General features: G+C 41.9%; 3 protein-coding genes across 5 annotated transcripts in view; 2 read left to right on the top strand and 1 right to left on the bottom strand.

Annotated features, from left to right (window-relative positions):
* Positions 1-15,015, top strand: part of cdc20 (cell division cycle 20 homolog) — a 20,780-nt gene extending 5,765 nt beyond the window's left edge. The window contains exons 3-11 of the mRNA XM_063064569.1: positions 920-1,086; positions 2,253-2,349; positions 2,503-2,631; positions 2,779-2,975; positions 3,758-3,852; positions 3,987-4,218; positions 12,925-13,050; positions 13,713-13,830; positions 14,550-15,015. Of these exons, the coding sequence (XP_062920639.1) occupies positions 920-1,086; positions 2,253-2,349; positions 2,503-2,631; positions 2,779-2,975; positions 3,758-3,852; positions 3,987-4,218; positions 12,925-13,050; positions 13,713-13,830; positions 14,550-14,722 (1,334 nt within the window). The 3' untranslated portion in view covers positions 14,723-15,015. The remainder of the gene's footprint in view (positions 1-919; positions 1,087-2,252; positions 2,350-2,502; positions 2,632-2,778; positions 2,976-3,757; positions 3,853-3,986; positions 4,219-12,924; positions 13,051-13,712; positions 13,831-14,549) is intronic.
* Positions 15,016-23,489: 8,474 nt separating this feature from the next.
* On the top strand, positions 23,490-124,568 carry LOC134354979 (very long chain fatty acid elongase 1-like). 3 transcript variants are annotated; one of them, XM_063064566.1, is made up of 10 exons: positions 23,490-23,848; positions 63,761-63,833; positions 84,133-84,234; positions 86,280-86,367; positions 97,259-97,449; positions 98,997-99,077; positions 112,876-112,932; positions 115,072-115,177; positions 115,290-115,426; positions 122,756-124,568. In XM_063064566.1, exons 4-10 carry the CDS (start codon positions 86,310-86,312, stop codon positions 123,038-123,040), a joined length of 915 nt encoding a protein of 304 aa, XP_062920636.1. In that variant the 5' UTR covers positions 23,490-23,848; positions 63,761-63,833; positions 84,133-84,234; positions 86,280-86,309; the 3' UTR covers positions 123,041-124,568. The 3 variants fall into 3 exon arrangements, with proteins under 3 accessions (XP_062920636.1, XP_062920637.1, XP_062920638.1); XM_063064567.1 differs by lacking the exon at positions 63,761-63,833; XM_063064568.1 differs by lacking the exons at positions 23,490-23,848; positions 63,761-63,833 and adding an exon at positions 64,012-64,033.
* Positions 124,569-135,816: 11,248 nt separating this feature from the next.
* Positions 135,817-144,179, bottom strand: part of med8 (mediator complex subunit 8) — a 29,501-nt gene continuing 21,138 nt past the window's right edge. Inside the window, exon 8 of the mRNA XM_063064565.1 lies at positions 135,817-136,461. Within this exon, the coding sequence (XP_062920635.1) occupies positions 136,397-136,461 (65 nt within the window). The 3' untranslated portion in view covers positions 135,817-136,396. The remainder of the gene's footprint in view (positions 136,462-144,179) is intronic.

The following is a 144,179-nucleotide window of genomic DNA, read 5'->3' as shown; positions in this document are numbered from 1 at the left end:
GTAAGTCATGGGCATTATTTCCATTTGTTCTTTCTCCATACTTGGCCCACCCACCTCCTGACTGTATTTCTCTCAATTAAATGTACAACATTGATAATGGGAACATCTGAACACTTTTTCTAAGTTGTTTTACTAACATGCACCCAAAGTTTGAAGCTATGCCCAATGTTTGTTCACTTTAAACTTGCTAATTAATTTAATGTGCAGAAGCCACACTAGGCCAGTCACTATGGTGTTGGATTTTATTTTATTTAGTGATCATGCAGAGTAAGCCCTTCCAGGCCTGAGAACTCTTGATTAACCTAATCATGGGACAATGTACAATGACCCCTTAACCTACCTGGTATGCCTTTTGGCTGTGGGAGGAAACCGGATTACTTGGGGTGGGTACCCATGCATTCCACAGGGAGGATGTACAGAGACTACTTACAGATGGTGCTGGAATTGAATTCTGACATCCTGAGCTATGATAGCCTCCAGCAAACTGCTTGCTACTGTAGAGCCTTAATCTAATCTAAAATTGGATGCTGCTTGTTTTTTTTTTTACTTTAAACATCAAACTAATTCAAAAGGAAGACTTGGGAGACTGAAATAAGAGTCTAACTTCATATTTACTTTAGTGAGGTGCACAAGTATCACGTGCTAGTGTGATGTATGTTGATAACCTTAATGAATTAAACTACAAAGAATTCTTTATCAAATAGAATATTTCCAATATTATTCAAATATTACTGAAATATTAAATGCACAACACCATGAAACGGTGTACCACTATAACAATCCTAATGTGTGCTCCTTCTAGATTAGAGTTGGCATTACTTTCATATGGATTTGCCAAAATTCCTCTTCTTGGAAGAACAAAACTTTTTGGGCACATGACACAGAGAAGGAATTTTAATTATTTTTGTTTTGCCTTCAGGCAGGACAAAAACCCCTAGATCTTCTAAATGTTCCCGAGTGCAGGGGACACCATCAAAAGCAGGCGCTGATCGTTATATTCCAACCCGCAATGCAGTACAAATGGATGTAGCACATTTCTTGATTAACAAAGAGAATGAACAAGAAAATGAATCTCCAACCAAGAAGGTAAGTATCAAAAATTCACTGATGAATAAATGTGCTTATTTGTATAGTATGTATAACTGTCAAATCTGTTCTTGGATTCAGTGGGCCATTGTAGATTTTACCCCTGATTATACAATGGCGTCCTTGTTTAGAATTTGGAAACTAATGCCTTGTTTTTGCATGGGGTGAAGAGTTACAGGCATTTTCATCTTAGAGTCTTTATTTCCTCTAAGTAAATTGACATCCCAAAACATGGGGAAGTGCACATTTTCGTTTGAAGTGAGTATCTGGTAAATTGTGTATTTAAGTATCTTAGTGGTATATTTTATAAAAGGCGTATTCAAATGTATAAGAGCTGTAAGTGATGAATAGAATGTTAGCAGTTTGCTAACTAACTGTTGGGGGAAAATGTGAATGTTTTTGGCAAAAGCATTTAACAAAATTGGGTGCCTGAAAGAGCTAGGTGAGTGAATGCAAGTCAACAAACATAAAATGCTAGAGGAACTCAGCAGGCCTAGGCAGCATCTATGGAAAAGCATACAGTTGACCTTTCAGTCCAAGACCCTTCATCAGGACTGGAGAAGAAAAAACTCAGGGTGAGAAGTTGGGCAGAGGGGAGGAAGAAACATGTTGGGTGATGTGTGAAACTGGGGTAGGTGTGGTGGGGGAGGTTGGGACAGAAGAGAAAGGAGAGGACCTTCCGAGGAGGTGATGGGCAGATAAGAGATGAGGGGAATAGTGAAGGTGGGGTTGCTCCTCCAGCCTGACATAGATTGGAAGACGGCTTTGCTGAGCACCTACACTCCATCTGCCAAAAAAAGTGGGTTCTCCCAGTGGCCATCCATTTTAATTCCAATTCCTGTTCCCGTTCCGAAATGTCAACCCATGGCCTCCTCCACTGTTGCAATGAGGATACACTCAGGTTAGAGGAACAATATCTATTCTGTCTGGGTAGACTCCCAATTCCTCATTTCCCTCTCACCTTATCTCCTTATCTGTCATCACCTCCCTCTGGTGCTCATCCCCTTTTCTTTCTTCCTTGGTGGTCTGTCCTCTCTTATCAGATTTACCCCTTCTCCAGCCCTTTTCTATGGGGGGGGCAGTTCTCATTTGTGATAAGTCAACAAAAATGCTTTGTGCTAAATTGAATGTTTGCTCTCATCATAAGTTGCAATATTTCTCTTCAGGAACAGCAGAAATCCTGGTCCTTAAACTTGAATGGTTATGATGTTGAGCAGGCTAAAATTCTACGACTGAGTGGGAAACCTCTTTGTGCACCTGAAGGTATTTTAACTTGCACTCTTTAAAGCAAGGTTAATTGAATATTGATTTTTCTATTTTGGTGGTGGTTAATTCTTGCTTCCGCTCTGGTTTTGTCAGTTGGAATCCCATCCTGAAGGTAGCCTGTGGAATCATGCTCTCTCATTTCTTTCCTAGGTTACCAGAACAACCTGAAAGTTCTGTACAGTCAGTCAACAACACCAAGTTCCACAAAGAAGCCCACCCGATACATCCCCTCTATGCCAGAAAGAATTCTGGATGCTCCAGAGATCAGAAATGATTATTGTAAGTTGTGACACTTGTACTTTTAGCTTAAAACTTTGGAAATGGCTGATATAATGATTACACCTACAGCTGAGAACAACAAATGTAATCATTTGGTCACTTCTAAGTAGCTTACTCCATCTGTTTTCTTTTGTTCCCATACTTCAGATCTAAATTTGATTGATTGGAGTTCCTTGAACTACTTGGCTGTGGGACTTGCAAATAATGTGTATCTCTGGCATGCTGAGTCTGGTGATATCCTGCCTCTTGTACAGCTTGAGGGTCAGGAAGATTACATCGCCTCTGTGTCCTGGATAAAAGAAGGCAATTATTTAGCAGTTGGGACTAGAAATGGTGAAGTACAGGTAAGAGCAGAGTGCGGGGCTTCTGATTTCAACTTTGTAGACAGCTGGTACTTCCTGGTCATCTACAAAGTATGAGCAGCAAGTTTAATCATAATCAAATGGCCATGATATTCTATCCTATATGCACGGACTCAATTCCCTACAGCGAACAGCTTGAGGCCTTGGGGAAAAATCCTTAATTCACTGGAAGGATAAGTGAGCCACTGTCCAGTGTTGTGGCCCAAGTTGCATTTGGTCAAACCACTTCATTGGCATGCAGTCTCCTACAAAATACGCAATCTAAGGAACATAGGAAAAGTTCAAGGGATGGCCTCAATGCTGCCTTGGGTGAGGAGTGTGGTTCTTTTTTTTTTAAAAAAAAACAACAACAAACCCACAGGCTTCTTATAATTCCTGATTCATCATAGATGAGAAAAGGCTCACCAGGGAAGTTATAGAGCATCTTGAGTACACACTGGCATCATCATTTGCCTTCTATCTACAAAACCAGAGTGGCTTTAAGTCATCCTTGCTCCCTGGAATTGACCCCAGTGAAGTACCCTTTTTTTGATTTGTAAAGGTAGGCATTAATAGATCATGATTTACTTTGTTTCATCAAACAAAAGAAAATAACTGGCTGTGTTTGTGGAAACTAATTTATTGTTTGTTCATTAATAAGACAATTGCTCTATGGCCAGCGAAGGAATTACAAAATGTTTTGCTCTCCTAAAACTCTGGCCTTTTACAGAAAATGTATCTTGCTTGGACATGTTTGGACTTTTACGGTAAATATTTGTTTTGAGGTTTGGGATGTGGAACGCCAGAAACGTCTGAGGAATATGGTGAGTCACACGGTACGAGTTGGGTCACTCAGTTGGAACAGTTACATCTTGTCCAGGTAATAAATCATGCTCATTAAGATGCTGTTTGAATGTTCTTCCTCAAGCATAGTGAAATAAGCATTCATCAAACTCTTCTGGAAATGCTAAGGCAAAAGAAAGGCCTAACCTCTCTATTTTCCCTTAAATTTAGTGGCTCCAGAATAGGTGAAATCCACCATCATGATGTCCGCATCGCACAACACCATGTAGCTACCTTGACAGGACATACACAAGAAGTCTGCGGCTTGAAGTGGTCACCTGATGGCAGGTGTCTTGCTAGTGGTGGCAATGACAACATTCTGAATATCTGGCCAAGCATTACTGGGAATGATGCAGCATGCCAACCATTACATACGTTCACACAGCATCAGGGTGCTGTTAAGGTAAGTAACTATTTTCAGATAAGGGCCCTGTCTAAATTTGCAATTTGCTTTGCAGAATTGAATAGTGACATAATTTGGTGTAACACAAATTTAGCAACAGAATTATTGGCCAGTATCTGAATTGCTAGCATTGATAAACAGAACTGAAATTTGGAATCTGAATATACAGAAAGCAGACATCCCACCCTGCAAAAGCTCATTTCAGGGAGGTAGCACCCCCGCCCCCCCCCCCCCGCAACACCATATTCTCCTCCCCCCCCCCGACCTCCAAGGGTGTATGTAATACTTTGTTTACTAATTTTGTCTAATCTGTAAACCAAGTTGGGTATATGCAGCAAATGTGACATTAAAATATGTACTTATATTATCATGTTTATTCTATTACAACTTTAAGCAAGTCTACAGGGAGTTTGGCCTCATCACGTAGGACATCAATAGCGTAGCTCCTTAGCACCTAGCCAGCTAGTTTAAATAACGTTAGCTATGCTGTAATGACACCTGTTAAACTCACCTCAACATGTCTTTTGCATTTTAACCCACCATGGGCAATAGAAAAGTCACTGTTGCAAACGAGCAACACTGTCATTATTTTTGAGGTCGACTGTAAAGCCCGCCCACAGAGAAAACTGATAGGTCTACTTAGCAGGGGTCCCCAACATTTTTTGCACCACAGACCGGTTTAATATTGACAATATTCTCGTGGACCGGGGTGGTGGTGGGGGGGGGGGGGGGTTAATCACGACCGAAATATAGGTGATAAGTCAATAGCATCATAACATTTTAAGTAACGTTTGGATATTAAACACACAGCACATATTTTCTCCGTATAAACATATAAAATCACTGCAACACACCAATATCACTGAATCAGTGGGAGCCCTGGGCTTGTTTTCCTGCAACAAGACGGTGCCATCGAGGGGTGAATGGAGACAGCGATACTTGAAGGGGGTTCCAGTCTATTCCGCAATTTAGTTTTCGTTGTATTCATTGCAGAAAACTCTGCTTCGCAGCGATATGATGTTGGAAATGGAAGCAACGTTTTCAGTGCTTTCGTGGCTGTCTCAGGATATTCAGCCTTGACTTTGATCCAGAATGCCGGCAGAGATGTTATGTCAAACATACTTTTCAGCCCGCCATCATTTGCAAGCTCGAGGAGTTGATCTTTTTCCCACGCTGACATGGACGATGCGCGCGTAGTGACCTCGCGTGCGTTCAAGTTCAACAGTGCGTGACAGGGAATGAGGAAAGGTGCAAATGACTCATATCGTTTCATATCACCATATCATATTGTTTCCTCACAGCCCGGTGGTTGGGGGCCCCTCTTAGCACAAAGAGAGACCAATCAGGATGCTCGCTCTCCCTCTCAAAAAAATCTATTTCCGGGATATTGTACATAATTTCCGGACGTCAGGGAGCCACTATCGATATGCGGGAGACTCCCGGATCTTCCGGGAGAGGTGGGATGTCTGAGAAAGCTGTCTGCTGATCAGTGTTCTACCTAGATTGTAGTAGTGGTTAGAGTTCAACCCTGTGTTTCAAAAGGTTAACAGTATTTCTGCTCCCTGATCCCTCTTGTTGCCAGAGTTTCTTTTCAATTCTTTGTCTAGCTTTAACAATAGTCCATAATTATAAGAGAACCTAACTCCAAATGTCACTTCTACAACTAGGCCTTCATTTTTCAAGTTCATCCTGCAGCTTGGATAGGTCAATGAGCCAAGTGGCTTAATTCTGCTTTTATGCAATGTGGTTTTAATTTTGACACCGGACAAGTGAATGTCATATTTCCAGGGTGATTTTTTTTTTTTGCTATTTATTTCTTGTTGCTTTGCTGTATCCTTTCAAACATTGAATATTCCTTTTAATGGCAGTTTTTTTTACTGCTGCTTTTTCTAACTTAATCCTGAGCTAGAAAAGTAATTGAGAGCAAATTCCATATCTCAGTATTTTTAAAAAAAAAACAGATGTCTTGCATTGCTCCCTTTATTTTATATTAAAGTTGATTGCAAATATTGGCTTGGTTTGAATTTTGGTACAAAAAATCTAAACTCTGCACTTTGCTAGGTTTTTTTTTAACCTACCAATAGAACCATAAATTGGCTGCCCTAGTCTGAGGAGCTTCACATACTTGCTGGAGTCTCAACAAACCAAATGAAAAGTGAGATTTGCTGGATGAATAGTGCTGCTTTCTTTCTTTTTAAATCTTTTTATTGAATAAGTATACCAAAAGGTAAGCCATATAAACATTAATACAATGTTAAAATATAATAAAATTACAGAAGGTATCAATACCAAAAAAAAACTACAAACAATGTAATTTAAACATAAGAAACCAAGATAACATAATAGTATACTAAATTTTATATATATCAATAGATAAAAAGAAAAAAAAAAACCCAAAAAAACCCACCATGCAACTAACTAAAAGCAAAGCAAAGCAATGGGCTAACTTGAAACCAAACAGAGTTAAACTTAAAATCACATCCTCAATCCCGACCTCCATTAAAAACAGTGAAAAAAAACAAGAAGGGTATATATTACATTAAGTGAAAATATCGAATAAAAGATCCCCAAATCTGTTCAAATTTAAATGAAGAATCATAAAGGTTACTTCTAATTTTCTCCAGATTCAAACATAATATCGTCTGGGAGAACCAAAAAAAGGTAGTTGGAGCATTAAGCTCTTTCCAATGTTGTAAAATACATCTTTTCGCCATTAAAGTAAGAAATGCAATCATTCTACGGGCTGAAGGGGAAAGATTACTAGAAATTTTAGGTAGTCCAAAGATAGCAGTAATAGGGTGAGGAGAGATATCTATATTTAATACCTTAGAAATAATATTAAAAATGTCTCTCCAAAAAGTTTCCAAAGTAGGGCAAGACCAAAACATATGAGTTAAAGAGGCTATCTGCCCCGAACATCTATCACAAAAAGGATTAATATACAAGTAAAAACGCGCTAACTTATCTTTGGACATATGTGCTCTATGAACAACTTTAAATTGAATTAGGGAATGTTTAGCGCAAATAGAGGAAGTATTAACTAATTGTAAAATCTGCCCCCAATCATCCACAGAAATGGTAAGCCCCAATTCCTGTTCCCAATCTACCCTAATCTTATCAAATGGAGCTTTCCTAAGTTTCATAATAATATTATAAATCATAGCCGATGCACCTTTCTGACATGGATTAAGGTTAATTATCGAATCTAAAATATATGTAGGAGGAAGCATTGGAAAGGAAGAAAGTATAGTACTTAGGAAATTTCTAACTTGCAAATATCTAAAAAAATGTATTCTTGATAAATTATATTTATTAGATAGTTGTTCAAAAGACATAAGGGAACCATCTAAAAATAAATCCAAAAACCGTAAAATACCCTTAGTCTTCCAAGTTTGAAAAGCGCGATCCGTAAAAGAGGGAGGAAAAAATATGTTACCTAAAATAGGAATCGCTAACCCGAATTGATTAAGATCAAAAAATTTTCTGAATTGAAACCAAATACGCAAAGCATATTTAATTATCGGGTTAGACACCTGCTTAAGGCGTTTCGAATCAAAAGGGAGAGAGGAACCTAAAATAGAGCCAAGTGTATAACCCTGAACAGATTGTAGTTCCAATGCTACCCATTTAGGAATAGATAGTATATCCTGGTCAAGTAACCAAAATTTCATATGTCGAATATTAATTGCCCAATAATAGAATCTAAAGTTAGGTAATGCTAAACCTCCATCTCTCTTAGCTTTCTGTAAATGTATTTTACCCAGTCTCGGATTTTTATTCTGCCAAATAAATGAAGAAATTTTAGAGTCAACTTTATCAAAGAAAGATTTTGGAACAAAAATTGGTAATGCCTGAAACACATATAAAAATTTTGGCAAAAAAAAATCTTAACTGCATTAATACGACCAATCAAAGTTAAATATAAAGGAAACCATTTAGATGAAAGTTGAGTAATATGGTCTATTAATGGTAGAAAGTTAATCTTAAATAAATCTTTATATTTACAAGTAATTTTAATCCCAAGATAAGAAAAATAGTTATCAATCAATTTAAATGGAAATTTATAATATAAGGGAAGATGTTTATTAATCGGAAAGAGTTCACTCTTACTAAGATTTAATTTATAACCTGAAAAAAAGCCAAATTGTGCTAATAACTCTAAAACAGCAGGAATGGATTTCTCAGGATTAGAAATATATAAAAGTAAATCATCAGCACAGAGTGATAATTTATGGGACTTTAATCCCCGAGTTATCCCAGTAATATTTGATGATTCTCGAATGGCAATTGCAAGAGGTTCTAATGCAATATCAAATAATAGGGGACTAAGAGGACAGCCTTGTCGAGTACCTCGAAAAAGAGGAAAAAAAGGTGAGTTTAAAGAGTTAGTACGGACCGAGGCTACAGGGGAATGATATAACAGTTTAATCCAGGATATAAATTTCAAGCTAAAGTTAAACATTTCAAGCACCTTAAATAAATAAGGCCATTCTACTCTATCAAAAGCTTTCTTGGCGTCTAAAGAAATAACACACTCAGGAACATTTTGTGAGGGAGTATAAACGATATTTAACAATGTACGAATATTATAAAAAGAGTAACGACCTTTAATAAAACCCATTTGGTCTTCCAAAATAATAGAAGGAAGTACTTTTTCTAGTCTATTTGCTAATAACTTAGAAAAAACTTTAGAATCAACATTTAATAGAGATATTGGTCTATAAGATGCACATTGAGCAGGGTCTTTATCCTTCTTTAATATTAAAGAAATTGATGCTCTATTAAAAGATTCAGGAAGTTTACCAAGTTTCAGAGAAGCCTCAAAAACCCTACAGAGCCAAGGGATCAATAAAGAAGCAAAACATTTATAAAATTCAACGGTAAACCCATCCGGGCCAGGAGCTTTCCCCAAATTCATAGAAAGAATAACATTCTTAATCTCATCCATAGTAATGGAAGTATCTAATATAGAAGACATATCCTGTGAAATCTGAGGGAAGTCTAAATTATCTAAAAAATCATTCATATGTTTAGAATCTCGAGGAGACTCTGATTGATATAAAGAAGAATAAAAATCACAAAAGGTTTGATTAATCCCCACATGATCCAGTATCAATCGATCATTTTGGTTATAAATCTGATTGATTTGAGATTTAACATAATTAGATTTCAATTGATTAGCCAGCAGCTTGCCAATTTTGTCACTGAACATAAAATTCACTTCTTGTTTTCTTTAATTGGTTTACAATCGAGGACGAGAGTAGTAAACTGTGTTCCATTTGAAGTTCAGTTCTTTGTTTGTATAACTCCTCAGAAGGAGCCATAACATATTTCTTATCAATTTCTTTAATCTTGTCCACAATTACCATCTCCTCCTGCTTCTGCTTCTTCCTCAAAGCAGCAGAATACGAGATAATCTGACCACGAATATAGGCTTTAAAAGTGTCCCAAAGAGTGTTAACCGAAATATCCTCTGTATGGTTAATTGTAAAAAAAAAAGCTCAATCTGTTCATTCATAAAGTTAACAAAGTCCGAGTCCTGAAGCAACAGCGAATTAAAACGCCATTGTCTATTATTTTGTATATTGGCCATAATTTTAATAGAAAGCTTAAGTGGAGCATGATCCGAAATGGTTATAGAATCATAATCACATTTAATCACTGAAGAAATAAGACGAGAATCAATAAAAAAATAATCAATTCTTGAATAGGAATGATGAACATGTGAAAAGAAAGAAAAATCTTTTTCCTGAGGATGCAGAAAACGCCAAATGTCCGTCGACCCAGAATCAGAAAGGAAAGAGTTAATCAAAGTTGCAGATTTATTAGGTAAAGTCCGTAAAGGAGCCGAACGGTCCAAAGCTGGAGACAAACGGGTATTAAGATCTCCGCCCCAGATCAATGAAAACTCGTTCAAATTCGGAAACTGATTAAATAATGATTTATAAAATTCCGGACAGTCCATATTAGGAGCATAAACATTAACCAAAACTACTTTTTTATTAAATAGTAAACCACTAACCAATAAAAATCTACCATTCGGATCAGAAAAAATATCCTGTTGTATAAAAGTAACTGAGGAATCTATAAAAATAGAGACGCCTCGACTCTTAGCATTGGAGTTCGAATGAAATTGTTGTTCCTTCCAGAATTTGAAAAAACGTAGTCTGTCCCCCCTCCGTACATGGGTCTCTTGTAAAAATAAAATTTGTGCTTTAAGTCTCCGGAACACTTTAAAAACTTTTTTCCTTTTAATAGGATGATTAAGACCGTTAGTATTCCAGGAGACAAAATTAATAATAGACTCCATAAATCCTAAAGTCAACCCACAGCGAGGATTGACGATAGGGTCGACCCACGAACCCGGAGAGGAAACAGAACATACAAAAGATACCGGGAAAAAGGACGCAACCAGTACTTCAATAATGTATATAGCCCAAAGAGAAAAAAACTAAAACGTGAAGCCCCTCCCACCACCCCCCACCCCAAGACCCCAAGGCAAAATCTAAAGCAGACCCGCCCGAAAGAAGCAAGCGCTAAAACTACCCCCATGACTTCCGGTATACGCTCCCTAAAAAAAAGGTATAAATATGAAAAAGATCAGCTAATTGTAAAACAGTAAAAAAGTAGAAAAAAAGGTAACTCAATTAAAATACACACACAACAGAACAAAAGCCAGAAAATATATATTAAAAAAAACCACAATACACCCCAAACCCATGAATAAACAAAACAACAACAAGAAAAAATAAGATTATTACCATAAACTAGTTATAAAAAGCAAAACAAAATAAAATTTAAAAAAACTACAAAATTTAAGGGCACACAGGAAATACGTAAAATGACAATAAGGAAGTAACCACCCAGAATCCCCTGGGAAAAGAAAGAAATGACGCAGTTAAAAAGAAAGTTCAGCAACCATATTAAGAAATCAAAAATAAACTTTTCTGCCCAAATAGGGCACGAAAAAGTTAAAACCAACCAATTCACAGCCTCCGATCAACGGAGATAGTTAAAAAAAATAACAATTAAGATGTTGAAGGTGAAAATTGATCCAGATAACTCTGGGCATCCGATGGAGAATCAAAAAAACGAAGGACTCCATCTGACATGCGTATCCTTAGACGTGCAGGGTACAGCAGCGCTGGTCTTAAATCGATCTTATAGAATTCCGACATCACAGATCTGTAGCGAACCCGTTGGTCCCAGATTGGTTTACTGAAATCTTCCACGAATCGGAACTTAAGATCCGAAAAATCAATGAAACCTTTAGATCGAGCGAATCGAAACAGTCTCTCCTTGTCTTGAAAGTAATGAAAACGTAAGATAACATGTCTAGGTCTATCTGACCTAGACGAGTATGATGGGACTCTGTGAACACGATCCAGTAGCGGTGGTTGGTCAGGAAATACAGTAGGGAATGCATCTTTTAAAAGTTGAGAAAAATACTTCATGGGGTTGTTAGATTCAACAGCTTCATGCACCCCAATCATTCGTAAATTCTGCCGTCGCATTCTAGATTCTAAGTCAGAGTTTTTAAAAGTCAGAAAGTCAAGTTTCTTCTTCATTACATTAATTGTTTCTTCGATTTTCCCCATCTTAAGCTCACTTTGTTGCGCGGATTTTTGAAGATCAGTTATAGCCGACTGATGTTCCGCAATAGATGTTTGCATCTTATCAGTTGAATCGGCAATTTTCTGGAGATTAATTGAGATTTCCGTATGAATCAGGTCCTTAACAGAGACAGCGATTTCCGTACGAATCATCTCCGTAACAGAGGTTGAAATTTCCCTCTGAATTAACTCCGATATAGCTTTCAAAGTCACCGGTGATTCAGTCGGAGGAAAATCCATACCTTTCGGTTTAACCAGAGGTTTACCATCCTTGCCGTTTTTCCCGTTCTTAGACATAGCAGATCTAAGACGCATCCAGTTATCGGAGAGTTCAATTTAATTCAAAGTATTGTAAGAGTTGATACCTTAATGGTTAATTAAAGTATAGCTGATCATAGAGAAAAAAACTCAGAGGTAATGGAGCGAGTCAAGAACGCGACTTCACTCCATGAGCGCTACCGGAAGTCCCCTGGATGAATAGTGCTTTAAATAAAAGAATTTCTTACAGACGATTTTTAAAAAGAACACACTGCATGGGAAAATGTCAGCCCACCATGTCTGCTGACCATAAACTAAGGTCAGATTCCTCTATTCTTGGGGGTCCAAACTTACTGCTGTGGACCAAACCATTTAGCAAGGGGTCTGTGGACACCAGGCTGGGAATATTTATTGCGGTCTTATCTGCTCTGTCACTTCCCTCTGCAGCATGTACTGCACTTATCACATTCTACATATTTGGTTTTTAAGCTTGCCTGGTAAATCTCCCTAAACTTCCACCCTCACCTATGCCCTCTTGTCTTTCGATACCTATAACAATTGGAAGGATGGAGGGAAAAGACCATCTAACCTTTTATTTCTTGGGTTGCAGCTCCCAGCCTCACTCCAGAGAAATATGATCCAATTTTGTCCAAGCTCTCTTTGTCTTAATACATTCCAATCTAGTCTGTGGTAGCTTTTCAGTGAGGTTGGGTGGCTTTTTCTGCTCTTGAATAGTGCAGTTAAAGCAACATCTTTTTTTCCAGAGCTGCTGCCTTTGTGAGATTTTCCACTTGTGCAGCCTAATAGTGTACAATTTGTCATTCTTTTTCTGCAGGCAGTTGCCTGGTGCCCTTGGCAAGCAAATATTCTTGCAAGTGGTGGTGGCACCAGTGACCGATTTATCCGTGTTTGGAATGTTAATTCTGGGTCGTGTTTGAATGCTGTGGATACTCGTTCTCAGGTTGGTTCTATATGATTCATACTAGTGAATGTTAATAGCAATGAAACAAGCCTGTGTTACTGGTTATCAAACAAGAAAGCTGGATCTTGTTCCATTCTGGGAGGATACGGTGTAGGAATGACATTGATTTGGCTCATGACTCTCAATTTGCAATCTATGTTACTGAGTTTGTTTCTCACAGTTCCTAAAATAATTTGTGCTGTTTGCCCATTATCTGGGCAAGCAGGAATTGTGCAAGGTGTTGGGGTTAATTCTTCTGCAGGTTGAAGAATAAATTGGAGATTTGTTGTGAAATTAGAGTTAAGAATACTTCTCTGGGATGTAATGTGAAGATCTTTCAAGCTGTGCTAAAATTTCAAGGATCTGCTGAATAAGAGTGAATAGTGGTGTACCTGTCAAAGTTTGCGGGTGACAATGCATGGATTAAATTAAATGGCAAAGAAGTGTAATTTTAAGTGAGGTCATCCCATAGTTTTTATAAAGTTAAAATAATTACTGATAACCATGCAGTGAATGTTGAAGGACATTACCAGCCTAAGTGACTTGAGATATATTAGTTAATCTAACACAATCTGGGTTATGTTGCACACTTGATATTTCTGTCATTTCTCTTTTGCAAGTTTTGGATTTAAATTTCTGTTATGTATTTTCCACCTCACCAGGTCTGTTCAATAGTCTGGTCAACAGAATACAAAGAAATGGTGTCAGGACATGGATTTTCACAGAATCAGTTGGTAATCTGGAAATATCCAAACTTGACCAAAGTTGCTGAGCTGAAAGGTATGTACTTAAAATATGTGAAGTAAAGTTGTATAAGATATTTTAAACATATCTGATCAAATTTGCTTTTGGAAGGCATTTTTCTTGTGTCCTATTAGAACAATTTAAATTTATATTGTCAAAAACATTCATTTAAAAACTGAGGGAAGCTCTGCTCACAACTGGGTTTGGTTGTGGAATGCACTGCTGAGGGGCAGATTGTGGCAGAATTCACATCGTGGCAGAAGTGAATTAGATAGGTTTCTGAAAGCAAAGAGTTGTGTGAAGTGAGGTAAGCTTAATTGCTGTTGTTGAGAACTGATAGAAACTAATCTGAACAGCTTTGTGTAACTACTCGAGGGTTATTGAAACTAATAGTCTTGTGGAAATGTTATATAATGAAAGCAGCAGGTGTTTACAATACATCAACTTTAAACTTTAGTTCCATTATCACTATAGATTAAACATGTTATAATGCTATAAAACCTGAGGTAAGAGAGACAAAGTATTTCTTGCCTTTCTAAACTACTCCTGAAGTATGGCTCAAATAATTAAGCACCTAATTATTGGTTGGGTAAGACTCACCCTGTAACAAGATGTGTGATGGTCTGAGCACAATTGAAATAGGATTTTTTTTTCGGTACGGGTCTTGTGTATAATGATACTGCTCCTGTTTGTATTTGAATTAAGATATTACAAAATAGTTATGTTGAATAAAAGATATCCTGTTTCTAACACAGGACATCAGGCTCGTGTGCTGAATCTGACTTTAAGTCCAGATGGAACTACAGTGTGCTCTGTGGCTGCAGATGAGACTATCCGCATCTGGAAGTGTTTTGCTGTAGACCCAGCAAAGAAGAAGAAAATGGCAGTGGCCAGTCAGTCCAGTGTGCTTCACCATGGAATTCGCTAGAACACTATGATGAAGGCATGTGCCACAAATGGGACATGAGGCTTCACTTTTAATGTAACATTGAATAAATGCACAACTAATTTTTGCAATGGGGGGAAGCTAGTGTATTATCCCTTTTGTGCTCCAATTTGGAAATTTTTGAATGATACTGACTTTTTAATTTCCACAAGTATTGTTATTTCTTGTACATATGTTTTTAAATTGCTGTTTTATTTGTGCTGTTAGACATTTAATCTTTTAAGTAAATTGTATATTGTGTTTAATATTTCAATAAAATTGAATGGTGTATTCAAGGTGCTTGCAGTGTAGGTGTGTATAGTGCCATCTAGTGACATTTTACTGGTTAGAGTAATGCTCGGATTGCACTTGTTACCAGAGCAGAATGATCATTTGCAATATTCACGAGCTAGTCTAGACCTATATTATTTAAACGAGTATTTAGTATTGGGGCAAAGCTCAATCACTTGAACAAATACGCATCTATTTGCTATTTGTTCTCGGTACAAATGGGTGCAATATGCATTACTTTATAATTGCTGATTGTCTATATCTTTGATTTCCACTCCACACCTTTTATTCTAAGAAATAGTAAGGTTAATTGGAAGCTGAAGTGCAATAGAGGATACAAAGTCTGATTGTTAATGTCATTGCTGTTGACAATCAACCATTACATTTTAAAACATACTATGGTCTCTGAAATCTGTATTGAATAAAGTTTTAATCTATTAAAACTGAATACTTCAATTAAGCAAATTATTCTCTCTTCCTTTTTGTGAGCATTGGCAGGAGATAATTGAGCATTTTAGTATCACAACTGCAGTGCTTGCCTCTAACTCTTAAACCTGATTTGATCCTTTCATTATAAACTGAGTACAACATTGCAACATGTCACTTTCACCTAAGTATAGATGAAGGGCAGGAAGAAGGGACATTATGTATTTTGTAAGTTGCTTGTTAAAGTTCAAAAGTAAAATAGTGACTGTAATATGTCATGAATTCATTGCTTGATCTTCAACTAAAGGAATTTTGGCTAATAATTATCTCCAAATTTAGGCTCAACAAATAGTTCGTTGCACTAATTTCAACAAGTCTATTACCATATCAGCACATGGGCTGAAATCCTACAATGTTGGGAGGCATACAGAATAATAAACTGACGTTTCAGTTTAATACCAAGTGGTCAATATACACAGCCTGCAGCCTTGTGTGTCCTTGCTGTCACAGTATCACCTGTGATACCAGAACAGTATCTTAAGCAATGATTAGGTGCTTAATTATTTGAGTCATATTTCATTATTAATTTAGAAAGGCAAGATGTACTTTGTAATAGGGTTGGTTTTAAACTAAGTGAGCCAATCTTTGGGAATGTATGAAGATCAATATTGCTTTCAATCCATTGTTGGGGTGTGGTAGTAGTTGGCTATTTGATTACACAATAAGTGGGTTCCCTTTTAAAGACAAATGAGACATTGCACCTGAGTAAGAAATAAGATGGAAGAAAAATGATAATTCAAATGTTGAAGGGTTAATTGAAATGGGGGGCTGGTGAGGACTTGATTACAAAGTAAATACTGCATACATTCCTTGTGCAAGGAACTCATTTACCATCAACCAACTATTCCATTTCCTACTCACTTGTCCATTTTGTCCATCCTTATTATCCAAGAGACCCAGATGTTGCTCCTAGTAAATTGCTGAACACCCAATATTTTGTCCTAGAAGTTTAATTATTTAAAAAAAATCCCCATCAAGGTTGCTTTCAACACTCCCTTTTACTACCTGATCAGTAATCTTTTTGTTATGTCTTTGGGAAAGTCCATATTTATGCTATAATGTTTTAAATGTTAACATTGTCATTAGTGAAATGTGTTGTTTATGTCAAATCAAATCATTGCAGATTGTGCTGAGTAGCCCACAAGAGTTGCTATTGCTTCTGCCACTATAAAATAACATGCCCATGGCTTACTGTACATCTTTGGAATGTGGGAGGAAACCAAAGCACCCAGAGGAAAACTACTTACAGATAATTGAATCCCAGTATTATATCTGGTGCTGTAAAGAGTTGCACTAACAGCAGTGCCACTGGGATCTAATAAAGTAAACATTATTTTAGTGGAAAATGCTTTGAAGACTATTTGAAGTAATAATTACAATTGGCCATGTTGATGACATTCTATAAAAGGTCATTGCCCTACCTACTCTTAATGCTGGACCTTCCCCCCCCCCCCCCACAAACCTGAGTACTTCCAGTATGTTTGGTTTAATTTTAACTTCCTTGTACTCACTTTTCAATAACTAATCCGAGGCCTTTAGTTCCTACAAAGTGAAATCTAACACTATGAATGGCTGTGATGCTGTACTCCAGGATGAGCTCCTGCCTTCTATGCATGCTTTGAATGGGAAAATAAAACTACACCTGTTTGAATCTCTGCAGCATATGGTGACCCTGTGATCTCTGAATCAGAGGATAACCTCAACATCTTTCAACAGGGTGAACCTTTGCAAGGTGCCGGGCCCTGATAGTGTAACTGGTGAGGTTCTGAAAACCTGTGCCAACCAACTGGCAGGAGTGTTCAAAGATACCTTCAACCTCGCACTACTGCGGTTGGTGGTTCCCACCTACTTCAAAAGGGCAACAATCATACCAGTGTCCAAGAAGAGCAGGCTGTGCTGCCCCAGTAATATCACCCAGTGGCACTTATGTCTACTGTGATGAAGTGTTTTGAGAGGTTGGTCATAGCAAGAATCAACTGCCTAAGTAAGGACCTGATCCCACTTGCCTATTGCCACAGTATGTCAACAGCGGATGCAACCTCACTGGCTCTCCACTTGACCCTGGACCACCTGGACAATAGCGTTACCTACATCAGGCTGACAACAGCCTAGCATTCAACACAATCATACCCTTAGTTCTAAACAACAAACTCCAAAACCTAGGCCTCTGTACCTCCTTCTGAAGCTGGATCCAGGCCTTCCTCACTGGTAGACCACAGTCTGCGGAATGGAAATAACATCTCACTGACAATCAACACTGGTGCACCTCAAGGATGTGTGCTTAGCTCACTGCTCTACTCTCTCTACACCCATGATTGCGTGGATAGGCACAGCTCAAGCACTACCTATTACCTTGCCGACAACACTACTATTGTTGGCACAACCTTGCACTCAGCGTCAGTAAGACCAAGGAATTGATTCTGGACATCAGGGAGGGGAAGTCGAGGGAACACACACACCAGACCTCATCGAGGGATCAGAAGTGGAATAGGTAAGCAATTTCAAGTTCCTGAGAATCTATCCTGGACCCAAAATATTGATGCAATTACAAAGAAGGCACGACAGCAGCTATATTTCATGAGGATTTAAAGGAGAATTGATATGTCACCAAAAACACTTGCAAATTTCTATAGATATGCTATGGAGAGCATTATAACTGGTTTCATCACCACCTGCCACTGGACGGGATCAGAAAAAGCTGTGGAAACTTGTAAACTGTCAGCTTCATCATGGGCACCAGCGTCCCCAGCATCCCGGACACCTTCAAAAGGCAATGCCTCAAAAAGGCAGCATCAATCCTTAAGGACCCCAATCAACCAGGGCACGCCCTCTTCTCATGCCAGCATCGAGGAGGAGCCTGAACTCAACATTTCAGGAATAGCTACTTTCCCCCACCCACTACCAGATTTCTGAAAGGACAATGAACATTTCTTATGTATTTTCCCCTCTTGTTTTGCAATTTTAATTTAATTTTTTTATATATGTATACTTCATATTGTAATTCATAGTTATTCTTATGTATTACAATGTACTGCTGCTGCAAAAAATAAATTTCATAAATCAAGTGATATTAAACCTGATTTTGATTCTGTACACGTCTGAAATAGAGGTTCTGTTAATGCACATAAATAGCAGTTTTTTTTACAGCTGGCTAAATAATCTGATCATAGTAACCACATCACAGGTACCACAGAGCAACAGGCATGCATAATTTTAGCTGTAAGATTACGCTCAAAGTTTGGTCTTAGACCTTTAAATGTACAGGATCATGAATAGTTTAGATAAGGTAAGTAAAATGTTCCAGTCAGTGAATTGTTCAAGAATGATAAGATATCGATTTTAGAATGAGTAAAAACACAGCAGGAAGTAGTCATGATCTGAAATATACTGTAAGTTATTATTTTGTGATTGTTGATTTGAAGACTTTCAAATAATAAATATGATTTGTCAAGTGAAGATTCTGGATCAATGTGGGAAAGACTGGTCAAGCAGCACGTGAAAAGAGGAACATTCACATTTCAGACTGATTATCGTACATCAAAGCCAGGAAAAGTTAAAGGACAAACATTTTTTAAATGGGAGAGGTGAAGAGAATAGAGGGAGTGTCTGAGGTGGGGTGGAGACGGGCAGAAACTGAATAGCAAGTGGTGCATGAGTTGGGAGACAAGATGTGGAGGCATTAATAGTAGCCTATGTGTCTATGAGAGATAAAGGCTGAAGAATAACTCCCCTTGCTCAATCTATTCACCAGGTCAAGCAGCAAATGTGGACAGAAGAAATTCAGAGGTAATGGTATTAACTATGAAAAATGAACTTTGAAAAAAAATGGGAGCATCTGGAACCCAATAGGAAGATGTCAATGAATGCTGTCAAAAGAAAACAGAATTGCAGACCTATAAAGAAAGGGGGGGAACTGAGGGTAGTTTTCCCAATAAGGCAGCGCAAACACAATGAGCTTAATATTCACTAATTGTTATAATCGTATTAGCAGATACATGCTTACATGCTTACAAGGATCTACAACAGTGTTCACAATTAGGCCCAGCTTGTAGAGCTCCAGGATCCCATGTTCCATCCTGACCTTCAGGGCTGTCTGTGTGGAGTTTGCAGTGTGCCGATGTAGTTAACTGCCCTTTGTAAATTGGAGGCAGAATCTGAGGTTCATTGACGGGAATGTACAATAAATAGAATAAAATGGAATCAGTGTAGGGGGTCATATAACCTGGTGGTTGATCGTGACTGAAGGGGCTGTTTCTGTGCTGTGGGATCCTGAGCGTATGATTCTCCCGCTTAGTCTGAGGTTTGTTGGTCCAGGTCATACTGCAGAGTGTCCAGCACAACAATCCAGCCAGCATTCGTTCCATACAGATGGAGTGCTGTATTGCTCCCTGAGTCAGTATCTATGAAAAGGAATAGATCATTGATGTTTCAGCACTAGACCCTTCATCAGGACTGGAAAGGAATGGGTAAAAAGCCAAAATAAGAAGGTTGGGGGAGGGGAAGGCATACAGGCTGGAAGGTGATATAGTGAGAGGGAAGATGGCTTCATAAGTGTGAAGATCTCACTGTTTGTTGGAGTTTGCTTTACAGAACCTAACCATAGTGTTTCCTACCTGACAACAGTTGCTGAACATCAAAGTTTTTGACTATGAAGCTTTTCTCTGAACACGCTCCATGTAGATATGCTCAATGGTGGGGAGGGCTTTACCTGTGATGGACTGGGCCATATCCAGTAACTTCTGCAGGATTTTCCATTCAAAGGCATTGGTGATTCAATAACAGACTATGATGCAGCCAGTCAATATGCTCTCCAACACATATCTAATAGAAATTTGTCAAAGTCTGATAGCCTATCTCTTCAATTATTTCACTTTTTCTATGCCTTCTGATTCTTCTTTTTGTCTTGATTGAGTTTTGGAGATTGTTGGAGCCTGTGGCGTGCAGCTTGGAATTCGACTGAGTGATTTGGCACTCTGACTCAATGCCTACCCAAACAGTATGACTCTTTCGTAGGAGGTAGAAGTGAACAGTATGGGGTAAGGAAACTATAAATTTGAGGGCAGTGGTTGGGAGTTCTCCAGACTAGATGAGGTCAGTGATAGTTTCAGAGACAGATCTTTGAGGGTGTGGAGTGGGGTCCTCCTTGAGGGGTAGGTATAAGGAGGTGTCTGAGAATTGTTGCTTGGCTAGGGAGTCTAAGGTCAGGATTCATGATCTGAAAATAAAGGACGTGTATTGAGTTCAATCAACTTTATTTCTTACATCCTTCACATACACGAGGAATAAAAACCTTTGTGTTACGTCTCTATTTAAATGCAAAATGTGCAATCATAGTAATTTATAATAAAATTATAATAAATAGAACAGTCAACATAATATAGAGTACCCTCAAACCAGCGTGAATTCATCAGTCTGATGGCCTGGTGGAAGAAGCTGTCCTGGAGCCTGTTGGTCTTGGCTTTTATGCTACGGTACCGTTTCCCGGATGGTAGCAGCTGGAACAGTTTGTGGTTGGGATGGCTCGGGTCCCCAATGATCCTTCAGGCCCTTTTTACACACCTGTCTTTGTAAGTGTCCTGAATCACAGGAAGTTCACAACTACACGTGCAAAGTCCTGCGATTAGATTTTAGATTATGAGAACATTCAGTCCTCTTTTTATTGTCATTTAGAAATGCATACATGCACTAAGAAATGACATAATGTTTCTCTGGAGTGATATCACAGAAAACAGGACAAACCAAAGACTAACACTGACAGAACCACATAATTATAATATATAGTTACAGCAGTGCAAAGCAATTACCAATAATTTGATGAAGAACAAAGCATGGGCACAGTAAATAAGGTTTCAAAAGTCCCCGAGTCGATCGACTCCCGAGTCCCCGATAGCAGGCGGCAAAAGGGAGAAACTCCCTGTGATTAGGGAGGTACAGTTCCCATACTAGACAGTGATGCAGCCAAAATGGAAATGAGAAGAGATTTCTTCACTTGTGCAGTAGCAATTCCTTGGAATTGGACTGTTTATTATCTAAAGATGGAAGCTTGTCATACTGAAAGATGCAAGGAAATTAGAGTGGACTGTGTGGTGTCAAAACAAAGTGGAAGTAATTGATGGAGAAAAAGTAATGGGCGAAAGGCTGCCATGGTTAACATGGAACAATGTTAACCGAGAGACATGAGGAGAAGTGAAATGTCCTGAGTTTTGATTTTGGAACCTCTCTCAATATAGACTTTTCATAGATGCACGACATTGTATTGATCACCATCAAAGTGAGGCATTTCTTTAAGCAACACACATCAAAGTTGCTGGTGAACGCAGCAGGCCAAGCAGCATCTGTAGGAAGAGGCGCAGTCGACGTTCCAGCCGAGACCCTTCAGTCAGCTGTAGTTGTATTGTCCTGACGAAGGGTCTCGGCCTGAAACGTCGACTGTGCCTCTTCCTATAGATGCTGCTTGGCCTGCTGCGTTCACCAGCAACTTTGATGTGTGTTGCTAGCATTTCCAGCATCTGCAGAATTCCTGTTTTTGCACTTCTTTAGAATGTTTTTCTCATGACCTTTGGATAAGTTACAGTTGGATAAGTTGGGTAACTTATTATCTGGGTTGAGCATAAACTATTTGATCACAATGAATTGCTCTTAGAATGTAGAGAGTGGTATATTCTTGAGGAAGTTGATGAGGATCTGCGGAGAGTAGTTTGCATAGACAGAGAGTGGGAATGAGATTACTGAAGCAAAATGGCTTCCTTCCAAGTCCTAGGGAAACTTGATGCATGACGTTTTCTGAAGGAGAATATTTCAAACGGGAAACAAGAACCAATCACAGTATAAAGAATATTTTTGGTCTCATCCTGTTATTTGCCACTTCATAACTGAACACCTTTTGTTGTTACGTCTACCGAGTTACGGTATGATTGAAATAACATTTGACTTGTTTGTTTCCATTTATTACCTTCACTGTGGCTTTTTTTTATTGCCTGTCTGATATTTCTTGTCTCGGAGTAATATAATGGATGCATACTAGGGACATGTGGTTAAAATTACAATTTCCTATTTTAATTGCTGTTTTATATGCCTTCATAATCAATGCTGACACTTTGCCCATCTCTTTCAGCAACTGTACCTCTTGAGTCTATGGATTTCCCTTCATCTAGAATGTAGGACAGTAGTGAGTACAGCACGATAGGTATTTCAGCCCACAACTTATTCGACCAGTACGTAAAAGCCTAACTAAACTCGTTCCTCTTCCTGCGCATATCCTTCCTTACCCTGCATATTCACGTTCCCATCTAACTACTTCTTAAAACGCTTCTCCGATATTTGCCGCCTCTGACTCTCCCCAATGCCGATGCATTCCAGATATCCACCACCATTTAAAAATAACTTGCTCCCTACATCTCCACAGCTTACATCCTCTCACCTTCAATTCATATGCCTTCTAATATTAAACATTTCGACCTTGGGGGGAAAAAAGATACCAGCTCCTACTCTGTCGATGCCTCTGAAAATCGTATACACTTCACCCTCCACTACAGAGCAAGTCTGTCCAACATCTTCTCATAGCACACACTGCCCTGATGAAAGGTCTCGGCCCGAAACGTCGACTCTTTTATTTTATCTATAGATGCTGCCCGACCTGCTGAGTTCCTCCAGCATTTTGTGTGTAACCAGGCAGCATCGGGATAAACCTCTTACACCCTCTCCTGAGCTTCCATATCCTTCCCACAATGGGGCGACCAGAATTGAATGCACATTTGTATCGCCGCCCTATTGTTTCTGAAGGAGGTTATGTTTATTATAAAGTTAGTGACTGTGACCTTGAATTATCCCATTTGGATATTCGTCGCTTACCGACACCTAGATACTTTTCTACACAATGAACCTTTGCCGCACGATGAAAGACCAAGCGGCACCGGGGTCAGCGCGGAAGTGCCGCAAAGTTCACGGAAATGTGGGTTTGAACGCGCAATCGCCTATCCCGGAAAGTGGAAAAGGTTAAACCCCGTTCCGAACTCTGCTCAGCACTAAGGTTTGCCTTTGACGAGAAAGGGAGCTCTCCGCCTCTTTGCCAATCTACTTCTCGAGTCAAATTCAGTCACAAGTTGCCAATTACGCCGTTGTTTTGAGGTGGTCCTTCAGACAACATTTTCTCCACCTTCCGCCTTAACAAATGACTGCTCAGATTGCCATCACTCCTCACCACTGATCTCATCTCTCTATCCAACCGGCGCTGATCTGCCTTGAGTTTAGGGGCTGTCGCTCCATCAGCTGATCCGCGGGTTGGGCGAGGAGAAGTTAACTTTGTGACTGTCTTCTTTTTTGTACAAACTCCAACAACTCTCAGAGTCTCGGGTGAGTAATGGTCGAAAGGGGGGAAAGTACTCCTCCCTCCCCTCTCTTCCTTTCCCCCCGAGTCTCAGCCTTCGTGCGGGGCGAGAATGGGGAGTGAATTACTACTCGGTTCCACTCTCTCGGGTGGACCACATAGCATGATGGGCGCGGGTTCACAACTTCTAAACTTGTGCGTGTGTGTAACTCATGCTAAATAGGACTGCGAAACTCGGAATAAACCTGTCTCATAGTTTAGCCCCGTGAAAATAACTTGAAAATTTACTTAGTTGCGTTTTCTGTGAACAGGCTTTTTTTTTGCCTCTACTTCTGTAAACAAGGTTCGACCGGACGCATGAGTTAGATGTCAGAAATTTTTTCCATAATGGCTGAAGGAGCTTTCGAGTTTTTTTCACCAAAAAATGCATTTCCGGCTTTACTGCTTGAAAAATCTAATTTTGAAGTCATTCATTTCAAAGTGCCCCCCTTGGATGTCACAGCACCAAGCTTCAGGGCTATTACTAAACTTTAATGGGGCGTTAATCTTTTCTCATTTGGGATGGGGCGGGGAGTTGCATCCTTTATAGTCTGGCTTTTACAAAAGATGCACGCAAATGTTGTTGATATTGCTCGAATTAAAAACCTGTCGAGTTAGGATTTGAATCGATGTTCTTGGTGGCCAATTGGTCTTGGAACAGCATAACTTAGGGTTGGGTCCTTTGACCCACTGTCTCTACCTACCACGGTGTCACATCACTCTACTCCTTCTGTTTGCACGCTATCTATAATCCCTCCAACCTTGCCTGTTCACGTGCCATCCTGAATGCCTCTGAAACACTGCCATTGTATTTGTTTACATATTTCCTATTGGCAGCATATTTTGGCACCTATCACCCTTTTTCTCCAAAATAAATCTTTCTATGTAAATCTCCTTCAGATTTTTCCCCTTTACCTTGAAGCTATGCCTTCTAATACTTCACATTGCCATTTGCCACCCCTGGAAAAGGACTCTGCCCATCTACCCTATCGTTGCCTCTCATTGGATGTACTGACTGATTCTCCTCTGTGATTGGATACTGGAGTATGTGAAGAACATGTGACTTGCAGATCTTTTTAATTAATTTGTCATTTAAGAACTTTAAACAGAATCTTCATTTTAGGTCACAATTGGGTTAGCACTAATTATCTGAACTGTAAGTTAACTAGCAACTTTGAGCAGTGTGGCTTAGAACTGTGGAATTTCAGTCAGGAAATATAGGCCATTTTTCCCATGGACATGGCACCTCAGAAAGGTGGAAGTTCCTGGCTGGTGCTGCATCCCTATAGATCCAGAAAGTTGAAGTCATAGAATGTTTGTGTACAAATGTCCCTGCCTTTATTGTAATTGCAGCTGCACTGAATGGAGAATGAGGCTTCAGTGTGAGGAACCTGATTAGTCCTGGTTTGGTTATTTTATCTGAGTAGTTGGCGGAGGTAAAGTTGGTTTGTGTGTATGCTATTTTTTTTGGGGGGGGGAGAGAGTTTGGGGGCAGGGAGGGAGGGAATGCTGTTGAAATGCTCTGAACTTCAAAGTTCTGGATCATGAGTTGGAAAATGATAATAATTCTTGAACTAGGATTGATGCAACAGACCAATTTGGATCTTCTGTACAATGTTTTCCTGAAGAGTTAGATTAATAACATAGTGTGAAGTACCAGTTGTTCAGGTGTGAAATTGTAGCACAAGAAGGCTTGTTAACTTGCAATAGGGAGATAAACCATAAAAAGGGCATTGTGCACTCTCCCCAGCCTGCCTCTTGTGTTTCCTTGCATTTGGGATACATACGTTCAAAGTTTGAGATTTGTCATTAAACGTAATTCGGGGTTTTCTGCGACAGAGTATGATCTGCTGTTAACTTTGTGATATCAATGTTAACACGTTTAACTGTGTTATTAATCTAAGGAGCTGTCTGTAAGGAGTTTGTATGTTTTCCCCGTGACTGTGTGGGTTTCCTCTGGGTGCTCTGGTTTCCACCCACTGACCAAAGATGTACCAGTTGATAGGTTAATTGGTCATTGTAAAAATTTCCCATAATTAGGCTAGGCGTCATGACTCAAAGGGTCTAATCCATGATGTATCTCAGTAAATACTGAATTATTAATGCAAGGGCAACGTTGTTGGTTGAATTAGTACCTTGCAGTATGATGAATATTCATTGTAGAGCCAGTGTCCAGCTGCGTAATGCTGACTCCGGCTGCTGATTATCCATCACCTCTTTGGTGCTGTCTGGAAGCCTTGTCGGGTATGTTTTAAAGCAAGAAGTTGTAAAGCCAGTCTGGTGATCGGCAGTTAAAAGTAAACTGGATGGATCAAGCTTAATTTCATTTTTGTATTTTTAAATGATTTCCTCCTTTTTTTGCTAGTACATATCCGAGATATGGGGTTTGCAACATTTCTTTAAAGAGTTCAGGCTTAATGCTTGACCCGAGGTGAATGATGTTTTTTTTTGTCAATTGCCTGAATGCCCTTCTCTTTGACTACTATCTGCTTATTCCTGATTAGTCTATTTGTGTTCTCTGTTCATTCCTCCTCTTTCATTCAAAGTTTAATAGTTGCTTAACAGGTTCACGTGTGGAAGAATTATGACTCCAAGGCTATGAGCAATATTTGGCATGAATGTAAAACATTACTGCTCAATGCCTGTAAAGACCTGAAGATGTTAAATACTTGTAAGGAATTTAATGTTGGATGGCACTTTTTCTTTCTGTTGTACTGATGAAGAATTTTAAACTTCCAACCACAGATGTGATCTTTCTATGTAAATACCACATTACCACATACAGAAATCCTGATTTCCTCCAATTTCTTAGATGTTGTAACACAATATTTTTAAAATTGATTTTCTTGTGAGCAGGCACCTTTGTATTGTACAAAGGGTGCTACACTGTTGGAGATATCATCGTTCAGAATGAGAATATAAAGGACTTGTATTATGAGATGATAAAGGATTTGTATGATAAACACAGGAGAGTCTGCAGATACTAGATTCCCTGATAAAGGGTCTTGCCTGAAACGACTCTTTATTCCTTTCCATAGATGCTGCCTGACCTGTTGGGTTCCTCCAGCATTTTGTGTGTGTTACTTTGTACTTGTATGAAGTGCTTTTGCATGCAATAGTTAAGTAGCAAACATCACTGCCAGTTCTGTGTACATTCTCAGAAAAGACCTTTGGGATAAATAATAAGGCCTTTTTTAATCATATTGCAATTAGATTGAAGCACATTACAAATCGAGTTTGGGTTAATGAAAGATACTGATGGCTTAAAAAGCAGATTAAAAAGGCCAGCAAAATTATGAAAGGCTTTTGGTTGACTTGAAGGAAGTAACTTTTTATTTTATGAGGCATTAGAAATGGGATTCATAAGGGGTGTAAAAGGAGATCTTGTGGCTGTAGGAAAAGATGAATAATTTGCCATGAGTTTGCTCGACCACAGTTATATACACGTGATGGAAGAGCTGGTTGGGTAATAGTGAAGTAACTGGAAAAAGAACTGAAATGTGTGAAAATACCACATGATTTAAATGTTAGGATATTAAGGAAGAAATAGCAGAAGCTCTGACTGTAACATTTTGGCTGTTGAAATTGCACCAGTTGAGCAGCTGTTTGACTCTTAACTTCTCTGTTCGTGGAATCTGTAAACTACCTAACAAACCATGGTGGCAAATAAAATAAGAACTTAAATTTAAAAAAACCATGATCAACTTGTTGTAAACAGCAATTACTATTAGCTTTTGTGGTAATAATATACTGATAATGCATTGGATATTACCAGTTTAGATTTTTTTAAATTCTCATGAGGTTTGTTGATAATTATAAAGAGCTTGTAGAATAAAGGACTAGCTTTCAATGTAAATATGATGATGGTTGCTTTGGTTCAAAGGCTTGTCAAAATTGGTTATTTTCAGGGACACAGTTAATCCAGTGTCCTGCACTTGGCATAAATTCCAAATTTTCAGATGGTGTTATTTCTTATTAAATTAAGTGAGCAATTTTGATTACTCACAGATATCAAATGATGTTTATAAGATGCACCAACAATTTGTCTGCAGTAAAGTTAAATAAGTATTTTTGTGTAGTTCTTTAAAGAGATTAAGGAAAGTTATGAAAAGTTAAATTATTTTTTAACTCTAAAAAGAAGATGCTATGCACTTGATTTCTTTCAGAATAATGAATGGCTGTAAGATTCTTTAATTCTTCCAAGGAGATTGTTGCCATTTTAAATTCACTTCTTGCACATTCCAGTTTTAAATGAGCAGGATAAATATAATTTATTTCAAAGTGTGCATGATAAAATTTAAACTGTATAAATGTATTCATCCCCATATTTCTGCTGCTGTAAAATTGAAGATTAACCAAATAATCCAACAGATTTTAACAGGAAGGATGTATTGTGAAACTCATTTCACCACAGCTATTAATGACAGGGCAGTGGGGCTTGATTAGAGAGTTTGAAAAGTTCAAACCTAATCTTTCCCCATAACAATTCCGATTGGCACTTGTACTTTACCCATAGATAGCACAGGAAGTTCCGCTTCTGAGCTGCGACCTTCAGAAGATGCTGTATGGTTCAGTGTCTTATTTTATTGTACCTACAAGGGTCACGTTCTGGACCTGTCCAATTCTTTCAGCCTGAAGTAGGGTGGTGGGGCTCAGTGGCATATTCTTGAGGTGGAAGAAACCACGACAGAGTTTTACCCTATCTTCGCTTAACACTGATGACTTCCTCAACACGTGATTCTGCAGGTGCTGGAAATCGGCCTGGAGCATTGACACTTTACTCCTTTCTATAAATGCTGCCTGCTGAACTCCTTCAGCATTTTGTGTGTGTTACTATTTCTTATTTTTCAGCTGTGGGAATCTTGGTTACTGATTTATTCCCTTCCTATTTATTTTCCACTTTTTTTTTAACCAGAGGCTACTAGCCACCCTTGAGGTAAAGTTCATATTTAATTGAGCTGTCCACATTGTCCACATTATGGATGACTAATGGAAGAGCTGAAAAGCCAGCCCTTCCCTCTTATGTTACAGCTATCAACAGTTTAGTCATCGCTGGTGAAATTGATTGTCTAGATGTTAGTAGAGGGTAGTTCATTAAAGGTCTGGCATTGTCACTTGCCAGTTATGCCCAGTTAATGCAGCAGCATGAGAACCCTTGGTTTCTAGGCAGGTGCCAGCTATGTGTATGGTGGGTTTTGAGTAAGAAGTGTTTTGAGGGTGGAAGCAAGTACTGATGAATCTTTACCTGGCTGTCATTTGCCAGGCGAATCTAAATTTACCTTAATCTCACCTATTTTGCTGTTCTCTTCCCAGCACACTTGTGACTTTTGTTTAGACAAGTATGGATTTTTAGGTAGTATTCCAATTTTAAAATCTGCGATTCTGTTGGGGGGGGGGTTAAAACTCTTAATGATTAATTTAACTGGTTAAATCAATCATTAAAAGTATTTTTAAAAAACCCACAGAAGTAGGTGACAGGCAGTTGTGTGACCTGCCTGTTTTGTTCCAGTTACCTAAAGCACTTTATCAAGGTGTATTAGAATTAGTCAGCACAGAGGGAGTGGAAGGACCATTATTAAATTGGGAGTGATGTAAAGGGAGGCAGAATAGATTAGATACCACTCCTTTTAAGTCTTGTAAAATCTCATTCCTTTGAATGAGTCACTTCTCAGTGACATTTTTTTTTAATTTTATGATTCATGTTGGATGATTTCTTTATCAGTTGAATAGATTGGCACAACTGGACAAGTATTTGATAACTTGTTCCATTTATCAACAATTTAAAATTTTAAAAAAATCTAAATCAACCTGTGGTAACATATGTGAGAACTGTATCAAAAACTTGCTATGTGAGAGTTTTGTGGAAAATTTGCCAAGTCTACTTGAATACAGAGTGTGTTGTTTTTTTTTAGAAGCATGAAATTTCTATTTGCCAAGTTAATGGAAAGGGATGAGGGAGGGGCACTAAGTACAAATGCCGTGTTCTTTCATGTGCTCTCTGAGAAAATAGACATTTCTCAATTCAGTTAAGAACTTGTTAAACCATCTAGAGGTGGCTGATAGTTGAGTTTGAGTGGGTTTGAGAGACGTTGCAGATAAGTTTATATCCACAAGTTGTCCTGGTGATGAATGGAGATACGCAGGCCATGATAACAAGCATCTAGTTCTTTTGAAGTTACTGAGGGTAATAAAAAGGACCAAACAATGAGAGATGCATTGCTGTGAGTGTGATGCATTTGGAACATATTGGGTTTAGAATGAGGGGATATAGTTACTTAGCATTGTCTTTGATCTAGTCGGCCAGTTGGAAGTCCACGTCGAAGCGCAAAGGTTGATCGAAGCCCGATGGCTGGAACCCCAAGTCTGTGACTCTCTGCGAGTCCATTGGGGAAGTCAAAGGGTCCAATGTCTGCGGTTCCGCAAGCCTGCTGGTGTTAGAGGACTGCATTAGTGTGGGTGGGAAACAGGGAGGAGAGGGGCTTGTTTTGCTGCTGCTTTGTTGCTTGGTATGTTCTATTGTGGGAATGCTATGTTGGTGCCAGAATGTGCAGCGACACTTGCGGGCTGCCCCCAGCCCACCCTCGGGTGTGTTGGTTGTTCTCACAAGTTGCATATTTCACTGTATGTTTCTATAGTCATGTGATAAATAGATGTGAATCTGGCTCATAATGTACACATGTGATTTGACTCATTGTTCTTTGGCATATGGCATAGTATGCCAGTAGCAACCCAAACATTTTGGATGCTGTTTGACCTGTGCCTAGGAAGTGAAATGCTGAAAACCCTTGCCCCATTGGGGAGGATGTATGCTACCCAGCTGCATCTGCAATGGCACAGCTAACACCAAAGCAATTGCTTTTGTACTAATGCTAAACTTGGTGTTGTACAGACTGTCATTGGATGGTTTCAGTTTTGGAACAATATGTTTTGAGACAACGTGGTGCAGAAGCTCTTACATTTAATGTTACTGGGCTAGTTCACAATTCTACAGTGTAGAACCGGAGGAACAATGTTAAATTGAAGTGCTTCACGTTAGCGCTGCAGTTGTAGGGCAACCTGACATTGTGTCCGTTTTGTACTTCTATTGTAGTGGTGGCAAGACACCGCAGTCCAGTGTGTATGTAAATGTTTGGAGCACTTTCACTGATCCGTACAGACTTTGGCATTGTTTCATCACAGATCACAAGGTTGTGATGTGCATCATGAGACTTTCAATTAAATGTTAGAGCAGGAATGTGGAAAATTTTAAAAGCAGGATACTGTTTAAGTTGCTTTCACATTTAAGTTATATTTGAGTTAGCTTTGCTGATTAACATTCCGATTTAAATGAAGGTTGGGTTCTGACTCTCACACTCAAAGTGGATGGGTTTTACCCTTCACTTTCATCACCTTCAATCGTACAATTTTATTTCAAAAATATACTTTATTCAGAATGAAAAGTATACCAAGGAAGAAACGGGGCAAAAAATGATCTATGTTCGTGGTAGTTACTGTTGTGTGTTTAATATTTCAATAATATTTGAGTAATCTTCTAAATTTGAGTAAGCATTCTTTGTGTAAATAATTCATTACAGGATTATGTAAAAATAAGTGAATTGCATTCACTTTGAGGCCACCACATGATACGTGCACACCTTGTTTAAAGTAAAAACCAAAGTTAGACGCTCGTTCCTGGCTCCATCTTTTCCTTGCAATTAGGTTTATATTTTGGCCTTACAAAACGTAACAGTTACAATCAGAAGTGTAGACATTTTAAAAAGCCAAATAAGCTTAGCATGATGCCACTCCTGTGACCCCTGGGGTAATACATTGTTTGAGGCTCCCTCCCACCCCATCACCCCCGCACTAACTCTGCCTCTCCATGTGCTGTATGAGAAGGTGCCTGTAATGTGGTCCTTCTCCACAGAAACTTAGCATTGGCTGCACCAAGCTTCAGGCTCTGTATGTACTCCTGTGACTTTGGAGCACTTCTCCCACCATCTCCATTCCTAATTAATTTCACTATTTTCTGCCCAAACCACAGGCAACCATTTTTCAAAGTTGCTAATAATATCTGGTCTGTGCCCAACAGTAACACTTTTGCTCTGTGTTCATTGTACAGATCTGTGGCTAATATATCTCTGCACTAGATTTTCCAAGTGAGCTCCAGCCCTGACTCCCATTTATTGTCATTATCTATAAGTGTGGAAATCAGTGTATTTCCTTTCCTGTCCTCACCTATTACCTGTAAATAGCACTAAATCCCAAATTGTTAATATGTCAATATTGTCCCTAACTTTGAGATCATAATATCCAATCTAAAAAGTGACCAAATCCAGCTGCTTCTCTCTCTCAGATTAATTTTGGTTAATCTGGTAACTGGTACCAGGAATAACCTCTCAACAAGAACACCTGATTGGAGATCCATCCACAATTTGCATGCCACATCTCCCCCCCACCCCCACCCCACAGAATCTAGTGAAATCGAATTAAGAAAAGTACTGGGTGATGCCACAGCTGTATCCATGCTGAACACCATGAGCCATTGCCCCAGAGGGCAAACTGGTGTTCGTGCCGACCTTTGTCCCATTGGCTGGAAAGCAAGGGAAGACCTTGTTGTTCAGAGAAAGTGTGAAAGTGATGAAAGCAATGGTTCAGCTGCAACAGTTGGTGCAAGTAATAGATCTGAGAATGCCTCTGATATGTTAATCAGGCCTAGTGTGGTTTTGTTTAAAACTGGATGAGAGATAAAGGAGTTTAAGGAAAGTTGCAAGCACTCGTCTTTTGTGAGTATAAAGAAACAAAATCTACTGTGTGCATTAAGGTTATTGCAGGAACTTTAAGTGGGAGACAAAAAGCTGCTTGTCAAACTAGACATAAAGACTAAATCCCAGCTAGATGAATGGAAGGCTGAAAAGAAAAGAGACAAGAGATACAAACAGAAAATTCGAATAGTCACATGTTGTGGACGAGGAAACCAAGAGGAGAGTTCAGATCATAAACGGAGCAATAGAACGATTAATAATAGAATACTCCAGTGAGCTAAATGCATCTTTCCAAGGTCAAGATGCACAAACTAAAAGAAGAGGAAAGGTGTCCAGAGCTGTCAGAACAAATCCCTGCAGCCTCAGAGCCATCTCCTACAAACACCATGGAGGAGGCCCTAGAACTTGTGGTTGTTTTCACAGCAACAAGTCTCATCTGCCAAACAGAGAGATCATCACCCATGTAATGAAAGGCATTATTCCAAAAAAGTAAGAAATCCTACACAGCAATTAAGTTTTTAGGCCTGAAACGGAAAATTTAAAATTTACTAATGTGAATGTCTGTATATAGTAGTTTTGTTGATAATATGCTCTGTAAATAGGTGAGATGCATTCTACATTGAGTTGGAGCTTGTAGCTAAGCAGGGAGGAGTGTTGTCCTTTGGTGCTCCTCCCCCTTCCTTTCCTTCCATGGTCTTGTACTCCCTCCTATCAGGTTCCCCCCTTTCCAGTCCTTCATCTCTTTCACCAATCAGCTTCCTTTTCTTTGCCCCTCCCCATCCCAGTTACACCTATCACCTACCACCTTGTACTTCCTCCACCCCTCCCCCCCACCTTCTTGCTCTAACTTCTCAACTTTTTTTTCCAGTTTTGATGAGGAACCTTGGCCTGAAACATCAACTGTAAACTCAGTCAAACCTGGACTCCTGTGTCTTCTTTTGAACTAGTTTAATGGTTTGATGTTGCAAAACACAACAGACCCCCTTTCACTTCTGTCCTAGATGCAACTTCTGTTGATGTTCTATGGTTAACCTTGATTATCTCTGTGGCCTGGCAATCAATTATAAATGGTGAGCAGTGAACACTCTTGAGCTGAGAGGAATGCAGCCCATTTCAAAAAGTGCAGTTGGTTTTTTGGCTTGAAGCATTTGGTGCTGTGGATGAAAGTGCAGTTTTACCAGTAGTGGCCATGCGAAGCAAATGAAAGCAGCATTGTCATGGCAAATATAGTCAACTTAATCAGAAACAAGATTAATTGCTGTTTGCTATAGCAAGATGACTAACCACAGAACTGCATTTACAGTGGATTGGTACATACCAGATCCAGAACATTTTGGCCCAATTCACTGCCCCAATTGGCCAAAGGTTCGTGGCAGTTGTTATAAAGGTATAAAAGTTATATATATAAACTACTGTTTAACTGAGTAACAAATTATGCATTTAAATGAAATGCAGAACAAATTAGAACACTACCAATACAGTACAATAAAACTACTGTATCTCCCAGTGGCCACACATTTTAATTCCACATCCCATTCCCATTCTGATATGTCTATCCATGGCCTCCCCTACTGTAAAGATGAAGACACACTCAGGTTGGAGGAACAACACCTTATATTCCGTCTGGGTAGCCTCCAACCTGATGGCATGAACATTGACTTCTCAAACTTCTGCTAATGCCCCACCTTCCCCTCGTACCCCATCTGTTATTTATTTATATACACACATTCTTTTTCTCTCTCTCCTTTTTCTCCCTCTGTCCCTCTCACTATACCCCTTGCCCATCCTCTGGGTTCCCCCCCTTTCTTTCTCCCTGGGCCTCCTGTCCCATGATCCTCTCATATCCCCTTTGCCAATCAACAGTCCAGCTCTTGGCTCCATCACTCCCCCTCCCACTTTCAAATCTCTTACAAGCTCTTCTTTCAGTTAATCCTGACGAAGGGTCTTGGCCCGAAACGTCAACTGTACCTCTTCCTAGAGATGCTGCCTGGCCTGCTGCGTTCACCAGCAACTTTTATGTGTGTTGCTACAATAAAACTGTATTAGTTTCTAATAATTTTGACTCAGTTCTCATCTGTGGCTTCAAGTAGCTACTTGCATGCAACAGTGACCACGAGCTGGTACACCACTTTGACACACGGGCTAAATCGAGTGAGGGTAGCTTGCAGGCCTCATACCCTGGTGAGAAAGGGACATGCCTGTCGTAGCGTGAAGTTAACTGTGGTGGACTGGGTGTGCAAATCCAGCGATTTACACACCCAGGTGGTTATGGAAGATGGTTTTGCAATGCTTCATGGAGAACGAAGGGCATGACAAGGCCCAAAAGAAGTCATGGTCATCTACAGTTACCAAGAAAGTCCTTGGTCTTTGGTTCTTGATGCAAACAACACATTTTACTGTATGTTTTGATGTACGTATGAGAAGGCATTGGACTAGCGACCTGAAGGTTGTGAGTTCGAGCCCCAGCCGAGGCAACGTGTTGTGTCCTTGAGCAAGGCACTTAATCACACATTGCTCTGCGACGACAATGGTGCCAAGCTGTATGGGTCCTAATGCCCTTCCCTTGGACAACATCGGTGGCGTGGAGAGGGGAGACTTGCAGCATGGGCAACTGCCTGTCTTCCTTACAACCTTGCCCAGGCCTGTGCCCTGGAGAGTGAAGACTTTCCAGGCGCAGATCCATGGTCTCACAAGACTAACGGATACCTTTAACATATGACAAATAAAGCCAATCTTAATCTCCAATGTCAGATCTGTGCTTTTTAAATTTTGGGTCTGGCTGAAATATGTTTAAATGGAGTTATCATCTACTGTGCAGAGTTTTGATAAGTCTCATTTCCTGGAAGGTTCACATTGCCTCAACTCTGTTCTCTCATACTCTCGCCAACACTCAAAGCTTGCTTCATGATTTCTCATTGTAAAATTATTCCTATTTCTTGTTGGCCTCTTTTAGGTTTTCTTAAAGTCCTTGCTCCGGGCTTCGTGTCTGTGGACTCACTTTTGTTCTAAATGCTATTTGCTTGCTTTTATTGTTTGCATGATTTGCTTTTTTTCCCCTCTCTCTGCACATTGAGTGTTTGACAGTCTTTATGGTGTCTTTTGGGTTTCTGTGATTTGTGGCTGCCTGTAAAGAGACAAACCTCAAAGTTGTATAATGGATGCATATTTTGATAATAAATGTACTTTGAAGCTATTACATATTTTGTACTTGTAATGTAGCTGTAACATCCATTCCAACTGTGGTGTAAACAACCATGATCATGCTGGATTGGGTAATTTGCTGCTTTGATCATTTTTTGTGCTGCTGATTGAGCTTAATGAGATTTCTGTCGAATCAGAGCATTTCATCATATAGCAAAGGATGTGGATGTTTGGCCCATCGTGTCAGTGATGTTTGCTTGAAAGTGTTGTCTAGATATTTTGTGCTGCAACACTATAATTTTTGCCAGCACCCCATTCAGTTTTCATTATGTAAGCCACTAGATCTGTTTGCATCACACTTTCCGACAGGTGTTGATGGTTTTCGTATACATTCTTAAAGTTTCCTAAGTTTTATGAGGAAACTGCAACTGGGGCCAACCCATGCACATTGATTTTGCTACCAGGTTTATTTGCTTCAGCTCATAACAACGAAGACTGGGCCTGGCTCTATTCTGTTCTGTCAGAATGCTGCTTATTCTGTTACATGGACAATGCCCTAATTGTTGTCGTAACCCAGCTGCCCGAGTTATTAAAAATACAGGACATGGGCTGAGGTAATAACTAACTATAGAAATGGATACCTTTTGGCATAGCTTTTCAGCAGGTTTTTTTAAAAAAAAGCTTTCTGATCTCACTGGTGCCTGTCATGGAGTATGTCTCCTGATTAGTGTCCAATGGCAACGATTGGCCTTGACAAACTCATGAGCAAGTTGACTATTAACCCTGATGGGAGGTGGGAGACTGTCTCTGGCTGATGATCTCCAAACTGAAATCATTAAAACATTGTCCGTCTAAGCCATCCTCCTTCTGGTGCCCCTCCTTCCCTTTCTCCTGTGATCCAAACTCTTCTGTCAGATTCCTTCAGCCATCTATCAACTCTAAGTTTCTTACTTCATCCACCCTTCCCTACCCACCCACCTGCCCCTTCACCTGACTTCACCCATTATCTTCACGCTTGTACTCCTCCTCCTCCCCCCCTCCCCCCCTTTCTTATTCTGGTTTCTTACCCCTTCCTGTCTGAATGGTCTGAGTTTGAAATGTTGACGTTTATTCCCCTTCATAGATGCTCTCTAAATTGTTGAGTTTCTCCTGCATTTTGTGTCTGTACGCTTGTGCGTGGAGGGAGGGAGGGAGAAATATTGTACTGCAAGGAGTTTTTTAGATTAGATTATGAGAACACTCAGTCCTCTTTTATTGTCATTTAGAAATGCATACATGCATTAAGAAATGATACAATGTTTCTCCGGAGTGATATCACAGAAAACAGGACAGACCAAAGACCAACACTGACAGAACCACATAATTATAACATGTAGTTACAGCAGCGCAATGCAATACCATAATTTGATGAAGAACAGACCATGGGCACAGTAAAAAAAAAAGTCTCAAAGTCCCGAGTCCCCGATAGCAGGCGGCAAAAGGAAGAAACTCCCTGCCATAAACCTCCAGGCACCATCACTTGCCGATACCTTGGAAGCAGTCGACCACAGCCGACACTGAGTCCATCCGTCCGAAAACTTTGAGTTACCGAACAGCCTCTCCGATACAGCCTCCTGAGGGCCTTTGACCTCTCCCCGGCCGCTGAAACACGCAAAGCCGAGGATTTCAGGGCCTTCAGCTCCGGAGATTCTGGTTACCACACAGTAGCAGCGGCAGCAAAGCGGCAATTCAGAAGTTTTCCAGATGTTCCTCTGTGCTGTCACGTCTGTCTCCATCAAATCAGAATTGTGCACGGTCCCCTACTTGACAGATAACAGATATTCATCGCCGGAGAGGCCGTGCGCGCTGCAGTCGCGCCACCATCTTCTCCCCCCTCCTGGGAGCAATTTGGCCTCATTTGGCCTACGGATTTCACAATGACCATTAAGATGCATTTATCGTAATTTCATTTTTGTTGCCCCACGCCCCACTCGCCTGCACACTGGAAGCAATTTTTAGTGGTCAATTAACCAACCAACTCAAGCATGTGGAAGGAAAGCCGAGCGCCTGGAGCAAACCGGCCTAGTCACAGGGAGGAGATGCAGACTCCAGACAGGACCAGCAGACGTTAGGACTGAACTCGGGTTGTTGCTGCTTCCTTCAGGCAGCAGTTCTGTGAACTGTCTATTTGTTGCCTCTGATTAATCTTTCACTTGGGGAAAATTCGATGTCATTGGTGAAGCTGAAATGTATTGTCCACTTTTGTGATGGGTCCAGCTCAGTGGGCCGCCGGTCAGTGTGGCGAAATTCCTCTGGACGAGGAGATGCAGAATTTTGGTCCGACGTTGGAAAAAGCAGCAACATATTTCTGGAAGAGGTTTGACTCTGGATGCAGCATTGCCCTCGTTTTACTGAATTAGAGGTGCTGCTGGAACAGCTTTGGATATCTGCAGCGGTTGGAAACCCCTTGAAGTTGTGGTGGAGGCAGTGGATGTATGAGATGATGTTTGTCAGTCTGGTTGGCACAGAGATTAACATAGGGCATCCACCCTAGACCAGGCCAATGGAGGAAATTCACATTCCTGAGTTGTGCCCCGTGATGTCGTGGGACTGGTTTATGCTCTGGTTTGGGAATTTGCTAGAATGTTTTATCTCCTCTTGCTGAATGTAGTTGCTTCAGTTTCTTGTTTCACATGCTGGCTCCTGTTATCATTGAGAATATGTTGTTGTTGTTGTTGTTCGTCCATCGTTGGCGTCGATGAGGACCTCGACACCATAATGATGGTGTCGAGACTAGCGCGTGATTTGGATTTAAGTGAGGGAGAGTTGCGCAGCGTCAGCCTCACTCTCTCTTCCCAATTCCCATCTGGATCCAGTGGCAAGACAGAGTCTAGACGGCTGGAGATGGGACTAGATGCAGTGGATGACCAGGACGTCTTCTGTGTCTTGTCCTGCTCTACCCGTTCCACGACGCTTGCAGAGACCGCCTTCTTGACTGTTGGACCATCCATTGGTCTCGTCCGCTCAATCCGCCGGAGTCTGTCTTCACATGCTGGGATAGACAACTCTCTATCTCACCGAGGGTTTGAGACCCGTTGGCTACCCTCACCTGGTTTAGCCGGCTTGTCGAAGCCGTTGCCCGGGGTGTGGCCGCTGTCGCATGCAAACAGCTACGGGGAGCCACAGGTGAGAGCTGAGTGCCAGGTGGGGACCAAAGGTGGACTAACCGCCCTGAAAAGGACGCGACATGTTCCCCCACCAGAGGTGCTACCCCTCCCTGACACCCCATACACCCCATTGAGAATAAGGGAGTTGTTGAAGACTGCACCCTCTCCATTTGCTGTCTGATTGTCCACCACTATTCATTGCTAGATATTGCGGAAACACACAAAAAACTGGAAGAACATTGGATCAGGCAGCATCTGTGATGGAAAATGGTCACGTGATGTTCAGGTTGAGACCCTTTATCACAGATGATGGCTGACCTGCTGAGTTCCTTCAGCTTTTTGTGCGTTACTCCAGACTCCAACATCAGTGGTTTCCATTTGATATTGCAGGCCTGGAGAGCTTTGATCTCCATTGCCTGTGAGATATTCAATTCTCTCTCTTGCATGCTGACTTGTTTTGCAGCTTCAGAAGACTGGCACCTCATTTTTAAAGCATGCCTGCTGCTGCTCAGTGCAATCTTCTGTGTCCCTCACTGAACCGAAGTTAATCACCTGGCTTGTTGCTATGATGGACGAAGGGACACACCGGGCTGTGAGGAAAGACTGTTGGGTTGTATACTTGTGTTACTGCTGATGGTTCACAGTAGTTCATGGATGTGATGTGCACTTTTCAACCGTCAATCAACGTCAATCACATTTCACCTGAGTTTAGTGCCACTTGATGTAAATATCAATGTCATAGTGATTCTAGACATAGCATGGAAGTGGGGCCCTTGGCTCACCAACCATCAGCTGCCTATTTATACTAATATTAAATTCCACTCCCCTCCCTCACCATTTCTTTAACTCCTCCCAACTTAGGCTACTCACCTGCACGCACTTGGGGACCAATTAACCTGCCCTACTGCTGGTCTTTGGGATATGCAGAGAAGATGTGCAAACTGCGCATAGACCAAGACCAGGATTTGAACCCGAGGATCTGGCACTGGGAAGCGGCAGCGTTACTGGTTGTGCCACCCTTACCAGTGCGTAATGAATATCGGGGATGAGTGGTTGTGAAGGAGTTCCCCGAGGGTCAGGGTATCTGTCCACTGAGAGAAGATGTCAAGTAAACTGATGATTTGTCTGGATTTGGTCCTGGTGTGAAGGCAGTGGTGTGGGCTGCAGTGGAATCAAGAATCTGCATTGTAGAGAAAAGCATGGGAGGAATAAATTCTGCATTGTTCGGAAGATTTAAAGGAAACAGCAAACTTGTATTTTTATGTCAAATATGTGGAAAAATAAATTATTTATAGTTGAAAGCTTTGGCAGCTTGAAGGCCGAAGGCACTTGCCAAAAGCTGTCCTCTAAAAGCAGGAAGAAGTCAGCAAGTCAGGCAAATCTATGGTGGGATAAACAGTTGGCATTTCAGAGCTGGGACCCTTCATTGGGACGTGTATGGTTTCAACATTTTGGTGGAAGGTCCTGTAACAGTTCTGGCACTTTTCAGCTCTGCTTTGGGACTTGCAATTCTCTTGTCAGTAAATTTCCAGAATTTCAAATTTTACATTTAAAAATCTAACTTTGTATCTGTACCCTCAAAAGTGTTAGCAATGCAAATAGCTTGCACAGCACTCTGCTATTGGCAGAAAAAGCATTTAGAGAGGGAGAAGCATCTGCCCCGCTCCATGGAGTGGGATTAATGATTGGAAGAACTGCTGGACTTTTGAACTTTCCCAGATGCTTTGGTGATGGGTATAGCGTGTGGCGAGGGAGCCTAACCTTGATTCAAACCCACGTTTGTACTCCGACAAGATTGGTACTTTGGTGGTGTCTGGAAATGGGGCTGGGAACTTAACTATACTCTTTTATGAGGGACAAAATAGTGTTGTCATTTCTTCATTTTTGGGAGATGGTAAGATTAATCCTGAATCCAGTGCCTGGAATTGATGGAATGAAGCTGATGTGGCCTGACCACTCTCTGAGGGCGTGTGGCCTTTATTACTGAGGTGACATCTGCAGGAGGTTTTCACGTAGAACATAATTAGAACATTGTGAACAAGTTCAGAGGAAGGCTGTCCCCTTTTGCCCGGCTGGCATGCTGGCTGTGGATTGGAGTGCGGGCAAACACTGTGTGCCTTCTATCGCATTCCACACTCCATCCAGCTTTCTAATTTAAAGTGAAATTGAACAGGCTGCATTCGCAGATTCAGTAAGCACCTGGGCTCACTCGTTGACGGGCAGTGGTTTAGCACAGTGGAAGTGAATTAACACTGGTTCTACTCAGGTGCTCTTTTATTTTTCTGACTAACAGACCCCAATCAGTTTAAGTTAGACAATCTCCCCTCCTCCACTCTCACCCTGAACACCGGCGTGCCTCAAGGCTGTGTGCTGAGCCCTCTTCTGTACTCCCTTTTCACCTATGACTGCTTTCCTGTACATGGTTCTAACTCCATAATCAAGTTCGCAGACTGCACCGCGGTGGTTGGCCTGATCAGAGGGGATGACAAGGCGGCCGACACGGACGAGGTCCAGCACCTGGCCACGTGGTGTGCCGACAAGAACCTGGCCCTTAACACCCAGAAGACCAAGGAAATCATTGTGGACTTCAGGCATGCCAGGAGCCACACTCACGTCCCCATCTACATCAACGGGGCTGTAGTGGAGCGTGTATCAAGCTTCAAATTCCTTGGTGTCCACATTTCCGAGGATCTCACCTGGTCCCTGAACTCCTCCATCCTGATCAAAAAGGCACAACAGCGCCTTTATTTCCTGTGGAGCATCAACAAGGCTCACCTCTGTCCCAGGACATTGATGGGCTTTCACTGCTGTGCCATTGAGAGCGTACTCACCAACTGCATCTCAGTGTGATATGGCAATTGTCCCGTATCAGACCGCAAAGCACTCCAGTGGGTGGTGAAATCTGCCCAACGGATTATTGGCACCCAATTGCCCACTATTTAGAACATCTACCATAAATGCTGCCTGGGCAGGGTGAAAAGCATTATCAACGATGCATCTCACCCTAACCATGGAATTTTACTCTCCTCCCATCCGGTAGGTGCTACAGGAGCCTCTGCTCCCGAACCAGCAGGCACAAGAAAAACTTCTTCCCTGAGGCTGTGAACCTGCTGAACCTCACATCACAGCGCTAAGCAGTATTGCACCCATATCGTACTGTCTCAGTACTTTTATATTTGTGTGCTGTAGCACTTACTTTTTATTCACAGTTATTTTATAGATAACAATCTTCTTTGCATTTCTGGTCAATCAGATGCTAACTGCATTTCATTGGCTTTGTATCTGTACTCAGCACAATGACAATAAAGTTGAATCTAATCTAATCTTGTTTTTGTGGGAGATGCATTGCTAGGTTACATAGACTTTACAGGGTTACTTGGCCTGAATATTGGGCACATGATAAAACAGTGCTCGGCCTTCAGAAGCTGGGTTGATCTTTATGGTGAACAATTTAATTGTATTTTATATAGTTATTTTTAGAGATACAGCACAGTAACAGGCCCTTCTGGACCTTGAGTCCACGCCGCCCAATTACACTCATGCAACTAATTAACCTATTAGCCCATACGTCTTTGGAATGTGGAAGGAAGCTGGAACACCTGGAAAAAATCCAAGCAGTCAAAGGAAAAATGTACAAACTCCTTGCAGACAATGACGGGAGTTGAACCAGGGTTGCTGGCTACGCTACCAAGCCACCCATTTTCTTAAGGGGCTATTAATGTTTTGGTGTGCTAATTTGTGTAAATGCATGATAAACATACAGCCTTGTTGGTGTTCAATAACCCAATTGTGTATGTTCTAGCAGGTGTTAACAGTTTTTCCAGGATCAGGACATCACTGGGAAGGTCTACACTCTTTTCCCATTTCTAATTGTCATTGAACAACTGGAATGCCAGGCGATTTCAGAGGGCATTTTAAGAGTGAACCACATTGGTTGTATGAGGGCCAATTGCTTTCTTAAAGAGCATGAGTAAGCCAGGTTTGTTTTTGACAGTCTCATGCTTTTTGTGGCAGTTGCTGCTAATGACTAGTCCTTTAAATTCTACTGTTGCGAGGTTGGGATCTGAACTTTGGACTACGAATTATTAGTCTGTGAGCCTCCTGAAAATTAGTCCAGTAACTTAACTGCTGTACCTGTGAACAAAAGGGAAAGTCAGAGGAAGGCCAAGCATTACTGAAGCCAGTGTAAACAGTGGGTGTCTGTCTCTGTTTCTCTGTACACACTGATTGCTCAGGTTCTTGTTAAGGGATGCGTGCAGGTGCACATAATTGCGCATTGGCAGTGAGGCGAAAGATCAATAAGCCGTTAAATTTGTAAGAATGAGTTCATTGAGTGAGTCTAGAAATCTTCAATCTAATGCCTGTGCAAGATTAAATCTAAATGTGTAGCAAATGTGGAATTCTGTCAAGTAGCAACGGGGTGTAAAGGTTCGATAAAACTGGAAGGAGATTGACGTCAAGGTGGACATGAGCATCGATATGCCAGTTTATTGCTCAGTTTTAAGCAAGGGCACGTTCAATTCCTTTCTCCCAATATCATTTATGAAAAGTACTGTGAACCTGGAAGTATTCAAACAAAGTCATAGAAGAGAACAGCACAGAAACAGGCTCTTCGGCCCTTCTAGTCCCTGCCAAGCCATTTAAACTACGTCCTCCCATAGACCTGCACTAGGACCATAGCCTTCCCTACCCCTACCACCCATGTAGTTATCCAAACTTTTCTTAAAAAAGATGTTGAAATTGAGCTTGCATGCACCATTTGCGCTGGCAGTTCGTTCCACACACTCATGACTATCTGAATGAAGAAGCTTTCCTGCATATTCCCCTAAGTTTTTCACCTTTCACCCTTGACCCATGACCTCTGGTTGTAGTCTTACCCTACCTTAGCGGAGAAAGCTTGCTTGCCTTTACCCTATCTCTGCTCGTACTGAAGGCTTCAGGCGAGATGAAATATAATATACTGTATCTCAAAGGCCAGTAAATGGAACTACTGGTAGTTTAGCTGACTATACTTATTGACCAGTAGAGATGGGCAACCCAGGGAGAGCTGCTGCCTTGTAGCTCCAGCAAACCAAGTTCGTTCCTGACCTCCAGTGCTGTCTTTGTAGAGTTGACACATCCTCTGTGACCAGGAACATTTCCTCCCACATCCCAAAGATGTGGGAATTGCTGGATTATGTGGCCAGTGTAATTTGTCCCTTGTGAGTAGGTGAGTGGTCGAAACCTGGAGAGTTAATGGGAATGTGGAGAGAATTTTTTTTTAAAAGGACTTCGGACCAAAGGGCCTCTTTCTTTATGACTCTGTGATAGGTAAAGGTTACTCAGAACATTGAACCTAGTTTGTAAAAAGGTGTTTGGCATGGATCCTTGGAGGTCACACATGGATTATCATTAGTAAAGTATGTAGAAATATTCAAGGTTACCGCTTTTCATTACTACCATTGGGGAAGAGATGCAGGAGCCTGAATGCCCACACTCAATCACTCAAACAACGGCTTCTCTTCTGCCATTAAATTTCTGAACAGTTCATGAGCAATACCTCATTATTCCTTTTTTGTGTTCATGGGTTCAATGTCCATTTAGGAATCGGATGGCAGAGTGAAGGAGCTGTTCCTGAATCGCTGACTGTGTGTCTTCAGGCTTCTGTATCTGCTACCTGATGGTAACAGTGAGAAAAGGGCATGTCCTGGATGCTGGAGGTCCTTAATAATGGACGCTGCCTTTCTGAGACACCGCCCCTTGAAGATGTCCTGGGTACTTTGTAGGCTAGTACTCAAGACAGAGCTAACTAGATTTACGACCCTCTGCAGCTTCTTTCGGTTTCTTGCTGCAACTCTTGGCCTTTCTGAAGTGCTTTAAGCAATTAAATGGTGAAAGATAATAAAAAAGGATGGAAATAATTCTAGCAAAGACGTGTTAGAGCGTATGTGCTACACAAAGTTTCATAATTTATAAAGTGGATGACACTCTGTGGTAACTGCATGATCACAGCAAATAAAACAACATGAAATGTGTGGTGGAAACAACAGTGAGGTTTGTTAAGAAGTGGTATTAAAAAACAAATATTACAGCAGGGCACTCAAATTTACCAATGAAATTTGGATTGGGAAATGTGAGGGCATCAGCAACTGCGATGTGGACTTAGCTGACGTCTCACAGGATGTGATGGCCCAGGAAATTTGGGCCGTCTAATTTTATCGCAATGGACTATGGGAGGAAGTGCCATGGCTTACACAGAGGGATGGTAAGCCATGGCTAATGAATGGCAAAGTATATAAAGGAGCTTGTGGTAGGGGTGATTTCCCCCCACCCCCACATTTCAAACAATAATTTCTTAAAGAGATTGACTTTATTTGTCATATGTACATCGAATTCTGCAATCAAATGAGTCATTTTGCATCAGATCAAATCAGTGAGGATTGTGCAAGTGTTGCCACGCTTCTGGCACCAACATGAATGCCCAGCACTCACTAATCTTAACTATACATCTTTTTTTAAATTTGGGAGGAAACCAGAGGACTTGGAGGAAATCCATGGGAAGAACAAACTCCTTACAGGCAGGAATTGAACCCAGATGGGTGAAAGCTAGTGCTGTAAAGTGTTATGCTACCCTCCCCCCCCACCATGCCACCCCATGCACAAATAGTATGAAATAAAGGGGTGGGGTGTGCAAGAAATACCAGGACTTTGAAGAAGAGGAAGAAAGGGAGGTTGGATTTGGAGTACTATTTGTAGGGTTAAATATTTGAGATCATGTTGATTCCAATCTTGGGGAAAGTAAATTAGTATTAGAAAGTGATCACATCTTGAATCTGCTTTGAATTTTGTATTTGGAGTTCATGCTAAAGTTGGACATGAGGTGGTTCTGTTTATATAAAAGCAGACAATAAACCGTCAAAAGTACATTCAGCCAGAGACTCATTCCACCGAGATGCAGCACAGAGCGACATAGGAAGTCATTCCTGCCTGTGGCCATCAAACTTTACAACTCCTCCCTTGGAGGGTCAGACACCCTGAGCAAATAGGCTGGTCCTGGACTTATTTCCTGGCATAATTTACTTATTACTATTTAATTATTTATGGTGCAACTGTAATGAAAATCAATTTTCCCCGGGACTATAACTAAAAGATTTGGCAAGATGAGTGTATTTTGTTTAAACAGGTGAATGAAAGAGTAGGTAAGAACACATGATCAATACTCCTCGGAAGTGAAATTTGGCTAGGTACTGCTTTACCTTCCAATAAGCTCTCAAGTTATGAATGGCAGTGTTAAAACGGAGAGCTGGGCTGCCTAACCTCATCATCAGAAATGTTTGAAGCTCTGGAAAAGCCGTTGCATTGCACTTGGTAGTAGCCTGCTGTTGGTGTTGAGTTGGCATTGACCTCTGCTAAGATACATTCCTGGATGCATCTGAGTTGGTTAAAGTAAATCTTATAATTAAAAGCCATCTATGGCATACTCTTAAGAAATCAGTGAGTGCAAAGCTGTTTCCACCTCTTCCCTTCTCTGGCGCTCACTAACTACTGTTGTTCAACACAATAGAAAAGCATACTTGACATTCTTGGCTTGACATTTTAAGTTTCTCTTGCACAAGCAGGCTACTCGAGCAGAGCAGAATAATTTCAGCTGATCCCTAATCATTGGTTAACTAGTACAATACATTCCATGGAATGTATTCCATGTATTCGCCTGTAGGAATGTCATTCAACCATGATCATACATTTGAGCTCTGGGCTTGGAAAAGGATCTGTATAATTTTTGGGATACACCAGGGAGGAATAGGTTAACCAGTTTAATCAGTGCCAGCAGTCTGTTGAGCAAACTACTAACTGTGGATTTAACACCCAAGGCTGCCTGGAGAAGGTAATGTTTTATCTGTTGTCTAACCTCTACAAATATTGAGCATGACAATGGTTGATAATATGTGGTTACACTGAACTTGTACAGGCTCGATCCATTTGCTTCAGCCCTGTGAAGGTTCTTTGTGCTTTTTTGTTCTGCAGAATAATGGGCTGAATTTTCGAAATGTAGCAACAAATTTTTTTCAAACTCGGGATTTTTAAGCACTCATCTTTTGAGCCTTGTGGACCAGCACCCTGTCAGTCAAGGCACTCATGTTGTATACCATATGACTATTAAGGCCTGGGAGCAGAATTAGGCCATTCGGCCCATTGGGACTGCTCCACCATTTGATCCTAGCTGATTGATTTTCCATCTTAACCCCATTTTCCTGCCTTCTCCCCGTAATCTTTGACGCCCTTGCCAAACAAGAATCTACCCACCTCTGCTTTAAATCTACCCGTCTATGGAGGAAAATGGTCAGCCACCATTTTAGAAATATAGAAAACCTACAGCACAATACAGGCCCTTCGGCCCACAGAGTTGTGCCGAACATGTCCCTACCTTAGAAATTACTAGACTTACCCATAGCCCTCTATTTTACTAAGCTCCATGTACCTATCCAAAAGTCTCTTAAAAGACCCTATTGTATCCGCCTTCACACCGTTGCCAGCAGCCCATTCCGCGCACTCACCACTCTGAGGAGAAAAACTTACCCCGACATCTCCTCTGTACCTACTCCCCAGCACCTTAAACCTGTGTCCTCTTGTGGCAACCATTTCAGCCCTGGGAAAAGCCCCTGACTATCCACACAATCATGGTTTTGGGCCGAGACCTGTCATCTGGATTTAAGGATGGGTCTGTCGACTGTCAACTTACCTGATTTAAATGTCTTTACATTTAAGTTTCGAGATGCAGCATGGAAACAGGCCCTTCTAGTCCATGCTGCTCAATTGTACCCATGTGACCAACGAACCTACTAACCCATATGTCTTCGGAATATGGGAGAAGAAGTCAGAGCACCCCGAGGAAACCCACGCAGTCTCGGAATTGAATCCCCAGATGCTGGTGCTATAATACTGCTATTATTTCCTGTGCTGCTTCTATTTTCAATCAATCTCCTGACTATTTTGTTCTCCTCCTTAACCCCAAGATTATAGATCAATGGGTCAGTCTGACATTGCACTTATTTTCTATCACTTTAAATGTTCATTAATTCTTGCATCCCCATTCATTCTAGCGAGGAATGACGCCTCGGTGCCTTCCCTGATTCCCCATACAAAACAGTACATTATCTCAGTACCTATTCATATACAGGCCACCTCCAGGTTATAAAGCCTTAACTCGTACAGGCTCTATCCATTTGCTTCAGCCTTATGAAGGTTCCTTGTGCATTTTTGTTCCTTGTAAATCTCCACTGCACCCACTCCAAAATTCCCACATTCTACCTACAATGAGTTGACCAGAACTGAACACAGTACTCTAATCTAAGTTTTATAGGGCTGCTGCTTATTCAGAGATGTCTGATTATTGACATTGGCAATGGAATTTTCTCCATTTGCCACCCTCTTTTTATTCCTCAGCTGAAGATTCAGCGCTCTCCGCGTTGAGCCGTGCTGGAAGAAAAACGAATGCAGGTTTTCTTTGGGAGGGTCACTTCAGCCTCCATCACCGAGAGCTCGGAAGCACTACTGTTTGTCAAACTCTGAAGGAGGTAACACAAGATTGTGCCTGTAGCAAATAGTGAGTGAACCAACATGCCCTTGCCGGTCTCTGTGGTGGATGAATCCGGCCATGAAACATAGAAACATAGAAAATAGGTGCAGGAGTAGGCCATTCGGCCCTTCGAGCCTGCACCGCCATTTATTATGATCATGGCTGATCATCCAACTCAGAACCCCGCCCCAGCCTTCCCTCCATACCCCCTAACCCCTGTAGCCACAAGGGCCATATCTAACTCCCTCTTAAATATAGCCAATGAACTGGCCTCAACAGTTTGCTGTGGCAGAGAATTCCACAGATTCACCACTCTCTGTGTGAAGAAGTTTTTCCTAATCTCGGTCCTAAAAGGCTTCCCCTCTATCCTCAAACTGTGACCCCTCGTTCTGGACTTCCCCAACATCGGGAACAATCTTCCTGCATCTAGCCTGTCCAATCCCTTTAGGATCTTATACGTTTCAATCAGATCCCCCCTCAATCTTCTAAATTCCAACGAGTACAAGCCCAGTTCATCCAGTCTTTCTTCATATGAAAGTCCTGCCATCCCAGGAATCAATCTGGTGAACCTTCTTTGTACTCCCTCTATGGCAAAGATGTCTTTCCTCAGATTAGGGGACCAAAACTGCACACAATACTCCAGGTGTGGTCTCACCAAGGCCTTGTACAACTGCAGTAGTACCTCCCTGCTCCTGTACTCGAATCCTCTCGCTATAAATGCCAGCATACCATTCGCCTTTTTCACCGCCTGCTGTACCTGCATGCCCACTTTCAATGACTGGTGTATAATGACACCCAGGTCTCGTTGCACCTCCCCTTTTCCTAATTGGCCACCATTCAGATAATAATCTGTTTTCCTATTTTTGCCACCAAAGTGGATAACTTCACATTTATCCACATTAAATTGCATCTGCCATGAGTTTGCCCACTCACCCAACCTATCCAAGTCACCCTGCATCCTCTTAGCATCCTCCTCACTGCTAACACTGCCGCCCAGCTTCGTGTCATCCGCAAACTTGGAGATGCTGCATTTAATTCCCTCATCCAAGTCATTAATATATATTGTAAACAACTGGGGTCCCAGCACTGAGCCTTGCGGTACCCCACTAGTCACCGCCTGCCATTCTGAAAAGGTCCCGTTTATTCCCACTCTTTGCTTCCTGTCTGCTAACCAATTCTCCACCCACACCAATACCTTACCCCCAATACCGTGAGCTTTAAGTTTGCACACTAATCTCCTGTGTGGGACCTTGTCAAAAGCCTTTTGAAAATCCAAATATACCACATCCACTGGTTCTCCCCTATCCACTCTACTAGTTACATCCTCAAAAAATTCTATGAGATTCGTCAGACATGATTTTCCTTTCACAAATCCATGCTGACTTTGTCCGATCATTTCTCCGCTTTCCAAATGTGCTGTTATCACATCCTTGATAACTGACTCCAGCAGTTTCCCCACCGCCGACGTTAGGCTAACCGGTCTATAATTACCCGGTTTCTCTCTCCCTCCATTTTTAAAAATTGGGGTTACATTAGCCACCCTCCAATCCTCAGGAACTAGTCCAGAATCTAACGAGTTTTGAAAAATTATCACTAATGCATCCACTATTTCTTGGGCTACTTCCTTAAGCACTCTGGGATGCAGACCATCTGGTCCTGGGGATTTATCTGCCTTCAATCCCTTCAATTTACCTAACACCACTTCCCTACTAACATGTATTTCACTCAGTTCCTCCATCTCACTGGACCCTCTGTCCCTTACTATTTCTGGAAGATTATTTATGTCCTCTTTAGTGAAGACAGAACCAAAGTAATTATTCAATTTGTCTGCCATGTCCTTGCTCCCCATAAGCAATTCACCTGTTTCTGGCTGCAGGGGACCTACATTTGTCTTTACCAGTCTTTTCCTTTTTACATAACTATAAAAGCTTTTACAGTCCGTTTTTATGTTCTCTGCCAGTTTTCTCTCATAATCTTTTTCCCCCTTCCTAATTAAGCCCTTTGTCCTCCTCTGCTGAACTCTGAATTTCTCCCAGTCCTCAGGTGAGCCACTTTCTCTGGCTAATTTGTATGCTACTTCTTTGGAATTGATACTATCCCTAATTTCTCTTGTCAGCCACGGGTGCACTACCTTCCTTGATTTATTCTTTTGCCAAACTGGGATGAACAATTGTTGTAGTTCATCCATGCAACCTATAAATGCTTGCCATTGCATATCCACCGTCAATCCTTTAAGTGTCATTTGCCAGTCTATCTTAGCTGATTCACGTCTCATACCTTCAAAGTTACCCCTCTTTAAGTTCAGAACCTTTGTTTGTTTTGTTATAGCCAATGAACTGGCCTCAACAGTTTCCTGTGGCAGAGAATTCCACAGATTCACCACTCTCTGTGTGAAGAAGTTTTTCCTAATCTCGGTCCTAAAAGGCTTCCCCTCTATCCTCAAACTGTGACCTCTCGTTCTGGACTTCCCCAACATCGGGAACAATCTTCCTGCATCTAGCCTGTCCAATCCCTTTAGGATCTTATATGTTTCAATCAGATCCCTCCTCAATCTTCTAAATTCCAACGAGTACAAGCCCAATTCATCCAGTCTTTCTTCATATGAAAGTCCTGCCATCCCAGGAATCAATCTGGTATTGACAGAGAACCAAGCAACATCCCATACACTATCAACCTTCAGGGGACACCCTTCAGAGACTTGTGCTAATATTATTTTTGTGACTATGTGCTATTGTAATGCTGTGTCTGACTGTAGGTACTGTGTTTTGCGCCTTGGCCTCAGAGGAATGCTGTTTCGTTTAACTATATACATGTGTATGGTTCAATGACATTTGAACTTGAGGTAGCCCTGCATCAATCCACTATTCCATAAGGATGTCATAACGTAGCTGAAGGCTTGATTTGGGACTCTTTCTAAAAGAATGATTCTGGCAAAATTTCTGCAAATCTGAATGGAAGGGATTATGGGGCGATTACACTCAGCTTTAAAACCAAAGTTTAATTCTGTCGCATGAGCTCTTGTGGACCAAATGGCGTTGGAATTTGTTCATTATTGTCACATGTACTGAGATCCATTAAGAAGCTCATTCCTGCATAACGTTCATACGGATCAAAACGTTACACAGTGCTTGAGGAGGAATATTGTAAACAAGAACAGTGTGCAGAATGAAGTGCAACAGCTACAGAGAAAGTGCAGGTTAACGAGGTGCAAGAAACAGAAAGATTGAGGTCAAGAGTTCGCCTGTCATACTGGGCAACCATTCAATAATCTTACAGCAGTGGGATGGAAGCTGTCCTTGAGCCTGATGGTACATGCTTTCAGGTGCTTGTATATTCTGCCCTGTGGAAGAGGGGAGAAGAGAGAATGTCTGGGGTTGGGTCTTTGATTATGCTGGCTGTTTTACTGAGGAGTGGGCACGTGGCCAAGTGGTTAAGGCATTCGACTAGCAACCTGAAGGTAGTGAGTTCGAGGCAGCGTGTTGTGTCCTTGAGCAAGGCACTTAACCACACATTGCTCTGCGACGACACTGGTGCCAAGCTATATCGGCCCTAGTGCCCTTCCCTTGGACAACATCGGTGTCGTGGAGAGGGGAGACTTGCAGCATGGGCAACTGCTGGTCTTCCATACAACCTTGCCCAGGCCTGTGCCCTGGAGAGTGAAGACTTTCCAGGCGCAGATCCATGGTCTTGCAAGACTAATGGATGCCTATACATTTACTGAGGCAGCAAGGAGGGTAGGCAGAGTCCAAGGAGGAGAGGCTGGTTCCCGTGATGTGCTAAGCTGTGACCGCAGTTCTAGTAGTCACCTGCAGAGTAATTGTCATACTAAACTGTGGTGTATTTAATATTACAGTAATATTTGAGTAATCTTGTAAAGATATTTAAGTGTTTATATCATTCATTATAGTTACATGTAAAATACATCATTGCATACATCATGATGCTACCACGTGATGTGTGCATGCTTTGCTTTAAGTACAAGATCTTTTGTTTTCCTTTGGAATTAAATTAATGTTTTGAAGTTTCAAAACACAACACAAACTGTGCATTGCTACAAGTTGGTAAGGGTCAAAGGGGACAGGCCAAGTCTCGTCAGCCTCCTGAAGAATTAGAGGCTTGGTGAGCTGTCTTGCCTGGTGCTTAGGGATTCATTTACTAGTCTGGTAACAGTGGGATTGTAGCTGCACTTCAGTCAGGTGGTACGTGCTTTCGGGCTTTTGTACCATTTGCATGATGGGAGAAGGGAGAAGAGGAAATGTCCAGTGCAAACGGGGTCTCTGATTATGCTGGGAGCTTTACTGAGACAGTGAGAAGTGTAGACAGGGTCCAGGGAGGGGAGGCTGGTTCCTGCAATGGACTGCGCTGCATTCATAACGTGTGGTCATGAGCAGGGCAGTTGCCAAACCAAGCAGTATGCATCCAGACAAAAATTTGTGAGGGTCAAAGGGGACACGCTGAATTTCTTCAGCCTCCTGAGGAAGTTGAGGCACCAGTGAGAGTTCTTGGCTGCAGTGCCAATATGGTTAGACCAGGTTAGGCATTTGATTTCACTCCTAAAACCTTGAAGCTCTCAACCCTCTCAATCTCTGATGTAAACAGAAACATTTACACCACCCCCTTCCTGAAACCAATGACCAGCTCTGATTTTGCTTACAATGAGGGAAAGGTTGTTGTCATATTCATAATCATAGTCATACTTTATGGATCCTGGGGGAAATTGGTTTTCGTTACAGTTGCACCATAAATAATAAATAGTAATAGAACCATAAATAGTTAAATAGTAATATGTAAATTATGCCAGTAAATTATGAAATGTCCAGGACCAGCCTATTGGCTCGGGGTGTCTGACCCTCCAAGGGAGGAGTTGTAAAGTTTGATGGCCACAGGCAGGAATGACTTCCTGTGATACTCTGTGTTGCATCTCGGTGGAATGAGTCTCTGGCTGAATGTACTCCTGTGCCCACCCAGTACATTATGTAGTGGATGGGAGACATTGACCAAGATGGCATGCAACTTGGACAGCATCCTCTTTTCAGACACCACCGCCAGAGAGTTCAGTTCCATCCCCACAACATCACTGGCTTTACGAATAAGTTTGCTGATTCTATTGGTTTCTGCTACCCTCAGCCTGCTGCCTCAGCACACAACAGCAAACATGATAGCACTGGCCACCACAGACTCGTAGATCATCCTCAGCATCGTCTGGCAGATGTTAAAGGACCTCAGTCTCCTCAGGAAATAGAGACGGCTCTGACGCTTCTTGTAGACAGCCTCAGTGTTCTTTGATCAGTCCAGTTTATTGTCAATTCGTATCCCCAGGTATTTGTAATCCTCCACCATGTCCACACTGACCCCCTGGATGGAAACAGGGGTCACCGGAGCCTTGGCCCTCCTCAGGTCTACCACCAGCTCCTTAGTCTTTTTCACATTAAGCTGCAGATAATTCTGCTCACACCATGTGACAAAGTTTCCTACCGTAGCCCTGTACTCAGCCTCATCTCCCTTGCTGATGCATCCAACTATGGCAGAGTCATCGGAAAACTTCTGAAGATGACAAGACTATGTGCAGTAGTTGAAGTCCGAGGTGTAAATGGTGAAGAGAAAGGGAGTCATGACGTCATGTCAGGTCTCCATCTCTCTGACTCTTTTCTGAACTCTGATTCATTGTTATTTTAGAAAGAGCCCACTAGTCGTATCATCTGCATGGTGTTAGGTCAGAATCTAGCCATGCATTTATGAGTGTATAGGGATTAGAGTAGGGGACTGAGGACGAAGGCTTGTGGGGAACCACTGCTGAGAGTCATTGTTTAACATTTTTCATTTTCTTAACCTGAAGGCTTATTGAATTCAAAGTTCTACGTCTCTTTGTCATCAGCATTAAAGATCAAATTTTTTGCTCTGATTGAACTTCATTCAAATGCCCAACCCTGTTCAAAGAAGGCTGCTTAGTAACTTTTTGAATCTCTCCTCAGTAGATTGGGATGGGTGTTGTGCTGCAGGTGCCTACAGGAAGCCAGGTTTGCAGGTCAACTTGTACATTAACCTGCTCTGGCTTGCAATGCCAAAGTAAGATGCTATTAATTGGTCCTTCTAGGGATGTTCCAATGATATTTATGGAAAGCACCCATCAAGATGTCGAAGAGTCTCTTCCATTGCCTCCTGAAAGCCTTCTGCGGTTCATGAAAGACTTGTTCTTAACTTTTGCATGGAAACATCAGCAGTGAAATGTTGGTCAACTTCTAAGCCTGGTATCATCTTGATTTGAAGTTGTACCTGATGCGTGCTATTCCTCATACTGCTCAAGATGGCAATTAGGAATGCAAATACTGGCTGACCCCTCCTTCCTATAATGACTATATCATTTGCAAAGCCTTGTGTCACCCAACTGGATATGTTTAAGTAACTTGGCATTGATCAGGGTTCCAGCCTCTTAGCTTAAACAAAATTTTCCCATTGAAGTTTCATATCCATTTATGGACAGAACCTTCTGAACAAACCGATTTAGTTTGGATGGATTATTTTTAAACACTCTGGAATTTGGTAGTTCAAGTATATTACAATTCGAATAATAATCCTCTTCCTCCTTCTAACCAATGGCTTTGCTATTGCTCCTAAAGCCATCGTTGCATTTGCCATACCTATGGCAGTAATTCACTACAGGGCTGAAGGGCCTGTACTGTGCTGCTCTATGCTCTATGTAGAAGGCAGAGATTGAAAAGTGAGAGGGGAGAGATTTAAAAGGGTCCCGAGTGGCAACTTCTTCATGCAATCGGTGGTCAGTATGGAACCACTGCAAAAGGAGTAGCAGAGGCAGGTACAATAATGACATTCAGACCATAACACTTCGGAGCAGAATCAGACCATTTGGCCCATTGAGTCTGCTCCACCAATGTGGCTGATTTATTTTCTTTCTCAACCTAGTTTTTCTGCCTTTTCCCCGTAACCTTTGACACCCTTGCTAATCAAGAATGCATCCAGCCAATAACAAGGTCTCCACAGCCATCTATGGCAATGAATTCCACAGATTCACCAGCCACTGGCTGAAGAAATTCTTCCTCATCTCTGTTCTAAAGGGGCATCCTATTTTGAGGCTGTGCCCTCTGCTCCTAGACTCTTCCACTATTAGAAATATCCTCTTTGTTTCCAATCTATCCAGACCTTTCAATTTAAAAGAAATTTGGACAGGCGCATGGATAGGAAGAGGGGAAAAATATAGGCCAAACACAGGGAAATTAGTTTAGCTCAGATGAGAATCTCAGCTATGGAAAAACTGCACGTTAATGTGAGTCAATATGCATTGTCAGTGTGATTTCTGAGTTATGCCCGCTGTGTCACTGTAGACCACTCCTAAACCATTTACATTGGACTTGCTTCTTGATTTCACTAAGGTCTGCTTTAGGGTCTCCTGTTTCATTGCATATTATCTGTTTCTTCACAAAGCCCAGTTGATTTTCTAAATAAAGAGCATGAATGTTGGAATAAATTTTAGGATGATTGCATTTTCGAAATTGAAGCAGTTTTCTAAACCTGGATATGAGATGGATTGAACTTCATGTGGACTGTGGACAGGGATGAGATGTGAACTGTTTCTCTGGAATGCAAACCATAATGGAGAATATTTAAACTGAAGAGATTCTGTCTTTAAATGTGACAGTTGAAACCAAGGCCCAGTCTACAGTTTGGGCTGGACAATGGATATCATGGAACTCTTTAGGAAAAGTGGCAGTTATTTCATTTCTAGTGGATATATATTCCCTTCTCTGATATTTGATCTTTAACATGTTACTGTTTGTGGAATCTTTCTGTGTAGTAATTGGTTGCTGCATTTCCAACAATATATACAAAACTGTACTTCAAAGCAAAAGGACTTATTGTCTGCAAAATATTCTCCATGAGATAAATTTGCAGCTCTATAGAACCCTGGTTACCATATTTGGAATATTGTGTTCAGTTCTGGTTGCCTCATTATAGGAAGGATGTAGAAGCTTTAGAGAGGTTGTAGAGGAGGTTGTGTGGGCACGTGGCTAAGTGGTTAAGGCATTCAACTAGCAATCTGAAGGTCGTGAGTTTGAGTCCCAGCCGAAGGAACGTGTTGTGTCCTTGAGCAAGGCACTTAATCACACAGTGCTCTGTGACGACACTGGTGCCAAGCTGTATGGGTCCTAATGCCCCTCCCTTGGACAACATTGGTGTCGTGGAGAGGGGAGACTTGCAGCATGGGCAACTGCTGGTCTTCCATACAACCTTGCCCAGGCCTGCGCCCTGGAGAGTGAAGACTTCCCAGGTGCAGATCCATGGTCTCACAAGACTAACAGATGCCTTTAGAGGAGGTTTACCTGGATTAGGGAGGATGTCTTATGAAGATGGGTTGAGTGAGCTAAGCTTTTCTTTTTCTCAAAGGAGGATGAGAGGTGACTTGATAGATGTGTACAAGATGAGAAGTGGCATAGATCGAATGGATAGCCAGAGACTTTTCCCCATTGTGGAAATAGCTAATAGATGGGGGCATAATTTTATGTTGATTGGAGGAAAGTATGGGAGGAATGACGAGGTAAGTTCTTTACACAGATTGGTAAGCACAGGGAATGCTTTGCCAGGATTGATGGTAGAAGCAGATACATGAGGGCCATTTAAGAAACTCTTAGGCTGACTGGCAGGAGGCAAAGAGTTGGGGGGGGCATGGTGGGGGAAGGGGGCCTTTTCTGGTTAGCTGTTAGTGACTAGTTCTGGTCCTCTGTAAGGAATAATATATTAGGGCAGGGACTCTTAATTTTTTTTAAGCCACGGACCCCTTTGGCAGTCCCATGAAGCCTATAGACCCCTTCTTAGAATAATATATTTAAATATTTAAAACATGATCACGAAAGAAGGCAATTATATTGAAATACAGTTATCACAATATTAAAAGAAAAATTGATTTACATTAGTAGCTCAGGCACCAGGGCTGATTTGGAATTTGTCTGTCGTTGCGCATGGAGTCGCGTGGTATTACAGAAGGCTTTGCGGCCTTGCTGAGAGTTAAGGATTCACATATGAACTGTACCGATTTGCAAAATTTTAACAAATAATAAGAATAACTTACCTCCTGTGCATTGATCAAGTAGTTGTAGATAGGGAACAATGGAGACCAACGTAGGTGTCCGAGTCACAAATGTGTAAACACGCAACTCCACTATTTGGTGGCTGAATGACTTCTAGGTGCAGGGCTGCCTGAGATTTGGCCAGTTACGTTGCACGAGTGTCTGCAGACACGAAGATTATGATCATTCAATTTAGTGGCTGCTCTAGTAACTATCATAATTTCGAAGTAGTGATGAGCATGCTACAAATGATATATTTTGAGATAATGGGACACGGAAGTATCGGTGATTTCTATTGGTGACAAAGTCACAGGTACTGTTAATACTACGGTGGTTTGTTGCCTACGTTCATAATTGAAGGAAATGCTAAATTTCAGTGAGAGGTTAGTGAAATAAAGTAGTAAAGTTTTTCCCATCCAAGTTCATGGACACCCTGGAATCCACGGTCTGTGGACCCCACGCTAAGAACCCCTGTATTAGGCCAAATACATTAGAAACATTTAAGAAACTCTTAGGCACATGCAGGATAAAACAAAATGGAGAGCGGCTATTTAGGAGGGAAGGGCTATACTGATCTTGGAGTAGGTTAAAAGGTCAGCACAACAGTGTGAACTAAAGGGCCTGTACTGTGCTGTAACGTTCTGCTTTTTTTTCTGTCTGAAAGAAAACTTAGCATTGTAAAAGTATGGCTATCTGTTCAAGTCCATGAATTGGTGTGTAAATGTTCTGAGATTGAGATTTCAATGGAAGGAATGGTATTTCGCTCCAGAGTGTATAACACTCGCTTCTTGTGTGATGAATATCTTAATTAAATTTTCACAAGGTACATTCTGCACACTAATGGTCAATATGTCTGCTTGTGATGATTCTGGGGTTCTTCTGCAAAGCTCCTGCTTTTGTAGCCAATTAATAAATAGCTTTCATTAGGAAGCTGCAGTCAAAAGCACTGTTCTTATTTGACTGACATTCTGATGTCAGCCTGCATACAGTTACGTTGGCTACAGTGACTTGAGTTCAGTCCTAAACTCCATGCTGGCTGTGTGGAGTTTGTTCATTCACCTCAAACTGTTTGTTCTTCCAGTACGGTGGTTTCATCCTGCATGCTAAAGACGTGGGTTGGTAGGTTATTATTATCATTAGGTTCTCCTTAGTGTGTGGGTGAGTGGTAGAATATGAGGGGAGAATAAAGATGCTAACTGTCAGCTCAGTGGGCTGAAGGGGCTTTTCTGTGTCACATGCCTCTATGATTAGGGTGAAAGGTGAACCTTTTGAGGGGAACCTACTTCACTCAAGTAGTGTGAGTGTGGAACAAACTGCCAGTGGAAGTGGTAGATATGGGTTCAGTTGTGATGGTTAAGAGAAGTTTGGATACGTACTTGGATGTGAGAGGTGTAAAAGGCTATGGTCCAGGTGCAGGTAAATGGGAACAGCAGAAACCAGGATGGCATGGACTAGATGGGCAGAAGGGCCTGTTACTGCGCTGTAGTAGTTTGACTGCTAAAACACTATCTTTTGCATGGAATCTTGTTGGGAAGCTTCTTTCAATTTCCTTGCCTTTTATCTCTTTGGCAACACGGGTGGAACAAGTTCCACTTGTTGGTGGAGTATTGCTAAATAAAACTTGTTATAATGACCAAGCTTACTGTTCACATGGAAAGTCGCCATAGGTGTGGTGTATTTTAAAATGTTCTTATTGATAAATTGATATTTGCAATCATCTTGGCTTGTAGGCTACTTGCTTTAAAGGTTAGTGTTTTTTTTAAGTTGACTTTCTTCCTCCCCATACTGCTACAGTTGTAGAAATGTGTTTTATGTATGAGTAATTGGCTTCAGGCTGTTTTTTTTTGCCTGTACTGTACAAGAGTCTTGCAGTTCCGATCAGTGACTCAGAAGTGACTAGCGCATGTGCAAGGGGGGGCCCATGCCATTTACAGATTTAATATAATCCAGTATTTGGATTCCAGATCACTTCATAGAAGGGAACGTTCTGAAACTATTAAGGTTCTACTCTTTGAGTGTCATCCCACTCCCCATACCCCTCACTCAAAGCCAGCCAATAGCATAAACGACAGGGAGAAAGAGAGCACAATGTCACTTGGGGATTTATGGCTTGTAAAGATTGGTATTGAGATTAGGAATTTATCGGTCATGGAATGACCTTCAGAGTACACAGGAGCTCCAGCACAGAGCTATTTCAGTTGTAAAATACTTGAATTACACCTGTTGTTACTCATGTGTGATTGTCATCTGAGATATTATCATAATCAATATTACAATTAGAAGCTTTCCAAATACTTAGTGGAGATGTTTATCTCAAGGGTATAAATATTACACTTGTTTAAAGCCTTGCAGTGATATTCAAAGTTCAAAGTAAATGTATTAACAAAGTACACTTACGTCACCTTATAGAACCCTGAGATTAATTTTCTTGCAGGCATACACAATAAATCCATAGTAGAATCAATGAAAGGCTACACCAACTTGGGCATTCAACCAGCATGCAAAAGACAGCAAACTGCAAATACAAAAAGAAAGAAATAATAAATAAGCAATAAATATCAAAAAAATGAAATGAACAGTCCTTGAAAGTGAGTCCATAGGTTGTGGAAACATTTCAATGATGGGGCACGTGAAGTTGAGTGTAGTTATCTCCTTTGGTTCAAGAGCTTGATGATTGTGGGGTAATAACTGTTCCTCAACCTGGTGGTGGTGTGTGTTCAAAGGCTCCTGTACCACTTTCCTGATGGCAGCAGTGAGAAGACGGCATGATCTGGACGGTGGGAATCCCTGATGATGGATGCTGCTTTCCTGTGACAATGCTAGTAACAATCTGCTCCTATTGCTAGTAACAATTCTATGGCTGTTGTGTCCACCAGAACTACCCTGTTGTATCTGTCCTCTTCAAGCTCCAGAGATAAAATAGGTTGTGCAAAAGGCCATCTGTTAATTGATCATTCATGGTTCTCTCCTGTCTTGGAGCAAGCTCTTGATAAATGACCTATTGTTGAAACGTTTTTCGTATCGGTCAAACTTGTTTGTTTGGATCAGTAGTCATTGTTTTGTATAATAGCTGTGTGTGCGATGGGTGATGGGACTGCTCGTCTGATCTCGCTCTTCATTTGTATGGCTGGCTAGAGGAGGTTAGAGCAATATATGCAGGGCCATGCAAATAATGGTTGGGCCTGAAACTGGAGAGGTAAAAGGCTGGGAAGAGGAGCATTGCAGAGGTTGACTGGTAACTAATGGATGGAATGAGAGTACTGTTAACAAAAGTGTGCTCAACAACAGGGGAGAGGAGATTATCACGAGGTGAAAAGGGAACATTTTGGCTGCTAACTAGATGGTCTTTGCCTTATGGAAATGGTGGATCTGGGGCATTATCAGAACACAGTGGTTAAGAAGATGATCAGCTGGGTGGGGGGCGGGGGGAAGGTGAAGAGAAGTTTCTCATTTCAGGAACATCCCGTGACTAGAGGTCGGCAGGCTTAACTGTCCTGCCACATTCACCGGTGGCTGAATAACTAAGCCAGCTGTACATCATTTGTCCTTAAACCTGCATCTTCTGTCATCACCAGTTGCTGGATACCTTGGATGTGATGAAATATTATTTTAAGTTGTCTTCTGACTTGTACTCATAACCATTGAATCTAAACTGGCCCTCGGAGCAATTCTATCAATCCTAACTCCACTCACTCCCCCATTTCTCTGTAACTATTCTCTCTCAGTACCCATTCTCTCTTGTCACCAAACAATATTGACGTAATTTGCAATAACCAATAAACATGAAGAAGAAAGCCCTTAACTCCAAGTGGAGTCATGACGGCATTTTTTTTAGCAGGCTTTCTTATTTTTACGAAGCCAAGTTGCTAGCTCAACGCTCAACCCAGCACGGATGGAAAGTGTGCAAGGGAGCCGGCTGGATTCGAACTCTGGAGCCAGCGCTCTGAAATCCAGTGCTGATGCCACTACGCCACCAGCCGGCTTATCAATAAACATACTAATCTGTATATCTTTGGGATGTGAGGGGAAACTGGAAGATCTGGGAGAATGCCATGGATTCATAGTGAGAATTCATAAACTCAACATGTGGGTGTAAGAGTGAATCTTGTTTATTTAGGACCATTATAGGACATTTATCAAGAGGGACAATGAGGAACTAGGGTGAGAACACATGGGGGAGATAAACAGTTAGAGATGACGGAAGAGGGTGACCAAGGCGAGGTTGCTGTCTGGAGTGTGAGTTTAAAAAAGATGTAGGCATGTGGACACAGGTAATACATGCAGAAAAGAGAAAGATTAGGACAGCTACCTTGGTTATGAACTGAAGGTGAGAATGAGCATTGAATCCAAAGTTAAGGGTCCTATCATCAGAAGGTTGAATGATTTAAGTTCATTTGAAACTTCTGCTTGGAAAGCTTGACTTTGAAATCTTTGTGAATTAACTCTGGTGAGCTGATCCTTTGAAAGAATTATTTAAAAGGCTGAGATCGAAAGAATCCACTTGATCCTCCATTAGTATAAAAAAACTACTTAGTTTACTGCTAAACAAGAGATTCTGCAAATCCAGAGCAACACATACGAAATGCTGGAGGAACTCCACAGGTCAGGTAGCATCTATGGAAGATGAACAGTCAATGTTTCAGCCAAGACCCTTCATCAGGACTTGGAAGGAAAGGGGAAGGCGCCAGAAAAAAAAACAAGGTGGAGGGAGGGGAAGCAGGTCAAGCTGGAAGGTGATGGTGAAGCTAGGTGGGTGAGGGAGGATGTGGGGTGAAGGAAGAAGTTAGGAGGTGATTGGAAAAGGTAAAGGGCTGGAGAAGAAAGAATCTGATAGAGACGGGAGTGGACCATTGGTGGGGGAGGAAAGGCACTAAGAGGAAGTGATAGATGAAGAGAAGAAGGCGGCTTGAGTGGGGAATTGAAGGGGGGAGAGGGAATAATTACCAGTAGCTGGAGAAATTGATATTCATACCATCAGGATGGAGGCTACTCATAGAATTTGAGGTGTTGCTCCACTAACCTGAGAGTGGCCTCATCATGGCCGTAGAGGAGGTTATGGAACAACATGTCGGAATGGTAATCGGGATTGGAATTAAAATGGTTGGCAATTGGGAAATCCTGCCTTTTGTGGATGGAGCACAAGTGCTGCTACTACCTGTTGTTCAGTCCATGGTCTTGTAGGTTAGAATCCTTCAATTGTTAATCCAGGTACTTATATAAATATTTAATCGAGAAGTTGTTTTGAAACTAATGTAGTAAAATAGACAGCTTTAATGTAAGCAACAGACACACAAAATGTTCGAGGAACTCAGCAGGCCAGGCAACATCTATGGAAGAGTATAGTCAACGTTTCGGGTCAAGACCCTTGTATCGGCATGAAACGTTGACTATACTCTTTTCTCTAGATGCTGCGTTCCTCCAGCATTTTGTGTGTGTTGCTTGGATTTCCAGCATCTGCAGATTTTCTTGTGTTTGTGATTAGGCTTTAATGTAATTTCTCTTTCTCAATCAGAAAGAACTTTAGATGCAATATTATACCAGTTTCATTGCTCTGGAATTGGTCCTAGTCAGACTACTATGCTTCCAAAGGTTTTGGCATAGTTGAAGGTAATGAACCCTGGCTTCATTCTGGGCCTCCTTCTCTGGGGAAGGACGGGATCAAGCAGGAAGCCGAGATGTGTATTTTGTATGCTTGTTTGGATGCAACTTCCAGATTCAGCAGAGGAATGTTGGGGTGGGGGGATGGGAACAGCTGGAAGTAGTTCAGGGTTACCTCTGCCAGCAATGGAGTTGCATCTATTTATAGTGCTGCTGTTGCATGCAACAGGGCGGTAATGTGAAAAGGGCAGTTAGCCAGCTGTGTCAGAGGCTGATGACTGCCTGCGTGCTGATCAGATGAGTGAGAGGTCTCCGCAGAGACGATTCACAAGTTTAACCTATCTGACTTGAGCGAGTAGGGGTGGCCTGGCCCTGTTGGCGTGGCGGGGGTTAACTGCAATTCGTTGACTGGGAGGGGAGGGAGTTCAAAAGGATGAATTGTTTGTTTATGCGAAAAGTGGATTTGTCCAGAGCAATGTGGGGCGGGACCTCCACTGTGAGCTGGGGCTGTTTGTTTAAGAAATTTGCCACTGAATGGATGATTCATACAGGGGTGGGGCCTTGGCACTGTGCTGTACCAGGCTCTCTAATTTTTTTTTTCCCTTTTTATCCCCTCCCCCTCCAACACTTGCAGCTTCTTGGCAGGTGGCTACGGGCACCACAGGGTCAGTTAGTGCATCAAAGCACCAGAGGACTTCTGAAATCAGGTGAGCACTCTCCTCCCTCTGACTTTCAGGAACTAATTGACGGCGAAGCTGTGGTGGGGAGGTGTGTGGGGAATAGGGAAACTCTGCCGGCTTCAGTGTACAGGCAAGAAAGTCTGTTGCTCAGGAGAAAGGATAAAAAAACAAGAACAGCCTGCAATGGAGCAGCGACGCGGTGGAGGGAGCAGTTTAAGTTTTCCCAAGTAGGTGATTATCGCTACAATGATCCTGCAGTCCATTGTAACATTCCAGAGTCGGGATTGTTTGCTTCCCCATTTTCAAAAGATTATGTTTGGCCATATTTGTGGTGAAGGCTCGGTTAGCTGAGATTTTAACGGCAAAGTTGTTCGGAGTCATAAACTTGTGGCTTCGGTGAGAAGCCTAGTGGACTATTTCATTATGTGGATACTGTTATCTTCAACTTCGGTTATATATCAGATTCTTTTGTTCCCTTTATAGAGATGGTTGATAGCTGTCTTGACCTTATCGAACACTTTTTGACTTCGGGAAGTTCCACATTTTTTTCCCCAGGCAATTGGGTACTTTGACTAGCAAATGTTGTAGCAAGCTGGCCAAGCAGCAGTGTAATGATCAGCAGTTAATGTGCTTCAGTTGAAGCTGATTGTTGATTATGATGTGTGGAGAAGACCATAAGATATGGGAGAAGAATTAGGCCGTTTGGCCCATTGATTCTGCTCTTTCATTCGATCATGGCTGAATTATTATCCCTCTCAACCCTATTCTCCTGTCTTCTCATTGTAACCTTTGTCACCCTTACTAATCTGAAGCCCAGCAACCTTGGCTTTAAATATACCCAAAGACTTGGCCTCCACAGCCACTTGAGACAATGAATTCCATAGATCCACCACCCTCAGGCTATAGAAATTCCTCCTCATCTCTGTTCTACAGGGATGTCCTTGTATTCTGAGGCTCTGCACTCTCCTAGACTCTCCCTCGGGGAAGGGGGAAAAGTCTTGCTCTTGTGAAGTGTTTTTCTGGAGTCTACTCATCCCAGCTGACAGGGCAGAAAGATCTTTTTGAAAGTCAGCAACCTTCCAGCAGTTCACCTACTTCTCTTTGGTGTCAGCCTGGTTGCAACCTCTGGCCATGGGGGATCGAGCCTACCTTGTTGAATGTACAATCACCATCCTCCCTTTCATCCATTGGTAGTTCAATGAGTGGCTACACATGGAACTTTGTATAGTAAGGTGATGTAACAGTCTATTTAGGGAAATATTGTGCTCTACTTAACTCTACCCATGTATGCAAACAGAAAGCGGGTTGCTTAAAGAATACCTAGGTTAGGTAGTTGTAGTTGGGAGAGTACACCTGCCTGTGCTCGGGTTCATTCTGGTAGAGTGAGTGTAAGGTGTGACTGATCACACCAAACCTGTTTATCTACATTTTGGACATACCTTGCACGTTGAGGTGTGTCAGACTGGCCTCTAGTGACAGAGTGACAGGTTGACAGCCTAACCTGGGCCCAAGTTGCTAGATGATGCTGGAGAGGTTTGTGTTCATCTCGTACGATGTGTTTCTATAACCGGTGTGTTGTCAGAACTGTTCCACGTAAACTCGGTTCTATGTCACAGGCTGTTTATGGTTTGATTGGCGACCAAGCAGGTGTGCGTGGTTACGTTTGACAGATATGGCTGCGAGAGGGCTGGGCTGCCTTTGTAATTCTACCGTGTGGCCTACTTTAAATCATTGTCTGACTCCTTGTTGACTTAAAGTAGGCATGCATAGAAAAACTGCCTGCAATTTGACTCTTCAGGCTTCAAGGGATATTGATGTAAGAAAAGGTCTTATAACTGCTGTGTTCAGGATCTGCTGGAACAATTTGTGGGGTTTCTCTCTTGGAAAAACTAGTACTAGGGTAATGGTTTCTCCACAATTGTACTTGATGTACCTGTTTGATCTGCCACTTCAGACAGGTGTGACCACTATTTCCCATTCTCGCTCGGGGTGGTGGAAAGTGAAGGTACATGGTTTGATTTGTTCCGAATAAACAGTTTGTAGTTGCTTTACTTCACCTTCAAACTATTTCTGTAATGAGCTACCTGTGGTAGGCTGCTTCCTGGTGAAAATGTTTTAACCACAAATGCCTCCCTGGGAATCGCTGCTGGAAATGTTTGTGCTCTGTTGTCACTACCAGTTCTTTTGTATCGTGCTTTGAAATGTCACATGGCTTCCTGATCCCAGTAAGGTTTGAAAGATAAGTGGATCCAACGTGCACTGGATGCTCCCCAAAGGAGGGAGTAGCGATTGTTCTATTGATCTTATGTTACGTCAGTGGTATGTTATGAGGCCTGTTCAGTTGCACATGATCTCAGCATGGTCTAACACTGGCTGGTTTATCTTGGAGCAGGTGTAGCACAGCAACAGCAGGGAACAATGGACAATTTTCATCCCCCCCCCGCCCCGGATAAATTGGGATAAGGGGAATGCAGTCGGCTAAGGGAATTAGACTCTCCATTGGTTAGATCAGTATAGTTGGAAGAATCTTTGTGGTTATGTATGACATGAGATTGGAAAAAGATATCAGGAATGCTTTGAGTGTCTTCTGGATTCCATTTGTTCCAGCATGAAATGCGGTACGTTTCTCTTGTAGTTCAGAAAAGCCAACATTAACTGTTTGGGAGGAGTCGAGCTGCCTTGCATCCAAAGGCATGTGCATGAGGTGCTAAGGTTTTCTTAAAACCATCTCTTTGTGGCTGAAGAACTTTAAACTTTGGACAGAAAGGAAGCAAAAGTTACTTGAGTCCTTCCAATAACTAGGCTTAAAAATGTTGTGACTGTAAGGTTCGCTTGCAGACTTTAAAGTCATTTGGATAAGTACATGGATAGATAGGAGTTTAGAAGGAAGTGGGCAAGTGGGACTAGCTTGGTGGGACCATGGTTAGCATGGATGAGTTGGGCTGAAGGGCTGGTCCATGCTGTTTTACACTGACATGTGTATTTGCTTGCTAATTTGTGGAAAATATCTCCCAAGCAGATGAGAGCAGGATGTGATGGTTGTGGATTGACTAAATCACCAGCACGGAGCTTTGGAATTTAAATTTGCTTAATAACTCAGGCATTGCTGATGAAAATTTGGTTTTGCAACAAGTTTTCAAAATTCAAAGTGTATTATCAAAGTACATGTATATCACCATACATTACTTTTTGAGTTTCATTTTCTTGCAGGCATTCATAGTAGAACAGAAAAAAAAATTGTAGCATCAATGAAAAGCTACACACAAGCTAACAATCAATGTGCGGAATAAGATAAACTGAGCAAATACAAAAAAGTACACCAAAAAACACCAAGAACATGATTTGTGGAGTCTTTGAACTGATTCCACAATCTAAGACTCATTTTCAGAGTTGAGGTGAGTGAAGTTATCCACGCTGGTTCAGGAGCCTGATGGTTGAAGGGTAATAACTGTTCCTGAACCTGGTGGTGTGGGACCCAAGGCTCCTGTACCTCCTTCCTGATGGCAGAAGGTAGCATGGCCTAAATGGTAGGGGTCCTTGAAGGAATCCTTCAAGGCTGGAAATCTGCCGCCTAAACCTGGTTTGGTTTGTTTATGTCTCTGGACTCACTGCGGTTGACTCTTAAATATCCTGTGAAATGGCCAGTGTCACTCTGTTCAGGCTACTATGGTTGGACTGTAAATGCTACTGGTGTGATAGATTTCCAGTAATTAATGAGTATGAGAAAGGGTAGAGGGAATGAACAAATGGGGAGGTGGGAGTGCAGGGCTGTAAGGGTAAAGCTGTAAGGGTATATGTAACATCATCACAGCTGCACAGTGGAAGACAGGAGAAGATCTGAAATTATACAGGAAGGCTGTGAAATGCATAACTGAAAAAAAGTTAGTGTAGTGTTATGGCAGTTCAATTCTGCCGCTGTCTGTCAGGAGTTTCTACATTCTCCCTGTGTCCGCTTGGGTTTCATTCAGGTGCTTTGGTCTTGTCCCCATCCCATAATCGAAAGACTAGCAGGTTAATTGGTCACGTGGGTGTAATTGGACAACACAAGCTCATTGGGCTGGAAGGGCCTGTTACTGTGCTTTATCTCTAAATAAATAAAATAAAAACTTAAGCTCTATTTGGAATATTGAAGAAGGTAGACAGGAATGGTATAGAGGCTTCATTTAATATGAGGTGAATATTCATTCAGTGTTGCAGATTGTAGTTTCTTAAAATTAAGTGAGTTCCTATCACTTTCAAGTACTGGAATTTTTTTTTGGAGTAAACATGTCTCCTTGCAAGATCATTTATTGTACCTGTGCCGTTTTGGTGGTAGTCCCCTCTGTACCAATTGCAGCTGCATCGCCTGAGTGAGGACACCTTTCCAACATCCTTCTGCTACTGTTGCTGCCACTGGAGCTTGGCACTTGCTGCAGTTATACCACTTCGGAAGGATGTCACATTGAGGCTTTATAAACCACTGGTGAGGCCTCACTTGGTATTGAGAGCAGTTTTGGGCCCTTTATCTTGGAAAGGATGTGCTGAAACTGGAGAGTGTTCAAAAGAGGTTCATGAAAATGATTCCAGGATTGAAAGGCTTGTCATATGAAGAGCGTTTGATGGCTTCAGGCATGTATTCACTAGATTTCAGAAAAATGAGGGGTGACCTATCGATTGGTGAAAGGCTTTAATAGAGTGGATGTGTAGAGAATGTTTCCTGTGGTGGGAGAGTCTAAGACCAGCCTTAGAATAGAGGGCGTCCATTTAGAACGGAGATGAGGAGAAATTTCTTTAGCCAGAGAGTGGTGAATCTGTGGAATTCTTTGCCACAGGCAGCTGTGGAGGTCCTATCTTTATGTATATTTAAGGCAGAGGTTGATAGATTCTTGATTGGTCAGGGCACAAAGGGATATGGGGAGAAGGCAGGAAATTAGGGCTGAGAGGAAAATTGGATCAGCCATGATGAAATGGTGCCGTAGACTCAATGGACCAAATGGCCTAATTCTGCTCCTATATCTAATGGGCTTATGGAAGTTTGCTGTTAAGGGCAAGTCCAATCTTCTTGTTTTGCCTAGCTTTGAATCAGGGAATTTTCTTTCAAAATGTATTCATTTTAATCAATTTTTAATAACTATTTCTTGACATAAAATCATTTTGTCATTACCCTGGTGGACAACAATTAGTTTCATGGAGAGGGATTGAATTCATTGACATCTTTTGTCCTAGTTTTTATCTATAAATTGAGAGTACCTTTGAAGGCTGATAAGTAATTAAAACTACCTGTAGTTGCAACCAATTTTGTGGGGAATTCCACTTCACAGCATTCTTCTCAACTAACACAAGAATGGAAATTTCTTCTGTATGCAGTACACACCAGAAGCTTCAGCAAGGTTCGTTTATTATCAAAGAATGTATGAATTATACAACCTTGAGACTTGCTCACAGGTAGCCACAAAGCAAGAAACCCAGAAGATCCCAGTTAAGAAAAAAAGCAATAAAAATAGAAGACTAACACTCAATGCACAAAAGGGGGTGGGGGGAACCACAAGCCATGCAAACTACTGAACTGTTCTGCGGCATTCTGAACCAAAAGGGAATCATTTATCCCTTTTGTACTAGCTAGTTAATTCTATATCGAATGTTGAGCATAGACCAGGCCTACATGTATGAAACTGACTAATTTTATTTCCTTTTCATTCTGCAGTACAGAAAGCACCAGTAAAATGTAACTTTGAATCAACTGGCCTTAATTTTTATTTATTATGGAGTTGAATATTTTCATTCCATCCACTTCCCTGATGAGTGATGAACTGTTTCGGCCTTTTGATCTTCCCACATTAAAGGTGCTTAAAAATGTTCTAAAAAAAATAAAACCGATAATCAAATGCTTTACTTTTTAATTTAAAATTCCTGTTTGGTTTTTAATTTACTGTGCAAGAACCATGCAAATGATGAGTTGACAATTTAATTCTGTGTGATGCATGGGAAATGTACGTATTTACCGGTCGTTTCTTAACTGAGGGAACACACATCAAAGTTGCTGGTGAACGCAGCAGGCCAGGCAGCATCTCTAGGAAGAGGTACAGTCAACGTTTCGGGCCGAGACCCTTTGTCAGGACTAACTGAGAGAAGAGCTAGTAAGAGATTAGAATGAGGGGTTCATTTTTGAAGTTAAATTCTAGTACTTTTTTTTCTTCTGATACTAGTAGAATTTAAGAGTTTTGGCAAGTGTGGTGGAAAGTATAGCAGTGTCTCTGCTTTCTTAGAATCTTGTGTAGGTTCGGCACATCATCTAAAACTTTGTCAAACTTCTATAGACACGCAGTAGAGAGTGTACTGGCTGGTTGCCTCATGAGCTGGTATGAGAATGCCAATGCACTTGAACGGAAAAACCTACAAAATGTAGTGGGTACAGCTCAGTCTGTCACAGGTAAAGCCCAGCCCACCATTGAGCACATTTACAAGGAGTGCTGTTGCAGGAAAGCGTCATCCATCAGCAAGAACCTCCATCGTCTAAGGTCATGCTCTCTTCTCGCTGCCGCCATCGGGAAGGAGGTACAGCAGCGTCGAGTACCACTTCACCAGATTCAAGAACATTTATTACCCCTCAACCATAAGCTCTTGTACCAGAGGGGATAACTTCACTCTCCCCAACACTGAGAAGACTCTCTCTTATAGAATCTACAACTCCTGTTCTCAATATTTGTTTATTTATTGTTATTACTCTTTGTATTTGCACTGTTTATTTTTACACATTGATTGCTCGTCCATCTTTGTCGTGTGGTTTTCCATTCATTCTATTGTTTTTTATGTTCTGTGAATGCCTGCAAGAGAATGAAACTCAGGATAATAAATGGTGACATATGTACTTTGTTAATACATTATTTTTGAACTTTGAAGTGAAGGTAGCAATTAGTTGCAATCTGGACTTGTATTTGTCCTGACGAAGGGTCTCGGCCTGAAACGTCGACTGCACCTCTTCCTAGAGATGCTGCCTGGCCTGCTGCGTTAACCAGCAACTTTTATGTATGTTATTTGCTCCCTTCACATTGTTTGAATTTTATTAGTCAGCAGACTGGATAAAGTAAACCCCTCTGTCTTCTCTTACACCAACCCGCTACATTCCTGCTTCATATTTAAAGTAAACGTTTAAAATGCCTGATTTCTGTACTTTTCCACTGTTTTATACTCTGATTCATTTCTTCATAGGATAATTGAGAATTATAGGTTGAATAACTTTTATTACTTGAGTGAGAAGGGCCCTCTTGACTGGTCTTCATTGTTATTGGCTGGTACTTTGAGTTTTCAACAAACTCTCCCTGGAAATTTTGTTTGTGATTCGGTGGTAAAAAATATACAAAATAGAATCCTTAGCTCTATATGTTTATTTTTGCTTTTCCGTGGCCCAAAAGAAACGCTTTTTTTTTGCCCATGTTTGGAATCTGATGTCCATCCACCCTGACCTTGGGTCCTCTGTGTTTGTGTTTGCATTTGGAGAGACTAATGACAAAACAGAAGAAGCAGGTTCATTTCGAAATAACTGAAAAGGACCCTGTCTCTTCAGAAGACAGGCACAGGAAGATTCTACAGAGAATGGTGCATACAGCCCAGTCCATCACAGGCAAAGCCCTCCCCACCAATGAGCACATTTACAAGAAGCGCTGCCACAAGAAAGCAGCATCCATCATCATGGACCCCCACCATCCAGGCTGTAAATCCCTTCTTGCTACTACCATCAGTCAGGAGGTATTAATCAGAGCACCACCAGGTTCAGTAAAGTTGTCATTCTACCACCATCAGGCTCCTGAACTAGCATAATTAACTCAACTATCAACTGATTCCACAGCCTAAGACTCAGTACTATTTGCTTATTTTTATTTGCAAAATTTGTCTTTGCTCATGGGTTGTTTGCCAGTCTTTGTTGATGTATCATCTTTCATAAATACACTTGTATTTCTTTAATTTCCTGTAAAGGCTGCAAGAAAATGAATTTAAATGGAGTATGTGGTAACATATGTATACTTTGATAATTTACTTTCACTTTGAAAATGAAATGATCTTTTGAGTCAGCTGATAGGGCTGAGAGGATGTGAAATTTAAATAATTGCCTGTTGCTGTCAATTAATACATTAGTAGTCATTCCTGCCTGGACAAATATGACATGGGAAACTTGAATTTGTAATCGTGTCGTTACTAGGTTTCAACAGCATATCCTAGCAATGGATTACCAGTATTCTACAACTTCCTTTTCCAAGGTAAACCTTTCCCACACAAAGCTGTCTCCTTGGGTCCATGGTGTACACTGCCCCACTCTAGTAATTTTTATTTGGATTGTCTGGCGAGTAAGAATGTGGAGATTCATCTGCGTTCAAGAGTTTGCTTTTAGTTTGAACTAGGAAGGTTTGTGAGTTGATGGTGAACTGTGAAAACTGGTCTGGTTCGACTGACATGCCACATTATCGAAGAGTTGCTAACAACTTAACCCTTTTAAACTTTCAAGAGCCCTTCCTCTTGACTCACCAAATACTTCCTGTTTCCTCTCCTGATGCACAGGAATGGGTGGTTCTGTAAGATTTATCTCCCTGCTATCCTTTGATAAACTGATAATTGTTTCATACTCACTTAACATTTCTCTTGCATAACATTCGACATTGCAGAGAGAACTCCAAAGGAAGAAAACTTATAAACATGAGTCAAAATTGAGAGGAAATTCAGAGTGAACTAACGAATTTGTTTAGAATGTGGAACTGCAGGTTTCAGCAAAAACGTACAGATGTGTGTAAGGGGAACTGGGAAGGAATCGAATGTGCCAGAAGTGTTAGATGAATTAAGGTAGGATGCTGCTTGTGTGGAACTGGATTAAATGGGTAAACAAACACATGGTTTTGACAATGCTTGAAATCCAGAGTAACACATGGAACTCAGCAGGTCAGGCAGCATCTGTGAAAAGCGCTAATGAGTTGACAGTTCAGGCCAAGGGCCAAGACACAAAACATCGACTCTTTTTCCTCTCCATAGAGCAACCTGACCTGCTGAGTTCCTCCAGCATTTTGAGTGTTTTACATTGGATTAAATGGGTATTTTTCAACTGTACTTTTTTTAATGGTGTACATCCTTGTGTTGCATCTTTTTTTTTTCTTAAAAAAAAACTAAACCCAGTCACTTTAACCATAGTGGTGAGAACTTATTTAAAAACCCCAAGGACAAAATTAACATGTGCTTGCACATATATGAATTGATCATAGAAAGCCAACATGGGTTTGTTAAAGGGAAATCATGTTTGACTACCTTTTTTTTTCCCTCTCAGGGAATAGAGAGCCATAGAGGGGAAATGCATATGGATTTACATTTGATGAAGTGCAGCATAATAAGCCTGTCGTCCGAAATTAAGCCCATGTAATGAAAGGTATGGTGGCCGCATAGATAGAAAACTGACTGGAAGCTCACTAGAATAATACAATTTCCAAATTTGTGGATGGCACAAATTTTGAAGCACCACGAACTGAGAGCACAGGTGCTATGTTAAAAAAGTATATAGATGTAAATATTAGGTAGAAAAGAATATCTAAGACATTACTCAACTAAACAGCTCAATTAAGAATGAAGTTCTGGCGGTAAGAGATTTGGGTTATATGTGTACAGGTAAACGAAAATTGAAGGATGTGTTGAGAAAGTATGCAAGTTCCTGGCTTGAGAAATAATGGTGAAGAACAAAGTCAAAATAAACCTTTATGAAATATAGATTGGTCATGAATGGATTGTGTCCATTTCTGGGGAGAGGTTTTGGAGAAGCTGCAGAAAAGATTTGCCAAAGTGATTCTGAACCTGAGTGACTTTAATCATGTGGATATATTGGAGAATTTGGGGCTTCTGTGCTTGGGATAGAGGGGATTGTGAAGGGACCTGATTGCTTCCTTATCTATACATTGTTGTGTAATGAGAGTAAAGCCTCTATTATTCTGTAATTCTGGCCAGTTGAGTCACTGACTTCTCTTGAAGCAATCCCATCTATTCTGGCATTCCTCCCAGGTCCTCCTGCTCCCACCTACACCAGGGGTATTTTTTCAGGAGCCAAATTAATCTGCCAACTTGCACAGCTTTGTGATGTGCTAGGAAACCAGGTAATCAAAGTGCAAAATACATTTTTATCAAAGTATGTTTTCCATGTACAACCTTGCAATTAATCTTCTTGCAGGCAGCCTCAAAGCAAAGAAACAACAGAATCCACAAAAACCGCCGCACGATAAAGACCATCAAACACTCAATGTGAGAAAAAGAACAAAATTGTGCAAAATATAAATAAAAAAAGTAAACAAATAACACACAGAACATTAACCGAGAGTCCCCGAAAGTGAATCCACAGTTAGTCAGGTCACCGCTCAGGCAAATGTTGATGGCTGCAGGCCACAGCTGCAAAGTCAGTTCATTGCTGAGGTGAATAAAGCCTGAAGGAGTAGTGATCTGAGCACCGGTTTGTCCTTTGTCTTTTGCCTTGATGCCTTAATCTTTTAAGCTGCCTCTGTGCTTAAATCAGCTAAACATCAGTTTGTTTTCCCCTCTCAGGCCTGGTCCCTGCCACTTCAGTGTGGCCTAAAGTCTGTTCCAGCAGTGGCCGCATTCTCGTACCTACAATCATGAAACCTGTATGGTCACAGGGAAGACATTCAGACTCTCCACGAGAGTTCAGATCCCAGTACACCAGAGCTATGAATGAGTAGCACTGCTGTGTCAGTGCTGCCAAAAGGGTGATTAGCCAAACATTCTTTAATTGATGGTGGTCAATACTCAACCAACACCAATACGTGATACAATAATGCATCGAAAGCAATATTACTAAGTCTGCATAGCTCCTTAAGGTGCACACTTTCATATTTCATTGCTGACTTTTAAAGTAACAAACACATATGAACCTTCAACTTTCAACAAAAATTAAACCGGCAGTTCACTATTTGCTTATATGAAACTATGCAATGAACTAATTATTTAGACTTGCATATATTAGACATAGAAACATAGAAAACCAACAGCACAATACAGGCCCCTCGGCCCCACAGAGTTGTGCTGAACATGTCCCTACCTTAGAAATTACCAGGCTTATCCATAGCCCTCTATTTTACTAAGCTCCATGTACCTATCCAAAAGTCTTGTAAAAGACCCTATCGTATCCACCTCCACCACCGTTGCCGGCAGCCCATTCCACGCACTCACCACTCTCTGAGTAAAAAGCTTAACCCTGACATCTCCTCTGTTCCTACTCCCCAGCACCTTAAACCTGTGTCCTCTTGTGGCAACCATTTCAGCCCTGGGAAAAAGCCTCTGACTATCCACACGATCAATGCTTCTCGTCGTCTTATACGCCTCTATCAGGTCACCTCTCATCCTCCGTCGCTCCAAGGAGAGAAGGCCGAGATCACTCAACCTATTCTCATTAGGCATGCTCCCCAATCTAGGCAACATCCCTGTAAATCTCCTCTGCACCCTTCCTATGGCTTCCACATCCTTCCTGTAGTGAGGCGACCAGAACTGAGCACAGTACTCCAAGTGGGGTCTGACCAGGGTCTTACATAGCTGCAACATTACCTCTCGGCTCCTAAATTCAATTCCATGATTAATGAAGGCCAATGCACCGTACACTGCCTTAACCACAGAGTCGAGCTGCGCAGCTGCTTTGAGTGTCCTATGGACTCTGACCCCAAGATCCCTCTGATCCTCCACACTGCCAAGAGTCTTACCATTATTACTATATTCTGCCATCATATTTGACCTACCAAAATGAACCACTTCACACCTATCTGGGTTGAACTCCATCTGCCACTTCTCAGCCTAGTTTTGCATCCTATCAATGTCCCAGTGTAAACTCTGACAGCCCTCCACACTATCTACAACACCTCCAACCTTTGTGTTATCAGCAAACTTACTAACCCCATCCCTCCACTTCCACATCCAGGTCATCTATAAACATCACGAAGAGTAAGGGTCCCAGAACAGATTCCTGAGGCACTCCAGTGGTGACTGATCTCCATGCAGAGTATGACCCGTCTACAACCACTCTTTGCCTTCTGTGGGCAAGCCAGTTCTGGATCCACAAAGCAATGTCCCCTTGGATCCCATGCCTCCTTACTTTCTCAAAAAGCCTTGGCATGGGGTACCTTATCAAATGCCTTGCTGAAATCCATATACACTACATCTACTGCTCTTCCTTCATCAATGTGTGTAGTTACATCCTCAAAAAAATTCAATCAGGTTCGTAAGGCATGACCTGCCCTTGACAAAGCCATGCTGACTACTCCTAATCATATTATATCTCTCCAAATGTTCATAAATCCTGCCTCTCAGGATCTTCTCCAACAACTTACCAACTACTGAGGTAAGCCTCACTGGTCTGTAATTTACTGGGCTATCTCTACTCCCTTTCTTGAATAAAGGAACAACATCCGCAACCCTCCAATCCTCTGGAACCTAAATATTCTGATATTCTAAAAGTAACCACATTTATTTTTGATCTCTCCCACGGTACACCATACTAGTGTAATTTTAACGTCACTATGTTATCCGTTTCAGGTACAGATACTTCCAAAGATCATTTCCATAAATAAATTGCGTACCTAATCCTTCTCCACATACTGTTGTTGCAGTAATTGAGCCTAACCATAGATGCAGTGTTTCATATTTTCTAACCTATTGTAATGCAGGCTATTAACATACTGTTAGTTATAGAATGTATTGGTTGGGAATGCTGTTCGCTTTAATTGTTTGCATGATTTGCAGTGTTTTTTCTTTCTCTTGTGCATTGAGTGGTCTTTTTTCTTTAATTGGGTTTTTTTGGGTTTCTGGCTCTGTGGTTACCAGTGAGCAAGCAAATCTCAAGGTCTATAATTTATACATTCCTTGATAACAAAGGTATGTGAAATGTGTTAAATTTATAATTAAATGCTGATTTCAATTGTATTTTCTACGTTAATTTCCCCAATCTTTGTCTTTGCTTACACATTGCCTTGATTTCAGAATCAGTTTTATTATCTCGGTATGATATGAAATTAGTTGTTTTGTGGGAGCAATATAGTTGAGGCATAAAAAATTACTCTAAGTTCCAAAACTAGAGCAAAGGAGGAAGAACCAGATACTGTTCATGGGCTATTCAGAAAGCTGATGACAGAAAGAAACTGAATTATTGAGTGTGGGTCTTCAGACTGCTGTCCTTCCTCCCCGATGGTAGTAATGAGAAGAAGGCCTGTACCAGATGGTAATGGTCCTTAATGATGGATGCTGCATTCTTGAGGCACCTATTGAAGATGTCCTCAGTGGTGGTGAGGGTTGTTCACATGATGAATTGGCTGAGTTTACAACCCTCTGCAGCCTCTTCTGGTCTCCTGATAAGAGCCTCCTTACTGGAGGGTGATGCAACCATTCAGAATGCTGTCCAAGATAGATCTGCAGAAATTGACAAGAGTCTTGAACATACTAAATCTTCTGAAATTAATGAAGCAGAGCCGCTGGCATACCGCCTTTGTGATTGCATCAATGTGCTGGTCCCAAGATAGCTTCTCGGATTTTGAAGCTGCTCACCCTTTCTAACCCTGACCATCCATAAAGGATTGATGTGTTCTCCCAACTTTCTCTTCCTTATGTCCGCAATCAATTCCATTATCTTGCTGATGTTGAGTGGGTCATTGTTGTTGTGACATCACCCAACCAGTTGATCTATCTTATTCCTGTACCCCAACAAGTGGTGTTATCAGCTCATTTACAGATTGCATTTGAGCTGTACCTAGAGACACAGTTGTGAGTACAGGGAGAGTAGACCTGTGAGCTAAGCACATATCTTTGAGGTATGCCTATGTTTATTGTTAGGCAGGAGGAGATGTTCCTGATTTGCACTGACCTGTGGTCTCCTTATTAAAGAAGTTGAGGATCCAGGTGCAGAGAGGAGATAAAGGAACAGTTTTGAAGCTTGATTGTAAATACTGAACTTATTCTTTCTTGTGCTGGCCCTATTGGAAGTTACAAAGTTGATTACTTCTGACAATCTGACCCTGGATTGTCTTCAATGCTCAGTTGGTTGTAATTGCTTGGTGCCCACTGAATGTATTGTGTTGAGCTGACATTAACAAGTCCAAGCTTTGTGTAATAGCACTAATTGGAACTTTGGAACTCTTTTAAATTGTCTTCGCTGCATAATTGCTCAAGGCATCCAGCATAGTCAGAATTTGAGTGATTCTCAGTTCACCATTTGCATTGTAGATACATTGCATTGACTGAACATCAATAAGTACATGTTTGGAGAAACATAAGATCATTTCAGGCAAATTGCACGTGCTTTTGTGAGACTGTGATTGCATGAGTCTTGAGAAAGTGCTTTTGTTTATGGAGTTACTGAAATGGCTGAATCAAATTTGGATTGCATTGGAGGCCTTGAGCAGGGATGCCTGTGCTTGTATCCAGGATGCAGCAGAGGATATCGACAGATACAACAGAACCGAGTGTTAGAGACAATTTGGGGACGGATGGGATGACAGGATCTGCCTTCTAACTTTCAACATGGACAGTATAAGAAAGTATACTAATTGAGCATCTTTCAATGATGCTTCACTGAACTGGTTGACTTGTGTATCTGAATTGTGTCTCTTCAAGTTGTTTGGTAATATGAAAAGGAATATTCCTATTGATCACCGTGCAAATGATGTCCTAATATTGGACAACTCAAATGAAGTGTGAAGGACAACCCACTTTTCCTGACTTGTTTAATGCCTTTCTATGCAGTAATGACTTACAATGTTGAAGGTCCTTCTTTGAGGCCAACATAAGTAGCTCTTGCTACCAGGTCATGAACAGTGCAAACTGAAGGCTTTCAAAAAAAAACATGCTTTATATTCCTGAAAGATGCATTCTTGGTTGAGATATTCAATGTGTTTCAACTCCCGTGCCTGTTTTTTCTCTCTTTTTAAACTATATTCTCATCCCAAGTCATATTTTTGTCTTGGATTAGTTGTGAACTTTTCCTTGACTACTCTTCTGGAGTGTAACTTCATCTGATAGACACTGTGAGCTATGGACTACTGGATATCTCTTAAGATCCCTTAAGTCCACCTGACCAGTAAGTAGCTCGTTGGGACAGATCTTGTATACCCCAAAGCATAGATGTTGACACAATCTCTTCATTGCCTAGTGCTATGACATTTTTCTCAAGCACAGTCTCTCATTCTATGCAATCAATGCAATGAAGGCTCATATATACCATGATGTGTAAACAGCTCCATCTATTTTCACTGGCAACCCAACAGTTTAATTCCCCCATTACAGAGTCACTCGTGTCCTTTTCCTCTCTCAATAGAAAAGTATTTGAGGTATTAATGGCTGAGGCCTCTCTTTGGCAAGAATGACAAATATGTCTGTCATGTCCACTATTCAGTTGTATCTCACTAGGCTGCCACCTTGCTACTCCCTCCACAGCATCTTTGCTGGATTAGCATCCGGAACTCGGATTGCTGTTTATCTAAGCAAGTAACAGTGACAGAAGTACCAACAATCTGCTGGAGGAATGTTGCTGCAGAATTTCAACCCAAAATGTTGACCATTCCTTTTCCTCCCACACATTGCTACTCAACCCACTGAGTTCCTCCAGCAGATTTGTTTACTCCATGTTCTAACATCTGTGGTCTCTATGTTTATGATGATGGTTTCTCATCATAATCGACATGTAATCATAGCAGAGGATGGTGCAGCATGAATATCAAAACTACATAAAATTGAAGGCTATCGATGGGGTGAATGCAAGCAGGCTTTTTTCCACCGTGGTTCGGTGAGACTAATTTAGAGATCATGGGTTAATGGTAAAGAGTTTAAGGGGAACATGAGGGAGAACTTTTTCATTCTGAGGGTGGAGAGAGTGTGGAACAAGCACAGGTGGTGGATGTGGGTTTGATTTCAACATTTAAGAAAAACTTGGATGGGCGAGATATGGAGTGCTACAGTCTTGGTGATCTGTGGCAGTTTTCAAAGGTTTAGTAATATTTGTATAATTCAGTCTATATTATTAGAGGGAAGTATTGTCAGGAGGGTGGGGGGGGGTTCATCACCAGAGGATGCAGGATGAAGGTGATTGAATTAAGAACCAAGAGTGAATAGGAGAGAGAACTTTTAAATGAGTTTGATCCAGAATGTATTGCAGGATTGTGATTGCGCATCGAGATAGATGAGGCAGATGTAATCATGATGTTCAAAAGAGTTATGGAAGAAGGGATGAAAATTTTCTTGTATAGACTCAATGGGTTGAATGGTCTGCTTCAATTCTGTAACCTTGTAACTCTGTGGCATTTTTCATGTGGCTTTGACAATGTTGCAAAGCACCTTTCAGCCAATTTACTTTTGAAGTGTTGTCATTGTAATAATAACCTGGGCACAAGAATTTTCCATGCAAGTAAACTGTTAGATAAAATGTTGATTGTGATAAATATTCACTAGAGCAGATAGGAAGATTCCCTTGCTCCTCTTCAAAATATTGCTATGGTGTCTTTTACTCAGAAGAGTTCGTGTGGCCCTAGCCTTAGTTTTGTCATTGGAAAGACATTGGCAGCGAGTTTGGCATTCGCTCAGTACGACACCGGAATGAGGCCCTCCGTCGGTCAGGGCCAACCGTGGTTGCTGCGTCCCAGCTGTCTGTGTGATACGCAAGCCAGTATGTAAGCCAGGGCTGGACAATTTGGAGAAAAACCTGTTAATCATGTAGTAGGCTCCCGCAGCTGATGAATTGAAAGGAAAGGCAGAGATCAATGCAGTTTGGCACCAGCAACATTGCAGAAATTACCAGCCAACGTTGAACTCGATGTAGGACTGCCTTAGGGACTCCAGCTCTGGATTTTCCCTAGGGGTTTACTCCTGAAGCCTTCCCCATGGATAGGTTTAGCTGCAAGGAAGTGGAGGCTGGAGATCAGTTTTCCTTTTAAATGTGCTGCCAACCATGGTTGACAAGCCCCCAACTGCCTGAAGTGACTGGTTTTAAGACACCAGTAATCTGCCTTTGCCCCTTCTTCTGTCTGTAGAAAGGGTGGGCTTAGTAACTAAGCCACACGTGAGGGCCAGGAGCTGGACTTGGTTGTCGGAGGCAATTTGAGACGCAGACTATTGGGAGCATTTCCTAGGTGGTGGCAGCTTATCCCCACTGTCACCCCCTGGCTATAACAACCTTAAGGAACCAGTGCACTAAAATGATGGCCTGAAATTTTGCATTGAAGTCCCTGGGATCTGGCAGCGTTCTGATGTGAGGGCAAGACGGCTGCTAAAAGAGCCCCAGCTGACACTCGGTATAACGCATTCAATGTAAACACTTGTAGAATGCAGCATTCTTCAGCTGATAAAATGTTGTTTTGCTGCCTTTTGCTTCACTGCCTTTCTCCCCCCATACACTCGAGGGATTCAGCTCCACGGATGTCCTGAAACTATTCCTTCTTTGGCAGAATATTCAGAACTAAATGCTCTTCTTTTCTCCACTCGGTCGTGCTATACCAGAGCTGTGTTTGTGAGAGTGACTGTCCCCTCCTTCCCCTAAGAGTACACTACGTTAAACGTAAGATTTTGAAGTGCAATTTGAATTTGGTGTAGTTTTGTTTTTCTGACCCGGAGCCTTACTCTGGCATCTTCCCCCTTCCTTTCCAGTCCTGAAGAAGGGTCTCGGCCTGAAATGCCTACTCTTTATTTCCATAGATGCTGCCTGACCTGCTGACTTCCTCCAGCATTTTGTGTGTGCTGTTCTGAACCTTATTGTCACTTTGTATTCGGTGTCTGTTTGAATTTGTCATTAACTTGGCTCTTGAAAAATGCAACTTACTTTTTAAACTTGGTGAAATATCTGTAACGATAAACTACTTTCACTGCACATCACAGATAATGAAGCTTTGTTTAGTTTGCATCCATTTAACGCAGGAATGACTCGTATTGATCATCCTTTTGTATAGTCTGCACTTTAGATCTCATTGGATTAATGTCATTTATTGGTTCCATTGCTGAATGGATGGTATGATAACACTGGTTACAATGTTGGCATTTAAAGGTAGTTCTCCTTAAAGGAAGATGGGGATTGAGAAATAAAAGCAGGAATAGGCGACCAGGTCTCTTGAGCCTATTTTGTCATAGCTAATCCTGCATCTCATTCACTTTCCCAGTAGATTCAGATTTATTTAGCACACGTGCTGTACGTTGAAACATACAGGGAAATGCATCTTTTTGCGTGAGCAGCCAAAATTTGTTGGAGTCTGCGCACAAGCGTCACCACATTTTGGCACCCACAATGCCTGGCAGAACAACCACAACAAAACAGCAAAGAACAACAGGAAACAACAGGAATTCTGCAGATGCTGGAAATTCAAGCAACACACATCGAAGTTGCTGGTGAACGCAGCAGGCCAGGCAGCATCTCTAGGAAGAGGTACAGTCGACGTTTCAGGCTGAGACCCTTCGTCAGGACTAACTGAAGGAAGAGTTAGTAAGAGATTTGAAAGTGGGGGGGGGGAGATCCAAAATGATAGGAGAAGACAGGAGGGGGAGGGATGGAGCCAAGAGCTGGACAGGTGATTGGCAAAGGGGATATGAGAGGATCATGGGACAGGAGGTCTGGGGAGAAAGACAGGGGGGGGGGAGGAACCAGAGGATGGGCAAGGGGTATGGTCAGAGGGACAGAGGGAGAAAAAGGAGAGAGAGAGAGAGAGAGAGAGAGAAAGAATGTGTGTATATAAATAAATACACGAACATCGACTTTTCTAACTTCCGCTAATGCCCCACCTCCCCCTCGTACCCCATCCATTATTTATTTATATACACACATTCTTTCTCTGTCTCCTTTTTCTCCCTCTGACTATACCCCTTGCCCAACCTCTGGTCTCCCCCCGCCCCCCCTTGTCTTTCTCCCCAGACCTCCTGTCCCATGATCCTCTCATATCCCTTTTGCCTATCACCTGTCCAGCTCTTGGCTCCATCCCTCCCCCTCCTGTCTTCTCCTATCATTTTGGATCTCCCCCTCCCCCTCCCACTTTCAAATCTCTTACTAAGTCTTCCTTCAGTTAGTCCTGACGAAGGATTTCGCCCTTAAACGTCAACTGTACCTCTTCCTAGAAAAAGAGCAAAGCTTTCCTCCCTCCAAACCCGTACACATGAACAGTTCATAGAACTCCATCATGGTTTACAATTAAGATTGCTTATATTTCACTGCTCTATTACAAGATTTTAGTTTAATGATTTGATTTTTGACTACTAAACACGTAGATTTGTATGTAGACTGGTTGTGGAGCTATTGTTAATGAAACAATGGTTGCAATTTGCATGTGAAGTCGACGACGTTCACAGGCCGCACTTAATTCATCCTAATGAATGTAATTTATTTTTCGAACTGTTCTTCCCAACTCCATAATTCTTCTGCAGTTGCATCTATTTTCACATGCACTAGGGTAGAGGGCATGCACGAGGCCAGGGCTGGATTTGGAGGTCTGCAAGGTGATTTATATCCAATGCAAAGTGAATTAATTGCTCCAGTTCAAGGATAATTACAGATGGGCCATAAATTCTTCTGTGTGTATCTGTATTACATATGTTAAAAAATGCACACTGCTAACAGTCTATATTGAGGACTTGGGTGTATGAAGTTATTTCTAATATCAATCTTAGTCACCTTTATTTTAAACCTGGGCATAAGTCTTCCCTGTAGCTCTACTGCCTGCCTGGGGATTAATCCTGTATTCTGTTGATTTTAATGAATCCATGTGGCCAGAAAAATTGAGATTCCGGAATAGTGAATAGGGTAGTATGCCATGCAATATTATTTGATCACCCAGTAATCAGGAGAGTTGCTCTTAGGCATGAGGGTTTTTCAGGTGCAAGAGACTTCGTAGATTCCCGTCACAGACCAAAGACATCAGTAATAATAATTGGGCTGGGCACTTGGTCTGAGTTGAATAGAAAAGTGAGATGGATGGGAACATGTGTACGAGAAATCACTTGTGTATCTTTGCAGTTGGACAATATGCAATGATAGTAGCAAAGCCAAAGCCTCTACCACCAAAAGACTGCAGATGTGTGGGAACCTGCAGTGACATGTTTCCTGACAAGCTGCACAGCATCGTGAGTAGGGAAATACCATTATTGGGTTTGAGGCTAAGGACTTCCTCCCCAGGAGCATTGTGGGAGTATCATTATCAGGAGGAATGCAACAGATCAAGAAGACTGAGCACTACCATTTTCTCCAGGACAATTGTGTGTGAGAGAGAATCAGCTGATGCCAGTCTTGTCGGTGTTGATTGCATGAAGGATGGATGATGATCCGAAATGTACTTTTATTCAATTGGTCCTATTTATTTTCCAGATTTCTATGCAAACCACTGCCCCACTCAGGAGATAACTATCGAAATTGGGTTCCTCTTGGTGCTTGAACCTGTGGACGCAACCTTGTACAGTATCAAAACAAGTTAGTAGTTATTTATTACTTGTGGGGTTGGAATTCCTCAGACTGCTTCACAAACTGCCACCTTTCATTTTAACTTCTGGAAAATAAGGCTTTAGCTTAAGGAGTTGACTGACTTTTAAAGTGGCTGTGGATCATATTAAACTTTTATTCTACTTTTAAAGGCAATAAATGGCCTCCTGTGTTAATTTGTTTGTTTCCAAAGTATTTTTCATTCTTCTGAAGGGGAAGGCAATCCAATCAAACCAGAGAAATGTGAGAGTGAGTGATTTTGTGTTCAGATCCTTTCTTCTCTTTCTGCTAACTTTGTTTATCCCTGAATCTCCATTTCCTCCATCAGCACTTTCCTTTTCCCTCTCATTTCACTCTTATCCTCAATGTTCACTCTTGGCTTTGCAAATTGATTCTTTTGTCAAACGTTTGAAGTAAATTTCATGATGGAAGCTGATAATTGACCTAAAATAAATGTGTTGGATGTTGGCATTAACTTAACATAAAATCTTAGATAATTTTGTTTACAAGAATTGATTTAATTTTGTATTTAATACAACTGGGTTGTACTGAGCACCAAGTACTGAGGAGCTCTATACTACTATAACCTTTCTTATCCCTAAATCCATTTGTAAAGGTCTTCTTTGTATCCTATTCTACTTTTTAGTTACATTGCCCAGCTCTGGGATTGTGGAGCAATCCCTTAACAATGGCACCCTCAAATTTCCAGCCATCTTTAATCTTCTTTCACTTTGGTACCTTTTGGAAGTTCTGATCTGCCTTGTCACCCACTTTGTTTTGTATTTTTGGTGTCCTTATGCTTAGGAACAATAAAAAGGGAAATAGCAGAAGCATTCAGCAGGCCAGACAGTATCTATGGAAAAAGAAATGAGCAATTCATTTCAGATATACATACTTCATGAGAACCATTCTCATCATGGATCTTTGTCGTGAAATGTTAGCTCTGTTTCTATTGTAACGGAAGCTATGTTCCCTCCTGAGTATTTTTTTAGCATTTTCTGTTTTAACACGCTCTAAATGCTGGAGGAACTCAGCAGGCCAAGCAACATCTATGGAAAAGAGTAAACAGTTGATGTTTCGGGCAGAGATCCTTCATCAGGACTCTGAAGGGTCTCTGCCTGAAGTGTAGACTGTTTATTCTTCTCCATAGATGCTGCCTGACCTGCTGAGTTCCTCCAATATTTTGCGTGTTTCTTTGGATTTCCAGTATCTGCAGATTTTCTCGTGTTTGTGATTTTTCTGTTTTAATTTCAGATTCAAATCTGATTTCCTTTCAGTGAGCCCACTGTCCTGGTCTTTTTCTCCACAGCATCCTCTTGGACCTGCTGAATAATTGTACCATGTTGTCTTGTTAAACTTTGGGAAAAATCAAATGACTTCATTCCTCTGTTTTCATCTCCTGGCTACTGCCCAAGTCTTAACCAGAAGCTCAACTGGCTTCCAATTCCCTGTCTATAGGTCTTTCTGTCATTGTAAATTGTCCTGTGATGAGGCTAGGGTTGAATAAGTGGGCTCCTGGGTGATGCGGTTTGTTGGGCAGGAAGGGCCTGTTCTGAACTGTATTTCTAAATAAATAAAATATGCCTCTGTCCAGCCTCGGGCCTGTCATTGCTGAAGCTTTGTTAGGTTTATGACATCTTGTACTCTCTATTCCAACACTCTCTGCCACTTTCCTCATAAACAGATCTTTTAAATATTGTTCCTCTTATTCAACCAAATTTTTTTCCCAGATTTTTCATTGTTTTACTTGCTGAACTAAATTATCCGTTCCCCAATTGTGTTTAAAGAAAAAAAGCAGATTGATGAAATTTATTTCTCTTCAACTTTTTGCTTTGTCTTTTATTATCAGTTGTCTCCTTTTCAAAACTCAGTTCATGAAATTCCTTCTCATTTAAAAAAAAATCAAACTCACAGTAAGAGTGTTAACATTGATTTAAATGCTGCTTGTGGCTTGGCTTAAATTTTATTGTGATTTGTTTATTGTAATGGCCATATAAAATGTTGACTTTTAATCCCTTTTGTATTGTATCCCTTAGGCTTTGGAAGTACCACTTTGAAAGGCAACAATGTTGGCAGAGGTGGGGTCACGGTTTGCCCAGGTTTACGAAGTGCTCTTAAAAGGAGGTGAGTCATTGAGACTGTTTAAACAATGTTCGATAGTCTTTGGGACAACTCTTGAAGACCAAGAGCTAATCAAGAAAAGAGCCCGGGTTCCCTTCATTTATTTGGGACACTATGCCGCTCAATTGATGCAGGAGGCTTGCTGAGCAGTTTCTAACTGGCATCAGTCCCGTGAACTTGCATAGCATGGTGCAGTGTCTAACAGCTAAGTGTGGACAGTTTTTATAGTGGAGAAGTTGTTGCATTGGGACAGTTCCACTCTCTTGACCTTGGAGGTTCAGATCTAGTCGTATGAGTAGTCATCCCGATCTGGAGGTCTATCTTGGTTGCAGTGGATAACCACGATTACTTCTGTGCCTTGTCATGTGCTTCACTCTCCACAAGGCATTGCAGAGCCACCTTCTTGGCCGTTGGATCTCCTCATTGATTTTATGCGCCCAGTATGGTGGAGCTGACGTTGCGTGTTAGGACAGGCATGTCCCTATCTCACCGGGGTATGAGGTCTGTCAGCTATCTTCACCTGGTTTGGTCTGCCCGTCGAAGCAGTGACCCAGAGTGTGGCCACTGTTACATGCAAACAACTACTTGGAGCCACAGGTGAAAGATGAGGTCCAGAAGGGACCAAAGGTGAGTGAGCTACCCCAGAATGGATGAAAAAGCCCCCTCACCAGAGGTGTACCCCTCCCTAGATCACCCATACACAGCAGCAAACACTAAAAATTAGGAACTAATACATAGTTTTATAGTACTGTAATAGCATTGGTAGTGTGCTAATTTTTTCTGTAATTCATTTAAATACACAATCTGTTACTCAATTCAAAGCAGTTTATCTCTTATACCATCTTAACAATTTCCATGAAACTTGGGCTAATTGGGGCGGCCGCTTAATTGGGCCAAAATGTACTGTTTCCAATTTGTGCCAATTACCAGAATCAATTATATTTAACTTTTGGTGATACTACTGATATCTGATCCTTGGACTTGAAGCACACGATCAACCATGATCTTATTAAATGGTCTCAGGGCTAAATATCCTTCTCCTGCATTAATTTGCTTCCTTGAACCTGTGCAATGTGCATTCGTTAGCAATGTGAATGATGACAGCCCAAAATGGCGTCAATAACTGGTGTCTCTTTGCATGTACCTCTGATGGGAAACATAAAATATCCCTGTTTAGGACTACTACAGCTGAAATCAAGTCACAACCATGGGTACTTCAATAAGCAACATTGATTTAAGACAATTAAAACAAAATCTATCAATCCTTAAAATTAATGGACTCTGGTTGACAGGCTCAGGTCATGAGTGCAGTTCCTTTTAAAGAAAACGGGTGGGGAAAACGCGCTGGTCTATAGGTACGATTGAAATGCATAGGCCGTAGACCACCCACACACAACTGTCCTGCTGGTGAATGAAAATAAAACTGAAGAACTCAGTGCAGCATTGCTGCACCAGATGGGACATCAGGGACTGCTGTGTACTTTGCTTCATGGAAACATGGCTCACTTCTGCCATTTTGGATGCAGCATTGCAGCCCGGTGGCTTCACTGTTCTTTGTCAAGACAGGTTGTTTGAGTCTTTTAAAGCTGGTGTAGGGAGATTTTGGGAAAACAACTGATAGTGATGAGAATGACATGGGACTGAGTAGCCTTGAGATTTACAATGTGAAAACTTAACAATAGACAAGCAATATGGCTTACATCAGAAGTGAATGACAAATTAATTAAAATGGAATTGGACACTGACTCGGTTGTTTCAGTCATTCCACAAAATGAATTTGAATGGCATTTCAAAGATACTAAAGTTATCTGAAGCCAGCAGATAACCAACTAAGAACATAAAAAATAACTTGTGTGGGAATGACATTTGTAACAGTGAAATACAACAAGCCACTTTGGGTTTTTATGTTGTTAAAAACAGGGGCCAGCATTGTGGGGGTGTGATTGGCTGAGACAACTACAACTTGATTGGAGATCCATCCGCCATTTGCATTCCACATTCCCTGTCAGAGTCAACTGAAAGTGAATTAAGAAGGGTACAGAATGATGCCACAGCTGTCTCCATGCTGTACAACATGAACTGTTGCCCAACAGAGGGCAAACTGGTGTTGATGCCAACCTTTGTGCCTCTGGTTGGAAGGCATATCAGACCAAGGAATGGATCATGCTGCTCAGAGGAAGTGTGAAAGTGATGAAAGCAGTGGTCTAACTACAGTTTTCACAGGCAATGTATCTGAGAAGGCTGCTGATATGTTAATCAGGAAGTCGCTTGCGAAATGTGGCTTGGTTTTAAGCTGGAAGAGAGTTCAAGGAGCTTCAGGAAATTTGCAAACATTTGGCTTTTGTGAGTGTAAAGAACCAGAATCTACTCTGTATACATTAAGGTTATTACATGAACCTCAAAACTGATTACAAGCTCCAAAACCTGGGCCTCTGTACCTCTCCCTGTAACTGGATCCTTGACTTCCTTACTGTGAGACCACAGTGTGTGTGGATCAGAAATAACATCTCCTCCTCGCTGACCATCAACCTTGGTGCTCTTCAAGGATGTGTGCTTAGCCCACTGCTCTACTCTCTCTATATCCACGTTCGTGTGGCTAGGCACAGCTCAAGTGTTACCTATAAATTTGCTGATGACACGACCATTGTTAGTAGAATTTCACATGATGATGAGGCATACAGGAGTGAGATCCACCAACTAGTTGAGTGGTGTTGTAACAACTTTGCATTCAACATCAGTAAGACCATGGAATTGATTGTAGACTTCAGGAAGGGAATGTCAAGGGAACACATACCAAAGGGATCAGCAGTGAAAAGCATGAGCAGGTTCAAGTTCCTGGGTGTCAATATTTCTGAAGATCTATCCTAGCCCCAACATGTTAATGCAGTTACAAGGAAGGCATGACAGTGTCTTATTTCATTTGGAGTTTGAGGAGAATTGGTATGCCACCAAAGACTCTTGCAAATTTCTACAGATATATCATGGAGAGCATTCTAACTGGTTGCATCGCCATTTGGCACAGGATTGGAAAATGCTGCAGAAAATTGTAAACTCAGCCAGCTCTATCATGAGAAACTAGCCTCCCCAGCATTGAGACAATCTTGAAGAGGCAATGCCTCAAAAAGGCGGTATCCGTCATTAAGGACCCCATTACCTTGGACGTTCCATCTTTGCTACCATATTGGAGGTGGTACAGGAGCCTGAAGGCACACATTCGATGTTTCAGGAAAAGCTGCTTCCCCTCCACCATCAGGTTTCTGAATGGACGAGGAGCCCATGTACACTACCTCTATTTATTTATTTAAATGCACAATTGGACAATGTGCCGCTGCAAAACATATTTCATGACATATGCCAGTGATATTAAATCTGATTCTGATCCACTGTACGTATCCATGCTACTTCTGATAAACATATTCCCTTAGTCCTGAAGAACCTGGTACTGTGTTCGGTCGGTATGGCTGAACTAGGCCATAGAGCCTGTTCCCGTACTGTATTACTGCATGATATCCATGTCATCCTTGTATGTGTTTAGTAATTGAATGTAAAGCCACTTTGAAGTCAAGTTAATAAAATTTCAAAGACTTGCAGCACTATGCTTTTTAAAAAAAATTAATCTCAGTTATTAATGGATAATCTCAATTACTTATGTTGAGACTATAACTCTAATTCTTGCCTCTTGCTGGAAAAAAATGTTTACTCCATCAATCTTCCTTTGAACTTTAAAAGAAATTTATCTGCTAGAGCTCCAGCTCCCATTCTTTTTAATCAGTGTCGCACACACATTTTCTGTAGGAGGGCTGAATTTCCAATCCAGGCTAACCCTGATGGCTTCAGTTTGCCTTATTTTAACAATATATAACTGTTATTTAAAGATGCCCCTGTTAAGCTCGCTACACAAATCACTGACTACACACTGATCTACTTGTTTCCATTCCTCTTCTTCCATCACTGCTCCACTGGTCAGTTCTCCTCTCCATTTTGCCAAGCCTGTGCCCATTTGTGTTGAAGTGTTATAGTGACTTGTGCCTCCAGTATCAGTCCACAGTTTCATTCAGTGGTGGTCTATGCCTGAATCTGGATGCTGGGTCCAGACGATTGCACTAGATCTGATGTAGTACCAGAGTATCACTCCACTGGCTTCTTGTTGCCAGGTCTAGTGTGGGGCAGCAGAGGGAAGATTGACTGGGGAATGTTGAGATAGTAAGTTGCTTCCCCGATGTATCTATTGGTTACCATATATTTCGGCTGAAAACACCACCGGCCGCAGCTTTGGGAGCATCTTGAAGACTCCCAAGAACCAGTGGCAGGAATAGGCAGCCAGTTCCCTGAGGAGTAAGATGCTTCGCTGTCAGCAGGGCAGACAGACCAGTCTTGTGCAGCAGATATGCGGCCTATGGGCTATGTTTTGTGCATCACTGTTCTACTGTTGGACTTCTTGACGGAAAGACCCCAGTTGGTCAGAGTTGGCAACAACATCTCAAGCTCCATGCTGGGCATGCTGGGCACTGGTGCCCCCAGAGCTGAGTGCTCAGCCTGCTACTGATTCACGACTGCACTGCCAGATTCAGCTCAAACCACACCATCAAATTCACCGATTATAAGGCTTTTTATTCCACATCAATGGTTTTGCTATGGAAAGAGTGAAAAGTGTGTGAATGCAATGGATGATCTAACCTGGACCTACAACTCGACCTCACTAGTCAAGAAGGCACAGTGGTGTCTACACGTTCTGAGGGGACTGAGGCCATGCAAGGCTCATCGCCCCCATTCTAACAGTGTTCTACAGGGGCACCATCGAGAGTGTCCTGTCTGACTGCATTGCTGTGTGGTATGGAAGCTGCAAAGCATCGGGCAGCAAGACCCTACAGAGGATAGTAAAATCCTCAAAAGGATCACCAGGGTACCTCTCCTCCCTATTTTTGACATTTACCAGGAGCATTGCAGACAAAGGGCCCAAAGCATTGTTGATTCCACAATCTCTTAGACCCAGTACCATCAGGAGGGAGGTACAGGAGGTATGCCCACCAGGACTAGGACTGCCAGACTGGGTTTCAGCTTCTTCCTTCAGGCTGTGAGACTAATGAATACACTGCCACCATCGGGGCCTCGTCACTTGGGACAGCATGCTGTTTACTGTTTACCTGTACTGCGTACCACGTGCATTTTTAATTGTATTAACTTTATGGTAATATTTTGTTTTATGTACTGTGTGTGAACTGTGGTCCAGAGGAACATCGTTTGATTTTATTTTTATATAGGTACACACATACATACAGTCTGATGTCAATAAACTTGAACTTGAAGTGCTAATGCATGGGCTAGTTAATTGCTTGAGGACAACCCCCTTTTTCTTAGCTAACCTGGTGACTATGTGGCACTGACTTCAAGCTCAGCTTGCCTTTCCCTGGGTAAGGAAACCAAATCTGAACATGGCAATTGAAATGTAATCTCAAAAGAACTTTGTAGACTCCTAGCAACGTTCCTTTTGCACCAATGTTCTGCCATAAAGACAGTACCCATTTGTGTTCCTATTGAAGGTTCAAAGTTTCAAAGGCTCATTTTACTATCAAGGTATGTATGCAGAATGCAACTGCATGATTTGTCTTTTCCAGCTAGCCATGAAATATAGAAAAACGAGAAATGGTTGAAAGAAAAGACATCAACCCTCCCCCTGCCCCACTGCATGAAAAGAAAAAGAAACAAAAACTTGCAAATTGCAAATCCCAAACCCCCAACCCAGCTGGCACAAAAGCTAACAGATCACTCACCTGGAAAACGGCAGCTAGAACGTAGATCCCCAAGCCTCCAACCTCCTCCCTCACACAAAAATCTAATATATCATCCGCACGGAGAAACAGCAACAAGAACGTCAAAGCCTCAACCTGCTCCCTCACATAAGGAAACTAATAAATCACCCACGTGCAGAAACAGCTGCATCTCTTCAACAATGGTCCACCTGCTGGCAAATGACTGCTGGTTTCTTACCAGTTTTTAAGTCACTATCTCATTCTTTCTATCTTTCCATCCTATTCTTTCCACAACTGCTTAAAATAGAACCTTCACACATTGTGCTTCATCTGCTGTTTTTTGCTCATTTTCTCAACGTGCCTGAGTCCTCTACAGGCTGTGCTTGTCATTTGCTTTCCCACGGAGATTAGGATCACCAGAATATCTGCATTTGTTGCGTTTTGCTTCCTCATTTTGTTTAGTCAAGTAAGTTGGGTTTTCCACTAGTGACAGACTACTATTAACTTGGAAAAATGCCATTTATTGATCTTCAATGTTGTCTAGACTTCACCTCATTGCTATGTTGTCTGCACGCCTTTCAGCCCTTTAAAGAGCAGTGGTATTTAATCAAGGGTCTCTTCTACTGTATTTTCACTTATTTAGCCCCCATACTCTATTATTAAAGGGAAAGACCTTGATAATAAAGCAGACGGGAGGGGAATAAATAAAGATCTGCCCTGTTCTATGTTCTAATACCTCAACATCTCAAACACTGGCCAACAGTCAATTAAGCCCAAGGCATTTGGGTTTTATTCTCCATAACATCTCAGGTATTTTGGAGAGGAAATAGTAATTATCTTAACGTCAACAGTCTTTAGGATGTCATTACATTTATTAAGTCTTCCATGGTGAAGATGTAAGCAGAAGTGCCCCAATATTCCATTTTAATCTGTCCAAATATCTTTTCTTTTCGTGATCACCTTGTTGGTACTCCCTTCTCTGCATTGTTACTGTAGCAGTTATAGCCCTCCTGTATTTGTTGTTTACTAACTCCCACAGTCTGTCTTCTGCCACTTCATCTTTTCGTTAACATTTCCCACTTACCGTAAGTCTTCCAATTCTCTGGCTTGCTGTTTTCACTCCATTTATAACCATTTTCTGTTCATCTGATTATATACTTAATCCAATGTTATCCTTAATCACCACCCTCATCCAGGTCAAGTCAAGACAGTACACAGTAAAAATGAGACAACATTTTTCAGGACCATGGTGCTACATGAACAATGCAAAAACTACACTGAACTATGTAAAACAACACAAAAAACTACACTAGACTACAGACCTACCCAGGACTGCATAAAGTGCACAGAATAGTGCAGGCATTACAATAAATAATAAACAAGACATTATGCACAGTAGAGGGCAGTAGGTTGGTATCAGTCCAGGCTCTGGGTATTGAGGAGACTGATGGCTTGGGGGAAGAAACTTACATAGTCTGGTCGTGAGAGCCCGAATACTTAGGTGCCTTTTGCCAGATGGCAGGAGGGAGAAGAGTTTGTATGAGGGGTGTGTGGGGTCCTTCATAATGTTGTTTGCTTTACGGATGCAGTGTATGGTGTAAATGTCTATAATGGTGGGAAGAGAGACCCCGATGATCTTCTCAGCTGACCTCACTATCCGCTGCAGGGTCTTGCGATCCGAGATGGTGCAATTTCCGAAACAGGCAGTGATACAGCTGCTCAGGGTGCTCTCAATACAATCTCTGTAGAATGTGGTGAGGATGGGGGCTGGGAGATGGACTTCTCTCAGCCTTTGCAGAAAGTAGAGACGCTGCTGGCCTTTTTTTTGCTATGGAGCTGGTGTTGAGGGACCAAGTGAGATTCTCCTCCAGGTGAACACCAAGAAATTATGTGCTCTTAACGATCTCTATGGAGGAGTTGTCAATGTTCAGTGGAGAGTGGTCACTCCATGTCCTCCTGAAGTCAACAACCATCTCTTTTGTTCACATTCAGAGACAGGTTGTTGGCTCTACACCAGTCTGTTAGCCGCTGCACTCCTCTCTGTATGCTGACTCATCGTTCTTGTTGATGAGACCCACCATGGTTGTGTCATCGGTGGATTTGATGATGTGGTTCGAGCTCTGTGTTGCAATACAGTCGTGGGTCAGCAGAGTGAACAGCAATGGACTGAGCACACAGGCCTGGGGGGGCCCCCGTGCTCAGTGTGATGGTGTTGGAGATGTTGTTGCCAATCCAGACTGACTCAGGTCTCCCGTCAGGAGGTCTAGGATCCATTTGCAGAGGGAGGTGTTCAGGCCCAGTGGGCTCAGCTTTCCAGTCAGTTTCTGAGGAATGATTGTGTCGAATGCTGAACTGAAGTCTATGAACAGCATTCGAACGTACATGTCTTTTTTGTCCAGGTGGGTTAGGGCCAGGTGGAGGGTGATGGCAATGGCGTCGTCTGTTGAACAGTTGGGACGGTGCATGAACTGCAGGGGGGCCAGTAAGGGAGGCAGCAGGGTCTTGATGTGCCTCGTGACGAGCCTCTCGAAACACTTCATGATGATGGACTTAAGTGCAACGGGACAGTAGTCGTTGAGGGAGGACACTGAAGACTTCATCAGCATGGGGACAATGGTGGTGGCCTTGAAGCACGTAGGAACAATGGCGCTGCTTGGAGATGTTGAAGATGTCAGTGAGAATCTCAGCTAGCTGATCTGCACATCCTCTAAGCACTCTGCCAGGAATATTGTCTGGTCCAGCAGCCTTCTGTGGGTTGACCCTGCACAGGGTTCTCCTCACATCAGCCATGGTAAGATATAGCACCTGGTCATTTGGAGGAGGGGTGGTCTTTCTTGCCACCACGTCATTTTCCGGATCAAAACAAGTATAGAAGTTGTTCAGCGCATCTGGGTGGGAGGCATCACCAGCACAGGCAGGTGGTGTTGTCTTGTAGTTGGTGATGTCCTGAATGCCCTTCCACATGCGCTGTGTGTCGCTGCTGTCCTGGAAGTGGCTGTGGATTCGCTGGGCGTGTACACGCTTTGCCTCTCTGATGGCCCGGGACAGTTTGGCCCTCGCTGTTGTTAGGGCTGCCTTGTCGCCTGCTCTGAAGGCGGAATCACGGGTCCTCAGCAGTGCACGCACCTCCACGGTCATCCATGGCTTCTGGTTAGTGTGTGTAGTGATGGTCTTGGCCACAGTGATGTCATCGATGCACTTGCTAATGTAGCTAGTCACTGATGCCGTGCACTCCTCTAAGTTGGTAGAGTCGCCATCGGTTGCAGCCTCCCTGAACATGTGCCAGTCAGTGTGCTCAAAGCAGTCTTGAAGAGCAGAGATGGCTCCTGCTGGCCAGGTTTTCATCTGCTTCTGAACTGGTCTGGAGCGCCTGACGAGTGGTCTGTATGCCGGGATAATGCTAATCCCAGAGATGTTGTCTGAGTAACCGAGGTGGAGGCGGGGCTCCACCCAGTACGCGTCAGGAATGTTTGTGTAAACAAGATCCAACGCGCTCTCCCCTCTTGTTGCAAAGTCCAGATACTGATAGAATCTGGGAAGCACTGACTTAGGTTTCACGTGGTTAAAATCTCCGGCGACAATAAACAGTCCATCAGGGTGTGCATTCTGCAGTTTGCTAATAGCCCCATACAGTTCACAGAGCACCTCCTTAGCATTAGCGCTGGGGGGAATGTACACACCGACTATAAGGACAATGGTAAATTCCCGTGGCAAATAAAATGGTCTGCATCTAACAGTCACAAACTCCACTAGCGATGAGCAGTATCTGGAAACCAGCACAGAGTTCTTGCACCATTCCGTATTGATTTAAACACACAAGCCATCATGGTGAGTCTTACTGGAAAGAGCTGCATCTCTCTCCGATTACATTAAAAAAAAATCTCTATTTACAAAACCAGCAAATAGAATTCATGCTGAGTCCTGTGTGATCTGAATAAAAGCAGGTTTTGCAATCCATTTCTCTTGTGGTGTATATTACAATTGACATTTAATAAGACTCACACACCTCATATAGTATGAGGGGATATGACAACAATGAAGTCATCAGTTCTATTACTGAGCAATTGATAAAATGCATTCCAGAGATTTTTTGAGCAGAAAATTTGTAGCTTTGGCAAAGTTCCTAATGTATTAGAGTAATAGTCATGAGGGTGGCCAGGTTTTAAGGTTCCCCTCTTACCCCTTTGTCTCACCTGCCTATCATCTCATTCTGATGCCTCTTTTCATTCCCTTTTTCATATGGCCCACTCTCTATCAGATTACTCCTTCAACCCGTTACATTTTCCACTTATCGCCTCCCAGCTTCTTACTTCTGGCCCCCCCCATCTCCTATCCACTTACCTCCCCCCTCACTTGCCAGCTTGTAGTATTTCCTCTCTCCCCCCCCCCCCCCCCACTTTATCCTGGCTCTTTCTACCTTCCTTTCCAGTCCATAAAACATAGAACTGGGCCATCCAGCCCATCTTACAGTCCTGATGAAAGGTCTCAGTGTAAAATATCGGCTCTTTATTCCTTTCCATAGATGCTGCTAGCTGAGTTCTTCCAGCATGTTGTGTGTGTTGTTCTGGATTTCCAGCATCTGCAGAATCTTGTGCTCAGATTTGGCTATTGGTGTTTCGCATTGGACAGAAGTGTTTCTGTAGTGAGATCGGGAAAAATGGTTTCTGAATTATGAGGTCAAGTTTGACTCTGATTACCTCTTCAGATAATAAAATCACTGCTTGCATATGAAATATGTCTAAATTACAAGGAAACATAGTGACTGTCCCAGTGTGAATGCTCTCCTTGATAATGATGAGAAAGTTGGCAACTGAAGTAGATAATGCTGAAAATACTCAGCCAGTCTGGCAGCATCTGTGTAGAAGGAAACTGCTGATGTTTCATTTCAATACCCTTTCATCAGAAAGTTGACTCAGTGTTAGTTTTCATAGTTACTGCCAAGCCAAAGCATTTCCAACATTTTTGACAATTTAAAAAAAATATTTCTAGCATCAAGCATTCTAGTTGATGCTTCCTGAAAGGAAACTCAGAACCTGCTTTTTTATGCTGTTTCTGCTGGAACTGGTTGTCAAAATTTGGTTGCAGAAAGTTAATGAGTTCTATGATTACTCTGCATCTTTTTTTTCTCTCCTCTTTCTCTGCAGACCCAAGGATTGAACAATATCCCTTTATGGTGTCTCCAGTCCCTATGACCGCTGTCCTGTTGTTCTATGTATATTTTGTACTGTCTTTGGGGCCCAAGCTCATGGCTGGCAGGATGCCCTTCGATCTCAAGAAGGTTATGGTTTGCTATAACTTTGCACTGGTGTTTTTCTCGATATTCATAGTCTATGAGGTAAGACTACTTATGTTCTCTTTTAGCTTTGGAGAGTTCTGCTTATCAGGTTTATATTATCAAAGATCTCAGCAAAGTTATTGACCTGCATTTGTGTAGAGCAGTGGTTCGCCACCTGGGGTTCGCGGACCCCTTTCTTAATGATATTGGTCCATGGCATTAAAAAGGTTGGGAGCCCTGAAGTAGGGATTCCACATTCTCCTTGTGACTTGTGTTTCTTTCATATCCCAAAAACTGTTGCGCTAGTTAATTTACTATTGTAGATTGCTCCTAGTGTAGATATCTGATGAGTGAGCAAGAGGAGGAAATTTGCAAGAAGTTGTAGGGAAGTAAGTATTGCTGTTTAACTCAATGGCTTGTTATGTTGTCAGAGAATGAGAAATATTGGCATTCTATTGATTTCGAAGAAACAGAATAGTTTGGACAAATCACCATTTTTAAGCTTTCCAGTAAAATTTTGTGAGGATGACTCATGCAATTAGTCTTAACCTAGGTAGGCTTCTATACTGGTGAGTTTTGTGAATACAAACCCATTGCAGGGAGTGGAATATGCAAGGTAGTTTTGATTAGGTGTTGGTGTGCATACCTCTCGTCACATACATTCATTAAGTACGTGATTGTTGTCGTTTTTCTGAAAGCAATTCTGGTTGCATACACCTCAGTGTGAGGATTTTTAGCCGCTCCAAGTTATTGGGTTAAAAAAAAGTTTCATATTGGCTGAGCATTAAATATTGATGTTGTCAGACTGCAATTAATGCAAGTCAGAATGTTTTGTCTCCTCCTGCCCCAGTAAATGCATTACCAACTGGAAGGCAGACATTGGAAGGTTGAAAGTGCAGGTGCCCTTGTTTATTATTGTAGTATGTATTGAAGTACAGTGAAAAACTGTTTTCCATAACATCCAGAAAGATCATGCTGTCATGTCAGTACATTGAGGTAGTACAGTGGAAAACAATTGCAGAATGAAGCATTAAGTTATAGCAAAAGAACAGCGATGGCAGAAAATATGCAAGGCCATAATAATGTAGATTGAGATCAAGAGGCCGTTCTTGTAGTAGGGGATTTTTGAGGGATGCTGACTGTTAGAGCAGTATGGGTACTGGAATATTGGGCATTTGTCTGAACTTTATTTCATTTAGATAAGTGAAAAAGGCTGAGAGTCAAAAACTGTGTGATTGTCACTTGTGATTTGTAAAAGTTTTTAATAAAGTGAATAAAGGGAAAATGTAATTATATTTTGAATGACAGTTATTATAATCTCACAGACTGCTTCAAGACTTTCTGTGTGTCAAGGGAATTAATTGGTTCTTGCATCTTCTCAGATATTCATGCTGTATGACTTTGAAATTAAAATATCCCTGAGCTCTTTACCTGTGGAAAGAGCAGCAGTTCAGTTATGAAGTGTGACATGTTAGTTTTTTTCTGGTTGACTGTTCTGGTGTTTCCATTTGGATTAACCCAGTTGTCAACTACAATGCGTCTGTTTTGTTTTGAGGTTTGGAATGTTAATTCTGTTAGTTTAAAAACAATGTATATTCTATCCACAGTTCTTGATGTCTGGCTGGGCAACTGGGTATACATTCCAATGTGATCTAATAGATTACTCCAATAGCCCGAAAGCTCTTCGGGTAAGTGCAGCACCTTTGTCATTTTCTAATGTTCAAGCTTCTATAATGGTGATTGTTCTCCTGTCTGAAAGAACTACACTCAGTGGCCACTTTGTTAGGTACCTCCTGTACCAAATAAAGTAGTGTCTGAGTGTATGTTCATGGTCATCTGCTATAGCACATCCACTTCAAGGTGTGTGCATTCAGAGGTGCTCTTTCGTGTACTGCTGTTGTAACGTGTGGTTATTTGAGTTATGGTTGCTGCTTTGTCAACTTGAACCAATCTGGCCATTTTCCTCTGGCCTTTCTCATTAACAAGGTGTTTTCATTGACAGAACTGCCACTCACTGGAATTATTATTATTTTTTTTGTTTTCCACACCATTCTCTGTAACCTCGACTCGTGCATGAAAATCCCAGGAAATCTACAGTTTTTGAGATACTCAAACCACCCCACCTGGCACCAACAACCATTCCATGGTCAAAGTCATTTAGATAACATTTCATCCAGATTCTGGTGTTTGGTCTGAACAACAACTAAAACTCTTGACCATGCCTACATGATTGGCTGATTAGATAGTTGCATTGATGAGCAGGTGTACATTTGTACACATTACATTTGTACCTAATAATGTGTCTACAGAGTGTATCGTGTTGCCTTGGTTCCATTGGTCCCACTCTGTTTCATGATGTGTTTTAATGTTTGTTCTTTCCAAGGCTGATTATATACTTCACTATCTAGTAATGGACTGGGTCGGCATCTAGAAATAGTTGTTACTGTTTGTTTAGTTAATTAATTTGCTTTACCACTTTCGAGAACACTTGTATTGCACTAATATGTAGGTCATTCTAACTTGGAGATTCCACTATGACAACATTCTGCAGTATTCTTGGCCCCTTCACCCTGGTGTGACCAGCAAGTAATCAAATTTGTCATTTGCTCATAGTGGTATTATAGTACAAGACTGCTCAGTTGCTTGGTCGTCATTAGAACCACTACACTCGCAGTCATTGGCTGACAATACCCCTCAAAAGTCTAGTGAAAGACAAGGGTAAGAAAGCATACAGAAATGTCTGCATGCTCCTTTTCCTGGGTCCAAACCATCCTGAGTTCGAAATGCATTGTGATTCCTTCATTGTCACTAGTCTACATCTTGGAACTCCCTTCCAGACAGAACTGGAATAACATGTTGCAATAATCAAGAGGACAGATTATCACCACCATCAAGTTAAACCAAAGAATAGTTGACTTGGTGGTGAGCTGTATTGAAGAAAAGGCTTTACAGATTAAAACACGAGGAATTCTGCAGATGTTGGAAATTCAAGCAACAGACATCAAAGTTGCTGGTGAGCGCAGCAGGCCAGGCAGCATCTCTAGGAAGAGGTACAGTTGACGTTTCGGGCCGAGACCCTTCTTTCAGGACGAAGGGTCTCGGGCCGAAATGTCGACTGTACCTCTTCCTAGAGATGCTGCCTGGCCTGCTGCGTTCACCAGCAACTTTGATGTGTGTTGCTTTACAGATTTTTTGTTCCAAGAGAGGTTCTTCGCCCTAGATGCTTTCCATGTGTCTAACATAGAAACATAGAAAACCTGTAGCACAATACAGACCCTTTGACCTACAAAACTGTGCCGAACATGTCCTTACCTTAGAAATTACCTGTGGTTACCCATAGCCCTCTATTTTTTTGAGCTTCATGTACCTGTCCAGGAGTCTCTTAAAAGACCCTATCGTATCTGCCTCCACCACCATTGCCGGCAGCCCATTCCACGCACTCACCACTCTCTGCGTTTTTAAAAAAAAAAACAACTTACCCCTGACATCTCCTCTATACCTACTTCCAAGCACCCTAAAACTGTGCCCTCTCGTGCTAGCCATTTCAGCCCTGACTATCCACATGATTAATGCCTCTCATCATCTTATACACCTCTATCAGGTCACCTCTCATCCTCCGTCACTCCAAGGAAAAAAGGCCAAGTTACATGAACATCTATATGAACTGGAGCTAGTGGCTGGGATACCAACTATTTCTCCCCTTGCTCCACAATTGAGCATTAATGTCTTCTATGTAGTTCGCATTCTAAATGAGGTCATGAAACCATTAACGCATGACAGGTGGGCGTTTGATTAATTACGTCCATCCTGGCTTTCTGTAGTCTGTCTAGTCAGTCTCATTCTTTGTCTCCCTTTCTGTAATGTTGCAATTTTTCCTTGTATACATTTTCCATTCCCTTTTCCCTTTTTAAAAAAACTCGATTCACTCTTCACATACAAAATCCCAGCTTGTCGCTATCTGCACATTTTTTTCTGAAAAAACTTTTTTCTTAGCACCTACCCCAAATTGTGTCTTTTGCTTTAAGTTTGCCGTCCCATTACCTCAGTCCTCTACTAAAGAAAGCAGCTTCTATTTACACAATCTAATCTTATCTTGATCCTTTACACCTCCCATCAAATCTTCAACTGGCAGGGTCTACTTACTAATTAATATGATCCCATACAAAGTATATTTTATCTTATCCAATGTCCTTACGAAGCAGAGATGACCTTATCTGATACTTCTGGAAATTTTCCATAAGATTAATATGTTTCCTTATATGTACGTGCCAGGCTGCTGCACATAGCTAATGAGAAGCCACAGTTGGAAAGCAATGGTATTATTATTTTTTATTATTTAATAGCCCTTAACTCCGAGTGGAGTCATCGGGACACCGTCATGACAGCGTTTTTTTCAGCAGACTTTCTCATTTTTACAAGGCCGAGTTGCTAGCTCAACACTCAACCCAACACGGATGGAAAGCGTGCAAGGGAGACGGCTGGATTGGAACTCGGGAGCCTTGGCTCCGAAGTCCGGCGCTGATGCCACTACACCACCAGCCAGCCAGGTGTAATGACAAGAATCAAACCTTCCTGCCTATTGATTGGATGTAGGAACTATTGCTCAGTTGATCTAAGGGCTGATCCTTGCATCAGTGATTTAACAGCGGAGGGGGGCTCATAGGCTAGTTTGTTGCTAAATTGCTGTGCCTGAATTCTGGGTGAGCTCTAGTTCATTCACCTAATGAAGGTTGAACGTCACAATGCAGGTGACTGATTTTTCTGATTCCAGTCACACATACTAAGCATGCTGATAGCAGCTTTATCACTGGAATGCTGCTAAGAAGGTCACTGATCTCTAAGCAGTAAGGCAGAGTCAGACCAATTTCTCTCTCCTATGGGTCCCACAAACGTCATACCTTGAAATAATGGTATTGCTCTAACAGTATTTGAAAGCACAATTCAATTGAAACCTATTCTTGTAAGATAGTGTAAATTGAACCATTATTAAATGTTGAGGGGAAGCACTGCCCTTCTGTGACATGCACCTTGCTTATAAACTAGTGTTGTTCAAACAGTGGTCAATTCAAGTGAATTCTAGTGGCTCCAAATGTTTCCTTGGCTGGACTATGATTTGGCAGGTCTTGAGGTCATTCAAACTACAGAAATGCAATCTCTTCCCTGTTCTACTCACTGTACCTAGAGCATGAAGCTAAATAATTGGATGTTCTGACCTACCTGCTGTTAACAGCCTGTATTCAAAAAATAATACAGCTTGTCTTAATTTCTAATTTCTGAATGACTCTGACACTTCCAGAGTCATAGGATCAGATAGCATGGAAACAGCCAGCCCCTCTGTGCCGAACAGAATGGCCATCTAAGCTCATCTCATTTGCCCATATCCCTTTAACCCTTTCCTATCCATGTGCCTGAGTGCCTTTTTAAATGCTGTACCTGTCTCAATCACTTTCTCTGGCAGCTCATTCCATTATCCCGTCCGCCATCTGGATGACAAACGCAAGAGATTCTGCAGATGCTGGAAATCCAGAGCAGCAGCGCACAAAAGGCCAAGACCCTTCTCAGTTTGTAACGTTGTCTGTTTTTTTTATTTCCATTGATGCTGCCTGACCCTCCAGCATTTTGTGTGTGTTGCTCCGGATTAAAATAAAAAAAGCCCATTAGGTTCCTTTTAAATCTCTCCTCTCACCCTAAACCTATGTCACCTAGTTCTTGATTCCCCAACCGTGGGAAAAGACTGTGAGCATCCACTTAAATGGGCGAGGCTGTCTGATAGGATGCAAGTCTGAAAATAACTACTGGATGTGCTAGCTGACAGCTGAATCTGGCCTTTATACTCTGTTTTCTTTTTACATTGTTACTTTGGGTGACTTTGTCCCACTGCCCACCTCCTTGTCCTCCTCTCTTTAACAATACTTTCTTGCGTGGTGGATGTGGAAAAGATATATGTTGCCAGGTTTCTTGCCATTTTATTCTTACCAGCTGAAAAAATGCCGGTGATAAAATGCTATCAGCTGGCGTGATGAGGTGACAATAAGAGGAAGAAACCGGAGCTCCATGAGGCAGTGCCCTTTAGGGGAATGGAGATGAAGAAGATCAGTAGCTTTAAATTCCTTGGTATTAACATCAGCAGACTGTCCCGGGACCTGCACATAAGATGTCCTGTGGAGATTACCTTAACTGCTTGCATCACAGCCTTGTATGGAAATACCAACGTCCAAGAATGGAAAAGACCATAGACAGTGGCGGATACAGCCTCATCCATCTCGGACGCAATTTGAGCGCATTTAAGTGGCGTGCTGCCACAAGAAAGCAGCATCCGTTATCAAAAACCCTTACGATTCAGGCCATGCCCTCTTCGCTCTACTGCCATTGGGCAGCATGTACAGAAGCCTTGGGTCCCACACCACCAGGTCGGGGAACAGTTATTGCCCAACAACCATCAGGCTCCTGAGCCAGTGTGGATACTTTTAATCACCACTACTCTGAACTGATTCTGTGACCTACAGGCGCACTATCAAGGACAGCTTGTTTTCCGATATACCTTAGTTGCTTCTCAGTCTTTGTGTTTAGTTTTTATGAAATTCTATTATGTTCAATTATTTCCTATAAATGCCTGCAAGAAATGCATCAATTAGTATATAGTATCATACAGTATTATTTTGCTGCTGTGACTTCTCAATACTGAGTGCTATTTTTGATGTGAGTTTCTGGTAACTGCTTGTGTAATCACTTAGCCATAAATTTTGTTTGTTATGACTCATTTGCCATCTTTTAATTTGAATCCTTATCTTGTCTTTCCTGTCCATCTGTCTGAGCTTCCAGCATCCAGGGACTTGCTCTTTGCTCCAATGTAGGCTACCGCAGTAAATGCTTTCTTTTCGTTTTGTGCATGATCTCCACTATCTCTTGAGCTTTCGGCGGTCGTTTGTTTATAATTTTCCCGCCTTTTGTCAGGGAGTTGAAATTTCTCCCCTCTTCTTTGTACAGACACTGTGCTCTGTTGTCATTGGAGACGTGCCCTGCTTCCTTCCTGTGCTGACTGTTGAGGTTGGGATAAGATGGTTGCCATGAGTGGCTGTCCACCCTCATCTGACCACGGAAGTTCGCTGCTCTTTGGCTCCAGCTTTACTTCAAAGCATTGTCTTAGTTAACTATATTTGCATCCTCTGTTCCCTGCCAAGCCCAGTTAATTTGTTTCACTCCACATTTCATTGTTGGCTTTTCACCAAACATGTTCAACGTCTAATTAATTTAGTCCTATCTTTTCTTCAATTGATAGCTGAGGTTTGATGCAGCAATTGATTCCCTTTTCTTCTCCCTCCCACTGATTTTGCAATTAGTAGCTTCTAACTTTAAGGCCCTTTCTTCTCGATTGTATTTGTACCCCTAAATTTATTGCATTTGTACCTCCATATTCATAAAATTGTCAGCCTATGAAGAAAAACAGCCTAACTACAACCAAAACATTATATGAACCTTTTGTATCTTCAATTATTTATTTTCTGTGTCTCCCTTGGGCCTTCCTTTAGCTAATTCTAATTCCCAAGCCATATGGAGCTACTTTACTCCCTTATCCTGCCTCTCCTGTTTGCTCTTGGGCACATTAGTGATGGAGAAATCTCCACTACTTTGCTAATTCACTAATTTGCGCGATTCCCCCTAACCCCCGGCTTGTTGTGTGTTGATGGGTAAGGTCTTGCTGGTTGAGAGCTACTTGCACAGGGTGTTGGTCAGTTCTCCGATTTTAATATTAGGATACAGTGTTTACGTAATGGGCTTCTATTCCGGGTGTGTCTGCTGAAGGAGCTGAACCGACTCTCAGCAGTTGCTCCTGCACATGACTTGTTTAAGACTCTGGGGACCACTGCAGAATAGAACAATGAGGCTGCCCTGCTTGTGACGCCGGGGAAAGCCCTAAGGATGCTGAAATGTGTAGAATATCTAGGCCTAAAAGGAAGATTGTAGAGAGTTGCCTTTAAATAGTAGGTGTACATTGAATGGAATGAAGAAAAAGAAGCTACAAAAGCATTTTGGATATCTGGATGGTTATAGGCTGAATGACAAAATTGAAAACAATACCAGGGACTGATCAATGCCTGGTGTGAAATGTGCTTTGCTGTTGAGACTGGGACCACATTTATTTAGGAACCGTGGAGTGCCATTGTTTGATGCTGAGTTCGGGTTAGCCCTCTGTGTGGGGGCTAGGGGTAGACGGGAGTGGGGAGAGAGTTGTACTGGGGTCAAGGTGACTTTACCCCTGAGATGCTTTGTATCGCTCAGTTATTACTTTTAGTTACATTTGTTTGGCACTTACAGCTGCTTGTCCAAAGGCATACCGGTTGGTAGGTTAATCAGTCGTTGTAAATTGTCCCATGATTAAATTGGGGGTTGCTGCGTGGCATGGCCAGAAGGCCCTATCCTGCACAGTATCTCAATAAATGAAAAGTTTCCGTATGAATTTTTTTCATTATCAGATGAACGACAGGAAGTTGTGGTACGTAAAGGAGCGGCAGTGCAAATTGAAGTCATAGAGGGGGCTTAATTCACCTGAGATTAATTGTCCGAGCTCACTCAAGCCACTATTGGTACCTTCAATCCAGATGATTATGCTTACCCATTCACTAATTTCTCATCATCTTGTTTATTGGTGTTTTTTTTTTGCTGGATGCACATATCTGCAAATCTGAATATCAGAGAATAAATATCTCCCTTTCTGTGATGGTATGTGGACAGAAGCAGCATGTTTTGATGCCTTAGATCAGGAATTCCCAATCCTTTTTTTAATGCCTTCGATCAATGGACCCCTTTAAGCAAGGGGTCTGTGGACCTCAGGTTGGGAGCCCCTGCTTTAGATGAAATATGAATTTTGTAATTATGTCATTAGGTGCACTGAGATTCTCAGGTCTGGTTCTCATTTGTCATTGAATAATGCTATATTGTAACCCCTGGAGAAAGTCTTTCTAACTGTTCTGTCCTTAATACATTTATTGTGTGTGTGTGTGTGTGTGTGTGTGTATTGTACTTTTACACATGCTATTGACATTCTTAACAATTTTTAAAAATTTTCCAGATCTCCAGCTGGGCTGTTGGTTCAGATGGTCATGCTGGTCCTATTTTGTTGAGTGGACAGCAGATCCACCTACGGCAGTCCCGACGTTCGTACTTTAAGCAGATTATCTTCCTTGGTCACCGCTATGGACCCGCAGTCAGCCAATGATCGGTCCCTTGGGCCATAATGTCCTGACACGAGACACACCGTGTGTGTTGTGTTTCTCAGATGTTATCTTGGCGGGAAGACTTCGGCTGTTAGCTCAGATGTGAAAAGTTTTATCCTTCACATATTTATGGAGTCTAGTTTATTAGTAACCTTTTCCTTCCTGTATTATAAAATGCCTTTATAAAAGCATGTTCCAAAGGTTCCCTTGAGCTTCTTAATTATATATTTATATCCCTATCCAGGAGGTTAAGGCCACACATTCAAATGTATTTTAATTTTATTGAGATACAGCGTGGAATAGGCCTTCCGAGCTCTGCTGCCCATTTACCCCCGATTTTATCCTCGCCCAATCATGGGGCAATTTACAATGATGAACCTACACAAGGGTAGGTCTTTGGACTGTGTGGTGGTTGGGGGGGACTGGAGCTGGAGCACCCAGAGGAAACATACATGGAGCAAACATATAAACTCCTTTCAGGCAGCGACGGGAATTGAACCTAAGTCACTGGTACTGTAAACCATTGTGCTAACCACTACGTTACTATACAGCCCATGTAAGCGTTTAGTATTATAGCTTGAGTGCTTGGACAGTGGCAAAATTGTGATCTACTCATCCAAGGTGGCCTGAAGTCTGTGTAAGCACTAAGGCAACAGTGCCACCTACAGAAATGAAACCTGGAAATGTTCTACACATGATGCCAGAGAGAGGTAATTCAGATTTCAAAATGAAACTTTTCATTAGAACTAGATTCCCTTCTAAGGAATTGGGGTTTGTGTTGAGAGCTTGGAAGGGAAGAGAATAAAAAGGGAGAATGTCTGGAATTGGGCAAGTTTGTATCTTAATCACCACTGCTATTTTAGACAGCATAAGACAAAGGAGCAGAAGTTGGCCATTCGGCCCATCGAGTCTGCTCCACCATTCTATCATGAGCTGATCCATTCTCCCATTTAGTCCCACTCCCCCGCCTTCTCACCATAACCTTTGATGCCCTGGCTACTCAGATACCTATCAATCTCTGCCTTAAATACACCCAATGACTTGACCTCCACTGCTGCCTGTGGCAACAAATTGCACGGATTCACCACCCTCTGGCTGAAAAAATTTCTTCGCATCTCTGTTCTGAATGGGTGTCCTTCAATCCTTGAGTCATGCCTTCTCGTACTAGACTCCCCCATCATGGGAAACAACTTTGCCAGATCCACTCTGTCCATGCCTTTCAACATTCGAAATGTTTCTATGAGGTCCCCCCTCATTCTTCTAAACTCCAAGGAGTACAGTCCAAGAGCGGTCAAACGTTCCTCATGTTAACGCTCTCATTCCCGGAATCATTCTAGTGAATCTTCTCTGAACCCTCTCCAACGTCAGCACATCCTTTCTTAAATAAGGAGACCAAAACTGCACACAGTACTCCAAGTGAGGTCTTACTAGTGTCTTATAGAGCCTCAACATCACATCCCTGCTCCTATACTCTATTCCTGTAGAAATGAATTCGCCTTCTTCACCACCAACTCAACCTGGAGGTTAACCTTAAGGATATCCTGCACGAGGACTTCCAAGTCCGGTTGCATCTCAGAACTTTGAATTCTCTCCCTATTTAAATAATAGTCTGCCCATTTATTTCTTCTGCCAAAGTGCATAACCATACACTTTCCAACATTGTATTTCATTTGCTACTTCTTTGCCCATTCTCCCAATCTATCCAAGTCTCTCTGCAGACTCTCCGTTTCCTCAGCACCACCTATCATTGTATCATCAGCAAATTTAGCCACAAAGCCATCTATTCCATAATCCAAACCGCTGATGTACAATGTAAAAAGAAGCGGTCCCAACACGAACCCCTGTGGAACACCACTGGTAACTGGCAGCCAACCAGAATAGGATCCCTTTATTCCCACTCTCTGTTTCCTGCCAATCAGCCAACACTCTATCCATGTATGTAACTTTCCCAAAATTCCATGGGCTCTTATTTTGTTTAGCAGCCTCATGTGCGGCACCTTGTCAAAGGCCTTCTGAAAATATGGCATCTGGTATTGAAGCTGCTGCTTCACATTGGTGATGTTGTAGTTTGTGTTTGAGCAGAGGGCCCCTACGTCAAAAGTGGTGATGGCTTGCATCTGTGAAATCTGCCTGTCATGTTCCTGGGCTGCAGGAACAGAGTCATCTTTGCCAAATCTTTCACATTTCCACACCTTGTACTATTCTGTTGACATTTGAACTTCTTATTTCAGTTCCATTTTCTTAAATTTAAAGCTAATTAAATTTAATCTCATTCAGTAATCTGGGGTAAAAAGCTTGCTCTCTTGTATTTATAATCTTAATGGCCATTTGTAGTGCATTTGTAACCTATTGTAACTCAAAGATAAAATTAGCAGTAATCAGAAGTAGTCTTGTAATGACTTGGCGTGTGCAAATTTTCTGAAGGATAGCACAGTACTGCCAATATTGAGATTAAGATTGTGCTTGTAAATACTCCAGGATATTTCAAACCTAACCATTAATTACCATTATTCATTTTCAGTAATTAGCTTCCCAAAGGCAACAGTAATTTTTATTGATTTGGATGATTCCTCACTGGTAAAGTATCAATCTAATTGTGTTGTGGTTCCGTTAGTAACAATCCCACCTCATCAAAACATGCAGGTTCAAGATCCACTCTGAGACTTGAGTTCAAAATCTAGGCTGATGCACCAGTAAAGAATTGTGAGGGATCTTGTACTTTAAAACAGTGAGTAGAATATTTGTTCGTGTCATAATCAGTATTTCCCTCTGTCAGCATCTTGGTGCTCTTTTGTAGAGGTTTGTTGTGACCAAACTGGCTTTTTCTATGCTACAACAATGATTGTTCTTCGGAATCCTTCAATGGTTGTAAAGTGCTTTGTGACATTGAAGTGTGAAAACTGCTTTATGCATACAAATCTGTCTTTTGAAGAATGTAGAATTTTATTTGCACAGATATTTTGTTTTTCGAACATAGTTCTGCACATTGGCCTTGGCTGGAGATTAGACAGTTTTACTGAGTGGTTCACATTCAACTGTGCCCTTCAGATTCAGAATCAGGTTTAATTGCACCAGCATATGTTGTAAAATTTGTTAACTTAGCAGTGGCAGTGCAATGTAATACATGATCATATAGGAAAAAACTGAATTGCAATCAATCTATCAAATAAGTGGGTGCACGCGTATATACAATGTCTATAAAAAGTATTCACCCTTCTCCCCGCCCCCCCCCCCCCCGCCTGCCGGAAGTTTTCATGCTTTATTGTTTTACAGCATTCAATCACAGTGGATTTAATTTGGATCTTTTGATACTGATTAACAGAGGAAAAAAAAACGTGTTGAAGTGAAAACAGATCTCTACAAAGTGATCTAAATTAATTACAAATATAAAACACAAAATAGTTGATTACATAAGTATTCACCCTCTCTAAGTCAGTATTTAGTAGATGTACTTTTGGCAGCAATTGTAGCCTTGAGTCTGTGTGGGTAGGTCTCTATCAGCTTTGCACATCTGGACACTGCGATTTTTTCCCCATTATTCTTTATAAAATTGCTCAAACTCTGTCGGATTGCACGGGGATCGTGAGTGAACAGCCCTTTTCAAGTCCAGCCACAACTTGGATTGAGGTCTGGACTCTGACTTGGCCACTCCAGGACATTAATTTTGGTTTTTAAGCCATTTCCTGTGTATCTTTGGCTTTATGCTTGGGGTCATAGTTTTGCTGGAAAACAAGCTCAAGTTGTAGTTCTCTTGCAGACTACATCAGGTTATCCTCCAGGATTTCCCTGTATTTTGCGGCATTCATTTTATCCTCTGCCTTCACGAGCCTTCCAGGGCCTGCTGCAGTGAAGCATCCCCACAGCATGATGCAGCCTCCACCATGCTTCATGGAAGGAATGGTGTGCTTTTGATGATGTGTGGTGTTTGGTTTATGCCAAAAATAGCATTTAGTCTGATAACAAAAAAGCTCAATTGTGATTTCATCAGATCATAGAACCTTCCAGCTGACTTCAGAGTCTCCCACATGCCTTCTGGCAAACTCTAGCCGAGATTTCATGTGTTTTTCTCCCCCAGGTGGCTTTCTCTTTGCCACCCTCCCATAAAGCTGTGATAGTGAAGCACCCAGGCAACAGTATATGCACAGACTCTCCCATCTCAGCCACTGAAGCTTGTAACTCCTCCAGAGCTCTTGCTGGCCTCACTCACTAGTCTCCTTGCATGGTGACTCAGTTTTTGTGACTGCCTGCTCTAGGAAAATTTACAGTTGTGTCATATTCTTTCTATTTCTTGCTGATTGACGTAACTTACGATTCGCCTACCCCCCCCCTACAAATCGCCTACCGACGCAACTGATTGATGGGTGACACAATAGCCACTGCTCTACATACTGTTCTTATACATCTGGAGAAGAAGGATGCTTATGTGAGAAGCTGTTCAGCATTCAACACCATGATTCCATCCAGGCTTGACAGGAAGCTCAGAGACCGAGACCTTGGCTTTGACCTTGCCTTGTGCATCTGGATCCTGGACTTCCTGTCAGATCGCTGGCAGGTGGTAAGAGTGGGCTCCCTCGCCCACACCCCTTTGACTCTCAACACAGGAGCCCCTCAGGGCTGTGTGCTAATTCACCTCCTTTACTCCCTATATAGCCATGACTGTGTTGCCACCCACAGCTCTAATCTGATAATTAAATTTGCCAATGACACTACATTGATGGACCTAATCTCAAACAATAATGAGGTGGCCTACAGAGAAGAAGTAATCTCTGTGACACAATGATATCAAGAAAACAACCTCTCCCTCAATGTCACAAAAACAAAAGAGCTGGTTGTGGACTACAGGAGGAATGGAGATTCCTATTGACATCAATGGATCTGGGGTTGAGAGGGTGAACAGCTTTAAATTCCTCGGCATCCACATCACCGAGGACCTCACATGGTCTGTACATACCGGCTGGGTGGTGAGAAAAGCACAACAGTGCCTCTTTCACCTCAGATGGTTGAGGAAGTTTGGTATGGGCCACGGGGGCACAATTGAGAGCATCCTGACTGGCTGCATCACTGCCTGGTATGGGAACTGTTCATACCTTAATCGCAGGATTTTGCAGAGAGTGGTGCGGACAGCCCAGCGCATCTGTCGTTGTGAACTTCCCATGATTCAGGACATTTACAAAGACAGGTGTGAAAAAAGGGCCCGTAGGATCGTTGGGGACCTGAATCACCCCAACCACAATCTACTCCAGCTGCTACCATCTGGGAAATGGTACCACAGCATAAAAGCCAGGACCAACAGGCTCCAGGACAGCTTCTTCCACCAGCCTGATTAACTGACGCTGATTTGAGTGTATTTTTATGTTACATTGTTTGTTCTATTTATTATAAATTACTATGATTGCACATTTAGATGAAGATGAAACGTAAACATTTTTACTACTCATGTATGTGAAGGATGTAAGAAATGAAGCCAATTCAATTCTGTACTCCAAGAGAGTGACTTGGAAACTTTCTTGTATCCATCTCCTGACTTGAGCTTTTCAATAACCTTTTTGTGAAGTTGCTTGGATTTTTCATTTGTCGTCTTGGTGTATATATATGTATTTCTAAATGGACATTGAGCCCATGATTGAGTGTGAGTGAGAGACAGATAGAGGCAGGCAGAGGGGCAGAGAGAGTGAGAGAGATCATATATTCTGTCACTCTGTGTGTGTGTGTGTGTCTCTGTCTCTCTCCTCGCCCCTCTCTCTCTCCTCGCCTCTGCCTCTCTCTCTCTCTCTCTCTCTCTCTCTCCTCGCCCCCCTCTCTCTCTCTCTCCTCGCCCCTCTCTCTCTCTCTCTCTCTCTCCTCGCCCCTCTCTCTCTCTCTCTCTCTCTCTCCTCGCCCCTCTCTCTCTCTCTCTCTCTCCTCGCCCCTCTCTCTCTCTCTCTCCTCGCCCTCTCTCTCTCTCTCTCTCTCTCTCTCTCTCTCTCCTCGCCCCTCTCTCTGCCTCCGTCTGTCTCTCTCTCTCTCACTCATACTCAGTCGTGGGTTCAATGTCCATTTAGAAATCAGATGGCAGAGGGGAAGAAGCTGTTCCTGAATCGCTGAGTGTGTGCTTTCAGGCTTCTGTACCTCCTACCTGATGGTAACAATAAGAAGAGGACATGTCCTGAATGATGGGGATCCTTAATGAGGTATTGCTCCTTGAAGATGTCTTGGATACTATGGGGGCTGGTACCCATGATGGAGCTGACTAATGCTCTAAGTCTGATATCTTTTTTTTTTAATCCCACAGATGGTGCGTGTAGCATGGCTGTTCTTATTTTCCAAATTCATTGAACTGTTTGACACAGTGAGTATGACAATTTTTTTTGGCCTTCTGTGATTGATAAAACTAAGGATCAATTTGTTTCAAATTCAATAAATTGTAATCTACCTTTAAGTCTCTGCACAGTTTCTGTGTGTTCTTTATTTTCTTTTTAAACCAAAAGATTACCAGCTACCAGTTTCCTCTACTGAGTGGACACTGTATCAGGGTACAATGGGAATTTTTGCTTTCTCGGGTGTCCTTGCAGTGTAGGCTGGGTTGGGATATTGGCACATAACTGGAGTCTCCTTCAGATTTAATTAGCTGCACCAATTAAATAAAACTCCTCCTCTTCATTTCATCATACTTTCTTCTTCCTCCCTCAATCCAAGCCACTGCCCTCTTCACCATCCCTACGCAAAACCAGGTATATGATTGTCAAATAACTGACTTATTTCTTTATTGTCCACTCTTTTTCAGGAATTGGGTGCATTGGCAAGCCCAGCATGTATTATTGTGTAAATGTCAACCTAGGGAATTTAAGCTTGTAATGTTAATAACATATTCAGAAAATTTGGATCATTTGAGTGCAAATACAGGTCAACAGTGATGAAGGAACAGTGCTATATTTCCATATCAAGATGGTACAGGGCTTGCAGGGAAGTGTGCAAGTTCCTCTTTCTGGAGTAGGCATGGCAATTAACAGCACTACACCTTGTAGCTGGCAGACACTGATGGGGAAATGAGTACTTGGAGGTTCATCAGACAGGCTGCATTTTCAGGCTGTTCATATAATGTGGTTATAGGTCAGGAAACATCAATGTTTTGTGATCATGAATGCTTTGAGCTTAACACCAATTTGCATGTGAGATTACTTTGATTTCATTTTTCATGATCTAGGTACATTGGCAAGTCCAACGTGTATTATTGTGGTACAAACTTTATCAAAGCAACTTCGATTCTGAGAGGAGATTCTGTACAGCTGTGCAAGATCATGACTGATTAAGATGACTGGCCGGCAGGAGGCAAAGAGTAGGAATAAAGGGGGTCTTTTCTGTTTGGCTGCAGGTGACTAGTGGTGTTGTTCAGGGGTCCGTGTTGGGACCGGTTCTTTTCAGTTATACTGCATGTCAGTGGTTTGGACGACGGAAGTGAGGGCCTTGTGGCCAGTTTGCAGATGACATGAAGGTAGGTGGAGGGGCAGATTGTGCTGAGGAAGCAGGGAGTTTGCAGAAGGACTTGGATTAGGGAAATGGGCAAAGAAGTGGCAGATAGAATATGGTGAAGTGTATGTTTGCACTGTGGTAGAAGGAATAAAGGTGTAGCCTTTTTTCTAAACATTGAGAAATTCAAAAATCAGAGGTGCAAAGGGACTTGGGAACCGACATGCAGGATTCCCTAAAGGTTAACCTGCAGGTTGAGTGGGTGCTGAGGAAGGCAAATGCAATGTTAACATTCATTTCAAGAAGACTATAATATAAAAGCAAGAATGTAATGCTGAAGCTTAGTAAGACATTGGACAGACCGCACTTGGAGTATTGAGAGTAGTTTCCCCTTATCTAATAAAAGATGTGCTGGCATTGAGGGGATCCAGAGGAGGTTCACGAGCATGATTCTAGGAATGAAAAGGTTAACCTATGAGGAGCATTTGCTGGCTCTGTGTTAGTATTTGCTGGAGTTTAAAAGAATGAGGGGTGTGGAACTCATTGAAACCTCTCGAATATTGAATGGCCTGGATAGTGTGGATGTGGAGATGATGTTTTCTATGGTGGGGGATTCTTGGACTAGAGGGGACAAACTCAGAAAGGAGGGATATCCATTTAGAACAGAGATGAGGAAGAACTTCTTTAGCTAAATGGTAGTGAATCTATAGAATTCATTGCTGCAGGTGGCTGTGGAGGCCAAGAAAGAAGGTAAATTTCACAATGGGGCAAAAAGCATTCTTTTTACAATAGTGATTTTATAATACTTAGTAGTTTGCTTGTTACCTGCCCTTACCACAACTGATTTGGAGGAAGGGTGACCTACAATGGCACTGATAGTCCCATTGGATCTCTGAATGCTTCATTAATGTAACTGCATTCATATGTTGATATGATTTGCACAATAATGAGATTACCTTTGATTCATTGTTTGCTTCATGCCCAGTACACTGGTTGATATGAACCTGTTCCAACATCTTAGGTATTCTTTGTCCTGCGGAAGAAGAACAGTCAGATTACCTTTCTTCACATATTCCACCATTCAGTAATGCCATGGACCTGGTGGTGGGGTGTCAAGTTTGGACCAGGTACACAGAATGAGCTTTGATTATTTGACGCTTTATTTTATTGAGCTAAATGAATAGCAACATTTGGTACATGTACAGTACTTCGTTATAATGCCTGCTGTGTTTCTTGCAGGTGGTATGGGATCCTTCCATGCCATGGTGAACTCCATCGTCCATGTCATCATGTACTTCTATTATGGTCTGTCTGCAGCTGGCCCAGCGTTTCAGAAATATCTCTGGTGGAAAAAGTATATGACAGCAATCCAACTGGTCAGTACTGCAATCTTGGCATCTAGATGTTATGTGAATGGGTGTGTCTAGTACCCCTCTTTAACGTAGATCATTATGTAACACTCAGTTACATTGGCTCGTATATGTTTAGGGGAAATCCCACCCAGCACCTGCCACAATGCTTCCCACAGGATCGGTCGCCGCCCGAATCAATCCCGAACATCAATCATCAGCCAGCACACCCAGTACGTTTTACCAAGTACACTTTATAGATATTATTAATTCTATGACATTAATATAAATTTGATACAGAAAAGGACGTAATGGAAAAAAAAGGCGCCAAGACTTATCAAAGTTCTTTGCGCGCAACCGTTGGAGCTCAATCGATTCCTGACGACCACCTGAATCCTGTCGACTCACGGCTCGGGACCACCCGGAGTGATCGACCAGAGCCTTTCCACACGTCCGCCATCCTCCCCGTCTCTCCTCCGAGTCCCCACCAAAACCCCGTCCCCAGTCATATGATACAGCATGGTATCCGAAAACAAAATGATACATGACCACCCACTGGCTAATAGCATCCTGCTGTCTGTATTAACCTAATCAACTGTCTAGCTAGAGACTTTCTCAGCATTTAACATAACAAAGAAGCATTCCCCAGTATAACATAACAAAGAAGCCATTTTAAATTTAACATACAAGAAAAAGAAAGACCCTGTACAATGACTTGATAAGAGGAAGTGAGATGCTTGACTTCACTTTTTTTTTCAGGAATAGGTGGTGGGAAACATGTAGCACGGAGGCTGTTTGAACTGTTAGTTGAGCCGGTTTTCATTAAGGATGAGCAGTATGGAAAGGCTAAATGAAAATTTCTTTAAAAATTGTCCAGGTTAAGAAAATCTGCTGATGAGAAAGATGCATTTTATGCAACATGTCATGATTCACAAATTACTCTGTTGCCTAAGATCTAATTTAAAGTATAGACAGGTAATGATGATTGTGGTTCCAGAAAGCAAAGCAATATTTGGTCACACAAGGTCACACAACCAGCAGTGAAATAGTTTCCAACTCGTCAGTTGTTGATGTTGGATAGAATCATAGACTTTTATCACAAGCCAGTTGGCTTGTTGTTACAACATACCAATTATTCCCCAAAGACCTTGTTTTTTCATCCTTTACAGATATTTACCCAGTTTTGTACTGAATGTTATTCAATAGTCTTCCAACACTTCCTATCTGATGATTTTTCTTAGAAATCCTTTATTTAGCACACATAGATCAGGATATATCTAGTTATCATTTGCCGTTGTAACTAGTTTTTTCTCTTATTCTCATTTTTGGAGAGTTATTATTTAAGGGATAATTATTGACATGGAGAATCTCCCTACTACGTTGGCTTTTACATTCAGGGGTGATATATAGTTCAAAATTTTCCGAGCGATTTTTCCCTCTATTGAGGCAGGGATAGGATGGTAGAGTGAAGGACCCATGGTTGACAAGAGAAGTGGAGCATCTAATCAAGTGGAAGAAGGAAACTTATTTAAGGTTTAGGAAGACCATAAGATATAGGAGCAGAAGCATGGCTGATCCAATTCTTCCAGTCATCCCTACTCCCCTGCCTTCTCCCCATACCCTTTGATGCCCTGGCTAATTAAGAACCTATCTATCTCTGCCTTAAATGCACCCGATGACTTGGACTTCAGAGCCACTTGTGGCAACAAATTCCACAGATTTACCACCCTCTGACTAAAGTAATTTCTTTGCATCTCTGTTCTAAATGGATGTCCTTCAATCCTGAAGTCATGCCCTGTTGTCCTAGACTCCCCTGTCACAGGAAATAACTGTTCAGGCCTTTTAACATTTGGAATGTTTCTATTAGATGCCCCTCCCCTCATTCTCCTGAACTCCAGGGAATACAGCCCAAGAGTTGCCAGATATTCCTCATACGGTAACCCTTTCATTCCTGGAATCATTCTCGTGAATCTTCTCTGAACCCTCTTCAATGTCAGTATATCCTTTCTAAACTAAGGAGCCCAAAACTGCACACACTACTCCAAGTGTGGTCTCATAAGTGCCTTATAGAGCCTCAACATCACAGCCCTGCTGTTATATTCTATACCTCTAGAAATGAATGCCAACATTGTATTCACCTTCTTCACCACTGACTCAACCTGGAGGTTAACATTAAGGGTATTCTGCACGAGGACTCCCAAGTCCCGTTGCATCTCAGAACTTTGAATTCTCTCCCCATTTAAATAATAGTCTGCCCGTTTCTTTCTTCTGCCAAAGTGCATAACCATACACTTTCCAACATTGTATTTCATTTGCTACTTCTTTGCCCATTCCCCTAAACTATCTAAGTTTCTCTACAGGCTCTCTGTTTCCTCAACACTACCTGTTTCTCCACCTATCTTTGTATTATCGGCAAATTTAGCCGAAGTCCATTAATCGCGTAGTGCACATCGTTGACATACATCATAAAAAGCAGTGTCCCAACACCAATCCCTTTGGAACTCCACTGGTAACCTGCAGCCAGCCAGAATAGGATCCCTTTATTCCCACTCTGTTTTCTGCCGACCAGCCAAAGTTCCACCCAGGCTAGTAACTTCTCTGTAATTCCATGGGCTCTAAGCAGCCTCATGTGTGGCACCTTGTCAAAGACCTTCTGAAAATCCAAGTGCATCACATCTATTGCAGCTCCTTTGTCTACCCTGTTTGTAACTTCCTCAAAAAACTGCAGTAGGTTAGTCAGGCAAGATTTTTCTTTCTGGAAACCATGCTGGCTTTGGCCTATCCTGTCAGGTGCCTCCAGGTTCTCTGTAATCTCATCCCTAACAATCGATACCAACAACTTCCGAATCACTGATGTCAGGCTAACAGGTCTATAGTTTCCTTTCTACTGCCTCCCACCCTTCTTAAATAGCGGAGTAGCATTTGCAATTTTCCAGTCATCCGGTACAATACCAGAATCTATCTGTTTTTGAAAGATCATTGTTAATGCCTCCACAAGCTCTCCAGCTGCTTCCTTCAGAATCAAAGAGAACATTCCATCAAGTCCAGGAGATTTATCCACCCTCAGACCATTAAGCTTCCTGAGCATGGATCAGAAGGATCAGACAGGGCTTTAATAAGGAACATAAGGAACTTGGGAGACCTCGAAGATGACATGAAAAGTCCTTGGTGTGTAGGATTAAGGAAATCCGCAAGGTGTTCTCCATGTACAGTATGTGAAAAACAGGAGGATGACTAGACCAGAGAGTAGGACTGATCAGGGGAACAAAGAAGAAATGTGCCTGGAGTTAGAAAAAGTCCTTAAGGAATACTTTGTTAGAGGGATGTTTACAAAATGAGAGATCAGCCAATAACACACTCATTTGGTGGAACATCTCAAGGTTAAAAAAGAGAATGTGCTGGAAGTTTTGAAAAATATTAGGCTAGATAAGTCCTGCGATATACCCCAGGTAGCTATCGGAAGCAAAAAAAGAGACTACTGAGCTTTTGGCGGTGGGCTTTGTGCCCTCACTAGCTACAGGAGTAGTACCAGAAGATTGAAGGTAAGCAGCTAGAAGTCTTGGAACATATTGGTACCAACAACAGAGGTAGAAAATGGGAGGAAGTCCTGAAAGAAGAATACTGGGAGTTAGGTTAGAAGCTGAGAAGCAGGACCTCAAGGGTAGTGATGTCGGGATTGCTGCCTCTGCCACGCAACAGTGAGGATAGGAATAGAATGAGATGGCAGATCAATACATGGCTGAATAATTGAAGCAGGGGGCAGGGATTCAGGTTTGTGGATAATTGGGACCTCTTCTGGCACAGGTGGGACCTGAACAAGAGGGCCTGTTGCACTTGAATCCAAGGGGAACCGACATTCTTGCGGGCAGGTTTATTTGAGCTGTTGGGGGTGGTTTGAACTAATATGGCAGGGGAATGGGAACCAGTATGGTAGAGCTGAGGATGAGCCTGCAGGTTTACATGTAGATGATGAATGTAACATGAATGTAAGGAGGGATAAGCCGATGATTGTGTACAAATGCAGACAATAAAGAGTTAAATTGTAGCACAGAGGCAAACTTCAAAAAGGCTAAGAATACGGGATTGAAGTTGCTGTATTTAAATGCGTGTAGCATGTGGAATGAGCTGGATGAACACATGGCGCAATTAGAGATAGGTTGTGACGTTGTGGGCATCACTGAGTCGTGGCCGAAAGAAAGTCATAGTTGGGTGCTTAACATCAAAGGATATACTTCGTATCAAAAGGACAGGCAGGAAGGCACAGGTGGTGGTGTGGCTCTGTCACTAAGAGATGGAATTACATCGTTAGAAAGAGGTGACCTAGGATCAGAGAATGTTGAAGCTTTGTGGGTAGAGTTAAGAAACTGCAAGGGTTAAAAACAAAAATGGGAATCATATATATAGGCCTCCATATAGTAGTCAAGATGTAGGGCTGAGTTTGCAGAGGGAGCTGGAAAAGGCGTGGAATGAGGATAATGACATTGCCCAGGTGGATTGGAGGAGGACACCGCCAGGGATGACGGCAGAGCAGAAATGACCGAAATTTCTGGGAATAGGGAAATTTTGCCTGACAAATCCGTTAGAGTTCTTCGAGGAAGTAACAAGCAGGGTGGACAAAGGAGAGGCAGTGAATGTTATTTACTTGGATCTTCAGAAGGCATTTGACAAGGTGCCATACATGAGGTTGCTTAACCAGATAAAATCCTGTGGCTTTACAGGAAAGATACTGGCGTGTATAGAGGAATGGCTGACAGGCAGGAGGCGGCGAGTGGAATAAAAGGGGCCTTTTCTGGTTGGCTGCCAGTGACTAGTGGTGTTCCTCAGGGGTCAGTATTGGGACAGCTACTTTTCCCATTGTGTGTCAGTGATTTAGATAATGGAATTGATGGCTTTGTGGCAAAGTTTGTGATAATACAGAGATGGATAGAGGGGTAGGTAGTGCTGAGGAAGCAATGTGATTGCAGCAGGACCTGGACAAATTGGAAGAATGGGAAATAAAGTGGCAGATGGAATACAGTGTTGGGAAATACAAATGGTATATGATAATGCATTTTATAAAAGAAACAATAGTGTGGACTATTATCTACATGGGAAGAAGGTTCAAATATTAGAGGTGCAGAGGGAGTTGGGAGTCTTTGTGTAAGACTCCCTAGAAGGTTAATTTACAGGTTAAGTCTGTGGTAAAGGAGGCAAATGCAATATTAGCATTTATTTCAAGGGGAGTAGAATATCAAAGCAAGTAGATAATGTTGAGGCTTTATAAAGATGTTTGTGAAGCTGCACTTGGAGAATTGTGAACAATTTTGGGTCCCATATCTCAGAAAGGATGTGTTGTCATTGGAGATAGTCTATGGGAGGTTCACGAGGATGATTCTAGGAGTGAAGGTGGTAGCATATGAGGAGCATTTGATGCTTTGGGCCTATACTCACTGGAGTTTAGATAAATGTGGGGGAATCGTATTGAAACCCACCAAATGTTAAAAGGACTAGACAGTGTGGTTGTGGAGTGATTTCTCCTATGGTGGGGATATCCAGAACTAGAAGGCACAGCCTCAAAGTTGAGAGGTGACCTTTTAGAACAGAAGGAAGGAGAAATTTTTTTTAGCCAGAGTGTAGTGAATCTGTGGAATGCTCTGCCACAGACTGCGGTGGAGGCCAAGTTTGTGAGCATATCTGAAGCGGAAATTGATTGTTTCCTGATCGGTCAGGGCACCAAAGGAGATGGCAAGAAGACAGGTGTATGCGGTTGAGTGGGATCCAGGATCAGCCATGATGAAATAGCGGAGCAGACTTGATGGGCTGAATGGCTTAATTCTGCTCCTATGTCTTGTGGTCTTATTGGAGAGAAGCAAATGTTATTTCTTTATTCAAGAAAGGTAATAGGGATGATCCTGGGAATTGCAGACAAGTGAACCTTATATCAGTGGCAGGGAAACTATTGGAAAGGATTCTTAGAGACAGGATCTACCAGCATTTGGAGATGCATAGTCTGATTAGGGATAGTCAATATGGATTTGTGATGTCCAATTTGTGCCTGATAAGGCTGATTGTATTCCCTGAGGACATGCAAAGCAAATTGAAGATAATGGTGGATGTGGTGTATATGGATTTTAATAAAGTGTTCGACAAGGTTTCCTATGGTAGACTCATTCAGAAAGTCAGGAGGAGTTGGATTCTGTGAAACTTGGTTGTGTGGATTCAGAACTGGCTTTCCAAAAGAAGGCAGAGGGTGGTTGTAGATGGAGCGTTTTCTGCCTGGAGTTTGGTGATTAGTGGTGTTCTACAAGGATCTGTTCTTGGACCCCTGCTCCTTGTGACTAAGATGAGGAAGTGAAAGGATAAGTTAGTGAATTTGCAGATGACACAAAAGTTGGTGGAGCTGTGGACAGTGTAGCAGGTTGTTGTAGGTTACAATGGGATATTGATAGAATGCAGAGCTGGCTAAGAAGTGGCAGATAGATTTCAATCTCGAGAAGTGTGAAGTGTCAATCTTGAAAGCAGAGTATGAACCGAGGGATCTTGGGGTGCATGTCCATCGATCCCTCAAAGTTACCACAGAAGCTGATAGGGTGGTTAAGAAAGTGTATGACGTGTTGACTTTCATTGGTTGGGGCTGTGTTCAAGAGCCATGAGGTAGTGTTGCAGCACTATTAAACTCTGATTAAACTTCAGTTCTGGTTGCCTCATTATAGGTAGGATGTGGATCTTTTGAGAGGGTGTAGAGATTTACCAGCATGCTGACTGGATTGGAGGACATGATTTATGAGGAAAGGTTGAATGAGCTTGGGCTTTTCTCTTTGGAAAAGAGGGGGATGAGAGGAGACCTGATTGGGATGTATAAGATGATAAGAGACATAGAGCCTTTCTTCAGTGCCTATTTCAAAGGGTGGTGATGGCGGCTAAAATGCGAGAGCATAATTTTAAGCTATTGGAGGAAAGTATAGGGGATGTTGAAGTAGGTTTTTAATAACACAGTGGTAAGTGCATGGAGCTCACTGCCGGGTTGGTGGTAGAGGCAGATACATAAGGGACATTTAAACGACTCTTAGATAGGCACATGATGAAAGAAAAATGTAGTGCTGTATAGGAAGGAAGGTTTAGATTAATCTTAGAGTAGGTTAAAAGATCAGCACAACATTGTGGGCTGTAGGGCCTGTAGTGTGCTGTACTTGTTTGATCAAACATTGAAACAACTTTCAGTAGTGAAAACAATATTGAGCCTAATATCTGTATTAATCTCTGCTGAGGGGGATAAATTTGTCCTTCTGAGTTCAACTGGTTCCTGTTGGTATACTATCCTGTGACTATTGTAGCACGTGTTTAACATTTTACCTTTTCCTTTTCCCTATCTTTCAGGTCCAATTCATTGTTGTCTCACTGCATGTCACCCAGTACTACTTCATGGATCATTGTGATTACCAGTTCCCCATTATCATCCATCTTGTGTGGATGTATGGAACATTTTTCTTCATCCTTTTTTCCAATTTCTGGTACCAGGCCTACACCAAAGGCAAGAGGTTGCCCAAGAACACGGAGCACAAACGCAAAGCAGCTGTGAAGAATGGCAAGCCAGTAGCAGAAAACGGTGGGCACTTGCTGGAAAATGGGGAGGTGATGAATGGGAAAGTGAAGACAAAGTAATAACGAATAACTTTTTTAATAAATGCCGATTATTGTATTTTTGTGTTTTGGAACGTTTTCAGGAGGGTGGGCGCAGCAAGTATCCGGTTTTGAACTTGACTTGAGAATTTCATGCAGCCGATTAATCACTTTGGCACCCTGTTGGCATTTAACCTGGGGAAAGAAGTCTGACCTAATGTTTTAAGGATCCTGTGTAATTAACAAATGGCTTGTGGTTAATCAAGTCTGGAATTTGTTTGGAATCATTGCACTGGTTTAATTGACATTGGAAGTGCAAGGATAATGCAGACTGTATGACATGGGAGAGGAACATCTACGCCTCTGACTAAAAGGCCAGATCAGTGCTGGTCTGTGTTTGAGGCTAGTCTTGGATGTGCTCTATTTAGAGAAGGTTGAATGTGGAATTTTTCAGCCTTTTATCCCACTCTACCAGTGTTGGATGTAATAATTCCTCCAGATCTGCAAAGAACTAAATGTGTAATGGTGTTGCCTTTTAACCCTTCCTCTGAAAACCTGCAATTAAACCCATAATGCTGTTGATACTACCCACCATCATGCTGTGCAGTTGAAAGTTATGTCAGAGTGCTCTGAAATGGCCCACTTGGTTGGGTCTGTCTTTATTAATTTATAATGCCTAGTTTAAAAAAAAGCATCAGTCTCCATCAATATATGTAACATACTAAATATAATTAGTTATTTTACAAATTTTTATTTGCTTTAATCTACCACTGTTACTGTACATTTTGGGAAGGAAGGAAATCACAATATTTAAAAGAAATGGCTGCCTAGTGGGACAGTGTTAATGTTTACCATACAGCAGGGATCAGATTTTATTAATGTTTTGGGGCAGAGAGGACAGTCAGTTAAAATCCTTTTCTGACTTGCTAGATATCCTGTAGATGGTGAAACCCATGAGTAGCTCTTTTCCTTTTGATCTGTTATTACTGGGGACTGAACAATATGCCAAATGAGAGAGGGTTCTCAAAACTCTGCAGCGTGTCGTAGTTGAATGCTGGCGAGGTCTACTGAGATGGATACTGTGACTACAACTAGCTACGTACTTGCATAGCAGACACCAATCTTTTTTGGAAAAAAGACTTCACTGTTCACAGGTGCTGATCAATTAGTATTGCTCACATATTCCTCATTACTTTGTTCAGAATGACCTTAATCTTCTGTTTACTATCCCAACCCAAGGCTGCAGATAAAGGAGTTGGGTTGATGCTTTGTACACATCTTCCCCCCTTGCGGTAGGTGCCAGCTGTCTGTGGTGATGAGCGTCATGTGAAGCTGTCCTTGGGGATAAATTGCTGATGGCATACCTCAGTTATAGAGCTCTATTAGAGTTTTAAGTACAATGCTTAAAGCAGTACAGCTACATCTTTAGTTCTTTGCAAATCACTTTCAGACAGTTAAAACAGATCCCCGTGAGAAAAAAAAAACAGTGAAGGAAAATCTCTGGGATTATGATATCACAGGAGCAAGTTTCAATAGGAATTCTCTGACACTGAAATAAACTCAATTTCAAAACTCAATGTGTGTGTTTTTATATTTAGTAGAATAGGGATCGTCTGCTGGCTTGCTTTATTACAGCTCACATTTCAAGTGCAGAGGCTTATCCTTTGAATTATCTGTTATTCCTCTTTATTAGTGATTTTTTAAAATCTGTTGCCACTGTGGAATTTTGTTTCACATAATCTCATTTGTGTTAATTCCTGTACCTGAGAGGTATCGGAGAATACATGTTTCTTATCCAATTTTATGTTAGAATAATTGAATCCCCATTGATGTAAGGTTGCCATCATATGTGAAGAGATGCCAGCTGTACATGGAGAAATGCTGAATGTTTTAATTTAAGTTTCCAAGATTTAAAAAAAATTAATGCATTTTGTTTCATTGAAAGTGGGCATGCAGGTACAGCAGGCGGTGAAAAAGGCGAATGGTATGCTGGCATTTATAGCGAGAGGATTCGAGTACAGGAGCAGGGAGGTACTACTGCAGTTGTACAAGGCCTTGGTGAGACCACACCTGGAGTATTGTGTGCAGTTTTGGTCCCCTAATCTGAGGAAAGACATCCTTGCCATAGAGGGAGTACAAAGAAGGTTCACCAGATTGATTCCTGGGATGGCAGGACTTTCATATGAAGAAAGACTGGATGAACTGGGCTTGTACTCGTTGGAATTTAGAAGATTGAGGGGGGATCTGATTGAAACGTATAAGATCCTAAAGGGATTGGACAGGCTAGATGCAGGAAGATTGTTCCCGATGTTGGGGAAGTCCAGAACGAGGGGTCACAGTTTGAGGATAGAGGGGAAGCCTTTCAGGACCGAGATTAGGAAAAACTTCTTCACACAGAGAGTGGTGAATCTGTGGAATTCTCTGCCACAGCAAACTGTTGAGGCCAGTTCATTGGCTATGTTTAAGAGGGAGTTAGATATGGCCCTTGTGGCTACAGGGGTCAGAGGGTATGGAGGGAAGGCTGGGGCGGGGTTCTGAGTTGGATGATCAGCCATGATCATAATAAATGGCGGTGCAGGCTCGAAGGGCCGAATGGCCTACTCCTGCACCTATTTTCTATGTTTCTAAAATCACTCCCACCCCTTAGAGGCACCAGGACTTCACTGACTGGAGTAAATTTTGAATATACTCAATTGGATAAAACTGTGATGTGCAATGGGTCATCACAAGTGATGTTAAATTCACCATAATCTCTGACCCCCCCAGTGTTTTGCTCCACATCTTACCATGCCAAATTTCCATTTCCAGTGCGCTAGTGTAAAGGAGAATGAAATAATTGTTACTGTGGATTTGATGCAGCACAAGTAAGGTAACTTGTAAACCAGGGGTAGGCAACCTTAAGCACAAATGATTTTCTAGCATGCGTTATTCATTCATTTGAGGCAAAACATAACTAGATGTATTTAAATGGATAATTCCCATATTTCACGTTTTTTATAGCATTTATCTGGCCCACTGTCGGCTCATGAATACGCGATCCGGCCCACAGAGGCAAAAGGTTGCCGACCCCTGCTGTAAACACTGATTATATGTCCATAAAGTGATGCTGGGTACTAGAATGCCTGTATGTAAGGTGACTGACAGGAAATGATAAAGTAGTGGTGGTTGGGAGTGTGGAGTGGGTGGTGTGTTAATCAGCCCTACTGCTTTTGAGTGTGGTTGTCCCGGCGTGGACACTTCTAGCCTCCTCCCTGATGGAGTGTGACAAACAGTCTATGGAATCAGAAGCAAAGAATCTACTGCATCCCTCCAGCAGTTTGTCAAGGTGAGGCCTTACCCAGTACATTTGGGAAAAATCCTTCAGGGAATATGGCTACCCCTCCATGAGAGTTGAAGTAACCCTCATTCACATTACTGCACACTCATCACCGCTCACTGTCAGTACAGAGATGAGTTCCCTTGGTTCTCAACTTTCAGCCTGCCAGACAATGTGTTCAGTACATTATCCTTTTGCCAGTTCTGTCAGCTGCAACAGAATCCTGTCACCAGTCACATCTTCCCATCCCCATTCACTTCTGCTTTCTATCTGTGATGCTCTAGTTTGCTGATCCCTACCCATCTCCTACCACTTCACAACTGGTTCTACCTGTGCATTGTTACCATGTTAGGAATCTGGAACGGCAGCTGGATGACCTTTGACTCGTAAGGGAGAATGAGGCAGTCATAGATGAGAGCTACAGGGAGGTAGTCATACCTAGGCTGCCAGAAGCAGGTTGTTGGGTGACAGTCAGGGGGGGGAAGCGAAGGTGAGTAGACAGGTAGTGCAGAACACCCCTGTGGCCATTCCCCTGAATAATAAGCTTACCGTCCTGGATACGATTGGCAGGGATGACCAACCGGGTGTGAGCTGCAGTGGCAGGGCCTCTGGCACTGAGTCTGACCCTGTGGTGCAGAAGGGTGGGATGGAGAAGAGGAGAGCTGTCATCATTGCAGACTCTATAGTCAGGGGAGCAGACAGGAGATTTTGTGGACATGAGAAGGACACCCGCATGGTTTGTTGCTTCCCAGGTGCCAGGGTCCAGGATGTCTCTGACCGGGTGCACGACATCCTGGTACGAGAGGGAAAACAACCAGAAATCGTGATACATGTTGGTACCAATGACATAGGCAGGAAGAGGGATGAGGTCCTGAAGTGTGAGTTTCAGGAACTAGGTAGAAGGCTGAAGAACAGGACCTCAAGGGTGGCGTTCTCAGGATTGCTGCCAGTGCTACGTGACAGTGATGGTAAGAATTGGAGGAGATGGCAGTTGAATGTGTGGCTGAGGAGTTGGTGCAGGGAGCAGGGTTTTAGATTTTTGGATCATTGGGATCTCTTCTGGGGAAGGTGGGACCTATACAGATTAGATGAGTTGCACCTGAACTCGAGGGGGAGCAATATCGTTGCAGGTAGGTTTGCTAGCATGGTTCGGGGGGGTTTAAACTAATTTACAAGGGGGATGGGATCCAGACAGATAGAGCAGTGAAAGGAGTGCATGGAGTAAAGCCAGATCTAACATATAGAGAGGCTTTGAGGAAAGAGAAGCAGAATAAAGGGTGTAAAAGTAGGAAGGCAGAAGAGCTAAAGTGCATGTACTTCAATGCAAGAAGCATCAGGAACAAAGGTGATGAACTGAGAGCTTGGATACATACATGGAATTATGATGTAGTGGCCATTACAGAGACTTGACTGGCACCAGGGCAGGAATGGATTCTCAATATTCCTGGATTTCAGTGCTTTAAAAGGGATTGGGGGGGGGGGAGGAAGGGGAGGAGGGGTGGCATTATTGGTCAGGGATACTATTGCAGCTACAGAAAGGGTGGGTAATGTAGCAGGATCCTCTTTTGAGTCGGTATGGGTGGAAGTCAGGAACAGGAAGGGAGCAGTTACTCTATTGGGAGTATTCTATAGGCCCCCTGGTAGCAGCAGAGATACCGAGGAGCAGATTGGGAGGCAGATTTTGGAAGGGTGAAAAAATAACAGGGTTGTTATCATCAGTAACTTTAACTTCCCTAATATTGATTGGCACCTGATTAGCTCCAAGGGTTTGGACGGGGCAGAGTTTGTTAAGTGTGTTCAGGACGGATTCTTGTCACAGTATGTTGACAGGCCGACTCGGGAATGCCATACTAGATCTAGTATTAGGTAACGAACCGTGTCAGGTCATAGATCTCTCAGTGGGTGAGCATCTGGGGGACAGTGACCACTGCTCCCTGGCCTTCAGCATTATCATGGAAAGGGATAGAATCAGAGAGGACAGGAAAACTTTTAATTGGGGAAAGGCAAATTATGAGGCTATAAGGCTAGAACTTAAAGGGTGTGAATTGGGATGATGTTTTTGCAGGGAACTGTACTATGGACACGTGAATGTTTAGGGATCTCTTGCAGGATGTTAAGGATAAATTTGTCCCAGTGAGGAAGATAAAGATTGGTAGGGTGACAAGTGAGGTGGAAAATCTAGTCAGGTGGAAGAAGGCAGCATACACACATGAGGTTTAGGAAGCAAGGATCAGATGGGTCTATTGAGGAAATATAGGGTAGCAAGAAAGGAGCTTAAGAAGGGGCTGAGAAGAGCAAGAAGGGGGCATGAGAAGGCCTTGGTGAGTAGGGTAAAGGAAAACCCCAAGGCATTCTTTGATTATGTAAAGAACAAAAAGATGACAGGAGTGAAGGTAAGACCGATTAGAGATAAGGTGGGAAGATGTGCCCGGAGGCTGTGGAAGTGAGCGAGGTCCTCAATGAATACTTCTCTTCGGTATTCACCAATGAGAGGGAACTTGACGGTGAGGACAATATGAGTGAAGTTGTTGTTCTGGAGCATGTTGATATTAAGGGAGAGGAGGTGTTGGAGTTGTTAAAATACATTAGGATGGATAAGTCCCCGGGGCCTGATGGAATATTCCCCAGGCTGCTCCACGAGGCGAGGGAAGAGATTGCTGAGCCTCTGGCTAGGATCTTTATGTCCTTGTCTACGAGAATGGTATCAGAGGATTGGACGGAGGTGAATGTTGTCCCCTTGTTCAAAAAAGGTAGTAGGGATAGTCTGGGTAATTATAGACCAGTGAGCCTTCGTCTGTGTTGGGAAAGCTGTTGGAAAAGATTCTTAGAGATAGGATCTTTGGGCATTTAGGGAATCATGGTCTGATCAGGGACAGTCAGCATGGCTTTGTGAAGGGCAGATCGTGTCTAACAAGCCTGATAGAGTTCTTTGAGGAGGTGACCAGGCATGTAGATGAGTGTAGTGCAGTGGGTGTGATCTATATGGATTTTAGTAAGGCATTTGGCAAGATTCCATATGGTAGGCTTATTCAGGAAATCAGAAGGCATGGGATCCAGGGAAGTTTGGCCAGGTGGATTCAGAATTGGCTTGCCTGCAGAAGGCAGAGGGTTGTGGTGGAGGGAGTACATTCGGATTGGAGGGTTGTGACTAGTGGTGTCCCACAAGGATCAGTTCTGGTACCTCTACTTTTTGTGATTTTTATTAACAACCTGGATGTGGGGGTAGAAGGGTGGGTTGGCAAGTTTGCAGACGACACAAAGGTTGGTGGTGTTTAGATAGTGTAGAGGATTGTCGAAGATTGCAGAGATACATTGATAGGTTGCAGAAGTGGGCTGAGAAGTGGCAGATGGAGTTCAACCTGGAGAAGTGTGAGGTACACTTTGGAAGGACAAACTCCAAGACAGAGTACAAAGTAAATGGCAGGATACTTGGTAGTGTGGAGGAGCAGAGGGATCTGGGGGTACGTGTTCACCGATCCCTGAAAGTTGCCTCACAAGTAGACAGGGTAGTTAAGAAAGCTTATGGGGAGTTAGCTTTCCTAAGTCGAGGGATAGAGTTTAAGAGTCACGAGGTAATGATGCAGCTCTATAAAAGCAACACACATCAAAGTTGCTGGTGAACGCAGCAGGCCAGGCAGCATCTGTAGGAAGAGGTGCAGTCGACGTTTCAGGCCGAGACCCTTCGTCAGGACTAACATCAGGGATTCAAGTTTTTGGATCATTGGGACCTCTTTTGGCGCAGGCGTGACCTGTACAAAAAGGACGGGTTACACTTGAATCCTAGGCGGACCAATATCCTGGCAGGGAGATTAGTGGGGGCTACTGAGGTGACTTTAAACTAGAATGGTTGGGGGGGGTGGGAATCAAATTAAAGAGGCTAGGCGTGAGGTTAGTTCACAACAGGGGGATGGGAACCAGTGCAGAGAGACAGAGGGGTGTAAAGTGAAGGTAGAAGCAAAAAGTATTAAGGAGAAAAGTAAAAGTGGCAGGCCGACAAATCCAGGGCAAGCATTAAAAAGGGCCACTTTTCAACATAATTGTATAAGGGCTAAGAGAGTTGTAAAAGAGCACCTGAAGGCTTTGTGTGTCAATGCAAGGAGCATTCGTAATAAGGTGGATGAATTGAAAGTGCAGATTGTTATTAATGATTATGATATAGTTGGGATCACAGAGACATGGCTCCAGGGTGACCAGGGATGGGAGCTCAACGTTCAGGGATATTCAATATTCAGGAGGGATAGACATGAAGGAAGGGGAGGTGGGGTGGCGTTGCTGGTTAAAGAAGAGATTAACACAATAGAAAGGAAGGACATAAGCTGGGAAGATGTGGAATCGATATGGGTAGAGCTGCGTAACACTAAGGGGCAGAAGACGCTGGTGGGAGTTGTGTACAGGCCACCTAACAGTAGTAGTGAGGTCGGAGATGGTATTAAACAGGAAATTAGAAATGTGTGCAATAAAGGAACAGCAGTTATATTGGGTGACTTCAATCTACATGTAGTTGGGTGAACCAAATTGGTAAAGGTGCTGAGGAAGAGGATTTCTTGGAATGTATGCGGGATGGTTTTTTGAACCAACATGTCAAGGAACCAACTAGAGAGCAGGCTATTCTGGACTGGGTTTTGAGCAATGAGGAAGGGTTAATTAGCGATCTTGTTGTGAGAGGCCCCTTGGGTAAGAGTGACCATAATATGGTGGAATTCTTCATTAAGATGGAGAGTGACATAGTTAATTCAGAAACAAAGGTTCTGAACTTAGAGTGGTAACTTTGAAGGTATGAGACGTGAATTAGCTAAGATAGACTGGCAAATGATACTTAAAGGATTGACGGTGGATATGCAATGGCAAGCATTTAAAGGTTGCATGGATGAACTACAACAATTGTTCATCCCAGTTTGGCAAAAGAATAAATCAAGGAAGGTAGTGCACCCGTGGCTGACAAGAGAAATTAGGGATAGTATCATTTCCAAAGAAGTAGCATACAAATTAGCCAGAGAAAGTGGCTCACCTGAGGACTGGGAGAAATTCAGAGTTCAGCAGAGGAGGACAAAGGGCTTAATTAGGAAGGGGAAAAAAGATTATGAGAGAAAACTGGCGGGGAACATAAAAACGGACTGTAAAAGCTTTTATAGATATGTAAAAAGGAAAAGACTGGTAAAGACAAATGTAGGTCCCCTGCAGACAGAAACAGGTGAATTGATTATGGGGAGCAAGGACATGGCAGACCAATTGAATAATTACTTTGGTTCTGTCTTCACTAAGGAGGACATAAATAATCTTCCAGAAATAGCAGGGGACAGAGGGTCCAGTGGGATGGAGGAACTGAGCGAAATACATGTTAGTAGGGAAGTGGTGTTAGGTAAATTGAAGGGATTGAAGGCAGATAAATCCCCAGGGCCAGATGGTCTGCATCCTAGAGTGCTTAAGGAAGTAGCCCAAGAAATAGTGGATGCATTAGTGATAATTTTTCAAAACTCGTTAGATTCTGGACTAGTTCCTGAGGATTGGAGAGTGGCTAATGTAACTCCACTTTTTAAAAAAGGAGGCAGAGAGAAACCGGGGAATTATAGACCAGTTAGCCTAACGTCGGTGGTGGGGAAACTGCTGGAGTCAGTTATCAAGGATGTGATAACAGCACATTTGGAAAGCGGTGAAATGATCGGACAGTGTCAGCATGGATTTGTGAAAGGAAAATCATGTCTGACGAATCTCATAGAATTTTTTGAGGATGTAACTAGTAGAGTGGATAGGGGAGAACCAGTGGATGTGGTATATTTGGATTTTCAAAAGGCTTTTGACAAAGTCCCACACAGGAGATTAGTGTGCAAACTTAAAGCACACGGTATTGGGGGTAAGGTATTGGTGTGGGTGGAGAATTGGTTAGCAGACAAGAAGCAAAGAGTGGGAATAAACGGGACCTTTTCAGAATGGCAGGCGGTGACTAGTGGGGTACCGCAAGGCTCAGTGCTGGGACCCCAGTTGTTTACAATATATATTAATGACTTGGATGAGGGAATTAAATGCAGCATCTCCAAGTTTGCGGATGACACGAAGCTGGGCGGCAGTGTTAGCAGTGAGGAGGATGCTAAGAGGATGCAGGGTGACTTGGATAGGTTAGGTGAGTGGGCAAATTCATGGCAGATGCAATTTAATGTGGATAAATGTGAAGTTATCCACTTTGGTGGCAAAAATAGGAAAACAGATTATTTTCTGAATGGTGGCCGATTAGGAAAAGGGGAGGTGCAACGAGACCTGGGTGTCATTATACACCAGTCATTGAAAGTGGGCATGCAGGTACAGCAGGTGGTGAAAAAGGTGAATGGTATGCTGGCATTTATAGTGAGAGGATTCAAGTACAGGAGCAGGGAGGTACTACTGCAGTTGTACAAGGCCTTGGTGAGACCACACCTGGAGTATTGTGTGCAGTTTTGGTCCCCTAATCTGAGGAAAGACATCCTTGCCATAGAGGGAGTACAAAGAAGGTTCACCAGATTGATTCCTGGGATGGCAGGACTTTCATATGAAGAAAGACTGGATGAACTGGGCTTGTACTCGTTGGAATTTAGAAGATTGAGGGGGGATCTGATTGAAACGTATAAGATTCTAAAGGGATTGGACAGGCTAGATGCAGGAAGATTGTTCCCGATGTTGGGGAAGTCCAGAATGAGGGGCCACAGTTTGAGGATAGAGGGGAAGCCTTTTAGGACCGAGATTAGGAAAAACTTCTTCACACAGAGAGTGGTGAATCTGTGGAATTCTCTGCCACAGGAAACAGTTGAGACCAGTTCATTGGCTATATTTAAGAGGGAGTTAGATATGGCCCTTGTGGCTACGGGGGTCAGGGGGTATGGAGGGAAGGCTGGGGCGGGGTTGAGTTGGATGATCAGCCATGATCATAATAAATGGCGGTGCAGGCTCGAAGAGCTGAATGGCCTACTCCTGCACCTATTTTCTATGTTTCTATTAAGGGAGCTAGGGCTTTACTCTTTGCAGAGGAGGAGGATGAGAGGAGACATGATAGAGGTATACAAGATGTTAAGAGGAATAGATGGAGTGGATAGCCAGTGCCTCTTCCTCAGGGCACCACTGCTCAATACAAGGGGACATGGCTTTAAGGGGTGGGAATTTCAAGGGGGATATTAGAGGAAGGTTTTTTACTCAGAGTGGTTGGTGCGTGGAATGCACTGCCTGAGTCAGTGGTGGAGGCAGATACACTAGTAAAATTTAAGAGACTACTAAACAGGTATATGGAGGAATTTGAGGTGGGGGGGTTATATGGGAGGCAGGGTTTGAGGGTTGGCACAGCAATGTGGGCTGAAGGGCCTGTGCTGTACCATTCTATGTTCTGTTGCCTATACCTACACCTCCTACCCCCACCCCCCCGTTTCCACTTATCACCTTCCTTGTATTCCAGTCTCTCTCTACCTTCCCCTTCCCTCACTTTTCACCTGGTTCCACCTGCTTTTTGTTCACCAGACACCTCTGAGCCATTGATTCCAAACCTCCTGCAACTGGCTCCCTCTTTCCCCTCCTGCATTGGCTGTCCTTGTGCAGGGTCTCAACCTGACACTATCCCTTTGCTTCTCGTTGCTGCTTGACTTAAGTTCTTCTAGCAGTTTTTTTAAATGATGACAGGACTGCATGCTCACTAAACATAGTACTAGGTAATCAAAATTCTGCACTCCTGTCACCTGTCATTGTCTGTTCCATCTCCATTATTGACACTGTTCATTCCTTAGTACTCACATTAGGCCCTGCCTAATAGTGTAAAAACAGTTTGCTTATGGGATATAGGAAGCACTGCAGAGCCTAAATCGCCACGGTTGTTGTTGGAGATGGACTACAAGCCTCAGCACCATTGCATTGTTAAAGGCAATCTCTCTTCTCAAAAATGCCGGCTCATGTATTCAATTCTTCAGGGAGTAAAATATTCCAAGGCTGTAATAATTTTAGCTACCTGTCCTGCTACCCTGCGATAAGGGCTGGCCAAAGTCTTTTCTTCTCTACAATAAATGTATTAGGCTTTTTATTGCTATCTTTATTTCTCCTAATTGCAGCTCTCAGTTCTTCAGAGTGAATTCTATACACTATTTAATTGCTAGCTACACTTTCCTGCTATATTAAGAAAATCCAATTGTTTGTTTAAACGGATGTTGAGACTTTAGTATTGTGTAGAAGAGAACTACCATGCTCTTTTTTTTTGAAAAATAGCACTGTGGGATCTTGAACTTTTATACTTGCATGAAAGAGTATGCAGGACTTGGATTATTGTCTCAGCTGAGAGAGCATATTTGTTGGTACAGCACTGAGAGCAAGTGACTCATCACATGCCTCCCCAAAGCCCTTCCACTATCAACAATGTGTGATGTAATACTCTCCACGTTACTGGATGTATGTAGCTTCAGCAACATTCAAGAAGCTAACTACTATTTAAATCAAAGCAATTTGCTTAATTTGCACTACGCATGCATTGAGTGGCATTAAACGCCTTAGACAGAACCTCTTTAATCCTTGAACTTTACAATTGAGATTTGTCATTGTGTTTAGAAAAAACACATAAGTGACATGTATCATTTGCATCAAACCAGTGAGGATTTGTGCTGGAGCCACCTATAAGTGTTCCCATGCTGCTGGTGCCAATTTAGCATGCCCACAACTTACTAATCCTAACTGTACTACTTTGAAACATGGGAAGAAACCCATGTGGTCATGGGGAGAACGTAAAAATTCCATACAGAGAGCAGGAGGAATCGAACCTTTATTGGTGATCACGGGTGCTGGAAAGTAACTGTGCTAAGTACTATGTTACTGTGCTGCTCTATTGAAGACAGAACACTGTTACTTCTAAGTAGTTTCCAGAAACTTACCCACCCACAAAGTTGCATGTCATCATGATTTGGAAATAATAATTACTTCAACAGTACTGTCAAAATCTCAGAATTCCCTACTGAAAACAGAAATGAGAAAATCTGCAGATGCTGGAAATAGAAATCTGCAGAACTAGAAATATAAGTTTTGTTTTCAATAATAGTCATATGTCTCAGATGCTTCTCGAACCTCTTGCAGAACTAAAGTGTCTTTCACTTATGATTTTCGCAGTTTTCTTATGATTAAAACAGTCCATGAAGTTACACAAAGATGTTGTAGCAGAAGATAGTAAACCATGGAATGCATATAGTTAAAACAGTCTAGGCACTTAAATAGGCAGATACACCCAATGCAGACAAATGGGATTAATACAAGTGTGTAAAATTGAGATTGCACAAAAATCTTACACTGATTAGCGGATCATTTTTATAAAAATTACAAACTGCAGCTAGTGGAAATCTGAAATAAAAGTAGAAAATATTTCTGTAGGAAGAGAAACAGTTAATAGTTCAGATTTGGGATTCTGTCACAAATAAAACTAATTAGGTTGAGAAAGAATTTTATAAATTACTGGTACAGATTTTTAAGTCATTTGTCTTTGGGTGAGTGGGCACCAAAGCACAGGGAAGTATAAAAATTAAAGTTCTTTATTCAAAAACCAATGGTTACACACTTTATACAAACCATCCAGTAATGTTGGATGCATACAGTTTAAAAAGAGAATTATAAATAAGGTATATTTTTATAAGGCAGAGGGAAACAACAACTTAATGGGTATTAAATGGATTTTTAAGACAGTTTGAAAATGTGAAAATATATCACATGATGAAAAACATTAATGTATAAAACATACTTAAGTAAACCTGGTCAAATACATGTAATAGATAATTGTTGCAAAGATTATTCTTCAATTACAGTAAATCTACCTGCAGGGTATCATTTGGAATCCACAGATTTAGCGTGGACGCTCTGAATAAAAAGGGAAGTTGTACACTGAAGGCTTATTGTAAGAATCTTTCCAAAGATTCAGCAGCACTTTATATATGCATTGTATTTAATATCAAATTTCCACCTCAAGTGGAGTGTACTATGTTTATAAATATACAAACACTTAAATTCAAAGGAATCTTCAAACTATCACCAAGTTAACATTCATTTCAGGTTGTTCCTTACACTATATATGGCAATTTATGACAATATCTATGCCACAGGGCTCATCGCTGATATGGATGCATTGACGCAGACTTGATGTTTGTTTTTATGGTACTTGGCATTTTACCTGGAAAAAAAGAGAAAAAAAAAACTGAAGGGAAACACTTCAATACTTCTAATTTAGCACATTGAAGGTACAGGATGTGAAATCCACCACCTCTGATAATTATCCAGTATTCTTTGTAATTAATGTTATTATTTTGCTACAAAACATTAACTGTGATCTCTAACAATGATAAATGCAGGGCTGAATTGAAGTCTGCGTAATAATTCAGTACTAAATTAAATTCTGCAAGAAACGGGGAAGTTAATTAAATGGAAATACAGTACTCGAACTAATAAAGGATAAAATATACTTATTTGCCAAATAACCACAGTCTTTGCCTTTTTAAGAACACACTTACCACATTTCAACAGGCTTACTCTATATACTTAACTGCTTTCCTTGATTATTATATTCCATAAGTTTAGCACATTTGTCAAAGTAAGTTCCAACATCTGTGGAATTCTCTGCCACAGCAAACTGTTGAGGCCAGTTCATTAGCTATGTTTAAAAGGTAGTTAGATATGGCCCTTGTGGCTACAGGGGTCAGGGGGTATGGAGGGAAGGCTGGGTTCTGAGTTGGATGATCAGCCATGATCATAATAAATGGCGGTGCAGGCTCGAAGGGCCGAATGGCCTACTCCTGCACCTATTTTCTATGTTTCTATCTTCCATTTTAACTTGGTTGCAGGAAGGGCAGGACTAGCAGCTCAATGTTCTGAGATTCTGTTGTTTTTGATGTGACAGAGTGGGAGGGATTCAAGGGTGGCATTACTAATCAGGGTGTCATGGTAGTGCTCAGTTAGGACAGACTGGAGAACTCATCTAGTGAGGTGTTATGGATGGAACTGAGAAGTAAGAAAGGTATGAACACATTAATAGGGCTATATTACAGATTACCAAACAGTCTAAGAGATTCAGAGGAACAAATTTGTAGAGAGATTGCAGACTGTTGCGAGAAACATGATTGTTACAGTAGGTGATCTTAACTTTCCACATACTGACTGAGATTCCCATACTGTAAAAGTTTGTGTGATATTCGATCTGCTGTTAGGGAATGAGACACGGCAGGTGACAGAAGTTTGCGTAGGGGAACACTTTGCACCTAGTGATCACACTGCCATTAGTTTCAAAGTAAATATGCAAAAAGATAGGCCTGGTCCGCGGGTTGAGATTCTGAATTGGTGAAAAGCCAATTCTGATGGTATCAGAAATGATCTGGCAAGTGTGGATTTGGACAGGCAGTTTTCAGGCACAGGTATACGTAGTAAGTGGGAAATTTAGAGAGTACAAAACTTGTATGTGCCTGTCAGAATAAGAGGTAAAGATAACAGGTGTAAGGAACCTTAGTTCTCATGAGATTTTGAGGTCCTGGTTAAGGAAAAAAAAAGGTACAAAGCAGGTATAGGCAGGTAGGAACAAATGTAGTGCTTATGGAGTACAGGAAATGCAAGAGACACCTCAGAGCAAAAGGACTGCAGGGAAGAAAATTGGTCATCGGAAGATCAGCATGGTAAACCAAGTATGGAGCCAATAGAGACAGGAAGATCTTAAATGAATTTTTTCGCAATCTCTATTCACTCAGGAGACAGACACAGAGTCTATAAAAGTGAGGCAAAGCAGCATCAACTTCCTGGACACTGTACGGATTACAAAGGAAGAGGTGCTTGCTGTTCTGAAGCAAATTAGGGTGGATAAATTACCCTTGGACCCTTACAGGAGGCAAGTACAGAAATTGCTGGGGTTCTATCAGATATTTAAATTACCCTTAGCGAGAGGTGAAACACCAGAGGATTGGAGGCTAGACAATGTTGTTCCACTATTTAAGAAAGGCATTAAAGATAAAACAGGAAATTTAGGTCAGTGGTGGGAAAGTTATTGGAAGATATTCTAAATGACTGTATATTTAAGTTTTTGGATAGACATGGAGTGATTAACGATAGCATGGTTTCATGCATGGTAGGTCTTGTCTAAACAATCTTACAGAGTTTTTTGAGGAAGTTAGCAGAAAGTAGATGAAGGCAAGGCAGTGGATGTTGTTTACATGGACTTTGCCAAGGCATTTGACAAGATCCCACGTGGGAGGTTGGTCAAGAGGTTCAGTAGCTTGGCATTCAAGATTAGTTAGTAAATTGGATTAGACCTTGGCTTTGTGGGAGAAGCCAGAGAGTGGTAGTAGATGTTTGCGTCTCTGACTGGAGGCCTGTGATTAGTGCTGTGCTACAGGGATCGGGGCTGGGTCCATTAGTGTTGATCATCTAGATCAACGATCTGGATGATAATGTGTTTAACTGGGTCAGCAAATTTGCTGATGACACTAAGATTAGGATGTAGTGGACAATGAGAAGGGCTATCATGGCTTGCAATGGGATCTGGACCAGGTGGAAAAATGGCCTGAAAAATGGCAAATGGAATTTAATGCGGACAACTGTGAGGTGTTGCACTCTGCGGGATCAACCAGAGTCGGTCTTACACAGTGAATGATAGGGCACTGAGGAGTGCGGCAGAACAAAGGGATCTGGGAATACAGGTCCATAATTCATTGAAAGTGGCGTCACAGATAGTTAGGGTCATAAAGAAAGCTTTTGGCACATAAGTCTTAATAAATCAAAGTACTGAGTGCAGGAGATGGAATATTTTGTTGAAGTTGTGTAAGACACTGATGAGATATAATTTGGAGTAGTGTGTGCAGTTTTGGTCACTTACCTACAGAAAAGATGTAAATAAGGGTACAGAGAAAATTTAAATGGATGTTGTCAGGTCTGGAGGACCTGAGTTATAAGGAAAGATAGAATAGGTTAGCACTTTATTCCTTGGAATGTAGAAGACTGAGAGATTTGATAGAGGAATACAAAATTATGAGAGCTATAGATAGGGTAGATGCAAGCAGGCTTCTTTCAACTGAGGTTGGGTGGGACTACAACCAAAGGTCATGGATTAATGGTGAAAGGTGAAATGTTTAAGGGAATAGAGGAAGCTTCTTCACTCATTAGCGGTGGACCAATCGATTCGAAGAGAGCTTCGCACATGTCAGTGAGAAGAGTTTAAGAAAGCAGCGTTTTGTGAGATTTGGCGCATTCATTACAGGAGTAAATAAAAGTAAAGCAGGGTCAAAGCAGAGCAGCCATTGTGTGAGGGGACCAGTTTAGGAGTGAGAACTTGAGGCTTTAGCGAGGAGGCACAGGTAAGTAGCAAGTAAGGCTTTTGTTGTTGTTGAATAGAAAGTCACTAAATTACAGCTAATTAAATAAAGGAATGATGCAGGATCAGGTGATGTGCTGTAGCTGCATGATGTGGGAGCTGGTGGACCCCATTGTGGTTCCTGGTGACCACATCTGCAGAAAGTTTTGGCTGCTCAAGGAACTCAGGCTCAAAGTTGATGACCTGGAATCTGAGCTTCAAACACTGTGGCACATTAGGGAGGGGGAGACTACTCCAAATTATATCTCATCAGTGGATTCTTTGTTTCAGGAGGTAGTCACACCCAATAGATTAGCTGCCTCAAATTCAGTCTGTATTTAGGGAGAGGCCGCGACTGTGAGCAAGGTGGGTAGTGGGATCCAAGAGACAGTGCTCGAGGAGCCTCAGCCCTTCAGCTTGTCCAATAGGTCTGAGATTTTTGCTCTTTGTGTGGATGGCAGTGGGAGCTGTAGGAAGGATGAGCAACCTAACTGTGGCAGTGAAGTCCAGGGAGCCATTCAACAGGGGGTGGAAAGAAGAGAAACGTAGATATAATTGGGGGTAGTATAGTCAGGGGAATGGACAGAGTTCTCTGTCACAAGGATAGAATGTCCCGAAGGCTGTGTTGCCTGCCTGGTGCCTGCGTTCGGGACATCTTATCTGACCTGCAGAGGAATTTGCAGCGGGAGGGGAAAGATCCAGTTGTCATGATCCATGTGGGTACCAACGACATAAGAAGAATGAGGAACGAGGTTCTGCTGAAGGAATTTGAGCAGCTAGGGACAAAATTAAAAAGCAGAATGAAAAAGGTAGTAATCTCTGGAGCCACATGCAAATTGGCATAGGGTCAAGGAGATTAGAGAGTTAAATGTGTGGCTTAAGGATTGGTGTGGGAGAAATGGGTTTGAATTCATGGGTAATTGGCACCAGTATTGGGGAAGGAGGGAGCTGTACCAATGGGACGGGCTCCACCTGAACCGTGATGGGACCTGGATCCTAGCAAACCGCATAACTAGGGCTGTGGATAGGGCTTTAAACTAAATAGTAGCGGGGTGGGTTCAACAGATTGAAGAAGTATGGATAAAGTAAAAAAGAGAAGCGTGGATAAAGGTAAAGATAAAAAAAGAGAAAAGTAGGAATGGAATGAAGAAAAGTCACGTGCAAAAGAGTAAAAGATTACAAGATTTTAAAAGCACAATGAGTGTAAGGGCACTTTATTTGAACACCCATAGTATTCGAAACAAGGTCAGTGAACTTGTGGCATAAATCAGTACAAAGCGGTACGATTTAGTGGCCATTACAGAGATGTGGTTGCAGGGTGGAGGATTGAGAGTTAAATATCCAAATATATCAGGTAATATGTAAGGATATGCAGGAAGGTACGGGAAGTGGGGTAGTGCTCTTAATTAAAGATGAGATCAGGGCAATAGTGAGAGACGATATAAGATCTAAGGAGCAGAATGTTGAATCCATCAGGGTAGAGATTGGGAAAAGTAAAGGGAAAAAAATCACTGGTGGGAGTTATCTATCGACCACTGAAAAATAACATTACAGTAGCACAGGCAATAAACAGAGGAATACCTGAAGTATGTAAGAATGGAACTGCAGTTATCATGGGGGACTTTAACATGCATATAGATTAGGTGAATCAAGTTGGTTGAGGCAGTCTTGAGGAGGACTTTATAGAACACATCCATGATGGCTTTCTTGAACAGCATGTTACTGAATCTACAAAGGAACTTGCCATCTTAGATCTGGTCCCGTGCAATGAGACAGGTAAAATTAGTGATCTTGTAGTTAAGGATCCTCTTGGAAAGAGTGATCACAGTATGACTGAATTTCTCATACAAATGGAGGGTGCAATAGTTCAACCTAAAACAAGTGTACTATGCCTAAACATGGAGACTCCAGTGGGAGGAGGGAGGATTTGGCTAGTGTAGACTGGGAACACAGGCTATATGGTGGGACAGTGGAAGACTTTCAAAGAGATTTTTCACAGTGCTCAACAAAAATATGTTCCAGTTAAAAGCAAGGACAGTAAGGGTGGGGAGAGCCAGCCTTGGATAACTAAGGAAATAAAGGTGGCATCAAACTAAAAGCTCGTGCATACAAGGTTGCCAGGAGTAGTGGGAAACTAGAAGATTGGGAAAACTTTAAAAGCAACGAAGTACCACTAAGCGATCAATAAAGAAAGGAAAGCTAGATTATAAAAATAAACGTGCATAAAATATAAAAACAGATAGTAAAAGTTTTTATAATTATATAAAGTGGAAAAGGGTGGCTAAAGTGAACATACGTCCCTTGCAGAATGAGAAGGGGGAATTGACACTGGGTAATGAGGAAATGGCTGAGGCTTTGAATGACCATTTTGTGTTGGTCTTTACGGTGGAGGACACATCTAACATGCCACAGAGATATCATGCATGTGATGGGAGGTGAGGATCTTGATACGAAAGCTATCACTAAAGACGTAGTGCTGAGTAAACTGTGGGTCTGAAGATAGATGAGTCCCCTGGTCCTGATGGAATGCATCCCAGGGTACGGAAAGAAATGGCAGAAGTTTTGGTGATGATTTACCAAAATTCTCCAGACTCTGGGCAGGTCCCGGCGGATTGGAAGACAGCAAATGTCATGCCACTGTTCAAAAAAGGGTATCAAGAAGGAAAGTGGGTTGTTGGCCTTGATTGCTAGAGGGGTTGAATTGAAGACCAGGGAGGTTATGCTGCAACTGTACAGGGTACTGGTAAGGCTGCACCTGGAGTACTGCATGCATTTCTGGTCTCCTTACTTGAAGAAGGATATGCTGGGTTTGGAGGTGGTGCAGAGGAGGTTTACCAGGTTGATTCCAGAGATGAGGGGGTTACACTATGAGGAGAGATCGAGTTGCCTGAGACTGTACTTGCTGGAATTCAGAAGAATGACAGGAGATCTTACAGAAACATATAAAATCATGAAAGAGATAGATAAAATAGAGGCAGGATAGTTGTTTCCACTGGTAGGTGAGATGAGAACTAGGGGACATAGCCTCAAGATTAGGATGGAGATGAGGAGGAACTGGTTTTCTCAGAGAGTGGTGAATCTGTGGAATTCTCTGCCCAATGAAGCAGTGGAGGCTACCTCAGTAAATATATTTAAGACAAGGTTGGATAAATTTTTGCATAGTAGGGGGATTAAGGGTTATGGGGAAAAGGCAGGTGGGTGGAGATGAGTCCATGGCCAGGTAAGTCATGATCTTACTGAATGGTAGAGCAGGCTCGAAGGGCCAGATGGCCTACTCCTGCTCCTATTTTTTATGTTCTTATGCACTCAGAGGGTCAAGAGAGTGTGGAATGAGCTGGCTGCACAAGTGGTGCATGCAAGATCGATTTCAACGCTTAAGAGAAGTTTGGATAGGTACATGGATGGTAGGGGTATGGAGGGTTATGGTGCTGGTGTAGGTCTATGACAGTAGGCAGTTTAAATGGTTTGGCATGGACTAGATGGGACGAAGGGCCTGTTTCTGTGCTGACTCTATGACCATTGTCTTCACATTTAAACCTCTAACCCGTTTTGGAATTGCTGGGCAGAAGAAACAATCGGAATCAGGTTTATTATCACCAGCATGTGATGTGAAATTTGTTAACTTAGCAGCAGCAGTTCAATGCAATACATAATATAGATGAAAATAATAATAATAAGTAAATCAATTACAGTATATGTATATTGAATAGATTTTAAATCGTGCAAAAAACAGTAATACTGAATATTAAAAAAAGTGAGGTAGTGTCCAAGAGTTCGATGTGCATTTAGGAATCGGATGGCAGAGGGGAAGAAGCTGTTCCTGAATTGCTGAGAGTGTCCCTTTAGGCTTCTACACCTCCCACCTGATGGTAACAGTGAGAAAAGGGCTTCCCTGGGTGCTGGAGGTCCTTAATAATGGATGCTGCCTTTCTGAGACTCCGCTTCCTGAAGATGTCCTTGGTACTTTGTAGGCTAGTACCCAAGATGGAGCTGACTAGATTTACAACCCTCTGCAGCTTTTTTCTGTCCTGTGCAGTAGCCCCCGCCCCACCCCCCAATACCAGACAGTGATGCAGCTTGTCAGAATGCTTGGCATGGTACATCTATAGAAGTTTCTGAGTGTATTTGTTGACATGCCAAATCTCTTTAAACTCCTAATGAAGTATAGCTGCTGTCTTGCCTTCTTTATAACTGGGACTAACACTATTTGAATAGTTATTACTCATTTTTGCTAAAATGTCATAGGTATTCATTCATTGGCCACTTTATTAGGTACACTTGTACATATTCTTGTTAATGCAAATATCTAATCACCAATCACGTGGCAGCATCTCAATACACACAGACATGATCAAGAGCTTCAGATTTTGTTCAACCTAAACATCAGAATAGGGAAAAAATGTGATCTAAGTGACTTTGACAGTGAAATTCCCCCAGATAGGGTTGTTTGAGTATCTCAGAAACTGCTAATCTTCTCAGATTTACACATATTACTCTAGAGATTAATGCAAAAATGAAAAAAAAAAATCCACTAAGCAGTGGTCCTGTGGATGAAAATGCCT

The sequence above is a fragment of the Mobula hypostoma genome, chromosome 12 (genome assembly GCF_963921235.1).
Source record: "Mobula hypostoma chromosome 12, sMobHyp1.1, whole genome shotgun sequence".
NCBI classification, from domain to species: Eukaryota; Metazoa; Chordata; class Chondrichthyes; order Myliobatiformes; family Myliobatidae; genus Mobula; species Mobula hypostoma.
This window is presented reverse-complemented; position numbering and strand designations above follow the sequence as displayed.

Coding starts and splice junctions, on each gene's coding strand:
- LOC134354979 (XM_063064567.1), top strand. CDS start 86,310: ATGTTGGCAGAGGTGGGGTCACGGTTTGCCCAGGTTTACGAAGTGCTC. Junction 86,368..97,258: donor CGAAGTGCTCTTAAAAGGAG/GTGAGTCATTGA, acceptor CTTTCTCTGCAG/ACCCAAGGATTGAACAATAT. Junction 115,178..115,289: donor GGGTGTCAAGTTTGGACCAG/GTACACAGAATG, acceptor TGTTTCTTGCAG/GTGGTATGGGATCCTTCCAT.